Source organism: Falco biarmicus, chromosome 3, assembly GCF_023638135.1.
Source record: "Falco biarmicus isolate bFalBia1 chromosome 3, bFalBia1.pri, whole genome shotgun sequence".
Lineage (NCBI taxonomy): Eukaryota > Metazoa > Chordata > Aves > Falconiformes > Falconidae > Falco > Falco biarmicus.
The window spans coordinates 31,289,474-31,428,790 of NC_079290.1; the positions used below are offsets into that span (position 1 = coordinate 31,289,474).

Sequence of the window (139,317 nt, forward strand, 5' to 3'; positions counted from 1 at the left end):
GGCTTTCGGCCTTCCTCTCCTGCTGGGTGACTCCTCCCACCAGGTGAGAGAACAGGCTTGCAGCAGGTTCACTCTCCGCAGGGCCCCGTGTCCAGATTGTTCGTGTTTAAGCAAACGCAGCCCTAGGTTAGAACTTTTGAACCACCCTCTTGTTTTCCTGTTAGTTACATGTCCATATCCCACATGGGCTTTTGTTGGTGGCTATGAAAAACCTGCATTAGGGGTGGGATCTGTGCGGCTGATGGATGGTGAATTATTTTTTCCCTTGCTGCCGGTTTATTATCCTGCTGCCTGTGCAGGACTGGAGTGTCACACTGTTGTAGGCTAGCGGTTGGCAACTTAGGCTAGCTCTTTGCCTTCAAAGCAGCTGCTCATCCCATTCAGAAACTCCCACCTGTGAGGCAGGAGAAAAATCCTGGCGAAGCAGGGGCAGTCTGACTGACCGCCTGCCGTGTTTATTGCTAGATACTCCCTCCGGCTGCATTTTCAGCCTTGCCTGCTCCAGGGCACCGACCCTATATTGTAGCTGATTCCTGACCTCCCGTGCTGCGCAGCCAGCACACCGCCATTTTCCTGTTTCATCTGATAAAGGCGGCACTCAAACTTCTGGAACAGAAAGTGCGCCACACTGCATTAATCATGGTATAGACCCTTTATTAGTTCAACTTTTATACAAAGTGTTCTTCAAAGTGATACAAATAGTGTTACTGTTTCTTTTACAGACTAGAGATTAAGATCTGTTAAGCTCTGTTTTATCCTTGCGTATATAAAGGTAGAAAATGTAAATAGACTGGCAGTGAACCATAATGCTGGAAGACAGTTCAATGTTTTATTTGTTAATAGAAAGTTGCATAGAATTGTAGGTCTTTATAAAGGCATCTATCTATGTGGTAAAATCTCCCTGACCTACCATACTTCGCCTGACAAGCAGTACGGGAGAAAGGCAAGGCTAGTACTGCTCCCTTTAAATACTATCCAGCACTTCTAAGTAAAATGGCTGTAGAAAAGCACCATGCCAGAAACATCCAAGAGGACACCATGTGGAAAATTTAATTTGCAAGGCTACCCATTTCTATAAATCTTAGGAACTGTTTGCCACCTGGGATCTATTAATGCATTAAACTTCTCAAAAACCACCTAAGAACATCTGAGATAAAACCACTTTTGGGCAGTCAAAATACTTCACTATCTTAGGTGTTTTGCTGGACTGTGTAATTCCATTCCCTTCCGTGCTGACAAGAAACTCTCGTAGATGTGTGCTACTAAATTAACATCTCATATGAGACTGTTAATCTAGTACTGGAACCACACTAATTAAAAACTGCCACTTTAATTAGGAAGTCCAGCAAAATTCCTTCTTGCCACTCTGGCACCTGACTCGGATGCATGGCTCTCACTTCCATGCCTTTTGTGGAAACTCATCTAAATCTACTGGAAGCTCTCCCCAAAAGTTACTGTTCTCACTCCAGATAAAGTAATCCCAGCAGCAACAGTCCGTACTGGCCAAGACCACCAACAGTTTTTTGCTTTGGGAGGAATGCAGGAGAAGAGGGAATGCAGCTTTAATGCTGAAGCAAACAGAAGAAAACAGGATTTTGACTTGAATTTGATCTCTCAAGTGGAGAAGTCAGTTTAAGGGAACATGTATTTGTAACTGGCTTCTTGGGTATTCAGAATAAATACGTAAATGTCGATTTTCTTTCCAGACAAACTTACCGCTTGCTTTAAAATATTATTTTTTAAACACTACCTTGGTGTTATTCTTTTTCACCCAATTTAATGTAGGATAAAGATTTGCTCAACTCCTTGTAATACCTCGTAGCCTCACGCACTGAACAGCTTGCTCCCTCTGAGTTTTACTTGTGAATCTCCCAGGTTGGTACCGTTACATTTCATACCCACTTAATTGTGGATAAAGATTTAATCTCCTTTTAACTCTAATGCTGTGTTAACAGTAATGCCACAAGCCAGCTGGTGGCACGGGCTGGCGCAGCTGCGTTGTTGCTCCTGGGCTGGGGGAAGACAGTCAGCCCGCACTTAGTCTCTCCACTCTCCACAGTCCTTGCTCACCCTCTTCTAGCTCCAAAGCGCCATCAGAAACAACTAAAAATACAACAACCGTTTGCACAGTTACTGGTCCATTTCAGTAACAGTTCCACTTGCTCTCAGCACAGTTAACCTGTCAGGAAATGGAACTGCTTAAAGCATGATTTAGTACGAGAGTACTAATACCAGTAGTTCAGTGCTGGAGCCCTCCCGTAACGCACCTTAAGCAGTGTCTCTCGTATAATCCTAAGATACGATCGTGACTAGGCAAGTAGCATTTCCGACTTCATGTCTTTACTTACACCAAGTCTACTACAATACTCGGACCCTTAGTTTTTATAAAAAGGATTAACAGGCTATTTGAAAGAAAGAAAATTCATTGCCTTGCTTCTGCCAGCTGCTATTAAGAGCCGTGTAATACATGAAACTGGAAAAGCTAAAAGTAGATAAAATATTGAGAGATAATGGGCTATTTCATTTCAGCCTAGTTAATTATAAGACAAGTAAAATGATGGCCATACTTCAGCATATGCCACCCTGTGAGTGGTTCATTGTCAGTGGACAATCTTAAGTGCAGAACAGTTATCAACACAGGGGAACGGGAGATTAAGCTTCAAGTAACTAGAGGGGTCTGATGCTACTAGCTGCTATGGGCCCATTTAAGGTACCTCTGCAAGGGCTCCTCGGCTGCTGAAGGAAAGCCGAGCTGGCAGGTCACCGCAGCAGCACGTGGGCCCAAAGCATTGCCACATTTCAGCACTGGAAGTTCAGGTGCTCCAGAGCTGGCAACTAGAAGCTACATAGATGGCGCAGCTGAAAGTCCTTCCTTACCACCCAGGATGCGTTTGCTCACGGTTTCACGTCTGTCACTTAGGGGACGGACAGTAGACCACATGTAACTATTACATAAACCCTAGTTCTCTATACTAGGAGGAATTTAGTCATAAATATGGGTGAAATTCAACATATGCAGAGATCCCATTATGGAGAAAGTACAGAGCTAGTTAACTTGCTTTTTTTTTCTGCAGTCAGAACAGAAAAGATTGGGTTACTGCCCTCCAACTTGCGAAAGATGATCCAGCTCATCTGAGTTCTATAGGATTTTGAAGTAATTTTCTTCTTTCACATTAAGCAAAGTAGATAAAGTCACATCACAGAACCACAGTTACAGTACACAGAAAAGCACTGGATTCATTCTAATAGCATGAAATCTGGTGTTGCCAAGAAGCTTCAAAATTAGTGTGAACGCTGAAATAGAGTCACACAGACCACAGACACTAACAGCTTGCTTATTTAGAACACAAGATAATAAAAGCATTCTTACCTTCTACCTACAGCTTTAATATGCACACTGATGCAAGTGAATTGACCACTGAATGTTTTGCGTGATTGAAGGTCTTCCCAAATTATAGCTACTATTTTATTGTTTCAGATTGTTAAATACGCCTGCTTAAGAGATGTGCTACGTCATGAGTTGGTGAGACTACTATAGTGACCTAAATGCTTTCAACGATTGTAATTTAATCTAGAATGCAAGGACTGAAACCATGTAAATATGTGGACGTAACTTTCTTTCAGAAAACATGAAAGATAACAAAAAGCTTTTAGAGAGGATTGTTTTTGTTCGGTTTTAAATGCACAAGACCTGAACATGTTCCCATCTGCTTCAGTGGTACTAAAGAAACAGCAAGTTAGAAGGATTTGTTAATGCTTGAAATTAAAACAGCTCTGACTGCAAGTCTTCATAATGTTGTGTATGTGCTGAAGAAAGTTGCTGCCTCTCTCTTTGGTTATGCTGTTAGCCACAAAGCGTTGGTCTGAGCGACAGCAAGGCATGCACAGTGATGTATTTGCTTTCTAAACTATAAAATTAGCTTATTCAGATGTTTGCACCTGCACACGTTCCTGAAAGCTCCAAACTGATTTAACACATTCAGTAAACAGGAGGCCAGGTTCTTCCCTAGTTACTCCACTGAAGAGCTGCAACAGATAGAATATGGCTTTGTTATACCACTGAAAAAAACACGAACAGGCTGTGTGAGAAGTTTACAGAAAAGTCTTTCAACTGTACAGATTTCTCATGCAGTCCCTGCAGATAAATGCCCCCTTGATTCAGTATTTGTGGGTCTGTTAAAAAAATCCTAGCTCTTACAGAACTGCAAACTTGAGTACTAATAGAGACATCTGAAGTCCAAGTGACTGCACAAGCATTCATCTGTTGTGGACTTTAATGTTCAAGTAGCCTAAAGCCTGCCAAAAGGCAATTAAGGATACTCTAGGTATTTCTATATATGCTTTAAAGATACTGAATACTGAATGGCTGGTCTTAAGCTTAAATGACGCTGTAGAAATAGTTGATATTTCCACATATAAAAGCTTCAGAATTTTCAATAAAATGTAGATCCCTCCCACAAATTCCAGGTTACTCACATATCTATTTAAAAGGTTTTAGATAACTATTACCTTGGACTTTGGTATTAGTCTCTTAAGTGTGTATCAACCTGGGAAATTAGAAAAGCTCTAAAGTAAAAGCCAACTTCACCTGAAGCTGTTATGTAACGGTAGAATTACAATTTAAAGTGCTTTCTTTCCACCTTGGAAATAGACCTTCTACAGACTATAAACAAACAAAATCTATTTATTTCTGTTACTGACTTTCCCCCAGATTAAATACATCCCAAATGTCATTATTGATGATGACACTTTCTTTCTGTTTCAAGTATAAGTATAAACTAGACTTAAATGGACCATAACTGACCAGGAAGGAAACAACCTTTAAGTATCTTTGACTTTAAAATGCTCTAGGCTTTCAGGCTTGAAAGACTCCTGTAAAAGATGTACTGAAGAGATATAACAAACCAAGTCTCCTTCCCCTCTTTCATAAAAACATTAGCTAAAAATGTATTTGCCAGTTATTGATTTTAATGCTCAGTGTTCCCTAAGAGAAAATTATCTGTTTGTTTTTATGCCCCAAGAGGAAATCAAGTAGTAATCTAGATTTCAAAAGAAAACAAATCTGAAATGACAAAGTTTACCAATCATTCCTAGAAAGTAGAAAAGTTTGCCAGATGGTCACAGAAAATAGAAGAAAATGCTTTTTGAGCTTACTTCTGTTTAGATAACTGTAACTTCCCTAGGTTTTCGTTTTACACTTTCTAGTCGTGTCAGAGGGCGGAAATTTGTTGACTTCCTGCTTCCTTCTGTAGTAGTTAATCGACAGTCCTTCTGCAGCCCCTTCAGCAGCTCCATTAATTCCCGTTTTTCTAGCTCTGCCTGCTCCAGCTCTTGACGGTGCTGTCTCTCTGCAGCCATCAGAGAGCGTACATCTGACATCATTCGTGACATCTGACTCTGAAATGCAAATACACGTTTACTCCAAGAAACACACTCTTTTCTAATGATGGTTGTATGAACTTGAATTGGCCACGCACGAAGCGTGAAGGATTACAAAGAATAAGCAACACTGAAATAATTTTTTGATAGGCAGAACAAATGTAAACAATTTGAGACACAATCCAGCATTCACCTTCTGAGATGGTCTTGTTTCAAAGATTCCGATACAGTTTTCCTAAATGTGCAAAAAGTTTCTCATAAAGTATAACAAGAAACAGTGGACTTACCTAGTTGCTGCTTAAATTTTCTATCTGAAGACTACAAGCAAAATAAGGCTTTGGTTATATTCAGATACATTCTTCAAGGACTTAATGTCAAATCCAGTAAAAATAAAAATGTAATCTATAAAGAACATCCATTGCTTTGGGCTTTAAAAATCATTATTCTGTGATACAATAAGAACTAGATGAATGAAAGGGTAAGACTGCCTTGCTTGTTACTTGATTAAGTTTGCAGTGCAACTCTCCCAACCCTTTGACCACAGCTGAACCATAATGTAAGTACCACTGCCTGCAGTAGGACTCTGTGTCAGCACTGGATTATGCCACCTTGGACAGCACTAAAAAAGGAGCTGAATATTCAATTACATCCAATTTGCGATGTGTGCCCTATGTTTAGATACTGAAAATGAGTTTCAGATAGATGTGCCAACACGCTACGTATGCACAGAACGATGCAGTCCTTGTACAGGGGTACCCAGGTTAGCCCCAAATGAATTTGAAGTAAATAAACCACAAGAATAAAGCACTCAGCCTGCTTCTCAACCGAGCCGATTACCCTGGCAAAGCATTATGCTAACACCTCTTTTGCTTCCCATACTTAATGTAATTCTTATTTCTATGAGACTCCACTTACAAAGTAAAAGACAACTGCTGGGAAAAGCAAAAAGCTAGACTGTTAGGAGAGGAAAAAAAAGAAAAGAAAATTATCATATTTACCTTCAGTTCTTCAATTTCATTTTGCAGAATACTCTCTTTTTGGACCATGTGCCTTCTCTGGGAATCTAACCTCGACTCCATCTCATGTTTTGCCTCCTCCACTCTGCAGATCATTTCTGACCTAAAAAGTTTATTTCCCCTTGTTAAGCCTTGTAAGCATGGAAAATAATGATTTTCAAATTCCAGAAAGCCTTCTTGCAGCCTAACAGCCCAATCTGATTCCCATCATACTCCGCAGGACACCCCTCTAGAGGCATGATAGTACTGTTTATTAATTTAAATAAAACTAGCATAGGAAAGTGCATTGTGCCCTAGGGGCGCTGAAGTGACCATACACAGCTTATACAGGGGACAACTGTATCATATTCCTGAAGTAACTCTATAAGCTCAAGAACACATATTTATTATTTTAAATGACTTATGACCTTTTACGTATAGTATTTACTTGCTTAGTATTACTAAACACAGTCAAGATAAAAAGTTTGAATACTATAGTATTTCTAAACATGTAATCCTGTCACTTTTATGGTGGATGCTAAATGATGGTATGCAGTAAACTATTATAACCTAATCATTCACACAGCCTTATAGCCAAAACCTAGCTGGTACTACATTAACCTTTTGAGTTCAAAAACCAGGACCAGGTAGCAGAACCCCTTGTGTTTCAATGCATTTGAACCAGATTTGAGCCTGACTTCATAGCAATATTCAAGAGCACAAGACTTGGTGAGCTGAAAGACAGAAATGGGAAGGAGCACTGGGGGGAAAAAAAGAAAAAAAAAAAAAAGTCCAACTGGAATATCATGGGAAGGGAAAGCTACAGGAACATATATGAGGGAAAAGAAGATGCCAGTAAGAAGAGTCATATTCACCGACTGTTAATAATCTGCCAGGATCTTAATAAAAAAGTGGAAATTAGACCCTAAGAGGTTTAATCTATCAGTCTGTACCTGCCAAAATAACTAGAGATTTTAATCTTCTGGATCTGTATAAACTATAAACATATGTGAAATATAAACTAAATATAATTATTAATAATGTGACCTTGGGTCTACAGCAGGCCAATGGAAAAAATGAAATTTCCAACTTCAGTCCAGCTTTCTTAGGTACTTTGTCATTTTAAATAGTCAGCTCACAGTTTTGTTGAGCTACAAGCAATGGTATTTTAGTATTTATAATAACTTGGGGAAAAAACCACAACCAAACCAGCAAAAGAATCAGAAGAGTAAAAATTTAAAGTCTATGCTGACATAATACTCTGACCCATTAGTATCAAGTAATTAATAGGCTATTTAACACATACCAGAATCCAGTACTAGTATTTGAAGTGCTTCATGCACTGTTTTTCAGGCCTAGACTAACACAAACATCAAAGAAACAGAAGATTTGTACCGAAGTAGTTCTAGCTCAGTTCTTAGCTCAGCTACGCAATTATGCTGTGTGTCTTCTGCACTGAGAATGGTGTAACCACAACCATTAGGGCATTCACGGCTCCGATATTCACACACTGCCAGGTGACCATCCAAGTTACGTCGTTCAATCTGAACTGTACAACCTGAACAGGAAACACAGTAAGGTAAGCCAGTTGTTTGCAACTAACAAAAGCATTTTAATTAATTCCAAACAAAAACACTCAAGCAAGCAAGCCGCAATATCCTGAGCTAAGCAACAGCCAATCTGTTAAAGCAATGAAAAAAGTGATTTCTTTAGAACATGAAATATGATAATTATAACACACACAACTAGTAATAAAACACTTTAAAAAAGTCATTATGATATTTATCCATTAACTGAAAATACTGAAAAACTGAAAGTAGGTATTTTATGTGAAGTCTTCTACTGCTGGTCTGGCATTAAAGCAACTTCAGTAATGACAATGCTGATGCCAAGCTAAGACACTAGCAACTTGCCTGTGCTTCCACCATAGATTGCAGTGACTGGAATTGAAGAAGAATGCAAACGTGTGAAAAACAGTAGGTTACCAAATTTAGGAATAAAAGGTCCAAAGACACGTAGTAACAGCAACGGGGGTGATATGGAATATAACCTTATTTTCCTGACAATTTGTTGGTCTTGTGTATAACATACTAGACCACATAAATAAACAAGAAATTTATTTATGAACTTTTAATTACTGATGCAAAAATAGAAACATTTCCACAGAAATTCAAGGACACAAACTTTACAAATCTGCAGTGATTAAAAGTAAAATGTAGAGAACCAAAAATGAACACTATATAAATTATTGCTACATTTAACACTCCAAACTTTAAGTTTGTAGTCTTTAATATTCAATCTTTGAGGTACTGTTTGCTGTAATACAGGCTTGCATTTCATTTGAAGATAAAATTGATGTAAGAAAACTGAAACAATGGTGCAATGAAACTTGCCAACAAACTATACCAGAAAATTACAAAAGACAGCCGCCTCAAGAAGCTTTACTAATATAATGACTTGTAATTGAGGTACTCAAAATACACTCCAATGTATTCTTGAGAGATGTAAGAGCCCTCACACCCTGAATACCAGACATCAGAGATAAGGTGTAGTAACTCTATAAATGCTACTCTTTCTGCAGAAAGTAACAGAGGTGAATTTGAAGCATCTGCAGGAGTCACTTACTGCTAAGAGAAATTATAACTTCCGGTGGAGTGATTTTAGCACCTTAATCGTCTTATAATTAATTACAATGGCAGACTTGACTATGCCCTTAGCACCATTTATTAGAAATTAACTTTGCAGGAACATATGACATATTGAATAAAATCGACCGGTAAATTACATCACTATGTTCCTTTTTAGCAGTATGTTTCTTCCTCAAGAGGTGTAAGTTTGTTTTAAATAAAAACCTTAACATGAACACAATTCTAACCAGAATTTAGCTCAAAGCAATTCTTATTTCCAAAATACATTTTTATTAAAACCATGAGACAGAGTGGGTGGCTGCACATGCACCAGGCAACAAGCTATTTTGTAAATAAATTGCAACCCATAAGCATTCTGTAGGTGCTATTATATTCATACAAAAATCAAAACGAGCAGACAAAACTGAAATCCAAATTCATAACTTGACAGGAAGCAAAACAAACGCACTGCTGTATTTTCATAAATTTGAAGTCCATCATACTCATTTTGGTTAGTTTTTGGATAAGAAACTATTGCTAATGATCATGATTGCCATAAACGGGTAACACATTTTGTTCAAAAACACTGCTGTAAAGAGTAGATCATGCCAAAGCTTTGAATTTCTGTATGGAAATAACAGCCATTATTCCCATTCTATTGACAGAAAGATGACAAACACGTTTTCTGAATATAAAGGATTCAACTTCTCTGAAGGTGACTCACCTGCATTGGAGCAAGGTATCTGACTGTATTCACACTCCCTTTCATGCCTGTCTATAGATTCCAGAGAACAAATCATTTCACAGCCATACTCTCTGTTTTTGCAATGTAGCTGAAGACGGTTTAAATCATTTTTCATGTATCTACATGCAAAAAAAATAATCAATTTCTTCTTAAATCTGGGAACGCAATTGAAAAAAAGGTCTGTATTTTCAACATTTGGGAAAAGAAAGTAAGATTCTAATCTCCATTAGGAAAAACCGTGAATATTCAGCTTATTTGATTTTTTTTTTTTTACAATTCAAGTGATCATATTGGAAAAGAACAGGCTTAAAGGAAACAATGTTAATGGAATATTCAGTCTCCAAAATTAAATGTGCAAATTAAATCTTTATTTTTGAATAAATTTTTAATCATGACCTTTTGCTAGCTCAGGAGATATTACCAATAACAAACACCAAGGCTACTCACTGTCACTGAAGTTTTGTGTTTCTAAATATGCCAAACCAAACTGACTGCAGTGAGTACAGACAACCTACAAATTAAACTCTAGGGTTCTGCCTACACTACACCTCAACTTTCCAAAGAATAAAATCTTATTAGTGACAAAAATACTGAGAGTACTAGTAAGAGTTAATATAACATGTGTGGCTGAAGGTTTTAAACGCAACGTAAGTGTTAATCTGCGCAAGATTAGACAATGCAGGGGTTAAACAGCAAGCAGTAGCTACTGATCAAACTGTGCTGGCAATAGCAGGAATTAATAGAATAGCTCAGTTGGAAAGGACCTACAATGATCAACTAGTCCAACTGCATGACCAATTATGGAAGACACTTGCCAAAACAGCCTGTTTTACAAGAGAAGAGAAATTCTTACAACTAAAGACCTTTTTAAAAAAAGATTTTAAGGCAAGAAGTTTGGTTCATGTCAACAGGAACTATTCATTACAACTCCCCCTACAGTATCTAGGTAAGACTAAAAGGAAAAACAAAAGCTATACAGTGTTTAGTGACTGTTACCAAGAGTTGCTTTGCCTCTTTCTCTAAAAAAGCATGGGAAAGATTTGGTGCTGTAGAAGACATTCAGAAGAATATCCAGACAGACATCTAGAATCAGCATTCAAGATACAAAAACATGGAGAGAACAAATTAAGTGTTCTTTCCATTTTGAAATTTAATACCTTGAAAGTTAGTTAGAATAAATAGAAAATGCTAATGCTTTCATGCAAATGATTGGTTTCTGCCACAGGCATATTGGATAAAGACAATGTGAGAGACAGTAAATGACAAGAGATAAAGCTGTGCAAGCAAATTTGAGAAATCCTAAATTCATGTAATTTCAACATACAGCAAGACTACTGTATACCTGTAGAGAGGTCGTAGCAAAGATACATCAATCATTTGTCTGTCTTCAGGGCAGTTACTGTGATGAACAAGCCATCCATGTATACAAGCAGTACAGAAAGCATGTTCACAAGGAGCCTGTAATGGATCTTCTAACACATCACGGCAGATGGAGCATAATAGCCCTTCATTAACATAGCCAACAAAACGCTCGATATCATAACCCATGCTCTCCACACACTTTCAACCTATTAAAAAAACACACAGAAATAAAGTAGTCTTTGTCCTGAATCCATATGGCTAGATCCACAAAAAGTCCTGGAAGCAATTCTAGAAATATGGAGAACAATGTGAATAAAGAACTTCACATGTGAGAATGCAAACACATACTTTGTGGTGACTAAGATTTAAGTGAGGATTTGAGGACTGTACTGCTGGATGTCAGAATCCCAATTTCATATCAAGATTCTCTGAATTCTGAAAGCAGATTTTAGCAGACGGTTGAGCCGTGCTTCTTCTGAACTCTGTTATGGAACACAGTTCTACCAGCCACTGTGAAACATACAGTTTCTATTTACTTGACTTCTACCTGAGGCAGAAACATCACAGAAGTTCATATGCAAATGTTTGCTTTCCATTTTAATGCCTTTTATATAACGTTTAACATAGTTAACGAAACAGTGTCTTTACAGACAATAGCTGTGGCACTTTCAGCTAGCAATTTTGTATTTATGAACTGCACCATCACTTAACATGTTGTTTTCACGCTGAAAAAAAAAAAAAAAAAGCTAAGATTCTCTACTCATTGTAGACATCCACTCCAGAGGGAAAAGCATGAAATCTCCGCATGCCTAGAGAAATACTTAATATCCAGGAAGAAAAAGAAGCCAAAACTGTCACTAACTGAAATCATGAGGAGCTACTGTCTTCTACATGGTCTATTTTATAAAACCGAGTAGCCTTTAAATGGATTTGAAAGCTTTGTGAAGAAGAACTAACAGGCAATCTGCCTTCATCAAAATCCGATCATGAAAAGCCTACTAGAATTTGGTAAGACTCCACAGAACTTACCTAAAAGAATGTTTTAGGCTTTGCATTCCTCCTTAATATAAAAAATTACTTTTGTAACCCCACTGAGACCCCTGAAAGATGTTTCCATGAGTTTTTCTAAATAAAACAGAAGATAACCTACCTTTTTAGATTTTACTACATATATATATATATGCAGTTTGTCAAAATACTTCAGAAACAGTTTTCTGATTTATAAGATACGTAATGCTTCCCACCTTAAGTTTCTCTTCACTGCTTTATTATGCCTATGAGAAAAATTAGAAAGAGAAAGGATCAGTAGTGTTTCCTCAGTTACGGAGTCCTATGTCTAACCAGCCAGCTGCTGAATAGATGCTGTCCTAACAGCCCATAAACACAAAGCTTTCCAAAGCAAGCCACTGTAAAATCTACAATTCAACACAAGAGATCTGACTAGATTAGGGGCTGGGGCAGGGGAGCGGGAAATCATCAGTGTTTCTTTCAATTATTACTGATGCAGACACTTACCATAAAACTGAACACCCTGCTGCCATTTAATTTTGAAGTCTTATAGTTTTATTTGTAAGACTGAAGACAACAGAATTCAGTATTATTGAAGAGTAGCAGCTGAAATCTGGTAAAATTATATACTTTAAAAAGATGAAAGTCTCTTGTCTAACCTGGTTTTATGGAGGCTTGACATGCAGTTCATTTTTAAAACAAAACTATCACAGTCAGGCTCATTTTATTGACAAATAACATTCACTTGATGTGTAGCTTAACTCAGGATGCTCACTTAAACAAAATTAAAAGAATGTCATCACTTAAATCCCTAAAATTGATATCTAGCAATTGCACTATGACATTCAAACAGAATCGCAATCTGAATTAAAACTGTAATCTTTAAGGACTAATGTCAAATTTTGCTCTAAAGGAAAAAAAAGTTTGCAATTCCTCTTCGTGAATATACTATAAATCTGGTATTTAGAAGATCTTATATAGCTGAGTATCAAAGCATATCTTACTGATTATGAAAGGTTCTTGTGTTAAAAAGGTATTTGCTAAGATTAAAGTTAATAAGAACCTGTAATGAAAACATACATAACGCAAGGAAGAATGCGTATTACCCAAACACAAAACACATCATCTGCTACAGTTTCCATATTGTGTTTTCTTTCTACTGGCATATTTGTTGTACAGCCAAAACCCTGGCTTGCAGATGCTTGAGCTAGTTTTAGATTAGCTGGGACACCTACTAGCTGGGTGACCTAGTGACAGCGCTGCCACAGCAGCAGGGATTGCAATCCATGTAGACACCTGACAAGGTCCCAGGCAGATTTCACAGACCGCATTTAGCTCTGTGCTTCTGTGGCTACACTGTCATCAACAACACATGGCAACTGAATTTACAAGCATCTGGGATATGCTGTTCCTTTGGCCACAGCATGGACATTCTATGTCTTAGAAAAGTCTGCTCAAGAAATACCATACTATGAAGAGGACAAACAATTCTTTTCACACTGTTGTTGCCCTGAATGTTTTTACAGGTCTCCTGTAAAGACAGAAAATTCAGGACTTTGCTAGTTCACTGTGAACAAAATGAGCGTTACTTTTGCAGAAAGCTGTAATTTTAAAGGGCACCAAGGACCACAATGGAAAGTTTAAAGAGAGGAGAACAATGCTAATTATCAGTAGCAGAACGTGAAGTCAAGTACTAGTTCCCAATACTGATAAAAGCATTGAAATATATAGTATGTTGTAGAAGAATGGCTGCAGAAGCTTGGCCTTAGAATCTCTGAAGATCTGCACAATCCAGGCCTGGTATTAGAATAGGCCTGTAATTAGAATTGTGCTGAAGTTAACAAGAAAGGTAGCTTTGAGCTATTCTTGAATCCTGAGACCAAGTAATTATGTTGTGCCAACAGGCCGTGGCTGTAACAAGCTACAGCTGCTGGGAAGGCAGATGCAAGGCCAAGAAAGATAGGGAGCGGTATGGGAATATAGGGAGTAACAAACTACAAGGCTGAAGCACAGCAACACAATTAGCTACATGGATAGAATGCTCATTTTAGTCATGATAATTAGGGGTGTGAGAACTGCGCGTGCTTAGAGACTAATAACCAATTATATTTTTGCTTTACGAATATGCATGTATATTGAGTCTATAGAAGTAGTGTTAGAAATAATAAAGTTGAGCAAGATGCATAACTCATATTGAGCGACTTCTTGACTCCGGCGAACCCTTCTCCCCAACAGTACGTTTATGCTGGAGGACTGTTAAGCAGCATATACACAATCTATAATTTGAATTGTGCACCTAAAATTTTGATTTGACTTGGTGGTTCCCAGAAGATTCAGCTTTTAGAAAACTTTCATAAAGATATAAGATATGACAAAACTGTGAGTATTTTTGCTGTCCCAGGGTTTCTGCTCTACTGGAATTGCAGATGCTGTAAGCTACATTTTGCACACATGTGGCTGATCCCTGAGCACCAAGTCTTCAAGAAACTCTTTGGCATATTTTAACAACTTTGACGTCTATCAGAATGCAGGAAAGGGTATTTTTAGCAAGTGGGAAACAAAAACTTTGTGTTTCACAGCAAACTGAAGTGCAACAAATATTATATATCTATATATGTAAAGCCCTAACTAAACCCAGAGTTCAAATAGAGAGTGGATTGTATATTTTGCCTCAAAGTTCCCATCAAGAGGGGTTCTGATGAGAACTTCAGTCTGTTTTCAAGACTGATGCTGGAGCAGCACCATCCCACATAGTGCCATAAACCTTGTGGCTTTGAGCCTGAGACCTACAGCAACAGCTGCCACTGAAATCCCAGACCTCTTCCAGCAGAAATTCCTGACATTAAGAACCAGAGATGTTTTATCTTCTGCCAGCTTCAAAAGATGCACTTTAGTCAGCAGATAATCAGAGGGAGAGCATCAGATGAATGCCACGCACTCTAGCAGTACAGGCGACTTTAGTCAGTACTTTCTGCCACAAAACAACATCATTTTCAAATTCTGCTCTTCCCCAGAAACGTCTCTCTTTCCACTTGGCCTCAAAACCTTTTGTTCTACTTCCATTACAATTTATTGATTGTCACACTCCTTTTTTGTTTGTACCTAGAAACTACATTATTTATCACTGCCTTCACACACTCCACTAACATTTCCAAACCTTGCCTTGTCTTTGGCTTCTCTGGTCCAGAATTCTGCCCATCACCTGGCCATTACCAGTGACACTTTCCACGAGGATATCTGGAATTTGTGGGTGCCAAATCTGGAGGGTAGAAACCCCACAAACTGTTACATGCTATTTGCTTTCCATGGTTTTACATGTATTTTATTTTCCCCCATAGTTTTTGACAAGCAAAAATCTCCTCCACACTTCACAGATACTAAGAGCCAATTTTTAGTAGCTGTTATCCCATGTTGTTTGCCATGCAGAGGCACACCTAAAACCAGTCCTGAGGTATGTACTGCACTGCCTTCAACCAGAGATTTTGTGTGGATTGTGTGGATGCAGGGAGAATAGACATGGGATGTAGTTCCCAACAACATAATCGCACAGGTTGCTAAACATCTGGCACTAATCAAAGCCATTCCATTCTAACAAAAACAGGACACTGACATCAGATTAGTGACTTGCATTTCCCCATCTACAGTAGTTTCTGATTTTTAAAAACCGGGTTTTTTTTCAGGTGACAAAACAAAGCATAGATGTTTGAAGGGCTGAAGTGAATCATGACAGCGGATTTGCATCACTAATACAGCATTTTCAGAAGTGCTGTGTGACTGGAAGAACAAACCGTCTATGCAGGGCCCAGGGATGAGGTGACATTAAAATATGATATTGCTTCAGCTTCTACTTTCACAAAGATACACTGTGCTTTAAAACTTGCTATATCGAAGCGATATTTTAGGGTGCCTTATACCACTCTGACACAGTCACTGTAAGCCACTTCAAGCCAGCATTAATGTTCAAAGAGGCAGACTCACCCCTTCAACGGTGACAGTACAAGCTGTTTCCATAGCTACTGGATGTATTATTTGGGGTCGGAACTAGATGATCTTTAGGGACCCTTCCAATCCAAACCATTCTATGATTCTATGATTGCACCGGGTAACTGACCTGTTTTAAGACTGAACTGGTGAAAAAAAGGAGTTTTAACCTTGGCAATTGTCCTGCAGTAGCCCAAGTGAATCTATCCACTAATTAACGTCATCCTAGCCTCCCTCTACCTCCTCCCTTGAATCAGTAAATTCATTTAATTTGGCCCTTTCCTGAACTTAGATAACCAACCTTACAGACAACTACTCACTGATTCGCTGGGCTAAGTTCTTTTGTAGATGGCTCAGCAAAGGCTCAAGTGACAACGGAAGTGGGGCAAGACAGGGGATAAGAAACTGCAGCCAGGGCAGAAAGGAAAGACAGACAGCAGCAGTGTCTGATTAAGGCTGCTATAGAGCTACTGTCTCAGCTCAGCTTCCTAGACTGGTACATTGTGGAGTCTCATGAACGTTTGTGTAAGAGAAAGGGAACAGAAGAGGATAAGAATGAATGGATAGCAACACCAGCTTACACTGATGTGAAAAAAATTACTTAACAAAAGCTTCTATAATAACCAGTAAGGGATATACAATTAATTTAAGGCCTGCGCCTCTACCAGGAACTATCAAGGAAACTAGAATTACTTTGACAAAGAACATTTTTATGTAACATTTCCACTTGCTGTCGTGCTGCAAAACCTACTCAAGGTGGGATGATACAAGATACACATCTCACAGGCCACTTTTTAGGCTTTAAAGGGCTGGACCCCGATGCACAGCGGCCAGAGGGCCTCTCCTCAGAGGCTCGGGTGGGAGCGCTGCACAGGCACAGGGAAGGCCTCTGGGCCACGCCTGGGTGGGCTCCTCAGGAACGGCCAACGCTCTTGGTCACAGAGAACAAAACTGTCTGGAAACACCTGGAGCAGCAACGCACCGCCAAGGAGCCGCACCCAAGCGGCCTCACTTGCCATTCTCTCCTCCTCATCTCCTCAGCAGGATGGCACAGCCACCACCAGTCCGGCACAGAGACTAACGGTGCAAGCGCCAGGCCTGCCGCCGGCGAACGACCCCTGACAAACGCTGAGGTCCCCGGCGCAACGCCTCCCGCCCCACGGCCCCGCTCCGCTCAGCCAGCCGCTGCGGTACCGCTGCCCCCCTCGGCACGGCCGCCCACGGCCGCCCGCCGCCGCCCCGCCGCCCGCAGCCACCCACCTACCCACCCGCCCCCCCACTCACCCGCCCACCCCGGCCGCCACCGCCGCCGCCGTGCCCCGCCGCCGCCCGCTGTCGCGAAACGGAGGTTACTTTTGCGGCCGCTCTTGCTTGACGGCCGCGCGGCGCAGGGAGCGCGGCCCCCCCGCCATGCTGTGTGTGGCGCCGGGAGCCGCCCCGCGGGGCCCCGCCACGCGCGCGTACCTCAGCGCTCCCCCGGCGGAAGGGGCCGGGCGCGCGCGGCCGGGGTGACGCCGCGCCCTCCCCGCCCCGGGCGCGCGCGCTGGGCGGGAAGCGCCGCGCGGGGTGGGAGGGGCACGGCGCGGGGCGCATGCGCGGCCAGCGGGCTGACGGGAGCCGGCGGCGGGACAATTGAGCGCTGAGGCGGCGGCGGGTCACCGGGTGGAGGGGCCGTTGGCCTTCCTGTGGGAACGGCGGGCGGAGGAGCCGGCTGGGCGCTCCCGATCCTTGTGTTTGCCCACAGGGAGCCTCCCCTTCTCCCCCCTCATCTTCCCGCTGCCGTTACTGGGAGGCTGAGGCGGGGTGTGCCAGGTAATTTGAACAGCGTTTCGTTTTGGGCCTGCTCTAAATCCGTACAATTATTGCTCGTTTGAGGTGATTTTTCACTAATATTTAAGGCGGTGCAGTCGCTGCCTGCGGTTTAACTTTGAGTAAAAGTTAATCCTGTGGTGGCATCTTTGTAATCGCCTACAAAAAACAATTTTAGCCTTGTCACCTTTGCCGAGAATATCTTTTCAAATGCTCAGGAGAGCTGCCTGTTAAGTTTGTGCCAAGATGAGCAATGTAACTGCCTTTAAACCAGGATTCGGTGTATGCTGTGTTTAATGTGTAAAATTTTGAAATATTCAAAATAGATCTATTAAACATAAATATTTGAAATATATTTGAAATGTAATTTATTTTAATGCAGCTGTTAAGATGCCTTTAAGGAGAAAAATGCTGCTGAATTCAATGCTTGCAAAACCAGATGCATTCATGAGACGTTTTAGGCTGTGGTTGCATGGTATGCTTAATTTGGTCAAGCTAGGTTGCTAATAAAAGGCGGGAGCATTGCTTTTCTCATTATCTCCAGATGTTTCCCAGTAACCATACCTAACAGTACTGCAGGTACTGGGTGAGTCAACATATTGGTGTCTGTCTCGGAGGAAAGGGCATGTTCACTTGTCAATTGATTTAGTTGTAACGTGGAGCTATTCCTTGCCTTTGCTACACCTCCTCTGATCCCATCGAAAAGATCTAGTGTCAGTCATTTGTTGCACATCCATAATGGCCTTTTTTCTGTATAGTACTGTAAAGATACAAAATATAAAACTATTTTTTTGTGGTTTATATTGTTATTATATTTTATAAAAGCTTACATTTTGAAGACAGAGAGGTATTGTTGGAAGCAATATTACATTTTAAGAAACACAAACCCCTAATGGCTTTTGTAGTTGCAAGTAGGTAATACTGGTAATATTATTACATGTTCTTAAATTTGACAGGAGTGAAGTTACTGAGTTATCAAGGGTCATATCTTTAAATTTCTCACTAATTTGCAAATTTCTTATGAGTCTGTTTTAGTGGTTGAAGACAAAATGGCAGTGCAAAGTCCAAACTGATTTGGAAACCAAAACACTTTAATCACAGATACATGCAATTTATGAACTGCACAATTCCCCTGTTCCACAGGATAAGTGACAAGCTGCAGAACTGAGGTGGGCAGGATTAGCGTAGTAGTTCAGCCATGCTATGCACAGTCCTTGTGTGGAGTTGTGGAGTGTCCTGGGTTGTCTTCCCAAGTGTCACCGTGCATTATAGGATTGGGTAGAGAATTTGTTAAAATTCACACGGTGCCTGAAACCGGCTGTGGTCAGTGCTGACACTCACAGTCTGTTCCTCTGGAAGGTTCTTGACACTCTTGCAGCTTTCACAGTAACTATTGGTTGTTTACACTACAGGTACTCCTGTTATAACCAAGCTACTCCCTTATTGCACAGGGTTAACTAAAGTTCATATGCTAACACTGTTGTCAAGTAGGCATAACTTATGTGAACCACCGTTGATGCAGCCAGAGACCTCTCTCCTTGTACTTTTAATAGCAGTCACAATGGAAGTAATAGCAGTTCAGGCCATTTTGTCATTAAGGTTTACATCTAGTAACAGCATTGTATATATGCTAATTTTTCAGACGTGAAGCAGATAGCATACTCGCATTAGTGTGTGCACGTTTGCAAAGTATTTTGACAGTAGTCTGTTACCACTTGCCTGTGTATCTTGGAAAGAAAGGTTGTTGTGCCTTGGTAAGCCACTGGAGTGCAGAGTAGTGTCAAAAAAGTGCAGAAACACATTGGCTGTTGCAGCAGGATACAAACACTCTTTCAAGATGGTAGAGCAGTTTGTGTTTGCAATCCATATTATGGTTTATTTTTACCTAATAGTTGAGGGGGTCAATTAAACTAAACAGTCCATGGTACAAATGGAGAATTAAACCAAAATATGTTCCATAAATTGCTGTACCGTGCTTGTCTTCATCATTCCAGCTGATGGGATGTTCTATTGGAATTTTCTTTTCTTGTTTTGTTTCTACTACTTTGAAGTATTAAGATTACAACTTTTTATTCCAGTGGTTGCAAGTATGCTTTGTCATATTAACATTGGTGTATGTTTGGGTTTGTCCTGTGTTTAGGGGAATAATGGTCTTATATTTTGAAGGAAAACCGATAGTATGTTCCTTCCCATGTTCTAACAGACATAACATTGAGTTACAATATCCACTGTAATTTTGAGATAATTTTCTGCTGAGTTCTAATCTTAGTATAGTGAATCTGACTGACCAATATAATTGACTTATAATGCAGAATACTATTCCCAGATATGAAACGTACCTTCAACATTTGTGATTCATTATGCACTAATAATAGGCTTTTCAAAATTACCTTTTAAGTGTTTAGAACAGTTGTTTCAAATTGTCTTTCTTTTATAAACTAGTTTGTTTGTTAAGCAGCCCCACACTGCACATCTCCAGAGCATTTCTTGCTATTGAGAACTGCATTATTTGCTTTACAAATGAAAAAGTGTTCAACTGCAGAATTTGCTGTAGTCGATCTTAGTACATAAACAATGCATTGCAACGACACTACTTAAATTGTATTATTCTTGTGCATTAAGATGGTTATTTGCAAATCCTTTATGCTATCTTTTATTTTGTTCTAAAATAGTGTTTATGTTGTTATCTATGGATATATTTTTATATTTAAAGCCTATTTTGACTGCAGTGTTCTTTATCTGCTTCCTTCCTTCCTTTTCACCCTCCAGAGCAGTACGACTAAGTATGAGGCGATCGGCAGCTCCAAGTCAAGTGCTAGGAAATGTAGCCAAAAAACCAAGGTTTATACCACCAGGAAAAAGTATAACAGTTCCTCTCAAGAACAAAACTAAGGAGATGGATCAAGAAATGAAATTAAAGGAGGTAAACTGAACAGTGCACTAAAATGTATGCTTGTACAGTATTGTAACTAAAAGATAGCATCTGAGTTCACTGCAAACAATCTCTGCTTAAACGATCGGTCTATTCAGAACAGATTTTTATTATTTTTGCTCTTACTGCACTTGATCTTGCTTCTCAGGTAGGTTTTTCTCAATGTGTGAAGTGGATGCAGAAAAATGTTTTTCAAATAAATAAAAGTAATCAGTATTGAGCCCAAATACAATTCCCAGTGTAGTGGAGGCAGGGATTGCATCTTGGCATGGACATTGTTGGATTCAAATGTTTGAAACGATTTGGCAAAAGCAGTTAAAAACCCAAGATACTTGGTAATGAAATATCAGTACACTGAGTTGCAGTTTTGCTGCAAGGAACTCCCTCTGAAACCTTTAATATCAACCAAAAAAAGCATCACAGTTTTTATTGATTTTATCTACAGAAGACTTCAATTAAATTCAATTAATAAACTACTTGCGTAAGTGGTATTTGGTATTCTGTGCATGTGCTTTTTGATGTGAACACTGGGTTGCATGTATTTGTGTAGGGATGTATATATTTATGTAGACAGTTTGATAATGAACATTAGTATCTATTAAAGATCCTTTCTTGTTGCTCTTTTCTCCATTTCTCTTCAGCTGCATGAAACAAATGCTATTGTGAATTTGTTTCTCTTTTGCAGATCGATGAGAAAGAGAGAAGTGCTTCACTGCTTTCTAAAATATATGGCCAGAATGAAAATGCAAATTTTACACAGTCTGTGGAGTCAACTGGAAAAGTAAAGACCATAAAAGCATGTTTTGGCATTAATAAGTGTAGCAAGATGGAAATGAAAACATTAAATACACCCAAAGCTGGTAAGATATTCTTTCTTATTTACTTCCATGTGTCTTAAGAGAATTTTAAAGTTTATGAATGATATGCTACTTACTAAACTTCTATGAAGTACTAATATAAGGGTCATGCAATAGTGGCATGATTTGGTGTTCTACTGGGTAGAGAGTGAAAGAAACAAATGTTACATGATTTTTTTAAATAGAAAAGGAAGGAAGTTGATGGTTTAGGATCCAGTTGATAGTGCTGCTATCTATGTCTTTCAGAAGAGTACTATAGCCAACTCACTGTAATCCAGAGCAATACTAAGATGAGAGTTGGGATACCCTAAATAGTGGAAGCGTGTTTTAATTGGAAAACTTATGCAGAGCCTCAGGCAGAGAATGCTAATAATTGAGTGGATTCACGTTTTTCAGAATTCATGAGGGTTTCTTTTCTTCAGTGCAAGATCCGAGCTGTTTTCTTCAGTGTCTCCAGTGGGCAGTTGAGGTTCAAGCATGGGCTGCTAACTGTAGAGTAGCACCAGAGCAGAACTGGTTCTGTTCATTCATGTGTGTGCACTTATTTACTTGTGACCTGTAGTAATGACTATTACTTCAAAAAGCTAGGTAGTAAGCAAAGATACTGAAATGTCTTTGATGCATATCTTTGAATGCAGTTTTATGGACCTGAATGACTGTGGGGTTGACTGTCTTCGTTTCCCACCGGTCATGTGCCCTGACCACAGGTACACAGTGCAGGGATGTTCTGCATTGTGTGAATGCAGATGTATGACCTCAGGAGCCCAGTGCATCTTGGAAGTGTTGCACTTGTACTCGGTTAATAACATTGCTGGATGAAAATTATTCCTCTTGGAGCCAGCTCAGGCATTTCAACATCTGTCTTACAGTTAATTCACTGTTGTTTCCTCATAATTAATTACATTGATAATGATCTTTCCCTTTGTTTTAGGGTTCATTTAATTGACAATACTTTGTGTAATGAGTGTAGTTTTAAAAGAGCATTTTATGACCACTTATTACCTTGATTCCTTAATAGTTAGAATTATAATTCAGAAGGCTTTAATAAAGTTATATTTAATTTTGTTTGTGATAAGAGCTGCTAAATCTGGAAGCCCTACAGAAGTAAAGCTGCCATAGCTCTGTGTCCCAGGGTCCAGCCAATATTGATGCAGAGCACGTATTCCTAATAGGCAGGCATACATACAATACTTATATACATATGCATGTGGTTGGTAACAGGCCAACACAGAGAACACAGCACTCGGGCAAACACAAGCAGGCATCAGTGGACACATCGTGTTCCCCTCTCTTGGCTGATCAGGGTGAAAGCCTGTTTGTGGAAAATAAATGAATATACGTATATCTATACACACACAGAGAAAATATAGGTATCTCCATGTGGTAGGCTGACCCTGGCTAGATGCCAGGTGCCCACCAAGCCCACTATCATTCCCCTCCTCAACCAGACAGGGGAGAGAAAATATAATGAAAGGCTTGTGGGTCGAAATAAGGACAGGAAGATCATTCAGCCATTACTGTCATGGGCAAAACAGACTCAACCTGGGGAAAATTAGTTTAATTCATTACCGTTCAAATCAGAAAAAAAACACCTTCTCCCTACCCCTCCTCTCTTCCCAGGCTTAACTTAATTCCAGATTTCTCTGTGTCCTCCCCTCAGGTGGTGCAGGGGAATACGGTTATGGTCAGTTCATCACACATTTCTGCCATGCCTTCCTCCTCAAACTCTTCCTCTGTTCCAGTGTGGGGTCCCCCCCCACGCCAGATAGTTCTCCATGAACTTCTCCAGCATGAGCCCTTCCTATGGGCCACAGTTCTTCAAACACTGCTCCAGTGTGGGTGCCTTCCATGGGATGTGGTCCTTCAGGAATGGACTCCTCCAGCGTGGGTCCCCTGCAGGGTCACAAGACCTGCCAGCACACTTGTTTCAGTGTGGGCTTCCCACAGGGTCACAGCCTCCTTTGGGCACCCATCTGCTCTGGTGTGGAGTCCTCCATGGGCTGTGGAGTGGATATCTGGTCCACCGTTAACCTCAATGGGCTGCAGGGGGACAGTCTGCCTCACCATGGTCTTCATCACAGGCTGCAAGGGAATCTCTGCTCTGGCGCCTGGAGCACCTCCTTCCCCCTCTTTCTTCACTGACCTTTGTGTGTGCAGAGCTGTTTCTCTCACATGGTCTTACTCCTCTCCTGTTGCAATTGTGTTGTGCAGATTTTTTTCCCCCCATCTTAAATATGTTGTCCCATAAGGTGCTGCCACTGTCACTGATGAGTTCAGCCTTAACCAGTGGTGGGTCTGTCTTGGAGCCAGCTGGCATTGGCTCTGTTGGACATGGGGGAAGCTTCTGGCATCTTCTTACAAAAGCCGCCTCTGTAGCCCCCTTGCTACCAAAACCTTGCCACGCAAACCCACTACGCTTCTCTAACTGATCTTATGCGCTCAGTCTATTCAGTAGCTGGCTTTTTGATTTGTTGAATTCCCCTGCTGTGGGCACGTGGGCATATGAACCACTAAGGCCCACAGCTCCCAGTGCAATTGCTGGTACTCAGACCTGTGCTCCCACAGCGAAAAACACACTATAGGTCCTTCCAGTAACTGGCCTCAGACACTTATGTACTTAGTGGTGGGGGTCCTGGATCCACTGGTCTCCCAGTTGTCTTGTGCTCAAGAGATGCACACATACAAACATGCCTCTCTGGTAGCTAGACTTACTGGTAGCCAGCCTGCAGATGTCCTGCTCTCTCCAGTAACTTGCCTGGACTTACTCATCCTTCCAGTAGCTAACTGTCAGGCCCCCTGGTCTCTCTAATATCTGGCCCAGACTTGTGGCTACTCCAATACTTGGGTCCCAAGCCTCTTATCCTACTTGCCAGCTAGTCCCGCTTGGTGTTTGCTAGGGAATCACACAGTGGCACGTGTACCCAGGTGGTATGCATGGGCTCTGGCCTCTCTGCTTGCTGGTGTGTCAGATACCTGGGCCAGGTGACCTTGTGTGAGGCCCAGGTCCAGCTGCTGACATGTACGCTTCCATACACACTTAGGCATTCAGAATAGAGTCCCTTCACCCAGGAAAATATTTAGAAATATAGTTTAATAAGAAGATGGTACAAACTGTGTCAATAGGGTGCAGTGCATTGCTGGACAAGCATACCAGGTGGTGACCTGTTTAAAGTGGCTGCTTTTTTCCTTTTATTTTCTTGTGCTTGTTCCTCCCTGAACCACCTTCATCTGTGCCCCCTTTTGCTTTCCCTTGCTTTTTTTCCTTCAAAAATTCGATTATAAGCCTTGTATAAATCTCCATTTCTAGCATCATATGAGTTCCTGGCCCCTGTAGGCAGCAATCCCCTTCATTCTGTAAGGTGCTCTGGAGAGCCCTTCCTATTGACTCTTATTGTTGGGTTTTACTCCCAGAAAACAGTGGTTGATCAGTCCCCTGTGATAGCCCTGAGAGGATGCTGCCATTATCATGTTATGTGACCCAGAGTATATGCATTCTGGCAGAACTAATGTGGGAAAACTCAGCCTCCTTCTATGTTTGAAGTCCTTCTGGTCTCACGGCTTTTGTGTTTATCTGCTGTGTGCTGTAACTTCCAGTTCTTCTGATGAAGCTCATACTTGCAGAAAATTTTCAGTGTGTATGGGACAAGTTGTTTGAGTGGTCCTGCTTCCCTATAGGTACGTCTGCAAAAATTTATGTTTGTTGGTTCTGTCTAGCAGTGCACTTGAAAGATAGCTAGTGGATTTATTTCCAAAATAATCTGGGAAATCAGCAGGTTTTGTAACAAAAAATGGTGTGAAGTGGAAGAAGATACTAAATATTTTCCAGTATCATGAATTCCAGGTGTAGCTGGTATGGATTCTCTGTGATGACTTTAGCAAAATAGTCAAAAAACTTGCGGAGTGAGACAATGTTTCTGTTGATGCTGTTCTGCTACCTTTCTGAGTGACTGAACAAGCCGTCTTGTGCCAAAGCCCTTCTACGTCTGTAGAATGGGGCTAACCCTACAAGTCTTTGTAAACTTGTGATAAAATATGGTATAAAATAAGGATATCTAGCATTAGTTAGTTATGGTCATCAGGTTCACTGGTGATGTAAGCACTGTACTGTGAAAACAGTCCTGCATTGGCTCTGTTAAGTAATTTCTTAACAACAGATTTTCCAAGACAGCTTCTGCCCTTTACGTCACTTTTGTCTGCTATTCATTTCAGTTAATGTAGCAATTACGTAGATTGTGTAAACCATAACCTCCTGTAGTGTGAAATGAAATTGTTTTGTCAAAGCTGGTTTTGGTATGAGATTCAGAAGTAATGGAAACCAGTTGTGAAAGCCAGAGTCAGTTTGGGTTTTTTTCTTATTAATATTGTAATGGAATTATATCTGACTTCCAGTCTCTGCAGCCAAACAAGACTTCTCTGTTAAAGGGACATTAAAATAATGTAAAAATTGAAAAAGAGTGTGTATGCATTATTTTGGTTTATTGTCTCCATATCATTTAATGCAGATTATAAACTGTTTGTTAGCTTGATATCATGCGCAAAGCTGCTGTGTTTGGGTTTCCAGTGCAGTAGTGGAATGTGTAAATAAATACCCTGGTTTCCATTGAAATTCTTGTGAAACACCTGTGGACCATTGGACAACTGCACTGTTGATAGAGCTAATCTGTCTGAAACCCAGCCCTGAAAATGCTGCACAGTTCTTTCAGAAAAACTTATCTGACACATGATGTCCATTTCCTGGAGTAGACAAGTAAGGATTTGATTAGATAGCATCAATCTAAACATTATACACTATCTGGCTTTTAAAAAATACTTGCTTTTCTAGGCTTCTTTTCAAAATAAACTTTTTCCTAAAATGTCATAAATAAAAATAGTGTAAGGGACTCTGAAATTCTATGAGAGATTTCTAAAGACATTTTAATAAGATTGTAGCAACTATTGTTGAGTGAAACCTATGTGTTGTGATTTTAAGATAGTTTGAACTCTTAAGATGTTGAACGTGCTGTTCAACAGGCAGTTTACTAATTGTGATTGAGTTGTAAATGCTGGAAAATTATGTTTTTGCATAAATAAATATCTTTGTAGGAAAATGATCTTTACTACTGCTCTATGAAACAGTGTCTGCTTGTTTTTAAGCAGCAAAGAGCACGGCAATCTCTTTGGTACCTTTGTTTAGTATTCAGAATATAGTACTTGTTGACACTGACAATGAATGTGTGGAGGGGGGGTGATTTATTTGACATTGTCATTAGTGCTTTTTCTCACAGGCCTCCAGAGAATTCTATCAGATAAGTCTGCATGCTCATTAAAAATGAAAGTTACTTTAACATTACTAAACTATTTAACAGTAATTGAAAACAGAATAGTAAATGTTTTTGGAAGGATATTTTTGCAGCTCTTAAAAATGCTTGGTTTCTACTTGTCCTCATTACATTCTGAGGACCTATAAGCAATAACAACAACAACAAAATTTGAATTTGAATAAACAATGGATAGGTAGGTCTCTGAACTGTACTTAGTGTCTCCTTAGTGTTGCTAGTTAAGTGGGATAGGCCAGAGCTGAGGTTTTTACCTACATTGCCTTCTTCAACTTAATGTTTGTAATAAATATTTTTTATTCATCTAAAGAACATACCTAATGAATTTAATACATGCTTATCATCTCAGTTTACAGCTTGCTTTCTGTTGTTTTTTTTTAATCTAGGAGAATGCTGCTCTGTTTTTTCCTTTGGACTTACTGTATGGTGTGTGGAAATTAATAGCTCTTTCACCTGCATACTTAGACACAACATTCTAGTTGGACTGAGATTTCATTGTTTAAACCTGATGTAGGCAAACAGAAAAGCTAGATACAGAGTTTTATTCTGTTACAACTCACCTCCTGTTTGTTTTTTGATTCAGGAATATTGTGTCTTTCATCCATCGCTAACATCTGTTAATGCATCTTCCAAGAGAAACTGTCAGAAGTCATACTCAAATGCTATCTTTGAGCTAACAATAAACACAGATTGTAACTGTATTTCATCACAGGGTTAATGTGTTCACCCTATGTCTCTTGACAGGTGTTTCTGAATGCTTTTCATGCCTATGATAGTAACTCTATTATTTGCATATAGTTTTGAATCTATTTTATCTTCTCTGGAATGTTAGTATTTACTGAGTACACTATAAGGTTTAGACTCTTTGCTCATTTAAGTCAGTTTTATTTTCGTAATAGGAATGTTTGTTGGCTCCTTCAGCATTCTAGAACATTGTTACAAGTTAGTCTGATACCTCCGGTCACTCGATTTGAATAAAACCCGTCTTAACTGATAAATTTGAATACTGTAAGAGAAAATCCACATTTCATTGTTATGACAGTAGCAATCAATTGCCTATCACTTTTAATCAGAGGATTAAAAAATGTTATTTTTAGGATTTGTCATATTGTCCTATCTCAGTCTAACTGCCTAGTTTCTGTTTCTGGATAACACAACTAAAAATATTCAGGCCTGACATATCATAATGAAGCATATTATTGTTAGAATTACTTGGATATCTGCAAAAGTAGACACTTCTGTTATTGTGTTCATTTCTATCATTGCACTTCACAGATTGAACTGAAAAAGATATTTCAGTATTATTTTTACCATTTGTCTATTTTAGTGGTGGAGCTGCATGTATAGCTGTAGTTCAGTGGGCCTTTGAGATCTTATAAACAGTTGGTAAAGCAGTTAAATCTTTGGGTAAAAGATACTGCATAAATATCTATCACCTAATAATTACCAAGTACACCTTAGTTGTACTGAGTTACCAGTTGTTACTGGATGCCTGAGTGCAAATAATTTATTACTGCATTGTTTGCAAGTTAGATTCTGCAAGTTTGTAAATTTTGTTGTAATTTCTTATTTAGAATAGTATCAAATTACTTTGCTAGCTCTTTGTGATCTAAAATGACCTCCTTCTCCCTGCAATATTACAGACAGAATGGTTTATAATGGTGAATAGACAAATAATAGATAAGCTGTTTCTCAATTCAGGATAGTTTCTTTACTGTTCAGGTGTCATCTGTACCTGTTTGATCAGTTCATCTCAGGAGATGGGCTTGGTTAAGAAAACTAGACTGATGTATTATGTATCAGACAAAAAATTCTCTATACCTCTGATCTGACACTGGTTCCAGAAGTGTTCATTTATACATAAATCATGGTGAATATACACACAGATTGTCACCTATTGGCCTAGTGCCCCACTGCCCAGCAGTCAACGTGTTGCAGGTAGACTTCTCACTGAGACTTCCATGATTATTTAGTCCTAGATGACTTGTCTCTTCTGGTCTGCAGCTTTGGGACTACCTGGCATCTCCGAAGGACACCACCTTTTGCTTGGTGCTCTTCCCTGGGATGTGAGAGGATGTCTTCTACTCTGCTGCTGGCCTAAGACCTTGCCTAGCATTTCCGCATCTGATTATGCATACTCAAGAGTTCCTCTCGGCTGGGGTCATGCATTGTTTACAGTTATGCATGGAGATGGTATGACAGCAAAGCAGGGAACAGCATTTTAGCAAAGTAAGTTTACTACTGTAATTTTAAGGTGTTAAAGCCCTCAGGACTTAAAAAAAAAAAAAAAAGAGAGATTCTTTAGTCTCATATTACTTTTTCTCATGACTCATTAGGGGTTTTTGGGGTTTGGTTTTTTTTTTGCCTTCCTATACATTCATCACCTTCTTTGTCATAGTGACCAGAACTACACACCAAGCAGAATGCTGTCCTCTGTTTCTGTGGTCAGAAGCACCTAATATAGCAGCCATAAATTTCCAAATTCTTTAAAGTCTATCAGTGGAGAAACCATGACCGGATTGTAGCAATAATCAGATAATGTGGAGTCAGTAGCCATAGACTGAAAGCAAGCAAGACAGCATAGTGTACTAGCTTGTTGAAGAAGTTCACATCTCTGACCAATGTTACTCATCTTGAATTTGGGCTGCCCAGCAGCTGAGTGGTAATATACACTGTGGTAGTAGCATTACCAAGGAGGAACACCATTTTCACCACCAATGGCAACATACCGTATAATGTTCGGCAACTGCAAGGCTGCTTTCCTGGACAGGGTAGCCAACTGCAATGCAGTTTAATAGGCTGCTGTAAAGCAAATCCAGTCTTGCTTAATTCTAGAATGATATTTCCACAGTTAGTACAACACAATTTATAATTTGATATGATAATATCTTGCAGTCTTGTTGCCTAAACTCCTGAATTACTGAACTTTGATTTAGTTAAACAAGAATGTGCACAAAATTTAGGTCAAGCTGACCCAGCCCCTCAAGTCGTTAAATACTCAAGTCCCCACCATCTCAAGTTGTCAAAACAGATGAATGAAAGGACTTCCGATCAAGAGAGTCAATCTTGGGAAACAAAGAACAGATAATGATAAGAACACTTATGAAAATTATGCAGAAAGAAAGCTCCAAGTGAAAAAGATCTGGCTGCAAGAAGAGACAAGCTGATAAGGTGTTGCAATCACTAATATGCTCTAGAAGTGAGAAACTGGTAACCAATCTTGGGCGTGAATGAAAATGAATATGTAATGTACTATGAATATGCAAGTACTCTACTGTATATAAAGTGTACCCTCGAGCAGCTTGGTGTACATGTTAGGAGGAAGGATCCCCCATGCACCTAGTGCTGCAATAAACCAATGTTGGCTTTCTAAACTACCATTTGGTTTGGAGCATTTTCCTCATTACAATTTTTGGTAACACTAGGACTTGCATGCAAACACGTGGCATATAGTCTGCAATATATATAAAATAAAATTATCTAATACCATAACTTTAAAGATTATGAAATTAAGAAATACTCTACATAGAGACTATTTTCAGGGATTCCGTTTTAGCAGTAACAGTTCTTTCACTTTCCTTGTTCATTCTGAGGGAAGTTGTACACATCGTTTCTTTTTATTTTCTTGATTATCAAAATTTATTATCAGGCTCTGTGTGGGTAAGGATTGAAGACGGGCAAAAGAGAAATACATAGCTATTTGAAATTTCTTGGATGTTTTCTACTCTCCCACCTGTTGGAAAGGGGTATGGAGGTTAGTTTCTTTTTTTTCCCCTCCCTCAGCTCTCTTGTCTTCAACAGATATGAAGGTGAATTTAAGGGATGATGGAGAGAATGTAGCTAGCAGGTGAAGAGACAAGAAATGCCTTATTGAAGAGAATGGGAAGGTTTTTTGGAGCTATCATAACTATTATTACAGATTTGGCCTGGATTCCCTTCAAAGATAGTCACTAAATCTTTCTGTGGCTATGCTCACTGTTTGGATCCTGTTTGTAACATCCAGTGTAACTAGGGTTCAGTCCCAGCTTTTAGCTTTGGGCCTTAAGTTTTCCCTTGAAACAGAGGCTTTCTCACAATATGACTTCCCTAAAATCAACAAGATAAGATGGTTATCTCACTGTCCTCAAAATACCCGCTGAGCAAAATTAAGAATGGAGAAAGCTGCTCCTATGTCAAATGCAGGGAACAGTGCATGGGGGGAGGTATTTTGAGGTTAGTATTTAAAAGCATAATCTCCAAAGTTTTCATCTCTCTATGAAAAGATGGGAGAATTGCAGAAACTGGGCTTCTCTTACACCATTTCTTTTTCTAGAGGCTATTTTGCTATTGGGGATTTAAGAATTTAAGCAAAATATCCTTGTTGCCTAAACTCCCCAGTTACCAAATTCTGATTTAGTTGGAACAAGAATGTTTACGTCAAGCTGACCCACTCTTTCCAGTTGTTAATGCTTAAGCCCCCGCCATCCATCTCCAGTCTCACAACGGATGACTGAAAGGTCTTCTAATCAAGGGAGTCAATCTTGTGAAACAAAGAACAGATGATGATAAGAGAGGGTCTGCAGCAGAAAACAGGCAGAGCTGGTTCAGGAGTTAGTAAAGGAGTGCTAAGTAAGGGATGTGTGAAATAACTGGTGGAGTCATGGGGCAAACAATGGGATGAAGCCGAGTGAAGAGATGAGGACCATCAGGTCATCCGGATGACCACCTGGAGGCGTAACTGCCTAGGCGTGAAGAGTCATACATATGCAAATAATTCTGAGAAATTTAACGTGTATGTGTAACTGTGTAACATAAAATGGGACTCGCAAAATAGTTTGGCATGCAGGGTAGGTGGAACGATCCTCCATGCATCCGGCGCCGCAATAAATAATGCCCTTCTTAATGTACCATTGGTGTTAAGGAGTTTTACTCCTGGATTTCAGTGACATCCTGAGAAAATCATACTTTTAAATCTTTCTGTATTTCTCATCTGCTTCTGATCAATCAGCAAAAAGCTTGTTGGAAGAGAGGATCAGAGAAGATAGAAGCATGTATTAGGAACTGGATGCACTTTTGAATTTGTAAAGAATGGGTGCTCTTAGTTCTTCCTTTTTTTAAGGATATGACTTATAAAGTGAAGAGCTAATTCATGGTGCTGTATAGTCATGTTATATTATAATTCAGAGTCCTGTAGCTTTAAGCCAAACTTAGTTTGAAGGATCTGAATGTGTGGGCGCTGGAACATCAGACTGAGATGAAGTTAAGTTCTTTAAAATTAGGTATGGGGGGCATTTTATCTGTCTAGTTTGAATATTTCCTATTTCAGTGGGCTAAATGTTGAGAGAATGCCTGACAGCAGAGGGGAGGGAAGTGTGTAGTTGGAATTTTATGGTAAGAGCTCTGGAGTAGGCCTTGTGTAACTCAGACTAGTTTCAAGAGTGCTGTAAAGGTTACAATTACTTTGTTACCGTTACCATCTGCGCTTTCTGTTTGTCATGGACCCTTGTACTTGCAGCAGTTGCAAGAACTAACAGAAGTTAATATGTGCTAGATAGTGATCACAGAAATATATGCAGAAAAAAAAGGTAAAGCTTCCCCTTGTTCTCCCTGCCACCAAAGCAGGACAGAGGTTTAGAAATGCTTAGAAATAATTGTGCAGGAGAAAGGAAAGGAGTGGTCTGAGGGGTTCAGGCACAGCAAAGATAAGAACAAGAAAGTGAAAAATTGATGGTGAAAGTGTTGATGAGGATGAAAAAAAAAGTGAAATGAGAAAGTTATTTTAAGCACAACTGAAATGATCTAAAAATATTTCTAAAATGTCTGGTGAGAATTATTTAAGCACTTTAACTTCCAGGTGAAGTTGTCTTGCAACTTTTGGCTCACAAAACTATCATCCTCAACCCTCTGCTTAATGAATAATTCCTACAGCCTTTAGTTTTCTGGATTACCCATGAAACGGCTGTCCCTATGAGAGATCTTTGGAATTCAAAACTTTCTCATCTACCCCTTGCTGCAGCAGGCTCATAAGACAGGCAGATCGAATGACTTGGCACTGTCTTGCTGTCACGTCAGTAAAGAGGACTATATGATGACCTAATGGAACTTTTGCAGCCTGTACTACCTATAGACACTCTCGAGTCATCTTATGCAGCTGCCAACTTCATTTGCAAGAGTGAGCAACTGCCTTGATACTTGCCAAATGTTTCCGCTGCCAGTATATTCAGCGGTGTGTAACATACCCCATCCTAGCTGCTGAGTTTTCTTACAGTTGCTCATAAGCACAGGGGTATCAGAGTTTCACTTCAGCTTTGAGTCAGATCTTGCAATCATCCTCTTAAGATTTTCAGGCTCCTAGGTGATTGCAATTGCTAAACCCAGGTCTCTTCAGAGGTAGTTTACTTGTACATTATTAAGTAAGAACAGAAGTCCTTCAGACTTATTCTGGGGTTACCACTTTGTGGGCAGAGCACCTTCACAGAGTTTAGTAATTCTTTTATCTGTTGATTTGATATTTTTTGCACTAGGCAGTCCCAGCCTGAATCACTTAAGCTGATGTCATTCCCTTCAACATTCAAGTTTGCTGTCTGATCCAAACTGCATCTTTCAAGATATGTTCTTTCTTAGGGCATCCTTAATTTTCTCAGGTGTTTTTTGTCTTTGAATCATGTACTTAATAGTGATTTTTTAAAATTATTTTTTAAAGTCTGTCATGGGGAGATTCTTTGTCAGTTCTGTGCAGCAAAGGATCCTTCCTCTCCCTCCATCCAAGATGCTCCCATGATTTAAGACATTCCCCTTTGCAGGATGTTCTGTTTCATTATGTGTCTAAATTTACATGGGCCACTTGATGCAGTTTTTTGCCATGATATATATCTGTCACCTGTTAAATTTGGGCCCACTGAGCTTTTTCAGCACTTTATAAGTCATTTGGCTACTTTAATCCCTGACTGTACTATGGCTGTGATTCATTCATCTTGATAGCTCTCCAGGATGCACTATTTGTATCATGATTTTGGCATTAATTCTTGACTTTTCCACAGCAAAAACCTGAATCTACCTGTTACCTGTAGTTTTGAGTCTTATTTCCCAGCTGTTTAAGTTCTGCAACCTTAGCAAGGGGCTGTTTCTTGGCTTTGGAATAATCATACTGTTTTTCCTTTCCTTAGAAAAATACTCCAATCTACTCTCACAGCTCCCATTTTTCATGAACTTCCAAATAGAAAGATTTAATCGACTTGAAAACTGGATTTTTAAATATTAATATTTAAATTGGGAGGCATCTGTTTTGGTGTTTTTTTTAAAGGAAAGAAACAAGCAAATTAAAAAAAAAAAGCCCCGAATCCAATACTTTTTTTTCTTTTCAGAATTCTGAGTAGATTAGTGAATTCTACCTTGAAAATATGAAGGAAAAATGAGCTGTAGCTTGTGCACAAAATTAAAACAGGGCATACAGAAGTCAGTGACTTGATGCGAGGGGTGTGTGTATGGCTGTTTTCTTCAGAATTTCCTCCTTGCTACCTGTGGTTTGCTGTCCCCTCAGTTATGCTAATACAGGTTTTTGTAGGGTGCATTGCAAACTCCTTTTAGGAGTCTGAAGAAGCTTTTTCAGTGTATTTCTTTTGTGTGGGTTATTTGTCCTGTGGCATAGTGGGTGAGGGAACTGCTGGTTGTTAAAACTAAGGCACCTTAGAAAAAAGGATTAATTTGCAGACAAATCAGTTCCCTGGTCTGACTTGCTCGGAAGATTTGTGAGTGCTCATATCAGCACAGTGAAGGTGCGGGAACCTGATACGTTGGGGGGGAGGCAGAAATTCCTGTTATGGCAATGTCCCACATTTATGTTGACTTAAACCAATTATTAAACTCTGCTTTCAAAAAAAATTAGCCTGTAGCTGAATCATCTGCCTGAACTGGCTGTGCATTTTGTTGCCTAAGTGCTGGTGTTGGTGGATGGTGTAGGATGAAGCGTGAACTGTGGCAGCATTTCTTTTTTTGTAGTTTGTCTTGGAGCTACACCTATTGTTTTTGCTCAAAAATGTCTATATGTAACATTAATATCCACACTTCTCACCTTCTGTGATTTCTTATCCAAGTACTGATACGACCTTAGGCTAATGAGCAGAGCTATTTAAAAAAGCTTGGGGGGGTCGGGGAGGAATAGATCTTGGTTGACAGCCAGCTTCATTTTTACAAGGGTTATTTTACACTCCTGCAGAACAATATGTAATTCAGACTGACTCCTTCAGGCACTTGCTCAAAAGAAATCTTTGTAGTGGCATTTTGCTATAATTGCATTAGTGTGGAAACCTGGTCTCTCTAGCAACATTAAGCAGTAAGGTGATAGAGTAATACATGTTTAGGTAGGTCTATATTAGGAGTTGCTGCATCTGGTAGCCCAGAGTAGAGGAGCCTGCTGCAGCTCCTTGTGGCTAGGTCCATGAGGATGTATTTCCAAGAGGCACATGCACATGTGTACACACTGTATCTATATATACATGGCCAGCCACACAAAAAATGTAGCATGTGTGCAACACAAGCAGCATCAATTTCCTTATCCTTTTCCTTTACTGGCTGACTGGGATGAAAGCCTGTCTGTGGAAAACGTATGTATACAATACGGATCCCTCCAGCAAGTAGCCTTTAAGACTCCTACTCTGCACAGTATCTGGTCCCTGGATCCCCTTGTCTCCCAGTTGCCCCACAAACCTGCACTGGGTCTCTCTGGCAGCTGGTCTGGATTTATGACCTTACCAGCAGCCAGTCCCCCAGGTCTCCTGGTCCCTCCAGTAGCCAAATCTCAGACCTTCTGGTCTCTCTAGTATCTGGCCCGGACCCATGCTTACTCCAATTCTTGGCGCCCAGGCCTACCTGCTGGCTAGTCCAGCTTGGTGTTCACCAGAGATCAGACACTGACACAGGTGCCCAGGCCGTATGCACAGGCTCTGGCCTCTGCAAGTGCCCCAAGCACCCAGGCCCCTGTGACCTGTCGTACAACTCCAGTTACCAGGATGTACACTTTTATGCGTGCAGATTAGAGGTTCACTTTACTCAGGAAAACAGTTACAAATGTACTTTAATAAGAAGATAGGACAAACAGCAGTGCTCAGGCACGGGGCATGGCTGGACAACTGTACTGAACAGCCACCTGTTTCTGTATATCTGGCCACTTTTATCCCTTCACCTCAGTATTTTCCTATGCTTGTTCTGTCCCAAACCACTTCAGTCCCTCCCTTTGCTTTCCTTCGGTTCTTCCTCTAATTATCCTGTACTATGCTTTCTGCAATCCCAAAATACTCTTCCTGGCATCTCATAATGAGTCCCATACCCAGTGGGCAGTAACCCCCTCCTTCAGTCTGCGAGGTGAGCTAGAGGGAGCCTCTCCTGTGGACTCGTCCGTCTGGATTTTACCCCAGGCCCACTGGGCTGCTGTGTTTCCGATAGACCTGGGAGCAGCTGGACTGAGGGCTCATTTCCTTTCGTTTGGGTCGTTGAGATTCGTCTGCCTGACACCGTTCATTGTTCATCTGTGCTGTGTCTGTGGGGACACAACCTAACACTGACTTCTTTCCTTTTGGCACTAAAAAGTCAAGAGATTGGGCACTGCACAACTGCATAAGCAGCAGAGGGTAAGCATAGCCTCACCTGTGACTCCTCAATTCTGATACTGCCAGAGCCTAAACTATCTGAGGCAGATTAATTTTTTTCCCCTAGTTACTTAAGAACAACCAAGAGCATAAATTTTAACAACAACAAAAGAATAACCATCAGCTTTCTACTCTTGGTAAAGTGCAGAGTGTGGGGAAATAGGGAAGGATTAGGTGTTTAAAAGTGATGGTTTTAATACGATGCTTCTAACCACATGAGTATTTTGTTTCTCAAATTTTAGTGTAATGGGCTTCAGACTATAAAATGCTTTATTTAATCTTGGCTTGAAAGCAATTCCAGCAAAGTGGACTGGTTGCAATTTTGTTAGGTGATACAGACAAGCCAAGCCTCAGAAATGGTTCCAAACTTGCTTGTTATTCTAAATGCTGATTGATTTTTAGCAGTTAAAAGTCTCCCTTTGTTTAGTTTGAATTTCTTGTTTTGAATATGGCTTGTGTCTGCTTTGGGTTTTTTCCCCTTAGAGCAAACAAGTTTATACCTAGATCTTTATAGCCTTAAGATATTTCCACCTATAATTAGATTTCTCCTTCCTCCCCCCCCCCCTCTCCGGGCTCCCTAGTTTTCAAGGCTGAACATGTTAAGCCTGAGAAGCTGTTACCGCTATCTCAAGTGGTGTTCGTTTCTACCCTCCGGACTCTTTTCAGTTGTGTACGTCATTTTTCAAACTTAGTTTTTGCGTTTATTTGAGGGCACCTTTCCTCACATCTGCAGTTTTTTCCTTTTCCATTTAGCTTAGACCACAGAACCATAAAGCCTCGCATGCATTTTTGCGTGGTACGAAGACTTGGCTTAAGGTGATAGGTTTTTGAGCAAACACCAGACTCAACGTCTTGTTAGGAAAACCCAGATTTTCACCCCGAAAAGACGCGTGGAAGCACTATCACAAAAGCAGGCTGCTTCCTGGTGGGTAGTCCGAACATCCCAGCACCCGCACGCTGTGACGCCCTGGGCAGAGCTGTCAGGACTGACGGCAGCCTTCAGCCGCAGCCCCTGCCCGCCGCCGCTCGCAGCCAGCCGTGTGCCGCCGCCGCTCGCAGCCAGCCGTGTGCTCGCTGCAAGCAAAAGCCGACTCGGTGGCGGCGCGGCGGCGTTGGGCGCTCGCTCGCTGGCGTTTTGTCGCCGTTCCTGCCGGCGGGGGAGGCTCGGCCGCCGAGAGGAGCGGCCTCTTTAAGAAGCCCCCGTGTAAGTAGCTGGAGCAGGCTGCCAAGTGCGGGAGAAGCTCAGCTTTACTGCGAGGCCCGCGCCCGAGTGTAACCTAACCGGCTGGAGGCTCCGCCGCCCCTGATTGACAGCAGGACCAGCATTATGCAAATGGCGCGGGGAGCGCGGCGGCGGCCGGGGGCTCTGTCAGGGAGCTCTCTACACACGCCGCCCGCGCCCTGTAACGTGCCGTGCGGTTCACAAAGCAATTGTTGCTTTTTTGGGGACGACGTTACATGTAAAATCATCTCGAGCGCGGTTTCGGTTCGAGATAACGTGTGAGGCAGCTAGGGAGATGTGTTAGAGCTTGGTACTCGAGCTAAATTAGGTAATTTTTAGCTGGGTAATGTGCTAATCTGTAAACCTCTATGTTTTTAAATCCTGCGTACGCCCGGTCTCTTCATACAAAAGTGTATTTTGCTTGTTTCTTCTCGTCTTCTTCAGTCTGAAGCCTTATGTAGGTCAGGCTTGGCTTAAGCAGATTTCCTGAACCTGCGTCAGCTTAAGCTGAAGGAATTTTAATAAACCCTCCCTTGTAGGCGTGGGCCTAAATGAGACTAGCCTAGTTAAGCCTGATCTTTTTCTGTTTGTGAAAGAGCTGAGCAGAGCTAGGAACTGCATGGTGGCTTCAGAAACGGCTTCCTTAATTCAAAGATAACAATGGTTGGGAAGGCCAGATCTTCTAATTTTACCTTACCTGAAAAGCTCGATTTGCTAAAACTCGTGAAGCCGTATGTTAAAATTCTCGAAGAACATACCAATAAGCATTCTGTAATAGTGGAAAAAAACAAATGCTGGGATATCATAGCTGATAACTACAATGCCATCGGAGTAGATCGCCCTCCTCGTACTGCACAGGGCCTGCGCACGCTGTACAAGAGGCTCAAAGAATATGCCAAACAGGAGCTATTGCAGCAAAAGGAGACTCACTCAGATTGTAAAAGCAGCATTTCCGAGCCAACCAAGAAAGTTGTAGAGATGATTCCACAGATTTCCAGTGTGTGTTTAAGAGACAGGAGCGGTGCTCAAAGGTGAGACGATTCTTTTTATTTTGTTACTGAATGAAAATTATGGCGCCTCCTATCTACTCTGTAACGCTTTGCTTGTGTTCCGGTTCCTAAAGGAAATGTTTATCAGAGAAGATCCCCGAATGGGGAACAATGACAAAATAATACAGCTTTTGTTTTATGGGAAGCTTTATGGTGACTTAGCACTGCATTCATTTTTTCAGCTCTCATTCAAAGCCTGTTTCAGACTCTTTGTCATACTCTGGAAAGTGAGGGTTAAGAGAGAATCAAAGAGAAACGGGAGCTCCAACCTCTACCCCTCCCCTACCTTTTAATAGGCAGATTATTCAAACACTGGCAAAGTGGTGGCTATTCTCCTCCATTTAAGGTAATACTGCAGTCATTTTGCAACATATGGAACTATTACCAGTTTATACAAGATTTTAAATAAAGTTAGTCCGCAAAGCTAAGAAACCTTACTCGTGCACCTTTTTTCTCTCATTTACTCTGATGCTTGCATGTTAAGTTTTAACTGATCCCAGTCCTTAAAAAAAACAACCCACCAAACCAAAACACTGGCTCCCCACACCACAGTGTCTTTGTGAGTGCAAATTTTTTTTTTTTTAAATTATGCTTTTCTTGCATTGATGGTGGTTCTCTGAAACTGGAGCAAAGCTAATTGCAGTCTGAACCCCAAGCTGGTTCTGTACCATGCATTAGGCAGTTAAATACAGAGAGAAACTGAGAGGTACAGCACTAGGAGTTTGGGATTTTTTTTGGTAGGGTTGTGGGGTTTTTTTGTGGTTGTTTTTTTTGGTTTTTTTTTTCTTTTTTTTTTTTTTACTGCTTAGTAAAGTGAGACACACTGTCTAGATTTGAGCGAGACATAATACAGGCAAGCAGCGTGCAGGCTTTCTCCCACAGCTGGCTAATGCCCCTCGTATCTGACTTGCAATACTCTGCTGGTTCTGTATTGGTCCTTCAGAGATCAAAAACTGCCTGGGTCAGGTTTTGGTTCTTCCAGATACAAAAAGTAAGCTAGGGAGAGAGGGGGAAAGAAACATCAAACAACTCCCCAGCAACCTTGAGAAAGCTCTCATTTTTCTTATTTTCCCAATCAGATTAATGGGACGCAAACTTCCCATATTTTATCACATATACTGATAGTCGGTGCAGCAGCGTAACACTCTTAACGAAAAGCTGGCATGCGCACAGACGCTGAATTGGATTCATGGTGCCACTGGTTGAACTGAATGGTAACAATTGTCTAAATCCCAACATGCCAGATGCTCTAAAAATATGCTGTTGTGGGTCCTTTGCGTAAAAAAAGCCTGAAGCAACTGGGCTGTGCTGCTGCTCTTGGTAAATGCCCCTGTAGGAACCGTTCCAAAGAATTCTCTGGAACAAAACAAGGCTTTTAATTGCGCTAATAAAGGTTGCAGTGTCTTGACTACCAACTTTTGTAAGGAGGGGAAAAAAAGTAGTGTGAGAACTTTGGTTTGTAGATCGGCTTATAAAAAGCACTGACGCTTTTCTTGAATGATTAAGAGCTAATGATCTCCATAGTTTGTCTCCTATAATTTAAACATTATTTGCAGTCCCTTATGGGTCTGGGAACATTGACTTGATTACTGCTTACCCAAAATGGTTGTTCCTAGGAACAGCCAATACACTGTGTGCTGAAGGAAAAGAATATCATTAAAAGATTTATTTTTTCCCCTGCTCAAATACATCATTATTTGATAGTTCTAGTTTTAACTCTTGAGTTGCATTAGTTTTCAAAACCCTGTATTGGGTTTTAACTCACCAGGATATGGCTTAGGTTTTGTAGAATGGAAATACAGCTTTCAATGAATCCAAGTTCTTAATCACACCTTTAAGCAATTTCTAGCTGTTGTGATTAAACAAAACCTGGTGAATCATGGGTGCCTGCAGGGTTATAAACACCATCCCCCAGTTGTGGTAACTGTTGTTTGTCTTTCTTTCAGTCAAGTTGTCAGAAGCAACATTAGTAACCACCATACAGGCAGCTCTTTTGTTTTTCAATTCCTTCTTTCTCTCTTTGCTGTCTTAATTGTTTTCCTCTGAAGAGACCGACTCGAAGGGAGAGGGGGCGGGGGGAGAAAGCCTCATCAGAGTTACCTGAAGATTTTGGTAATTTTCTAGTTCTGTGTGGATTACACTTTAAGAGATGGATTTTTCACTGTTTGGAGGCACTAGTGTATGTTAGACTAAATCTTACCTATCTTTCTTCTCTTTAACCTTTCTCACTTTCTCTTTCTGCTCTCTCTGTTTCTTTTTGTCAGAATGACCTGCTTCTCCTGCTGGTTGTTTCCACTTTTCTCAGGCTAGAAGCTGGCCAGGAGCCAGCAAATAAGGAGGAGGGAAGCTGTATTAGAAGCGGCAGTTGTGAAGAGGGGGAAACCCAGAATTACAGTCTGCACTGGGGAAAACAAGTGAAAATTTGTGTGCAGGATAATGCTTCCGATGCTCGATGAGAGGAGTAAAAGGAATGTGAGAAAGAAGTATATGGGAAAAGGTGAAGCTTTGTGGCATGAGGAGGAGGGAGTAAGGTGACATAATTGATGCTTTATAGGCAGCTCAGGTAACAGTCAATATAATTAAGATCCTGGTGTTTTCTTCCGGTCTGAATGAAAGGTCTGTTTTCAATACCTGCTTCAGATGGACTTTTTAAAAAAAATAATCTGTAGTTAAAATAATTTGGGTGGTTGGCAAGATTAATTTTTGGAAAATATATTGCTCTCACCCTATTGAACATTTTTACAATTGAGTATTGAGAAGCTTTCATGGTTTTATTCTAGAAAATGTGCTTTCATGGTAATGGATGGTAGGATGGATCAGGGTCCTTTGGAAATTGCAACTATGACTGCTTATTTCTTTTAAACCAAAAGTGTTGAAGACCATGGGAGATGCAGAAGAAATGATCATGCTATCTTTTGATTAAGGAGTTAGTGCATTTACACAAGAAGAAGGATGTACAAAGTAAATTTCTCCTTTGCTTCTGAGAATTTGAACCCACATCTATTGCTAACCAGGAGAGTGTTTTAATAATCAGATAAGTGTTTCTCAGTTTGTGGATTATAGGGCTCTCAAGGAGTTTGGAAAGTGTAAACAAACACCTCTGACCCCCCAGTTTAATAGACATCCTCCAGGGCTGGGGAGCATCCGTGAATGATCTGCTTGCTGCCTTTAGCTGCTAGCAGCAGCTCAGTTCTTCAAGGGTTGGGGAAATGTTTTATATCTGCAACTGCCAGTTACAGCCTCAGTTTTAGACAGTTATGGTCATGATGATGCACTGTCTTAGGTATCAGTACCAAGTTAATATATTCCTGTGCCCATGTTACACTATACTGCCTTCCCAGTCATGCTGAAAGTATTCTTTGTAGATGTGTACTGTAGAATAGTTCAAGAAGCTGATCTGGCTTAAAAAAGCCTTACCTGAATGAAGGAGTGATGTGCAGAAGTGTAGGGTTTCAAACGCTACTGATGGTAGAGAAGTGGCAGGAACAGCTCGAGCCATTATTACCATCAAAGCCAATGTAATGTCAAATCCTGATTTGAGGTGCTGCTGACTCAGGGGTTTACACAAAGACAGATGAGTCAAGTGGGCGTTGTACTTTCGAAGAGCAATGAACAGAACTATAGGCTGTTCTTGATGGAAACATTTCTGTGTTCTCTTGAAGCTTCAGAAGAATACTGAGATCACAGATTCAAAGAGAAGGAGCAAGGATTAGCTTGATTCCATAATCTACTGGCAGAGTCGTCATTTGGGCTGTTTTCTTTTCCCAAGGCTCTTTGTGTAACTTTATACAGTGATTGTTTTACATAAAAAAACCCACCACAACCAAATGCTTGGGTGCCTGAATCGGAAACAGGGAACACATTAGAACAAGAGGAGATGAGTAAGTTCGGGACATGGAAATGTTTCTGCCACAGTCCACTCAATCTAAATTAATGCCCTTCTAAAATCCCATTATAGGTTATATAAACTCTTTCCTCTGTCACTTGCATGACTTGCTGCTGCTTTGTTTTATTCTATTTTTTTATTTGTTGCTAATAGCCCTTCTTGCTTCTGCAGTGTCAGAAGAAGGGCCTACCAGGACAGTTCCCTGTTGGCTGTACTGCCTTTATAGCAATAGAATCTGGGTAAGACAGGGCTGTGTACGTGTGGTGTAAGGAAGGAGGGATACAGGTGGTGTTCATGTAATGAAGTAGAGTCCCAGGCATAGATAGCAGAGTAGTATTTCAAATGAAACTTTGGTTACTTACAACTACGCCTTTTAAAAATAGTTTTTAATGGATTATTTAAATATGATTTTGTGTGTTCTAGTGCTAGTATCAATAAAGAAACAATTGCTGGTACCAGTTCACCACAGGCAATGTTGGATCACCATCCTGCAACAGTCATGATGGAGTTGCAGTTGGAAGAGGATGTCAAACCTCCTCCTTCTTTGATTATAGACTCACAGCAAAATGAGAGCTTAGAGGAAGAACAACAGCTGGTGCATGTTATGGAAAGGTCTCCTTCAACATCAGTATCTTCAGTTGATATGAGAGTGATGATGCCTCCCTCTCCTGTACCAAGAAGAGAAGAGTTTTTTAGGCTTGAGGTTGGAGAACGCTTTAGACCTATATGTGGTTATGACCCACAGATGTTACAAATGCTGAAAGAAGAGCATCAAATAATAATAGAAAATCAAAGAAAAATTGGTCTTTATGTCCAAGAAAAAAGGGATGGTTTGAAAAGAAAGCAACAACTGGAAGAAGAACTGTTGCGAGCAAAAATCAAAGTAGAGAAGCTGAAGGCGATACGACTACGCCATGATCTGCCAGAATACAGCAACATCTAAATGTTTTATGACTTCCGCCATATTATTTGAAATGATAATAAACGCTCTTGCCCTATCAAAATTGTTCTTTATGTTAATATGGTTGGATCAAAATACGAGCTTGAGAGGTGAAAGCATATTTTCCATGTTGTTCACGTACCCTAGAAAAATACCTCGTATGGATTTGAATGCACCAACTCATCTGGTCTGAAGTATAATCAAGTCCTGTATATTTAAGTGTTTAGGTTGATAAAAATCTGAACTTTTGAAATATTTCCACTTAATCTCTGAGTTGTGATGAGCTAATGGAAATTTAGCTCAGCTCTTGTAAAAAAAATTGATCGTATGCATTATTTTTCCAAATAATCACCTATTCTTTAATATCTTAATGAAGTTGCAGATTAATAAGTTCATGTAAAAAGGAAGAATAAGAGGCTGTTTAAATGTCTTATTCTTTTCAAGTTTGTAAATCTTATGACGGTGAGATTTTGCTGGTATATCAGCTTGGAAAAGAAAATTACCCATTTGTTACATTTTTTTTAATGTTCAGTAGGCAGTTGAATAAATGTACATCTTTATAAAAGTTAATACTTTCTATTGTTTCCAGTGGAGTTTTTCCATAGGATGTTATCAAAATAGAGACAATGAATGCAACGCTTGGTTTTTAAAACTGCATGCATGTGTAATTTGTGTGTATAGTACACAATGATCGTATATTCAGTTATAGTAATTATACTGGTGATCAACCACAAAAATGTCTAATTTCCTCACTTGCATGCATAATTACTACAGTGCATGTGCAACCAAGACAGTTGCAGGTGCCTTTGATCAATATCACTGACTATAAGCTACTGAAATGAAATGGTTTCTGTATGTAAGTAACATGTGACTTGAAATCAACAGAAGATTCTGTGTTATTCTGTGTACCTTTTATAAATGCTGTTGTTCTGGTCTTTCGATTAGTTTCAAATAAAAAGCCCCAAATGAAAAGGAAATTGATTCTTCTCTCTGTCCTAGTAAGCAGCCATTTCCTCTGCAGTTACAATCAACGTTCATAACTGGAAGAAAAATACCTGGAAAGCATAAGTCCCAGATCATTCATTTCTTCACAATTCTTAGTCTCCTGCCTGTTATGAATGGATCCACAACTGCCTTAGACCTCTGGTTCCTTATTCCCTGTAACAATACTTTCTCCTTCCTCTGACCTTTAGCACTAGAAAAGGAAATGAAGCACGGCATCAAGGAAAAAGAACAAAGGACATGTAATTTCTCCTATACTTCCCATCTCAGAGGGTCTCAACAACAGAAAGAACAAAAGCAATAGGAAAGAGAATATTTCTTCCTGCGACTGCTTGTAACTGTTGCTCCTGTTGCTCCTGTTGCCACTGTTTTCCCAAATTTGCTTCTTCCTCCATTCCCACAGAACCTCAGCCTATGAGCATGGGGCACTGGTCTGCATCAGCAGACTCTGAATGAGGTAAGCCTCTCACCTCCTCGTTGGTCTTCTGAATGAGTCAGGTTACCTTTGTAGCCACAGGAATAAATTCTTACTAAAAACTGAAGGTTGGAAGGGTGTAAGCTTAATTGAGTGGCCAGTGGAGCTTAGGGAATTATAGTTAAAATCTTACGGTAGTGTTACGAGAGAAACAGTCGTGACTGTTGCTGCTCAGGATAACTTCAACAGGTTACAGGTGGGAAGAGTAGAGAAAGCAAGTCTTGTTTACAAACTGAGGAAGACTGAGAAAAATCCAGACAGTGAAAACAGAGGTTATCAATATGGAGTTTTCCTCTTCCAGTTGTTTTCTAGAGAAGAGAGCACTATAACAGTTTGTTCTGTTGGGAATTTTTGCATGTGCTGAAAATGATGATGCCTGAATAAGTGGCCTCTGTTTCTGTACAGTCCTTGGCTTTCTGCTGTGTTTTTCAGTTCAAGGACATTGATCTGTTTCTGTATAGCTGGAAACACTTAAATGAGATACTCACTTCCCTGAGTTCACCAGAGTGAAAATACTGGCTTTAATAAATAAATAAGGATTTTATTTGTTCTACTTCTCAGAAATAGGAAACAGCAATAAATTCTCTGCATTTGTCTTATAATTTGGAAGTGTCTGATCTGGTCCTTTCAGTTGAAAATCAGATTTCCGGTTTCAAGTGGTAAGGAATTAATTTCTATTTGTTGATTCTGTCCTTACATATTATGCAAATGAACAAGTTTTTAATAGTTCAGAAAATAATTCCCATATGGCTCATTATATTAACAGTGGGTTTGATTTATAGCCAGTCTTATGTTGGCCACCAAAATGCTCTAGAGACTTGAGAGTATTTTGTGTTGAATTCTCCATTCTCCTTGAGCTAGATGAAGAGGTGACCTCGAGGGTTTCTATTGGCATTGTATTTTTATTTTGAGGACTAGAACCAAAGGAATTTCCAGTCTTTGAAAGCTTGCAGTCCTTTCTGAACTGGCAGGCAAAGCAGATGCAAAAATAGGACTATGGGTAGAGAAAAGTCTGCCTTGTATTCTTAGTATTGGAAAGGGAAGGATGCAAATGATTAGAGAAATAAAATACCACCGGCCTAGTCAGAACTGTCTCCTTATAAGCAGTGTTCTTCCACATTTGGTTGTTCTGGCTTTGTCTTCATTTCTTAGTGGAAGGCCTTTCTTATCTGCAGGCAGCACCTCAAGTTCAGAGATCTCTCATGCTTCTTGTTTGCTTTGTCCTCAGTTGTGTGTTTCTTTTGGTTTTGGGGGAGCTTGGGGTGGGGGGAGACATCTCTTGAGTCCCTGCGGAGCTTGCTTGTTTCTCTACCAGTAACATGATGTTTACTTCCTTTCACTACAGAAATGTTTCCTCCTTCAGTGAAATTATATTGCTCTGTCAGTGCAGTATGGTGCTGCCTGTGCTGGTGGATCTGCGTTTCTTTCTCACTCCACATCTGCTTTACAGGATCAGGTTATCTGTCTGACTCAGACTTCTCACTTCCCAGCGCCTGTTCCTGGGTTTTTTTTTCCATGTATACCTAATGTGGGTACATGCACCACAGCTGTGGCTGGACCTTGAAGTGCTATGAATTTTTACTGTTCCAGCAAATGATATTTCTTTAGCATGTGTGAAGGGGCCGATAGGAAGCCCTTCCCTCCTTCACCCCCATTCTTATCCTCTTACTCCCTTCACTACATCTGGCAGTGCCATTCCCTGTCTGCATGTTTATAATGTACGTAGTACAGGCAGAGTAATTTTAGGCAAGGACAAATTTCTAGCGTATGTTCATGTCCTTCTACTAAGATAACTGAAATAAACAGGCTCCACAACTAATTTTAATTGCTAACACCTAGTGGGCTTATGTTTAGGATTAGTGTAAAAAACTGTAACTATGATAGCTTTGTGGTAATTGTGATAGCGTCTTGTGTACCTTCATCTGAGCAACGTCTAATGACCAGTCTGTAATTTTGTTGGCTGCTCCCTCATTATCCTGCTTTTTTTTGGTCCCTCCCTGCTTCCCCCCATAAGCTTTTGACTCCTGTGGAGTCATCTCCGTTGAAGTGCTTGCCTTAGATCAGAATTCTTATCAAGTAAAAATGGTAGGAGAGAGAAGTACTCCCAAGACTGGAGACATTACTTATAGTTAATTTGCTTGTCATACTCCTGTTTTCAACCATCTTCCACTGTACTAGCTTCAATTCCATTCTTTCATTTATATTTCTAAACATTTTCTGGATTAGGATTTTTTCCCCCCATACAATGAAAATGCATAGACTTGCACTCTTATCTTCTTTGGTCAAACTTTAGTTCCCCTGGATTTCCAATAGGCAAAGTCAGTAATTGCTTATAATTAAGAGCGAGTTGTTTCAAAGTGAGAGGAACAAATGAGGAATTGTGATATCCAGGCTGGCTGGCTGAACTGTCTTTTAAAATTATTTGTATCTTACTTTAAAGTGCTTTAGGATATTTCCGTACAAATTTTAATTTTGGTAAAATCATAAAAAGATCACTCATGAAGATGTTAAAGTGTTTTTTTCCTAGGATGCTGATTACTTTGCTATTTTGCATGTGAAAATAAAGGGAAATGTTTAAAAATAATGCCTTTTAGCATTTTTTGAGGTTTTAAAATATATGAAATACAGCTTCTCAGTGTGTATTCCTAACAAGTTATGTTATTATTCTGCCTTAAATATCTGGGTTTTAAGTCATTTGAGAAATCTCATTGTGTAAGTCTTAGATTGAAAAAAAAAAGTGTGCTATTTACAGTAGTTAGAATAATAGTCTGTTAGGTGTGTGTGTAACATGACTAAATTTAAGTCATTCTGTGACCTATGTTTCTGTGCTTTCTCTCTGCTAAAAATGAAAGCATTCACCTTGATGTTGGCCAGGTTGCCTTTGTAGTGATGGTTGCTCTTAAATGGCATCCAGTTTGTCTGGGTGAAGCTTCCTCCATAATAAAGGTACAATTTCCTGAAGTTTTATTAAATGCTAGCTAACTAGCTAAAATTAGTCTCTCTGAATTTTTCCTTGTAAAACGTACAGTTGTTTAGTGCTAAAGTAGTTGGAAACCTTGCTTGAGATTTGTGTGTAAGGGGAGGTGCATGAGGGTCAGAGAACCCTGGAAGGCTCAGTCCTCTGCAGGCGCTGGATTTCCCCACTACCCCTGCCTTTCTTCTGTGCTATGGGATTTTCACACTCTGTTATCCTAGTGATTACACTAAATGATTTGTTGATGTATCCACACGTCTCTGAGTGAACGTAACACCTTGTTTGACTCTGTATTATTCACACAAGAAGAGTATCATATAATTTTCATTGAATACTTGATCAGCAGTTACTCCACATGATTTATGATTTCTGCAGTTACTCCACATGATTTATATTTACTGTTTAGCAAAACTGAGGACTTGAAAAATCCTACTTAATTTTTCGTATTTTATGTATGCAAATACAATTTTTTAAAAAAGAAGGCAGTTTCCTGGCTGTTTCCTGTTGGCTCTCAATTTTCATCTATACTTAGCACAATCACAATAATTAGCGTAATTTAACATAGATGTCGGCTAAAAATAATTCCGCTGGATTATGGTGCCCCTCCATACTCTGTTGATGTCAGGACCCAGTTTGATTAAGGCTCAGTCACTTTGGTTACAGTATTCTGTGCGTTGCCACTTGCTTACTTTGTGTGTCTTTATGTGATCCCTGTCTGTATTGCTAGTGCTTTCTCAAAATACAGCAGTTTCCAAAGTTAGAACTTTCTGCATTCTTGAAATAAATAAATCAGTTTATAAATTATTGATCTTTTCTCTTCTTTTTTTAGCTTCAATTTAACAGGACAACAGGACAAAATGTTTCTCTAGTTTGGGAATGGGGAGGAGGATTTTTAGACTGCTTGTGGTTAGTTACTACATTTCCTCTATTGTATTAGATAAAACCTGATGCAGTAGTCTTGAGTTGTATCGACTATTAATCACTGAAGATGTCATGTGAGAGAAAGTAATTTATCATAACTCAGAAACAGTTTGCAGGTAAATTTTATTTAGCTCATTTGTTGATACTATCAAGAATACTGTCTTGAGGAGTTGAAGCATTTATGTCTGGCATGTGCCAGAAACATAGAATTAACATAGGGTATGTAGGACTACTGTTACTATTGATATATTCTGTACCATAATATGGCATTCACTTAGAGGTGCATTATAAACCAAAAAAAAAATATTTTCTTTTTCCTTGTAAGCTCTGCAAGTTTCACCCAAGTGATGTTTGCATTATTTTGCATTGTAAGGAAGCTTTGCCAGTAGGTTATACATCATGATGGACTTCCGGGTGACATTACTACATAGCATCAACTATCAGTTTGGCTAAACTACTTTATGCTGGGTTGCCACCTCTCAGGATATAATGTGTGTGTTCTATATATGCATTTGTGTTTATTTATGTCTCAGCTTTTTTATGTGAAACAGATTGTGAGAAGAATACTCTGTTTTGGATATATTGAATTTTGATTGTCTTTCCTTTGTAGTGTTCTAGTTTCCCTGTGCTTCTGAAAAAGTACTTGAAATTTGGCATCAAGTCGGTCTTTCACCATTCCGGTAAAACCTTGCAAAAGTTTGTCTTATTCATAAATCCTTGGCAAACATGGAACTTGGTCATTTTCAGTACAAGTTTTTTCTACTTCAGATGTAGTCCCTAATAACTGAATTCTTAGGAGAGCCAGTTAACCTGGGCACATTGCACTGTTGAGAGCAGAACAGGGATTTCCCAGCTGTGAACACCTTGAAGGAAAGCAAGGAAATGTATCCCTAGTTTTGCCACTAACAGGCCAGGCAGCTTCAGTGAGGAAGCCACTTTGTTTAGATCTGGAGAGGGTGACAGATGACAGTAAGGTTCTCCAGTACAACTGCCCTTCTTTTGGGGTGGTAAGAATTTCAGAACCTTTGGACTGTACAGCTGGATAGGTAATGGCCCAGCTCATCTGCAAAAAGGCCAGCAATAGCCTGGAAACTATGGTTTGTAACTGTGAGGCAGTGCTGCATAGTGTGTGTGCAGAAAAGGACTGAACTAAGCTTGCTTATGGAATTTAGCTATTGTTGTTTGTTATAATTATTTCTGTTAGATAAAATCTGTGACTTTCAGAAGAGTTTTCATTGTATAACTATATGCTAATTTGCTATAGTTGAGTTCTGAAAATACACAATTCCTAAGTGACCTTCCAAGATGGTACCAAAGATGTTTTTCAGCAGTCCAGAAGTTAAGTATATTTGGAGAGTTTCAAATACTTCAGCTCTGCAGATACAGTGGACGTCTGTAAAGATTGTTTTCAGATGAAATATAGTGAGATGAATCTGATCTGTTTTTAAATCTCATCCTTCTCTGATGAGTATGCACATGCATATACATACGTACACGCAGACACATGAGATATACACCCAATGAGATATACATACGGTAAGTTGGTAAGAAGAGCTGCACATGCTGCAGAGGTTTTCAGGCGACATCAAGGGTTGCAGCAGTCCCTTGGGAACAGCAAGTGGACCCAGTCTGCTGATGGAAGGCTGCCACATCTCCGTGTCTTCTAGCGTTTCCTTATATAAGTAGTCTGCTCAGGACCAAAAATAGGCAGGGTTGATACAAAGTACGCTCTTGTTAAAGGCATCCTGAATTTACAGCTCCCTGCATGGAATCATCTTACTGATTTGCATTGGAATTTCTATGCATTTTAGGTTGTATTCGGTTTTGTTAGATCCAGAGCCAGCAAAGGCAGCGTAGTAAGCACTGCTTACCTCCACAAGGGTGAATTTCTTCTCTTCCCTCCTCCCTCATCTTCCCTGTTCCAGTTTTGCTTTCCTAGTAAGAATTACAACTAGAGCTCTAGGTATTCATGCTTGGGCCATAAATATTACTTTTCTGCTTGGACTACTGAATGGATTACATTTATGTAAATCAAAGTTATGTAACTTGATTTGGAAAGATTACTCTTTCCTTCTCCAAATATTTCGTCAGCCACTCTGCAAGTAATCAAGTAATCACTGCATAACACATGAAAATTCTCAAAAATATGACTCATCCTTTGTGTGCCTCTTTTCAGGGTATGTCATAAATTTTCAACAGTCCTGTTTAAATAATTTAGGGTAAAAATATATTGTGTTTTATGCTTGTGACAGTGGGCATAAGTTTTACTGATTATTATTTTATTTTAAGGACTCTTTATTATAATCCAGGGAAATCAAAGATGGCCATTAACAAACACAAACAGTACATTAAAAATGTCTTACCTTCCAATATGTGCTAAACCAGATGTTAATACGAAGGATATGTAATCTTAATAAATCCCTTTCTGCCTGCTTGCTTTTTGTTACAGATCTAAAAGTCTTTGCATTTTAGGAACAGAGATTTTGTACACCACAGAAATAGTTTTATTTTTAATAAAAAACAGTAGAAGTAATAGCAAATGCTTAAGAGAATGCCAAACTATACATTTTCAAAGTACCACATATCGATTTAGCTGTGTACCTTTCATTAACATTTAAACACAAAAAGATGCATACATAGATCTCTGCAAGCTACTTCAAAAATTTACTTATTTTTGAGATGGCTACAGTTAGCCTGTGATTGTGTAATAGTCTAATAATTATTTATTAGTAATTTGGATTTTTTGATAATTAAGTATTTGGAATTTTCCTACTTATATCCCATTAAGACTATCATTTACTGCAATAACATTCAATATTTACAGAACCCAAGTATAAATGTTGCTTTCTGACATCATTTTTGCATTTATTTTTTGAAGTAAAAGGGCTTTTACTTGACAAATTAATCAAAACAACTTTTGGTGTGGATGGCAGCATTAAGAAGTGTAGTAAACAGTCAACTTGGATGGCATTTGAGTGGTTCCAGTGTTTTACCAAGCTGATCTGGCTCACTGCACCGAATGATTCCTGCAGCCTTTCAGAATTCTCAATGATGCTGACTTTTCCTTTGATAATAGGACTTGCACATCTATTTCTGTGGACTTGACAGAAGCTTTCAGCTTACTTCATTAAATTTTTACAGTGTAGCAGGACTCAGTTGGATTTTTAGGCAGTTGGGAGGTTTAGGAAGAATAGTTTCCTACCATGGAGCTATAGTTTTGAGAGTTATGTGCTCTCCATCCTCCCTTCTCTGCAGCTGATACCCTTAAGAGGTAAATGTTTCATTGAATGATGATGAGAGGATTGTTTCTACTTGTAGTGGTTTTGTGTGGCAAGGTTTTGGTAGCAGGGGGGCTGCAGGGGTGGCTTCTGTGAGAAGCTGCCAGAAGCTTCCCCCATGTCCAGTGGAGCCAATGCCAGCTGGGTCGAAGACGAACCTACCACTGGCCAAGGCTGAGCTCATCAACGATGGTGGTAGCACCTCTAGGATAGCGTATTTAGAAAAAAAATAATCTGCGCCAGCAGGGGAGAGGCATGAGACTGTCTGAGAGAAACAGCTCTGCAGACGCCAGGGTCAGTGAAGAAAGAGGGGGAGGAGGTGCTCCAGGTGCCGAAGCAGAGGTTCCCCTGCAGCCTGTGGTGAGGGCCTGTTCCCCTGCAGCCCATGGAGGTTAATGGTGGACCAGATACCCACTCCACAGCCTGTGGAGACCCCATGCCAGAGCAGACGGATACCCAAAGGAGGCTGCGAACCTGTGGGATGCCCACACTGAAGCAAGATTGCTGGCAGGACTTGTGGACCTATGAAGAAAGCCCAGGCAGGAGCAGGTTTGCTGGCAGGTCTTGTGACCCCGCATGGGATCCACGCTGGAGCAGTCCATTTCTGAAGGACCACATCCCATGGAAGGGACCCACGCTGGAGCAGTGTTTGAAGGACTGCAACCTGTGGGAAGAACCCACGTTGGAGAAGTTCATGGAGAACTGTCTGCCGTGGGAGGGACACCACGCTGGAGCAGGGGAAGAGTTTGAGGAGGGAGTGGCAGAAACATGTGATGAACTGACCCCAACCTCCATTCCCTGTTCACCTGCGCTGCTTGGGGGTAGGACACAGAGAAATCTGGAATTAAGTTAAGCTTGGGAACAGGAGAGAGGTGGGGGGAAGGTGTTTTTTTCTGATTTGAATGGTAATAAATTAAACTTATTCTCCCCAAGTCTAGTCCCTTTTGCCCATGACGGTAATTGCTGAGTGGTCTCCTGTCCTTATCTTGACCCATGAGCCTTCCGTTAGATTTTCTCTCCCCTGTCTGGTTGAGGAGGGGAGTGATAAAGGAGCAGTCTTGGTGGGCATCTGGCATTCAGCCAAGGTCAAACCACTACACTACTTATTCAAATTAAGTACATCTACTGTCTGCATTATTGTGTGTAGAAGTTTCCAGTTTGAAAAGACAATCAAGGTTACAAATTTAAGTACCCAGAAGCCTGCAAATACGCACAACCTGCATCCAGCCTTCTGATGCAGTTGGGTATAGTCATTAGTTACATGATTATGGATTATGTTTCTGTAGGCTTCCTTGCCAGTTTCTGTTCACAGAATGGATGAGTCCACTTATTCAGTATTTTTTTTCCACCTCTTTGTTCAGTTATAGACTTGTGCCTTTTTTTCAGCACACTATCTGAACTATTTTGAATTAATTAGCTAGTGGTTTTTTCCTCTGGTGCCCATCATGATAGTATCTGAGTGCTTCACATATGTAATTATATTTCACAACATCCTGGTGAGATAAGAGGTTGGTATAATCTCCACATTCTATGAGATAAAGCGGGAGCTAAGGCACGAAGAGAATAAACCCCAAAACCCCTGTTATTGCTGAACGTGCAGAATGAATCAGTTAGGACTGCATTATCTCAGTGCTTCAGTATACTGTACAGTAAATCTTGCCAAACCACAACTTGCAGTTGCACCTGTGAGCATTCGCTTATTACTACAAATGAGTGAATCACAAGTCAGGTGCTCAGACAGATGTTTACTGCTGAAAGTTGGGGTTAAATGACTTTCCTTATACCACAGAGGAACTCTAGAAGACATGCAAGTAAAATCCAGTTCTCTAAGGCACCATTCAGCTTATCTAACCACAGGAGTGGACTTTCTGTCCTTGATGTCCTTCATCACACACCTTTTGCAGTTTGCAACAAAGCGGCTCAGAGATCGCATAGGCAGCAGCAGACTGTCTTCCTGCTGCTGCCAAGCAGTTCAGTTCTCTGCGCTGAATGAGCAAGAGGTCCCGTGGTGGTGTAGTGCAGCGTGTTTTCTGTAAAGACTTTGTCATTAATGCATACACACAATCGGGCAGGGCAGGTCACTGGAACGTCCTTATTTTTGATATCTCCAAACTTTGCTCAACTTCACAACCCTAAAGCTATTAACTTAATGGAAGCTGGGTTTTGGGGGTGAGGGGGTGATGTAGATTTGTACCACAAGGTTGTAGATGTTAATCTTTTGGCGTTTAGAGCAAATGAACATTTTTTAAATTATTATTCCATAAAATTTGATGTTTTCATCTATGTAAGACAGACAAGGTTGAAACTCTTATCTTTACCCTTTAGGGTAATAAAGTGAATTGCTGCATTAGTAGGTCACTGAATTCAGTGTAGACCATTAATATAGTGGCATGCAGTGTTTTGCCCGGTATTTTCTGGCAGCAAAAAAACTGAAAGACTGAAAATTTTTCAGGTTGAAGAGCAGAATGTGCCAAAGGGACTTCAGGAGAACAATACAGTGACCCAAGCTTTGGCTCCTGCTTTGCCTTTGCTGACTTTTCCACTAGAAATTTTGTCTGATTCTGTCCTCTACCAGTCCTAAACTCAGAATTAATTTGGGTTTGTCTTGCAGTGTCATCAGTCAAACGGATGCAATCCAAAAGCTTAATTGCCTCCATCTCTTATGTTGCATCTAAATCTCCCCTTGCAGCCCTACTCACCTGGAGAACAGCTACTGAATCTGGTCTGTAAATTGATATGGAATAGTGTAACAATTATAGTAGTTTTAAGCTGACTACCTTTAAGACTACCTTGGTGGTCTTCAAAATTGAATTAGTAAAAAAGTTAAACTAGAAGGATGGGGGAAGAGTAGGGGGCTCTGTTGCCCAGGAGGCTGAGTTGCTCTGAGCGCTCTTCATGTCTTTGTGCAGCCAGTGGCCTTCTGGGCTCACATGCTTCCTTTTTTTTTATGTTGCAGTGCCATGTTGTTCTTAGCTGTTGCTTCGATTGTAATTTCTCACTTTATTTTCCCTGTTGCTGTCTAATCAGCTCATTTTCTCATTTATTTTTTCCTTGATTTCCCTTGATGGCTTCCAGCCATATGTTTTTTAGTGAACCTTGAATTTTGAGAGTCAGAGATGAGGGGCAGTAAGTTTTTCTCGTGCCAGCTCCTGCTCAGAAAATCCCAGCTGTTTCTCTGCTCCTTGGCTCTTAAACTGGACCCTAGTCCCCGTCTGCCCCAGTGGTTCTCCCCATCCCTTCTCCCAACATAATCTGTTGTCTTTCTAACTCTTTTTACTCCCTGCCTGGTTTCTAGCTTTTCCTTGTGTGCTTTGATTCCAGCTTAGACTTGCAGTCTTTTACCCAGTTGTCAGTTTTCTGCTGGTTTAACATCACCCTTCCTTTCCAGCAGTAGTCTTTCATTTCAGGCTGCTTCTCGCAAATGCCTTTTTCTTGTAACTGGTCGTTGTCCCCTCTGCCATGTTTCCCTGTTTGGTGTCAGGAGGGGACATGATGTCTCCGAAGGAGAGGGACAAGGAAAAACTCCCTGCTGCCATGCTTGGAAAAGACCCAGCTTTGGTCTGAGCAGTGAGAGCCGTGATTATAGAGAAAGCTATTCCCGGCCTCAGTTAGAACATGTCCAGTGTGTAATCCTCAGGAAATTAAGCTGCAGGGAATGTGCAAACGGCATTTATTTCCAAGAGCTTTTAGCTTTCAGGAATGGAAAAAGTTTTACCCCAGAAAAAAAAAAAAAAAAAAAAAAAGCAAGCAGTGTTGTCTTCTCCGATTTTTAGATTCTTCTCCAGAATATTGAATTATTAGAGCTTCTACAAGGAATAATAATTTATTGTGACTAAAACTGCATTGATCTGTGATCTTTGTTCTCATAAACAGTGATTTTTCTTTCACTAAAAGTTTTTATGGATGTTGTGTGTGTATGTGGATATGTGTGCTTAAACTGAGATAGCTAGCATGGAAGATGACATATAGACTGATGAAGGCTTGCCAAATTTATTAGCTATGTAAAATAAGGTCCACTAATGGGGATCCCAGTAGTAATGCATGATCATCAGAAAGGCTAATTTGATTGGAATTTCAGATGAAAGATATGCATATAAAGTGGCTTTAGCACAGGTGTTTGAAAGTGCTATAAAAATTTGTTCGTTTGCATTTTTGTTTAAAAATAATTTTGAATGTAAAACAATGCTGTGTTTTTCAAAGAAAATATTCTTGCTTGAAATGCCAGTCTTTAGGTGAGTTTTCTAATGATGCTGATATATGTGAGATTAATTACATATACATTTTGTGTTTGAAAGAGTTATATAAAGCAGTGGGTTGTAATTGAGCAACTCTGAGATGTAATCCCAGCTGTCATTGATTCCTATGGTTTTAGGGCAAGTTAGCTTGACTCTTGCTGGTTGCAGTCCTCAAAGAAGTCTCATAGAAGTGCTGTGAGAAGAGTTATCACATTTTTTTCCATCTTTAAGGCACACTAATATACATTTACATGTTAGCTTAGTATAAAGTTTATGGTTAGACTGAAATTGCTTTGCAAATGAAGGATGATGCTGTCTCTGTCTCATATTTCTTCAAATATTCCTGGGATATCTTAGGAGTGTTTAGCATACAGACCTTTCGTATAGAACAAGATATTTAACTACTATGTAAACATCTGTTCTCTAAATGTTAGGAGTTAATTTGATTAAGGAGCTGTTTGATTACTTCCTCTGCTCAGAAGACAGAGGTGACGCTGGCTCTGCGGAGCACATCGACGGCATACGCGCAGAGTGGCAGCAGGAGCTGCAGCAGAGCACTGCCATCAAGTTTCACTGTGATTCGTTCAGAGCCCAAGTCTCCTTTTACCTCGGTCCAGATATTTTGCTCTGCCTCCCTCTCCTGTGTAATTATTCCTGAGCACTATAGAGCACAACTTGAATCAAGGTTGTCTTCTTTAAACTGTAATTTTTGTATTGTGACAATGCTCTTTAATTAGAAGATTCAGCCTGGTTGAGGGAAAACTCACTGTTGTTCCATACACACAACATGGCAGTTCAGGTACAGAGGTGTCGGGTAACTTGTCAGGTCCCATGGTTTCAAAATCACCCCAAACCTAACAGTAGCTGCCACAAAAAAAGGGGCATGCTGCCAGTGTCTTGTTCCAAACTGCACATATCCCTTCCCTGTATTGACTGTAGTTGCCGATGGGTTTCACTGAGCTGGCTTGCCTGCAGCTGGTGGATGAGAAACAGAGGGGGAGAGGGAAGGAAAGGTGAGCTTGTGGGCTTTGGCAGCAGCCTGCAGTTGCATGGAGTTAGGCCTCCATTAAAGCATGCCTCAGGTGGAGGTGGCTGGTGCCCTGCGCCCTGAAGCATGCGCACTCCTTACCTTCTTACAGTAAGGCATGCTTACAGTGGTGCAAGCTACACCGTGTAGTCTACTGAATGTGCTTTTGCATTACCTTTTGTAGTCTTTCATAATGCAGCTGCTTTCTTTGGTGCATTGAGAGTAACCTAACACACTTAATCGATGCATTTTCTCTAAATCCTGCTCATCAGAAACTGGTTAAACTAGTTTGCCATTGGAATGCTCCCCTGTCCTCTCCTGGATCCTGTCCCACCTTCTGTAAATCATCACCTTCCTGAGGCTGCTGAACTTTCCCTCATATCAACTAGGCTATGGTTTCTATCTTGAAACTTAAGTCCTTGCTTTGTCAACCAGAGAGAAAGCTTTTTTATTTATGGAAGCTTTTCAAAGCCTTATTAGCCATGTCTTTTAAAGCTCCCAAGCCCTTCGTTCTGGGAGGAAAGACATGCCACTTGCTAGAGTTTCTTCATGGCTAAGAAAACTGCACTCTCAGGCTGGGCAGTTTTCTGTTTGGGAGAGAAATGAGCAGGCATGATTTCCTGATCTTTCTTGTACTGTGGTATACACAGAGTTCCTGTTACTTATTATTTTCAGTCCAAACTGATTAACAGCAAAGCTCAGAATTTACAATTGCAGTTTCTGCCAGGGTCTCAGCAAACCCATCTCTATTTAAGATACTGTCTACAGTCAGTGAGCAGTAAGGGTTTTACTGTTGAAACTGTTGCTCTCTGTACCCCTGTATCAAACACTGAACTTAGTCCCTGTGCGTAACATACCAGTCTCATTTTAATTCCTGAAAAGTTCCTGATGCTGTATTTATTGAATTTGGATATTCTGCTGTTGCACTTGAATAAATCTTTGAAGTTAAATAGATGTGATGCTGAATACAAACAAAAATGATAAGGTAAAAGGCAGGTTGAATGTAAGTACCTAATCAGCATTGTTAATGAACCGGTTTAGATTTTCTGTTCAAGGAAATTCTATGGAAGATAATTTTGAGAGAATGTTAATTGTTCTTACATAAAAATGTTTAATTAAAAAAACCACACTTATCTGAAACTATACTATAGTTAAAGGTAAAAGGAGAATACTTTTAAGTAACACAGAAACAAATTGTTACTGGATGTTTTTATAAACAGAAATTATGGTAATTCAGAAGGCAAATTATTGAGGGAAGAGATCTGAGCATTGCAGAGGCTGTTATTTTTTGGTTTTCCCATAGGAACATGGTAGTATTGTATGGAATATTGGTGCTTAGTTTGCTTCTCACTGGAGGGAGGTTGCTTTGGAAATCCTTTTTGGCAAAAGTCACTATTACAAAATGCTAGCAGTTTCCAGCTCTGTTTCTAAATTATTGGTTTTCTTATTATTTTAAATGAAGTAGGGATAAGAAGACTTTGAAGAATTGTTATTGACCTGAAAGTTAATCCACTGGTGAGTCAGATAATGCCACACAGGACTCCCTGAGTAAAAGAGCAATGACCATAAAACAGATATCAGGGGTCACCGAACTCATGTGGGAAGTCAGTGAAGGAGACAAGGAGGTGGTCATTTGTTTATGGATGGCCATCCTTCAAGAGAGAAGAGAGTTCTGCAATGAATTCTCCAGGTCTTGTAGTAATGGTTACTATAAATCTTAACCCGAGGAAAGAGGTTGCTGATTAAACTAAGAGAATCAGTTTGAAAAGCAAAGAGAAAACAATCTTGTATTTATCTTGTTGAATCAGTTTACAATTAGAAACTCAATATAGAATCAAATTAGTCTTTTGTCTTTTTAGCGATGTAGGAGTTTTCTCTCTCCCCACCTTCCTCCTTTGCTTCTCTAAATCTTACCACTTGTGATTACTGAAGATCCAATAGAGTCCTTGTACCTTTTTGCAAAACTGCAAGGATTTGTTCTTGCTCCCTGGCTCATTTCCCAGGTTTCACCTACAAAAGATCCCCTGCGTTTCAAGAAGAGCTGCTCTGTTCTGTTTTCTCATCCTTCTACGGTGTTCCATTATTTGTTCAGTAGCTGCTCTGTTATCCCTTGGAGATGGGGGCAGCTGTCATATGAAACGCTACAGGTGTTGTCATCCACTTATGGAAAATCCTATCTAGGTTAGGCACAGTTTTAGCCTAGAGTTCTTTACAGGCTAAAAAGTTTTAGAGAGCTTTGGGAAGAAAATTCTATTCAGTAAATATAGCATTTTTCATTTAGAGAATACCTTTTTTTGTAAATGGTAGTCTGAAAAACTGCATTCGTTTTAGGTATGTAACTTAGGAGTGTTTCACAGTTTTAAGAATATGTAAACTTGATGTAGAAGTGATAAAATTGTCTCTTCACTGGACTGTTATTGTAAGCAAAAGTTTAATATTGCAGCTTATCCTTTAAATACCGGCACACTTGGAAATTTTGGAAAGGTTAGTCTGTGGCATAAGCACTTTTTTGTAACATATTTGTATAATGTTGAATCCCAGATGGAATCAAAGGAGCAAACCGATTTAAGCCTTTAACCAGCATGCAAGGGTATTTTAATGAAAATTAGTCTGATTTTTCCTTTGAAGCTGTGCATGTGCTGAAAAGGAATGCTACAGATATTCCTGTAGGTAATGCTGGGGACTTATCTAACATTACTTATGTTAGATTGCTAACTCTTGAAAGCATGTGTTTAGTCTTAATCGATATGATAATCAACTGCTCTCTGTTCTATTATGATTTCTTAATCTTATTAACCTAAATATTTCCTATTAATATTTACATCTGTGACACTTCCGTTAGGTAACTGCTGACAGATCTAAATCAGTCTAAGCCTAGTAAGAACAGTGGAGTTGCTGCAAACTCAAGAGATGGTCTGTTTCAAGATTTGCACAATTACTTATTTTTAAATGGTATAAGGAAAGGAGTTGAAATAATCTTTTGGATTGTTACAATTATGGTTATTCACCCACTTAGTACTAGTGACTTCAGGTGTGGTTAGTGGCTTCCCTTGCTCCCTTTTCTGAATTCTGTGTTCCTGTCCTTGCTTCCAGAACATTGCCCAGCACCATCTCACCAGAACCCTGTTTTCATTTTCTCCAGTGGTCGTTTCCCTTTTGTTTTTTTCCAGCCTTTCCTTTTACTGTTTCTCCACTCTCATCATCTTGTATGTATGTCAAATCAGGAGCTCACTTACTAATGTACCAAGTAATGTGCTTTTCCTGGAAGTGCACACTTTCTGAAACAATTTAATGGTTCCTCTTTCAGGATGAGTTCCTTACGTGCTGTTCTGTCTGTGTCCAAACTTGGCATAAGCAGCCCAGGACAGGAAATACACCACTGTTTATACAAGATGAAATGCATAAATTGTCTTTGATTTGTTTGAAATGCAAATGGCTGTACGCTTTGTCAAGAGAACCTGAGATGTTCTTTGTTATTTTATTTCCTTTTTAGATGCACTGTATTTGCCAGCATCAGGGACAGCAAAGGAAGAAGCAGCTCAGGGAGAACCTGACTGCCTTGCGAAATATTTCAGTGTTGTTTGGTGTAAGGCATCAAAGAAAAAGCACAAGAAGTGGGAAGGAGATGCTGTTCTTATTACAAAAGGAAAGTCAGTAATATTGAAAGATATGGAAGGCAAAGACATTGGAAGAGGTACTGTAGATTTGCATACTTCTGTAAGTGAACAACTAGCTTAAAATTACTGTGCTGTGAAAAAAGAGACCCAGCTTTTTAGATAATTTCGAGTTCTCCGTACCAATGTCAACCACATGATGAAAGAACAGTAGGGTTTTTTTTTTGGGGGGTGGTGTGGGGAGAGACTGAAAGAAAGCTTTATATTTCTTATGTATAAGGCAGATGCATGGGGGAGGCTGGGGCAGGCTGAATAACATTATTCACAGAAACACCAAATGCTAGTCCAAGGAGAGGATCTGGAAATGAACGGCTGTACTAATTCAACAGAGATGCCAAATGAGGGATGACTAGTTGATTTTGGTTGCTCGCATAGTGCATCAAAGAAGGTCTTAAAATTAGGGGAGAATATACAGGTAAGTTCCTTTTAGATATTCCAGTCAGTAATGGTAATCGGGAATGTCTGAGGTTGGATCTGTACTTTTCAGCCAGCCAAACAACTAAAAATATTATCTTTATCGGAAAGACGAGCAAACAGCAACATTTTCCAGCCCAGCCAAAGTCAACTGTGTAGCAATTTTTAGTCTTGTAGTTTTAGCAGCAGCTGCTGCTCTAAGACACAGTTTGGGTTGATATCAGAGTTAAAAATAAGACTTGCAAACTATAGGCTGCAATCAGCTTGAGGCAGTATTTTTTTACAGAAAGCAAGGCAAGAATTAACTTTGCTAACTGAGCCAAAGATATTTTGTAAAGGAGTAGGATTGGACAATGTTGCTACAAAACATAATTTGATTATTTTTAGGGCTGAGGTGGCTTCTCTGTGCTTTTGTTACAATCATGATATTGTGAGCCTTGTTAGGACGAGGCAGTTTTGATTTGCGAATCAGTCTGTGACTTAGAAGTTAATTTAAATGTATTTATAGCAAAGCAATATATGTACAGGCTTGCTTGTTTTTTAAAAAGGCAGAGAGAAAGAGAGTAATGCCTGGAATGCATCAGCCACCACCCTGTTGTTCTTGTGTTTTTTCAAGTCCTGTCTTCTTGAATTAGCAGAAAACACAACAGAAAAATGAATATTCTGAGTTTTGCTGGTAAAAGTCTTTCTGCTGTGTTTGATGGTGTCAGGGAGCACAGTGATACCAATGTCATTGGTGCTAACTTGCCTATTCAGAGTTGCTTTCAATGCTCATTGATACTAAGGAAAAAATAAATTGACCAATTTAGGTAACCTAAGTTTGAAATTTCTGCAATTATTCTACAAGCCCATTGAGTGAGAAGGAAAGGTCCAGTAGTGGTTACCTCCAAAATTGTACTTAATGATAGGAAGTTTACAGTGAGTGTAGATGAGCATCCAGGATTATTATTTTTAAATGGGAAGAAAAGGGCAAAGGAAGATTATTAATTTTTTTTTCAGGCACACCAGGGCTGGATCTAAGAAGGGGAATGGGAACCTAAAACCAGCACAGCCTGTAGCTTGTTTTGAAGGCAGCGGAACATGTTGCTTGTTTTTCTCCCCTGCAAATGTCCTAATGCCTTAATAATGTATTGCAAAGAATTTGGGAAATGGTCTCTTGTAATTTTCTGTATGTTATAGAAACAGTTGTTTCTGGCAGCTGCATAAACATTTGTGCTTTATAGGTTTGCTTTTTGCCTTTCCTCAGTTCCCATGTACCCTTAAAGCTCATCCTGTCTTAGAATTAAACTCTTCAAACCGGAATCCAGAAGATCCTGCACAGGGTTACGCTTGAATTCAGTACATTCAGCCTGAAGTTATGTAGAGGCATACAGAAAACAAAAATGCAGAGCAATGGAGAGGTCATAAATGCCCTCTCCAGGCATCTCATTTAGGAAGGCACGTGCATTCTCTTGTGTTCAGACATCTTCAGTTCTTTCCTGAAAGCAAGTGTTCTTTCAAGAACCAAACAAGATTTGCTGTGCACTTTTTTAGTACATTTAGAGGAGGGGGAAAAAACCGCCCCCCTTTCCCTTTTGGCCAGACTGTTTTTCAGCACTTGCTTAGGCTGTGAAACACCTCAGTAATTTTTTTCTGTAATTCAAATCCAGATCTTCACCTTCCAGCCTCCCACATTCCCATTAGTGGGAGACCTGAGCTTTGCAAACAGCTCCCAGCAGTCTTTATATGTAGTGTTTGTTGGATAAAATATGTGTAAAACCTTGGGAGGTGTTGCCTCTTTCACAGGTGAGTGTTTTAACTGCTGGTCTACACAGTCACGCTTTTTATTTTTTTGGCCCAACTGAGGACCCAAGCCTATTTATCCAAAGTGGCACAAATTCAAGTTGGAATAAAGAACATGATTTGAATTTTGAGGTAGAGATGTGGCTTTGACCTCCCTGAGTTAAGAAAATAAATTAGGTATGTCTCCTTTTTCTTATGTGAGAGCTTCAACCACTAGAATGCTATTTAAAATGAAGAACCACCACTCTCCTACATCTTTATCTTAAAAGAGAGTGGCGGCTGTAGCTGTATTTTGTAATGAGACTAATAATGTGTGTTAGCTGCTCTGAGAATGCCCACCTGATAGAGTCCTTAAGGGGACATGGAAGAATGCATCACCTCCCCGGTGGGTTTTTGAATGAACGAACTCTATTGAGCTGATTGATAAATCCTGGCAATTATCAGAGCATGTATGTTTCAGAGCATGTGTAGAAGTAAAGATTTCAGATGCATATGAATCCTTAATGGTAAAAAGCTAATTTAGAATTATTTTAAAAGTAGAATATTCTGTTTAGATCAACAGCAAGAGGGGCTAGTGGTGCTCTTGTTGGGGCATGAAAGGAAGGAAGAAGGACCTGGAATGGTTATTAGTTTTAAGCAAGTTTAAAACTAAGGCAAGCTGCTAGATTTTATGATACGGGGCTGCTTTTTATAAATTCTCTTAAATGGATATTTGACATTCAGTAGAATTGATTGTGGATGAGGATGATTGAATATTTGCTCACATATTCCACTAATTCTGATTGTTAACACTCAAACGTCAAACTCTGTTAAGGAGGAAAAGGCTGTGAGTTCATGTGTGTAACAAATTGAATGCTTAAGAATCTGATACCTGTTCACAGTTTTGTTTTTCCTTCCTGCAGATGAGTACTGGTGTTAAGGAAGTAGTATTTGCTGTGTTCTCCTAATTGATACATTTTTGTATTCTTTTAGGTACTGGATATAAATCTAAAGAGCTAGACAGTCTTGATGAAGGTCAAACACTGGTGGTTGGAGGAAAAGAAATTGAAGTGATGGGTGTAATTTCGGCAGATGACTTCAGCAGTGGCAGGTGTTTTCAGGCAGGAATAGGAGCTCATGACACAATCCCAACTGCTTTATCTCAAACTAATACGAAACCATTCTGTAAACCATTCAAAAGTGTCTGTCAACCCAATACTAAAGAGGGTATGCTCAAAGATTCTCAAAGCTACAAACCTCGCCATGATCCAAATGCTTCAAGTAAGATTCAGATTTTTAAGTTTCTTTAACCATCCTCTGAGTCTCAAAATAACATTGAATGTGTAACCAAAATTTTCATGTTCTCCAATGTATTAGTGAAGTATTTCTGACATACAGTACTAGTGTTTCTGTCAATACCATGTTAGGATTTTATCATGTGTGTTTCTAACAAGTACTGTGCGCCACGTAGTTTCTCATAGTTGTTACAGATGGCTGTAGAAACAAGTTAGAGTGGCTTCTGAGAGTTTTGCCCAGAAAAATTAGTTTCTTCATCAGACAAACACTCTGACATGCTACAACTTCTAGATGAGTTCCAGCTTCCCCCTAGGGTCAGTGAAGCACTGACATAATATGGCAGCACGGTAATTACAGTGGATGTTCAGTAACAAAGAAGTTAAGCCAGATTCAAAGAATCGCTTCTGATGGTGCCTGATTCTTCACAGCCAATGAGTGTAACTATACTGCCCAAACTCAGCCAAATACATTTTAGAATAAAAGTTTTGTTTTATAATGCTAGAAGTACCGTGTGCTGAAGAGCCATGAAAGTTCACAAATTGCGTAGTTAATACAGTTGTTGTGATAGGGATCCTGTAAACATTTGATAGCTGCGGGAAGTGGTGTTGCTTATCTAAATGAGAAGTACTCTCTCGTCTTGTCAGTAACAAACCATTTAGGAGCTATATTCTGCTGATGGCATTATCTTTCGGATGGAGGATAAAAATGAGATTAAAGAAATGTTACTAAAGCAGAGCCATGCCTATAAAAAAAAAAGAAAGAAGTTTGTTCTACATTCTCGCTATAGTTATACCTCCATCCTACCTCTTACCTCATATCCTGATACTATGGGACTTTTCAGAACTAGTGTTTGGCTGCTATGTTTAATAAACAATGAAATCTTAATCAAATGCTAGTTAATGATATCACTGGCCCTTTTGTAGAGCAGCCTTATTACTACCAGCTTCTGGTTTGAATTCCACTTGAGTATGTTGTCTCTGAGAGTGTTCCTTCCTGTATTTGCAAGATGATACTTCATTAGCTTTCTAACGTAAAATCTGGCAAAGAATTGATATATCCAGCACTCAAATTAACTTCTTTGCTGTTTCTGCACTAGTCTGTTAAAAAGCTTCATTTTTGTTCTAGTTGTCTCCTGTGACTTCTCTTCTGGTGAATTTGCGTACCTCCTATGAGATTTGGAGAGCCCTCAACACATCAATAGGTTGGACTCTCAGTCGTTAGAGTTGCTTACACAGGAGAATCACATAGTTTATTTAACGCCTTGTTGCATAACCTCTTTCAGAAGGAATGGAGATACTTTACTAGACCAGGACCTTGGTATTGGAACAGTTAGAGGTTTTCCTGTTGAGGTCTGTGCTAATAGTTGATTAAAATGCTCCTTCTTCAAAATGGAAAGCCATTTATCCCTGTGCTCAGTAGAACAGAGCGCAGTGACAAGGATGTAAAGCCACATGTTCCACAGATGATTTCTAAGCTTTTAGACTATTGCTCATCTAAGCCTTGTTTCTTCCCCATCTCTGAGGCTGCAAAATTTTGTCAGAAAAGTTATCTTTTTGTCACCGCTGGCTCTTGTACATATACACATGCAATTTGATGTAATCCATCAGAACTCAGCCCTTTGTCAGTAGGAAACAAAATCTTCTTGAATGATACAAGCCTTCAACCAACCTATTCCTATGGATAAATTATCAATATAGGTTGAGTGACATAAAATACAAGCAGCTATAAATTGCTTTCTCATTCTGTCCTCTGACAATACAACTTTTCATTGAAGATGTGTAGCAGCAATATAAGCAACCTAGTATGGACATTGTCTAGCAAAATTAGGACGTTAGAGTTTGTAAACAAATTATGGTAAGCAAAACTGTTACTCAGATGTAGCCCAATACTTCATGTTCTCTTTGCCTCTGTATGTCTTCAAACCTGTCAACTTCTTTTATTCATGCACTGTGGCAGCCTTTGTCAGCTCACTCTGTCCTTACCTATTTTTTTTAAATAAATTGTTGTCTTTTTATCTCTGTTTCTCAGGCAGAGTAATCTTTCTGTGCAGCTACAAGAATATCCCCTTGAAATGTAGTGTCTAGACCTTATGTAGGTCATTGTATATGTTCTTTTTCTTGAACTTTCCATTCAGAAGCCTTTTAGTACTTCTGATTTAACTCTACACATTCAAAGCATCATACAACATTTATTAGCAAGGTGGTTTCCCCTCATCATAAAAATAATACTCAGATTTCTCAGTTTGTCACCTTTATCTTTGAGAGAAGTGCAAACTATTTGGAAAACCTCTGTAAAAGGATTTTTTATTTGGAAGGCTATCTAGATGCTCTGTTGGTAAATTCATTTTCTGTCTGAGAATGGTCAATATATTAAACGGTATTTTTAACAGTCATTAGATCATAGACTTTATTCTGTAGCTGTTAGAGAAATAATACCCTTTGCTAACAAACTAAAAATAATGTTTTTGTGCAATACTTGCATGTGTTTTGAACTTCAAGATTCTCTAGTCATGCCAAGACCAAATGCAAGTCATCAGTGGATGTTCAATAAGGCTGGTCTACCTATGGTGGATGTAGTTGTGGATCCTTACATTGCAAATAATCTCCGACCACATCAGAAAGAAGGAATTATATTTCTATATGAATGTGTAATGGGAATGAGGTAAGACAATAATTATCCTTTTGGCTTTCAATACCTGTAATATTTTCATGTCGATGTTTGAAATGAGACAATTTGAACAGGAAGATTTGAGCAATTGTTCAATTAAGTAATATTAGTAGTTTTCCCCCAGTAAAGGTTGCACAAGTTTTTTCTGACCTGTGTAATAGCATCATGCTTGCTATGACTTTGCCAGATGTGTTGGGAAGCCAGTGCCTCAAAAGGCCTGTGAGTTCTACTGCAAATACAAAGTCCTGTAAACACGGATACAATTAATTTATGCTAAAGAACACTGCTTTCTGGGATTTATAATTCATAGTTATTCATATAATTTATAATTCAGGCATTTAGAATAAAGAAGCTGTTATATCAACCTGCTGAAAAAGACACAGTACTATTCTCAAAAGTGTTTTCTCAAGTTATAGATTCCTTAAGGTATATACAAGTGTTAAAAATATTAGAATATTAATTCTAAAAGCAGATTGAAAATACTTGGTTTTGGAAGACTAAAGCATTAATCTACAAAACGAGGAATTTCACTCTAAGGTCTTCTGGTATAACTGAATGAAAACCTACAGTAGAGCATCATAAATATAAATAGGTTCTTTATACTTCAGAAAACAAGTACAAGAAGCAATTCCCTAAACCAGCTGTAAATAATTATAGCTATGTCTTTTAAAATGTTACCACCAGCTACTTATATCTTACAGAGTTAGTGGCAGATTTGGAGCTATTCTTGCTGATGAGATGGGCTTAGGAAAAACATTGCAATGCATTGCACTTGTCTGGACTCTTCTGCGTCAGGGGGTCTATGGATGCAAACCTGTACTAAGGCGAGCGCTAATTGTCACCCCTGGGAGTCTGGTAAAAAACTGGAAAAAAGAATTTCAGAAATGGTTGGGAAGTGAAAGGATCAAAGTCTTTACAGTTGATCAGGTAAGATTTATTTCCAAAAGGGGATTAGCTCATATTTGGCTCTGAATATAGGACTTGTGCTCCAACACCCCCCTTTTTTTTTTCCAACCAGAGACCAAAACTAGTAATTCTCTATTAATATTTATTTGTAATACTTTATTTTACCTTCAAGTAATTGTTTACATGGGCATTTAGCTGTCAGTAACCAGATCATAGCTCAAGCTCACCTGCCTGTGTAGCTTATGTCTATCTTATCTTTCCTCAAGCTTTTATCTTTGAAGATGTAAAAGGTGACACACTCCTCCTTGTGCCTCTTCGGTTTAAGGAGCTTTCTGTTGTCTATCAAAGTACACACCTTCCCTGCTTTATATACCAGAGCACCTACCTCGACTGACTTGTACTCCATTTCTGTGGTAGTCGCTTTTGTTCTGTACTGCAAACTTTTCTGCCTTTGTTTCAGCTGTCTGTTTCAGGTTACTTCAGAAGGTTATTCCTTTTATTGTCACTGCCAAGAATCAGGTTTCTGTAGGGGTGATTTAAAGTCTCATGAGTTACCAGGCCTACAGTCTCAGTGTTAGATAACGTGAATATCTCCCATCTCTAGAAGAATGCAGACAAATACAGATCTTAATAAAGGAGCAGGATGATGCTGATCCTTGTCCCCTTTTACAGTGGAGCTCTTCCTGCTGGTAAAGACACTCCCATGTTCCTGTAGTGCCTGGATAAATCCTATAGGCTGACAAAGTACTTCACCTTTTAATCTCCTTGGTATACCTTTAGAGTCCTGCCTTTGTTTCTGAAACACAGAACCCTCTCCATCCTTTACTGCAAATTCTAGCATAGACTCTGTGCTTCAGCAGCCTTTATTGACTGCATCAGACAGGAAAGCACCTGGCCAAGTAAAAGACAAAGGAGTTTGAGTGAGGCTGTGACATTACTGATTGAGGGCTTTCTCTGGGAGAGAGACACATCTTGCTCTGGTTGTCCAGTAAGGCTTTCTTGCCATGGAAATTTTCCAGTTAAGCATGGTTCAATATCTCAGTCACAGGGCTGGGTCCTCTCAGCACCAGCATTCATGAAGCTGTGAACAGGAGACTTGCTTATGCCTTCATTAATGCCTCTGAAACTTTCAGATTCAAGTTCTGTTTTTTATAATTTACCCTCTGGTATTTCTTTTCCTGAGACTTCTAGTCCCCATGTCCATATGGAGTGAGCATTCATAGCAGAAAGGAAAGAGAAGGTGTTTGGCAAACTGTGGTTTCTATATGTACATTCAGCAGTCTGCTGTACCCCTACTTTTTCCTTGCTCCTATGTATTTGGATTGTGCCAGTGGAAGGAAGTGGAGAATTTATAGTATCTGCATTGCTGCTTGCAACAAAGATAAAGATATTTATTTTCCAAAATTGTTTTTCAATCTAATAGTTCCATAAAAGTAGATTGAAGAAAAAAATTCTAAAGATTACCAGATTTCTTACACCAACCAGATTTGCTCTTAGTTTCTTTCATTATCCTTATTGCTTGTATGGAAGAGTGACTATTTCAGATTAAATGAAAGTTTTCAAACTGTTTTTAAACTCTTTTGTGGGGTGTACAAAACTTTGTAACAATAATAATTTCTTTGAATTCCGCTCATTATTGTCAAACCCTTGAAATTACTTAACCTACTCATCTTCCCCTGAGGACAGTCCACTAACAGGTGCTCTTTGCGTCATTTGCTTTCCTTAGTAACTTGCTTCAGGATGTGGAAATGAAGCAAACTGACATGTTAGTAACTGTAACATAATATAGGTTAGGGTGAGAAACAAGATGTTTCTAAAAGAAGTGGTTACAAAGCAAAATATAATATGGCAACATTTTAACCTGAAAAGGTACTTAGAAATAATTGAACGTTTTCTTGCAGTTTTTATGAATAATGTTGGGAGGAGAAAACCTGAATTTGCTGACAGTTACTGTGACCCAATATGACAGTAACTTCCATTTTCTTTTCATTTGAATAACTTTAATATTCTTACTCATCTCATTGGAGCCATTTGGATTGATGACACTCAGCAGCTTTTAAGATTGTGTTCCCAAATAGCAAGGAATACATTGTCATGCCAAAGGAAGTCACAATATGACTTCCCTGGGGTATAATGAGGTATTTCAAAATAATTTACTGTCTATCTTCTCTGGAAAACCAGCAATTACCATACTGTTATTTCTCTAGGATAACTTAAAAGGAAGAGCTTGTCTCAAAGATTTTTTCTATTCTTGCCTATGAGGAACACATTCAAAGAACTGGCAGACTTTTTAAAATGTGTTAGGCATGTTTTCCTCACTTTCATGCTGAAACACCATGAACTGATCCTAACCATTCAGTAACAGACTTCAGAAAAACAGGACATTATGCACTTTTAAAATGTGATTACAGTTTACTTCTGTTACAATGCAAATGTCATGTAGAGGACACTGCTTTTAAAATGCCCACAAAGGTTGCATTTAGGTCTTGTTAATCCATGTTCTCAGCATTTGAGATGTGTTTGAGAGCATAACTCCTTTATCTGTTTGCAGAGTTTCACCTCTGCTGGGGTTGTTTTTAAAACTGGGGGTTTTAATTCAAAGTATCTGGAGAATTAATTAAAGATTTACATTGCTTCATGATTCAGCGTTTTTTGATTTAGACTTCACTGGTTACCTTGGATTTGGACTAATGCAAAGAAAGGTCTGTTCAGAGAGTAAGTCTGGGACATGGAGCTCTAATACTGATTGACAGATGCTCCATATGTGGCCCTGGGCAACTCACTTAAACCTGTCAAGTCACTTTGGGTAATTGTGAAAATGGACGCTATAACACACGCATGTCTTGCAGCCAGTTAAGAGGATGAATTAATTACTTGAAATTAACTTTTAAATTTACTTTAATTTTTAGTCCATCATCCACTGCTGCTGTTGTACACAGCAGGGAATATATTATAGTTGGCTGCAGGGGGCTTATAATACGCCAAGACTCTCCTGCTTTTTTTAAGGGATTCAAACAGTCCAGAGCAGTTGATGATTTACTAGCAGAAGGATGTTGGAGGCAGCTCCCCAGTGCTTCAGCACTTTCCCTGTAGTCTCAGCTTACAGCCCGAAAGTGCAGGAAAACAAAATGCTTTCTGAACCCTGAGCACCTTCTGATGCTTGACCATCCCAAGAGAAGGTCAGAGAGGCATTGTCCCTGTCTTCAAGGCTGTAATGTGGAGCCTGAATACTATGGAGGGACAACTTTGGGTGTTGCCTACAGGGCTCCTCTGTCCCTGTGTTCCTGTGTTGGGAATTTTTCTGCTCCTATTTTGAAAATGGAAGTAAAAACATAGCCAGAAAACAGGACAGGGACACTTAGGTCCAGCCCAAACACCTGGGGAAATCAGTGAATGCCCTTGTTACCTGCTCCTTACTATTCCCTCTTTCCTTCTGAACGTGTGCTGGGTCTCTTCACGACCAGCATGTGAGGACTGATCTACCTCAAGGTACTTGGTGAGATTAATGTGCCAGATTCAGCCCATAGATTCATCTGCATCAACAGCTAGGAGGCTCTAAAGGTGATAATTAAGTGGTGCTGCTTTTACAGTGTATTACACCATCTGGCTCCAGACTTAGTTGTCTGTGTTTGGTAACTGATCTTGTTTGGAAATAAAAATACCTTCTGAGGGTCTAGCTTGATTTGCTTTCACGATTAAAGAGGTCCTGCAGCTTGTCAGCTGCACCCATAGCCTGCTTAGTTAGTGAACAGTGTTAGGAATTAGAAGGAGCATGGAGGGAATTAGCGTCTAGAGCCAAGTGGAAAGGTGAGAGATGTGCCCACAGTAGATTTTTCCACTTTTACATGTAATTGCAAGACAGTTAAGCAATCCCAATATGTTCACAACTCTGCACAGAAATGTAACTATTACCAGGATTTTTTTCTGGGAAAAGCTCCCTGTTTTAAATAGACTTTTAAATAGAAAGTCATTACAGTGACTTTCTATTTAGTGTGTCTGTTTCCTTCAACAGACATCAAAAGTCTAGATGTCTATTGAAGGGAAAGGGTTTGAAGGGTATATAAGAGTAGAGGGGCTCACAGACATCTTCTGACCAGTAATACAGGGTTTAGAAATTAATTGCATTTATTTACCAGTAGATGGGCATGTTTTCTGTGGCTGGTAATGGACTCTATTTTCCAAGTCTCAGGCTGCCCTTACCTGTTGGCCAACCCATCAGTCTTAAGGGCTTTTAACAAAGTTAGTCATAGAATCATCATAGAATACCAGGCTGAAAGGTACCTCAAGGATCATCTCTTCCAACCTTTCCTGGCAAAAGCACGGTCTACACAAGATGGCCCAGCACCCTGCCCAGCTGAATGTGAAAAGTGTCCGATGTTGGGGAACCCACCACTGCCCCGGGGAGATTATTCCAATGGCTGATTGTTCTCATGGTGAAAAATGGTCCTCTTGTATCTAATTAGAATCTCGCCAGGAGTAACTTTGACCCATTACCCCTTGTCTTTTCCATGTGAGCTTTGTAAAAACGGGGTCTCCATCTTCTTTGTAGCCACCCTTTGAATACTGGAACACGGCGATAAGGTCTCCCCTAAGCTTTCCTTCCTCAAGGCTGAGCAAACCCAGTTCTCTCAGCCTTTCCTCACATGGCAGGCTTCCCAGTCCTGTGGTCATCTTCACGGCCCTTCTCTGGACCCTCTCCAGCCCGTCCATGTCTTTTTAGCACAGCGGGGACCAAAAGTGAGCACAGTATTCCCGGTGTGACCTGACAAGTGCTGGGTAGGGTGGTAAAATGGCTTCTCTCTGTGTGCTGGTGATGCCCTTGTTGATGCAACGCAGCACCCCGCTGCTTGCTCTGCCGCAGCAGCACACTGCTCATCACGCTGAGCTCTTGTCCACCAGGGCCCGGGTCCCTGCCCACAGAGCTGCTCCCCAGCCGGGTAGATGCCAGCTGTGCTGCGCTCCTGGATTGTGTCTTCCCCGGTGCAAGACTTACGTTTGTCTTTGCTGAACTTCTTAAGGCTCTTGTTAGCCCACTCTCCCAGCCTATCCAGTTGTTCCTGCAGGGTGGCTCTCCCTTCCAAAGTGGCCACCTCCCCACTCAGTTTGGAATCACCAGCAAACTCCACCAGGGTACGCCTGACCTCATCATCTGGATCACTTACAAAGATATCAAACAGCGTTGGGCCCAGTATCGACCCGGGGGGACCCCACTCGTGACAGGTTGCCAGTGTGAAGAGGAGCCATTGACCACCAGCCTCTGGGCGCGGGCAGCCAGTTCCCCACCCACCGCTGGGCCACTTCTCCCGGCCGCAGCATCAGCTTCTCCTGGGGGAAGGCTGTGGGGAACTCGAAAGCCTTGGAGAAATCCAGGTAGACAGTGCCCACCACTCACCCCACATCAGCCAAGCGGGCTGCGTTGTAGTGGAAGGCGATCTGGTCTCTCAAGCACGATTTGCCCCTGGTGAATCCGCGCTGGCTTTTCCCAGCCACGTGCTTCACTTGCCTTGCGGTAGCTCCTGGGGGATCGTTCCACAACTTTCCCAGGGACCGACGTAAGGCTGATGGGCCTGGAACTTCCTGGATCCTCCTTTAAGACCTTCTTGAGGATGGGGGTGACGGGAGGTTCTTCCAGTCTTCTGGCCTCACGACACCAGCCAGCTCTCAGCACCCTTGGGTGGATTTGCAGGACCAAGCTCCTGTAACCGTGCACACACCGGCTCTTCCTTCGCTGACCCTGGTCCGTGGTTGCACCAACTTGGGCTCCTGTTCCCAGGGCTGGGGCCCAGCAGTGCTGGCAAAGACAGGGGTGAGGAACGCGCTGGGAACCTCTGCCTTTGCAGCGCTGCTGGTGACTAACGCACCGCCACGCTGAGCCGCGGGCCAGCGTTTCCCTTCTGTTTCTGCTTGTTGTTTATGTGCCTGAAGAACCCTTCCTTGTAGTCTTTGACATGTCTGACCAATTTCCATTTGAGCTGAGCTTTTGCTTTTCTAGCTGCATCTCTGCACACCCTGGCAATGCCCTTGTGGCTCTCAATGGGTATTTGTCTGCCTTTCCATCTCTGGTATGTGTCTCTTTTGTTTTTGTGCAGGCTCAGAAACTCATAGTTAAGCCAAGGGGATCTCTTGCTCCACCTACTTCCCTTACTTTTAAAGAGAATGAACTGTTGTCCTGGTTTTGTCTGGGATACAGTGAATTTTCTTCTTAGTAGCTGTGTTTTGGATTTTGTATGAGAATAACGTTGATAACACACTGATGTTTTAGTTGTTGCTAAGTAGTGCTTACTCTCAATCAAGCACTTTTCAAGTTTCCCGTGCTTTGCCGGTGGGGAGGTGCATGAGAAGCTGGGAGGGAGCAGAGCCAGGGCAGCTGACCCGAACTAGCCGCAGGGATATTCCATACCACAGATCATCAAGCTCAGTATATAAACTGGGGGGAGTTGGCTGGGAGGGACTGATCGCTGCCTGGGGACTGGCTGGGCATCGGTCAGTGGGTGGTGAGCAATTGTATTGTGCATAGCTTGGGTTTTTTCACTTCGACTTTCGTTCCTGTCTCTCCCTGTCCATTGCAATTATGGTTGTTACTGTTGTTGTTATTATTATTATTACTTTATTTCAATTATTAAACTATTCTTATCTCAACCCACAGATTTTACCTTTTTCTGAGTCTCTTTCCCATCCTACCGGGGGGATTGAGTGAGCAAATGTCTGTGTGGTACTTAGTTGCTGGTTGGGGTTAAACCATGACAACTATTTTTGTGCTTCCAGGAAAGCATTCTTGAAAAACTCCCAGTACTCTTTATCTCCTTTATTCTCCATGGAAGCTTCCCACAGAATCCCTCCCAATGGAGCTCTGAGCGAGCTGAAGCTTACTATTCTAAAATCTAAAACCTAAAACCTATTCAGTAGGTTCCACAATATTCGTATAATATTGTATTCAAATCAAAACAAGAGGAATTTTGGTAGAATGTGGTAACTTCCTACTGGACCACATTACTGCCCCTTGCAGCTTGAGATCCCAAAATGAATATAAGAGCAGCTGCTTATGTCTCTTCATTATCTTGGCTTTTATTATTCATTTGAAGCTTGCCTGAATTCCAGGACTCGGAAGCTGTTACAGGGAACCTGTGCTTTTCCACCTTCACAGTAATGTGTCTCAGAGGATTTGAAGGGCTGAAAGAATAATACATTTTCTTTTAATGAGGTGGTAAAACTCTGAATTGCTATATCAGATCCCATATTTTCTTTGCAAATTAGGAAAAATTGATAATCCAAACTCATGAAGGAGATAATAAATGTCTTGTGTCATGCTAGAAAAAATTTCTATAGACACTGGATGTTTAAGGAATGTCATGAGTGATCTCCAAAGAAATAATTGTAATACATATTTTCCTTTATGCCTGCAGGACCACAAAGTAGAAGAATTCATCAGTTCTCCACTTTATTCAGTTATGATAATCAGTTATGAGATGCTACTGCGATCTTTGGATCAAATTCAGGCTATAGAATTTAACCTCCTAATCTGTGATGAAGGACATCGTCTGAAAAATAGCTCTATTAAGACAACTGCAGCCCTCACTAGTTTGTCTTGTGAGAGGAGAATTATCCTCACTGGTTAGTATCTGTAGTTAGTTTTAATATTTTGCTATGTTAATAGTGCTAGGTTGGGGTAAAGGAAAAAGATATTCTAAGTATGGCAGGAGCACAGAATACATTTTGGCAATGAGTATTAAATGCGTTGATGAAATATTAGATCTTGGGTCTTGTAAAAACAAGATTATTTCCAAATCTTTTAGATAAATTCAAGATTTGTCTATCTTCAGGGACAGGCAAAGAGCCTGGCAACTTCTGTAAGGGAATCAGGACTCTACCCAAACTCATTGTTTACCTTTGCAGTTATGTAATAAAATCCATTTAGAACAATGGCTTTTTAAATTCCCTTGTCAAAACAATTAGATATGCAATCTGTTTAATTAGGAGGACAGTAGTATCATGATAAAGTTTTAGATTAATTCAGAACTCTGAGTAATTCTCATTGAACAAAACGTCTGTTTTCAAGATGCAGTCTCAACATTAAACCCTGCATTCAACAATTGTTCTTCTATCAGTTTCAAGAAAAAGTTACCAAATGCAATTTTTCTTTTTTTTTCTTTCTAGGTACTCCAATCCAAAATGACTTGCAAGAATTTTTTGCATTAATAGAGTTTGTGAATCCAGGAATACTTGGTTCTTTATCCACATATAGAAAGATATATGAGGAACCGATTGTCAGATCTAGAGAACCTTCAGCAACAAAGGTGTATTATTAAATAAATTGCAGTTACAGAAGAAAATTCATAGACAGTGAAATTTGCTTTCTATGGAATAAAATGAAGCTCAGGATTACTAATAGTAGCAAAAGCTTTTCATCTTCCTATTTGAAATAAATTCACTTGTTCTCCAAAGGGAGCAGGAGGAATACATACCTGTTGACATCGTGTCATTTTAGCTGCTTATTAATCAGCAGGCAGAAATTGTTCTTCCAACACCTTGCATTCCCAAAAGTCCCATGTGCATTACCGTGTGACTATACTTTATTCATTCTTAGTTTCTCCACAGTACTACAAAATCTGTATGATTTTATTGTATCTCAGGAAATTCTAGAATATAATTGAATCCTTGCGTGTCTTCTGGGACATGACTTTCCTTTGTTTAAGACTTTAGAAACCAGACCTAGAGCTAAGCTAATGCAGTATTAGTAACTGGAGAAGAATTGATCGTTACAGTCCCATGTCAGAAAGTGGTATCATACTTTCAAAACATTATTAAAATATCTGATTAAAATCATACAGAAAATTATTGTGATGAAATGCAAGATTTTCAATGATTTTGTGTTTTTTTTCTTTTAGGAGGAAAAGGATTTAGGAGAAAAAAGAGCAGCAGAACTCACACGCCTCACTGGACTTTTTATTCTAAGAAGAACACAGGAGGTTATAAACAAATTTCTGCCCCCCAAAAAGGAGAGCATAATCTTCTGCCGACCAACAGAACTGCAACTTGAATTGTATCGAAAACTGCTTAGTTCTCAAGTTATTAGGTCCTGTCTACAAGGCAGTCTAGAAAGCAGTCCTCACCTAATATGTATAGGAGCTTTGAAAAAACTTTGCAATCATCCATGTCTTCTCTTTAAAGCTATAAAGGTATCTGTTTGTGTGGGGCTGGGTGCCTGCAATTAGTTATTTCAAGCAGGCAAAGGTTACTAGAGCTGTTATAGTCAATGTGCGTGTTACTTAAGGTCACTTCCATACTCTTTTCTAACATACAACTTGCTTTAGGAGATCTGCTTTCAAAAACAAATGTTAGGAAATCTGGATATATTCAGGGAAGGTATCTCACCAGTTTCCTATTGCCTTATGGTGTTTTCTTGTTCTTCATGTGTTTTTCCTGTTAATCTTTTTTCTGAATATTGTAAAAATACATATAAATGTGAATTTTACAAAGAACACTGTTAGCTAGAGATTACTGTGTGTGCTCTGTCTGCTGGTTCCTCTGAAATCTCCCTGTCCCCATGATGATTTCACTCTCTCAAGCTCAGTGACACTGGGAGCTGCAGGCTCAGAGTGTCAGTGGTACTAGATGTCTGCACTTCCACTTCTCCTGGGATCCTGTCACACTGTACATCTCATTCCTATAGGTAAATAAGATGATAGTTAGAACTTGGTAATACTAACTTCTATGGCCACTAGTCAAAGTCCAAGTAAGGTGGGTGGAAATGTAAAACTTTTTTAGAAGTCTTACTGCGTGACTTTGTAGTAGTGTCCACAGCACAGACCTCTGTGTAACTTTCAACACTGCCAAGTAAAGTTCATTGCCTTTACTTCATAGTATAAGCATTAGAAATTTGTCATATGTGACATCCCATAGGGATGGCAAAGACTGTATGTGCAAGTCATTTACTGCCACTGTGGTTTTGGCTTTTGAGTATTTTGGCTTTTTCTTCTCTGTGAAACATTTATTTTCAAATTACAGCAAAACATTAGCTGTATTTCTTCTATTTTGTTGTTTTTACTTGCTAGCTTTTCTTCATTTCTGGTTGCATAACTGAATCTTTTAGCATCTTGCTAAAAAGAGTCAGTGACTGTGAAGGTCCGTAATCAGGTATTATGGGATTTAGAAAGAATAAACAGAATATCGAATTCCGTCCCCTGTCCCAAGTTTTAGATAAGGCTTTGCTGTGGGTGTACATCTGTGTGGTTGTTTAAGTAGATAAGTAGAATGTATTTTTCCATTTTAAGTATTTCAGCTTTCTACTGAGCTGCAAACAACATCATAGATTGAGGGTATAAAACAAAATAAACACTATCAGTATTTTAAAACTGTGTTTTCAGTCCAGTATTGGGACGTTGTCATGCTCACATGATACACTACTTTGTGGCAGCTTTTGATACCTCCTTTTGTCTTTGTAATAAAAGTATAGCAAAGTTTAAAAGAACCCAAAACATGTTAGAGGGTTTAGGGAACTTAATTTTTTTTATTTTCAATAGGAAAAAAGCTCTGATCCTTTGTCTGATGAACATGATGAGTCCAGCCTCTACGAAGGTCTAATAGATGCTTTTCCACAAAATTATACTTTGGACACTTTCTCAGAAACTGACTCAGGAAAATTGCAGGTGCTGGTGAAGTTGTTAGCAGCAATACATGAGCTCAGCTCTTCTGAAAGGCAAGTGTGAAAGAAAGGTAAAAGGGTGATAATGGGAGTGACCTTCTGGATATTATTTTGCTTTTCAAATGCATGGGGATGTAATATTCAAAATAAAGGCATTGCAACTTTTTGCAGAGGTGCAAAGCATATTTATGCATTGTACTCCTGGCTCCTCCTTTTTAATTACTAAACTAGCATTTACAGGTGACATCATTTTCAAAGATGCTCTTCATATTTTTTCCAGATAAAGATACTTACATTTTTCATACCAAGTTCCAGGAAGTAAGATAGTTTGCTACAGCCCCTGTACTATGACATATTATCTTTACTTGCAGAGGCTTTCCAATGCTTTATATCTCCTTGAGGAGATGTATTAATGTATTAAATATTTTAAATTGCACTAAAATATTTTTAATTACTAGATTATAAATTATTTCCTCTTTAATCACGTTTAACTGCTCAGTCCTTGCTGCATTTTCTGTTCAGGGTATGCAATCTCAACAGACAAACTTGCACAGCAGCTGTTGATTTCCCTGTGGTAAATGCCACTGACATGTAGGAAAACCTCTGTTTATCATGGGGTAATAGGATGCACATGGTTAGTTACTGTTCAAATGCTGATTCATGGAAATCGCACATGACCTTTTGTCCCATGATAACATTTTTATGGGCTCATGCCTTAAAGCCCAGCTATTCCAAAACTATTTAGCTTTTAACTTCTATTTAAAAAAATTGATGCTTAAATAGGACATGCTGTAATTCAGTAGCGGGAAGTAACATCAGATCTCTTGACACTGATGTTAAAGGAATTTGAAGATGTTCTCTTTTTACAAATCAGAAAGTTGAGCCTATTGGTGGAGTTTGTATGCTTAACATCCGTTGAAACCAATGACAGCTAAATATCAAAATGTACCGACCTTATTTCCTGTAGATCAAAAGAAACAGGACTATCAGGAAAAAACCACCTCTCCCTGTATCAGTGCTATAGGAGCTGCTGAGTTACAGCTGGTGTCGGGGCATTATTTTACACTTTTCAAAGTTTGGTTGCTTTAATTCAGTGCTGTTTATGTTTCTTTTTCTTTTGTTTCTCTGCTGTCATTAGTACTAAACAGTTTTTGCAATACACAGACTCAAATCCAGTCCTCTTCTGAAGTTCATATTCTGTTTTTCAGTGAAAATGAAGGTGTGAATTTGGTGTTGATTGACCAAAAAATATCACCAAGTCTTGGATGCAGTTCAGTTGTGAAGTGCAACAATAAAAATACTTTAAAACATTTTAAAATACTGATTTATCAGATTTTCCCTGGAATTATTTGTCTAGTTCTTCTGTATTTGTTTTTAATCAAAATTATTTTTGAAAATGGATCACCTGTGATGAAATTGGTTACATCTAGTTTAGATTATAAAAGACCTCCAAATAAGATCTGTCAGAAAATGCTAAATTGCTCTTATAATTTTATTTATGGCTTAATTAAAATGATCTTTCTTTGTCCACTCAGTAGAATCCTCCTCAATATCTGGGAGGACAGAAATTCTAGATTTGCAGATCTCTAAACTGATTTAGTCAAAATTTCAGAGAAAAAACAGCAAGTATTGGTCATTAGTGTAAGGGATCAGACTGATTTTGCTTTAAAAACAAAACCAAACCAAACCAAAAATCCAGACTATATTGTTTGTGATATCTTTCACTATCATTCATCACAGTTCTTTTCAGTCATGAAAAGCAGGAAAGAGTCACTGTTTTCATGATCTTGTTTATTAGAATTTTCTGAGATTGTATACAGAAGTTCACAATAGCTTTTTCAGTAAGTAGTCATATATAATTTATTAGCACTACCCTCTGCAAATGCTGTCTTAACAACAGCCATTTTGTATAAACAGTTTTTTTTTTTAAAAAAATCTGTCTTTGTGGATGGTTCTGGATCTCTGCAACCTGTGCATTAAGCCAAATTCTGTTGCAAAGGAAAATATTCATTATTTACCATTTGAATGCTTGACAGTAGGTGTAATGTATCCAGATCTCGTATGTGCTTCAAATAATAGAAGATGTTTTATTTCTTAGGAAGTATGAGTAACCTCAGGTTCATGTGTAATTTTTGCTTGACTTGTAATTTTACCTTCTTAGATGTCTTCAGTAATTTGTTATTTATGACTTTAACTTTACCAGGGTCTAAGATGATAAGATAACTTTGTTTTACCATTTGACAGAGTCGTACTTGTATCCAATTACACTCAGACATTAAACGTATTGCAAGAGATGTGCAAACGTTATGGATACTCTTATACCAGGCTTGATGGACATACTCCTGTCTCCCAGAGACAACAGATTGTTGATACCTTTAATAGTAAATTCAGTCCAGCTTTTGTCTTTTTGCTGAGTTCAAAGGCTGGTGGAGTAGGACTGAATCTGGTTGGAGCATCTCACTTGATCCTGTATGATATCGACTGGAATCCAGCTACAGATATTCAGGTCTGATAACAACTCTGTACATGTGGGTTGGGATGGGCATAATGATTTCTTGGCTGGTTTTGAAATACCTGGCTTTAAGTTGAATCATAGAATCATTTAGGTTGAAAAAGACCTTTAAGATCATCAAGTCCAACTGTGAACCTGGGACTGCCAAGTCCACCACTAAACCTTGTCCCTAAGCACCGCATCTACACATCTTTTAAACACTTCCAGGGGTGGTGATTCCATGACATCCCTGGGCAGCCTGTTCCAGTGTTTGACCACCCTTCCAGTGAAGAAATTTTTCCTAATATCCGATCTGAACCTCCCCTGGTGTAACTTGAGGGCATTTCCTCTTGTCCTGTTGCTTGTTATCTGGGAGAAGAGACCGACCGCCCCCTGCCTACAGCCTCCTCTCAGGCAGCTGTAGAGAGCAACAAGGTCCCCCCGAGCCTCCTTTTCTCCAGAATAAACAACCCCAGCTCCCTCAGCCGCTCTTCACAAGACCTGTGCTCCAGACCCTTCACCAGCTCCGTTGCCCTTCTCTGGACACGCTCCAGCACCTCAATGTCCCTCTTGCAGCGAGGGGCCCAAACCTGAACCCAGGATTCGAGGGGGGGCCTCACCAGTGCCGAGTGCAGGGGGACGATCACCGCCCTGGTCCTGCTGGCCACACAGTTTCTGATACAGGCCAGGATGCTGTGGGCCCCCTTGCCCCCCCGGGCACACTGCTGGCTGATGCCCAGCCGGCCGTCAGCCAGCTCCCCCAGGCCCTTTTCCCCCAGGCAGCTTCCCAGCCGCTCTGCCCCAGCCTGCAGCGCTGCCTGGGGCTGCTGTGACCCAAGGGCAGGGCCCGGCACTGAGCCTGGTTGAACCTCCTACAACTGGGCTCGGCCCATCGGTCCAGCCTGCCCAGATCCCTCTGCAGAGCCTCCTGCCCAACAGCAGAGCAACACTCCCTCTAAGCTTGGTGTCACCTGCCAGCTCACTGAGGGTGCCCTCGATCCCCTCGTCCAGATTGTCAGTAAAGATATTAAACAGGACTGCACCCAGTACTGAGCCTTGGGGGACCGCACTTGTGACCAGCCACCGACTGGATGTAACTCCATTCACCAGCACTCTTTGGGCTCATCTTGTTGCTACCCAGTTATCACATTGCATCTGGACAAGTACAATACTGAAGGAAAAGTCTTTTTGAGAAGAAAAGAAGAAATATTTCTCTCTCATACTATATATTGGGATCATTAGAAGCCCTCTTGCAGTAAAGAATGAAAAGATTAAATTTTGATTTCTTTGGAGGAGTGAGTCATCTGTCCCCTTTGTCTCCTGACCTCTTTTTAACTGGAAATTGCTGTGTGTCTAAAAGGAGAAGAAAAACATGATTAAACTTCATAGCAAATGTTGCTGTCAATTTGCAATACCTGAGAAAAAGGGAGAGGTTCTGATGAGAATTAAGAGAATGAGCAAATCACATGGCAGTGATGCCAAAAGAAAGAAAACAAAGCCAGTGCTGTGCTATTCTTGTAATGGCACTGTTGGACTCAAGGGATTATTTAGCTGGCATAAGAATGCTCAGTTAAAATTGTCCTTAATAATAACAATTAAAAGAATCTTTTTATAAATGCAGTAAAAAACTTTTTATGGTAGAGTAATGCTGTGTGCTTAATACCTGAAATAAGTTCTGATACTTGGCCCTGCTCCTCTTCCAAGTGTGAATTAGTACCTCATGTATCACTTGTCTTGTTACTGGAAACACAGTCTGCTAAATCAGTCAGAATTGCTACAGGTTGCCAAAGACCGCAAACCATGTTGTGGGTACTTGTACCCAGTATGTAGGTGTAACCCTTATGTGTTTGAAAAAAAAATCATGTAACAGTACTCGGTTGCATTTTGTTTAAGAATTAAAGGGGGTGTAAACACTAATTTTACAATTTTAAAAGAGATGGAGAAGTCATTTTTAAGATGTATTGTGGCAAAAAAAATTTTGGAGCTGAGTGAGAATGATGAGTATTTCTGAAATATTAAACAGTTGCTATGCTTGGGAAACATATGAAGAGAGGATTTCTGGCAGGAAAGAGCTGAAACCCCTGCTTTCCTACTATAGTACACAGAAAGAAAGGGTAGTGTAAATGGCAGAAAGTAAATTATATTTTCAAAATTATTTACAGCTAATACCAGAAGATTTCTGTAAAAATAAAGACAGTTATTGAGGAATGCTTTGAGTAACATCTTTTTGAATGAGCTAGCAGAACTGGCAGTTAGTGGAGGCTAAAAGCTGTAGTTGAAATACCATTGTATGGCAGGCTGTTAATACTCTTCATCTTTTTGCTTTCTTCAGGCAATGGCTAGAGTGTGGAGAGATGGTCAGAAACATGCTGTCTATATCTACAGACTGCTAACCACAGGTCAGAGATGGTGCTCAAACATACCCTATAGTAAGACAGCTATTGAAATGTTGTCCATAAAAGAGAGGGAGGGAGTGTTTGTGGAAATAATTAATTCTTTAAAAATATATATAATTTGTTCTGAATTCAGTCAAAATAATAACATCACAATGATTCATTTGCCTTTGCTTTACTTTTACTTGCATAACTGAAAATAGTGTTTATATATAGCTTTAGCATTTCCTATGAATACTGTTATCAGGAAAAGGATTTGACTTCTTGACAATTACTGGTCAAAAAGTATCCCAGTATATCTTTTTTCTTTTTTTTTCTTCCAATACAGGCTCAATAGAAGAAAAGATTTATCAAAGACAGATCAGCAAACAAGACCTTTCTGGGGCAGTTGTAGACCTTTCCAAGACATCTGAAAACATCCGGTTTTCCACTGAGGAGCTTAAAAATCTCTTTACTCTTCATGAAGATTCCAGCTGTGTTACCCATGACTTGCTTGAGTGCGACTGTATGGGAAAGAAAGACCATCAAAGTGAGTTTCATTATCTCTGGCCATTGCTGAGGAAGTACATCCATTCTGAATACATAGTCTGTCACTGGAGAAAACTCTGATGCTCAGTAAAATAGGATTGAAGTAATGATGTTCATTATGGGATCTTGCAGATATTGGCTGATTTTTCTAATCCATAGGAGCCCTTCACAAGATGAGGAGGAGAAAAGATTCATTCTTTGCAAAAACAATAAATCTGTGTATCATGCGTCTTAATTCCTTGAATTAGCTATGGCCAGCTCAACTAGTGATGTGTTACAACCAAATGACACTATATGGTATTTTGTTTCTAAATTTTCAAGCACAGTAATGAGTAGCTGGCAAGGGCTAGTTCAAAAGCTGTTTCTCTAAGGACAGCTATACCAGATGAAGATCTATGCCAGATCTTTGAATATAAGCCTTCATTTCACAGTTATTAACTAAAGCTGATGCAGGATGATTAAAATAGTTATTTGAGAAATGCTGAAAGATCCCCTAGCAGCTGTGATGCCAAGTTGCAAATATTCACATCAATCCTTTCTGTAGGGACCTGTCTCTTGTTCTTTTGGCATATCAAAATTAATTTAATACCTTGCTGCATACAGGTATATAGGTTTGAGTTAGGAGCAGGATTAAAAAAACAATATTATCATAGGTTATGTCTACATCTTATCCATGCTAATTTTTTTAGCTCATCTAGTTTCTTAAAGGAAAGAGTGTCTATTGCCCTGGTATGTTTCTTTCCTTCAGGCATGAAATATGGATGTACACTATTTACAGCTGTAATAGTGAGGTACCAATAGTGATACCTTCTAGATGCACACAGATACCACAATAAAAAGAACCAAACAAATGGGTACAAGAGTGTGTATTCTTAACAGACATGGGCAAGAAATTAAGTAATACAGATTCAATGAGGCTGTTTTGCTTGATGGTTTGCGTGTCTCCAGGTAATAGGCTAGAGTTGTGTTCCTTTCTTATCTCATTCTACCCAAAATAGGGAGAACTTGGCTAGTGAAAGCACCGTGCTTCTGTAGCCGTAAGAATTTTACTTTTTTCCTTTATTCTTGCTCCACATACTGATTTCATTGTCTTTGTATCTTTCTTTAATGATTGAAAAATTAGACCTTCTGTTTTTGCATGAGTAAGTGATGTTCTAAAATATATTACCAGACTCTACCTAGGTGCTATTACAGGATCTGTGTGGAAAAGGCATGTTTAGTGTTAAATGTTAACCAGATTTTCTCACTGATGTGCAGCAAAGCAGTTAGAGCTCCTCGACTGCAGAAATGCAGAGAAATTTTGTTCCTGTGAAGAACACTGGTGGATATAATTTTACTTAGCATTTTGCAGTTGTCTTAACACTCTTAACTGCTTATCTTATGCTTTGAATACATATTGGTTCCATCAATTTGACTACAGCATTGGTCTCTTGGATCCTGTAACCAGGACTTCCTCAAGGGTAATTATATCCCGGTCCCAGTGAACAACCTTTTGCTGTAAATCAAGGAAAAATCTGAAGGTCATTCTTAGACTTGAGTGGTGGAAAAGGCAGAGTGAGGGGAAGGTTTGATTTCCTAAAGAGGAGAAGGCAAACTGGCTCATCTGTTCCCTAGTCATATTGTTGTGAGTCATGGTCTTCAGTCTGATCACCCCAGAATGCAGCTACCACTAGTTGGTCTCTTTGCCTTTCCTAAGAACAGAAAGCTGTCAAATTACTTCATCAAGGAAGCAGATTCCAGGTTACTGGGGATAGATACTGGAGCACAGAAAAAGCCAAGAACTTTCACTGATTTGTCTCCTCCATTTCTAGAAAGTAGGATTCAAAAGATAAACCAAAGAGGAACCAAAGAATATAATACAGACTTCACAATATAAGAACTTTTCACGATGATCTCTATTAGACATACCAATGAGACTGGATATTCTTGACCAAGCTCCTGTTGTCCATTCACACTAGGACCATCTTTAGGAAACCACAGGAGTCTTGAAGAAATTAGCTGTGCATGGGTCATGCAGATGGGTTTCTTGTTATTCTGCTGGCTTTCAGATCAGCTACAAACCTGTAAGCCTATTGTTTTACCTGATTGTGGTTTAATTTATGGAGTTAGGAATGCAGAATCTGTAAGGACTTGATAAGAGTATCTATTCTAAATTTTCTTCTGGCCAGTAAAAGAATATGTTTCAAGTCTAGTGCAAATGTGCATCATATGTCAGTCAAAAGGAAGGAAACTCTTGCATATGTGAGTCTTTATGGGCTCTCCAAAACTTTAAAAAACTCAAGCATGCTCTGAGTCATCATGTTGCTCATATCACTGGTCTTTCATAAGGAGCACATAACACTGTTATGGAAATATTTGACAGCAGCTTTTAAACCAGTAACAGCAGTGATGCATTTTTTTAAATATCCAAAATTTCTTCATTTATCACATGCATCAGATGAGTCATGAATTCAGCAATATGTCACATACCCTGCAATGACATGGTACTGTACTGGGGTTTAGGATCCTTTGTTGAATGAATTCCTGTCTTTGTGCTTCACAGCAATAGTATTTTCCTTACTGTGATATACAGTATACAATATTTTGTATATTGAACAACTTGGCATAATCTGGACGCACGGAGTGCACAGCTCTAGTGTGCTGAGTCAATGAAATAGCTATTCAAACTACTCTTAGCTGGTTGGAATGACTTCTCTGGGAGGAAACAGAAGCTAGCGTGAATCTTGCTGCAATGTACTTCTAAATTCAGATTTACTTAAAGAATGGGAGCAGCCCAAATGTCACAGAATTAGGAAGACCAAAGAAAGGGAATTACCAGATAAAAAATTTCCTTTACCATCCATGTGTAAAAGGATTTGTCTTTATGCTAGCATATGGTGATTTTGATAAACTCAGTCAATGAGCAAGAAACAACATTTCCCCTCTTACTATGGATACATATGTTTGGGTTTCATTGATGTAGAAGGATTGTACATGCTGTTTTATTTTTCTCTCATTTGTTATCACCAACTGGCTTATTGATTCAGACTGGAATTTTCTGCATTAGTTTTCTCTGATTAGTCTACTTCATCATGTTTTTTTAGATCCTTCCTCAGAAAAGTTTTCTGTATCTAGAAGTTGCCAGCTTGGACAAAACCATGAGAAGTCTAATTCAAAGAAACTGCTCTCCATGTCACAGCTGATGCAATGGAAACATTTCTCTGGGCAACATCAGACTCTGGCTGATCCTTTCCTTGAAAGGATAAAAGAGAATGTTTCTTTCATTTTCCAGAATGTAACCAATCCAACTTCCCCCACCTAATAAAACTTGTCTTTCCCTACCACTTGCATCCTCCTCCTCACAGGTACAATAAACAACTGATGTGCAGTTACCTTTTGTTCTTTTTGTCAAGTCCAGTTTTATGTATTTCTGATGAGGTTTCTGGGTAAATGCGATTCCTGGTGTTTATATAAAGTTACAATTATTACTAAGTTAATCATACTTACTATAATTATAATACAGATTTTTAAAACTAACTTTGCTTTCCGATCTTCTGTTCCTTTGATATCATAATTAGTAAGATTGGTTTTATGCTCATTCCAGTGTATGTCTACTTTGTTTTGTAGTTTTCATGTGATCATAATGATTTATTGCATGTAAAGCTGGCAGCTCTTCAGCCAGATTTTATAATATTAGGCAATGTTATATACAAGTATACGGCGTTAACAAGACTATGGCTGGATTTTTGTTTTGACAATGAAAAGTTACATATCTGTATAACTGTGGCTTTGTAACAAGGTAGGTGTTCTCTTGAACTTACAGTTTAATGAAACTTTGAGCAATAGCCACTAAGGTCCAAAAACTGAAGACCACAGCTTGACACTGTGTCAAAACAGTCTGAAATTCTCCTATCCTGTTGCTTTTATTTGGGAAAATAAACAAACTTCATTTCTCAGGTGTACAGAGTACAGGCTTATCTACGTTTAGCTAACTCCTTCAAAGGACACTTCTCCAAAACAGTGGAGTACTGAGAATGTTTTCATGGTGTATATTTTATGACTATATTTTGTTTCTTCTTTGAAGGTGCTAAAGTTTGAAATCAGTTTACAGCTTTCAAGTGAAGTACTTTGAAAGGCCCAGAAGAACAGAAGGTTGGATAATTTTCAGAAATACTGCAAAATTACAGAATTTGAAAGACCAAGAGGGAAGCAAGAACAGGGCTCCACTGTGGTAATCCTGCATTGTGCCGCATGATGTACAACCTTTTGATATTTGGTGCATGTGATAGCAATGGCTAAAAGCCCAACCAGCTTTCAGAAAACAGTTAAAATTAGTTTGTTCTCTGTAACAGTTAGTGCTCTCTTTCCCTAGACTGTCACTGGGTTCACAGCCCATCCTAACCCATCATCAAACATCTTCCTTGCATTTTGATGCAGTTTGGGAACTGAAAGCCACGTGCACTGACATCTCTTTCCCATCCACATTTATTTCAAAGGGTTTTTGAGTTTGATTTGACCCTAAATGCTGAATGCCATCAGGAAATAATGAAGATCAAAGTGAGAGAATGATTGAGAAAGTCATTTTACGAACATCTTTTTGGCATGCAAATTATGTTCTTGGTAACAATTAGAGTTATGCTGATAGGCAGACTTTAATCCTTAACATTTGAGGCTGGCTGTTAAAGAGCCTCTTCTTCACCTCGTATATGGTGGAGTGTGATGGTCACACTTAGCCAGGTGCTGTGCTGCTGTGGTGCCTGTTCACTGTTAGACAATGGCTGTCTGATATCTTGCAGTTCCCACAGCTTATTTTCATTAGCAATGGCAAGGTTTGCCTGCAGCTTTGTAACTCAAGAGAGAGATTTAAGTCAATCTGTATAATAACGATTATCGTAATTAATTATTATCTGAGACTGATCATACTTGGATCTGTGCTGCCCGTAAGATTCTGTAAGTTGTGAACCTGCCCCTGTCTGTAGGAGGCATGCAGGCATTCTCTGCCTTCTACCGATGCTCATCTCATATGTGGTTTCTCACATCTGCAAGTAGATGCCAGTTTGGTCCCATCGCTGATTTTTTGGTGGGACCTGGTCATCGCCACCAAACACACATGAGCCCACTCTGGTTTGGAGCAAACCAGCTGGCAGTGCCATTGAGGAAGCCTGGGCATATAAGAGAAGGAATTTTGCTCCAGGATCCACACCATGCCATGTCTCATCCTCTCTGCCTAAGGCAGGAGATACCTGCAGGGGTATTTCAGCAGACCTTCTCACCTCACCTGTTGAGTCCTGCTCTCAGGCAATCCTACTTGCTGTCATGTCATGTGTTGCCTCACACAATACAGCTATAGCTGCATGCTGGCAGAACACAGGTCTGGCAGAGAAGCCCTTTTATCGTTTGGCCTCCAGAGTAGTTTTATTTTGGCAGTTTTTAAATAAGTGAAAAAAAAAGCTGGTGCTGGACCACCATAGAGTTCTCGGGAGGCCAGAGAAGATGAGCCTCTAGGCACATACTGCTGCACGTGTGAAGGTGATCCAGGCTCAGATCATTGTTCTGGGAGGGATTTCTGGCAGATAGGCTATCACACCAAGTGATGTTGCTTCAAGGTTAAGAAGCCCAAAGCAACCTATATAAACACGCACAATGCCAGTTACAGCTTCTGTGTGATTCCCTGTCTGTGTCCTGCTATGCCAAGCTGCCCCAGATCTCTGGCAGTGGCAGCTGCGTGGTGATGCTTCGTGGAAGGCTTTTCCAGTATCCATCCGGCCAGCCAGCCAGATGTACACCTCTCAATAATCCTTCATGATGTCTGGGTATGATGGAAGTATGCATGTGCTTCTTGGTTGTACCCATGATGCAGACTGAAAATCTGATTCTGCAGTTTGATGTATCCTGGAAAATTATGTCTCTCACTGGTAGAATAGGTTGTAGAAAATACAGGAAGCATGAATACTGGCTCTAATTTATTATGCCATCTGTGATTCTCCTACAGTAGTCTACAGCAGCCTGCAAAATGAGACTAGTCAATCCTGCTCACATAGTCAGAGTATAATAATCAGTGTTTTCATACAGAGTGTGGCATGTGGATATGTGAATGTCTTCACCCATAGGTGAGAAATGTCTACTAGGAAAAGTTCCTATGGTGAATTTACCCTAATCTGACTGTTGAGTGCTAATGTATATTGAGGATTTCACGTCTCTACAAGGTTACGTTGCCTCTTTTCTTAATTGTGGAACTGTAGAGGATGGGGAAGGTGGCTGGTGCTGAAAGGCACATGTCAGGTCCTAGCACCTGGTCTCAGATGTGGCTTCTGGATTCACTGACAGTGATGCCAGCTGTAAACCACTATGTAGTTTATGTTGCACAGTCCCACCAATCACTCCTAGTATCCTAGATCCAAGACTTTACTGTGCAGAAAGGGGCAGGCAAAGGCTGTTTAAGCCATGGCTGTGTTCTAGTGCAGTGCTTGAAATACAAGGTGCTGATCAGTGTACCTGGTTGCCTTTTCCTGTTTTTGAAGGATGCAAGCATTCATCTACCAAGTGGTAGTTGTTATGGACCCATGCCAAGGAATAAGGCAAGTCTGCCTAACAACAGGTCTCAAATGGTGGCTTCTTCAGTGCAGCATGAAAAGCAGCAGAACCTACAGGTGTAAGCACAATGGCAAGCGATGTATTCTTTTAATGAATGCTAAGCAAATGTTGCCAGTATTTGACATTTATTAGTGCTACAGAATCAGCATAAAGGTATGCCTCAGGCAGCAAGCAGCAAGTGCAGTACCAACTAAACATCCCAGTGCCTTTATAGGTGTGAGATGTTGAAGGTTATCAAGTCAGGGTGTGCTCCATCTGAGCTGAGACATGTTGTAGGCCCCCCCCTTGAATGACACTGATTTGAGCTGGTTTGCGCTAGCAAGCTTGGAGAGGAGGGCTCACCCTGTCAGAAAAAGAGCTCAAAATCTTAAGGAATGGTCTGCTGATCTTACTTAGAATGGCTACTGCAGGTCGCTGAATCACACTGGGAAGGGAGGGTTGTCCTCCACCCTCAGATTCAGCAATCAATATTGTATTCCTTGCCAGCTCTTAGCTAGGAGGAGGGGATTTTGGAGAAATTTGTTACTTCTGGTATAGGGCATACTGCCAGAGAGACAAGTGTACTGCATGTTCTCAACTGAGACCAGCCCTGACTTTAAAAAGCAGAAGGGGGGGTGGTGTTTTATTTATTTCTGTATACTGCAGCAAGGGTTTTTTTAAACTGGTTTCATATGACTGTTTTTGTTGATTCAGCTTTTTAACAATCTTGGCTCAGGTTTTTTTGTGATTGAGATGGTGACCCTGTATCATCATTCACTTGCAGAATATCAATCTGAATTATAACTCTATCCACTTATTGTTAGACAGGGAACCATATAACAAGCTTTGGGTGTCACACAATTTTGTATGGCAACTGCAGTAGATACATTTTGCATTCTGACAAAAGATTGACATCAAATTCGGTTAAGGGTCTGCCTTCCTCAGAGATCATGGAATACTTTGACTTGTCATCTGGTACAAAAAAGGTGCCAAATGGTGACTGAATGATTCTGTAATGGATTAAACCCATGGGAATTTCTTAAAATGCCAAATATGGAACAAGCTTTGACAACTGCTTGGGGTTGCCACCAGGAATTTGCAAAGAGAGACTCCAGCCCTTGCAGGCAAGTAACACACAGAAGGAAAGTAGATCTTTCATGTGCTTTCCATTGAATGAAAAGTTGATGTAAGGCATGGTTGTTTATGTGTGGCTTAAATAAATGATGTGTTTGTGGCTAGAAGATCTGGGAAGGCTATAAAGAACAATGAGGAAAACCACTTCTGGCTTTATGGAGTAACTGAAGAATAGGCTGAACTGAAATCTGGTTTTAACAATGCCTTGTGTGCTATTACTTAGTACAAAAGCAAGACTCCTTTTGTAGACATAGGTACTTACAGGAGCTGTAACGTATGACGCAGCCTTCCACTCTTGAGGGGCAGTATCTGCACGAGCACCGCACGTCAGGACCCAGGTAAGTAATACTGAACACTGCAGCCAGCTTGCGGGTGTTCCGCTAGAAACTTCCCTGGTTAGGTACATTGGTCGCTGCTACCTTTCACCTGGCTTTTCATCAGCGTGGAAAACTAAGCTGATCTGAAGGAAATATATCTGTCTAAAGGAATCTGTGGCTTTCTCTGCTTCCAGCCTCTTCTCTCTTAGCCTTGACATCAGCCCGTGTTCTCCCTGTGTTCCTTTGTTTGCTTAGTTTGATTTATACCCACTTGACAACATATGCTCTTCATTCTCCTCTTAAAAATTTCTTTCCAAACAGGCAAAATATCAGTTACTGTGACAAAAGCCTGTGCCCCTGCAAGCTAGCATTTTGGGTGTTTTATGTCAATTAGCCAAAGGTCTTTTCCCTCTCTTCATTATGAGTGCCTTGGCCCAGGCTTTAGTTTTCTAGAGTGTGAGTTATGTCACATAATGGTGAGTTCCCTCATGCCCCTTGACTTTTCAAGGTCCCTTCTGAGGGATGGAGTCTGCTCAACAATAGAAGTGCAGCCTGAACTTTTCTCCCTCCAGCTGGAAAGTGTTGCCTTTCATGGGGTTTTTGTCCTGTCCCAGAGCTGGTTTGGACACAGGAGCCTCGGCACTCTCATTGTGTAAACACTGAGTTCTGTGCAGGAGTCAAGGCTTACCCAAAACCTTGCAGACCTGGGATCTCGGTTAGATGCCCAAATCATTGAGGTAAGTAGATGAACCTTTGCAGGTTGCTTAGGCTGATGTTGTATTTGATATGTGTACTACAAATACAGAAGGGGTTAGCAGTACTCCCTAACACTAAAGCTGGCCAGGACTTCCCACTATACAGCACTTTTCTCCTTCATTTGTTACTTTTTCTGTTCGGACTAAATTTTCCCTGCATCAGTTTCCTGCTTGCCAGCTGATCTATGTTTGTGTTGGGTCAAAAGCTTCAGCAAAAACCGCTAATCAGTCACCATGCTTGGAGGTATTTAAAAGACGTGATAGATGTGGCACTTGGGGACATGGTTTAGCGGTGGACCTGGCAATGCTGGACTAACAGTTCGACTTGATGATCTCAAAGGTCTTCTCCAATCTAAATAATTCTACGATTCTCAGACTGTGGGTAGGAGAAAGCAGTGGAGAAAACAGTTTGTTTTGTCCTTATTTCAGAACTGGAAACCCTTCTGCTGAAATGCCTACTTGTCTTTGTATTTTGGATTAGAACTTAAAATAGAGGTGGGAAGAGATGGGGGGAAAAGGCAGGACTCCTGTATTAGCACATTTTTCACTGTTCCCTTAGAATCTGCACCAGTTTTTTAATATTTGCAAGAAAAAGGCAGTAGGAATATGTGTGGTAAAGACTTCTTTCTTTTGAGCAGCTAAAATGTCTCCTGCTTTCTTCCGCACAAGGCTCGTATGAGACTCAGAACTACTAAGTTTTACCAGCTTGAGCAAGCTGCGTTCCCTCAGAGCGTTTACTTGTGATCAGGCCCTGAATACACCACCGTCCCACAGGGTGACTAAATGCAATCTGACTCAAGCTGTTTCAAGGGATTCTTCCTGTAATTCCTGCTTCCAGTTGCTTTCTGCTGGGCAGGGCACAAATGCAGCAAGGAACTGCCTCATCTGTGTGCTAAATCAGCCTACCAACATCCCACCCACCTCAAGGAGGAAAAATAACCAGGTCAGAGCAGTAAAACTAGACCCAAGGTGGTCTGGGATAAGGAAACCGGTGAGATCAGGACCCTTGGAGAGAGAGAAAAGGAAGTGGAGGGGGCCTAGGGGGACAAGGAGATGGAAAAGCAGGAGGGAGTGTGTGACTGGGCAGACAGAGGCTAAGATGGGGTCCTGCTGAGTGAGCAGGATGGGTGGGGATGAGGTGGTGAAGAAATCAAGGTTGGAACCAGATACCAGTACTAAAAAGAAGCATCAAACTTGGTGAAAGGAAGGAGAATGATTTCCTCCAGATCCTGTAATGAGCCCCATGGTTCTCAAGTCTCACCATTCTGCTGCTCTTTGGCAAATACCCATTGTGGTTGGTTGACCCTGGCTGGATGCCAGGTGCCCACCAAAGCTGCTCTGGGACTCCCCCTCCTCGCCTGGACAGGGGAGGGAAAATATAATTAAAGGCTCATGGGTCGCGATAAGGACAGGGAGATCATTCAGCAATCATCATCATGGGCAAACAGACTTGACTTGTGGAAATTAATGTATTGCCAATCAAAATCAGAGTAGGATAATAAGAAATAAGAACAAATCTAAAACCACCTTGCCCCCACCCCTCCCTTCTTCTCAGGCTCCATTCACTCCTGATTCCTCTACCTCCTACCTCCGAGCAGCTCAAGGGGATGGGGAATGGGGGCCGTGGTCAGTTCACGCATTGTCTCTAACGCTCCTTGCTCTCTTCCCCTGCTCCAGCATGGGGTGCCTCCCATGGGCTGCAGTTCTTCATGAACTTCTCCCGTGTCCATGCTTCCCACGGGCTGCAGTCCAGGCACAGGCTGCTCCAGCGTGGGTCCCCCATGGGGTCACAAGTCCTGCCAGTAAACCTGCTCCTGCCTGGCTCTCCGTAGGGCCACAGCTTCCTTCAGGGCACATCTACATGCTCTGGTGTGGGGTTCTCCATGGGCTGCAGGTGGATATCTGCTCCACTGTGGACCTCTGTGGGCTACAGGGGAACCTCAGCTCCAGCGCCTGGAGCAACTCCTCCCCCTTCTTCTGCACTGACCTGGGTGTCTGCAGGGTTGTTCCTTTCATAGTCTCACTCCTCTCTGGCTGCAGTTCCCACCTGCCCCATTAAACATTATCTCGGAGGTGCTACCACCATTGCTGAGTAGCTCAGCCTTGGCCAGTAGCGGGTCCGTCCTGGAGCCAACTGGCATTGGGTCTGTTGGACACAGTGGAAGCTTCTGGCAGCTTCTCACAGAAGCCACCCCTGTAGACCCGGGTGTCTATATCACCCCCCCTACCAAAATCTTGCCATGCAAACCCAATACACCCATGAAGGTACTGATAAAGCTAACGTTTCCTCCTAATTAATCTGTAGGCTTTTAGAGTCACTGAATTCTCTTTTCTATTGATTTATGAATCACTGAAAATTTAAAAGTATGATCCAGATGAGGAGGTTTGCAACCTTCCTGGCAGCATGACCCCTTAAAGGATACAGATAATATTTTGCAAGCTGTAGGTGTTCAGCATTAATGTTGCCTTGTGGATATTTAACAGCCTTGTACATATGCATCACAGTGAAGTCTTGCGTGAGCACATATTCTCTTTCCTTGCTTCCCCCAGCTAAGATGATGGACAGCGATCTGGAAAGAAGTTGAGCCGCAGCTGATGTGGGCAGAATTCGTCCTTTCTACACACCTGAAAATCTGGTACTCTTTATCTTAATGATGCATTCCAAATTAGTGAATGTCTTTGACTTTTAGTTTCTTTGACATTTAGTTGCTGTCTTTAGTATCTATGATCCACCTCATAAGTGTGGTTAATAACTCTTAATCTGATAGCAGTGGCAGTGGTGCGAAGATAAATTAGTCAAATTGTGCGTAACACTTGGCTGTAGAAGGGGGAGGTCAGAAATCTGACCTGGGGCTTAGAGAGGAGATGGATCTGAACTCTTATCAGAAGCGCACAACAAAAGGGTAAGAGGTGACAGTTATGAACTGCAGAAGGAAAAATTCCAATTGGATATTAAAAAAAAAAGGAAAAAATCACAGCAAAAGATATTAACACTGAAAGAGACCTCCCAGAAGGCTGTGGAAACTCCATCCTTAGGGGTTTTCAAAACTGAACTGAACAAAATCCTGAGTAACCAGTTCTAAAGTTGAAATTGGCCCTGCTCTGAGTAGATGGTTGGACTAGATGACCTCCCAGAGGCTCCTTCCAGTGTAAGTGATGTCCTGGGCTGTGTTAGGAGTATGGAGAAAGTGAGTATCTGTGAGGTCTGTGACTGACTAGCAGTCACTGACTATCTTCAAAAGCTTCTTGGGATCTAAAATCTGTGATGGACATAGAACAACAGAATCTGCTCAGGAACAATGAGATTTTTAAATCCGATATGATGAAAGAATTTAGGAATGCTTTGTGGAGGGAAACTTAGAACCACCAGTATGAAATCAGCAGCTTGGAAAGGGTTATGAGGACTTCTATTGACTATTGATGGCAGCTCCGAGGAGGCATCATTACCCAAGGAACCTGTGGCATGCAGATGAACAGCGGAAGGTTGCCTAAACCTGGGAGCCACTTCAAACTGTAGCACCAGCTTTCCTCAAGCTGCTATTAGCAATGACTCTACTCTTTGTCTAGTCCTTGAGTCCCCATGTGTGTTGTTTTGCACAGCTGTACAATAAAGAAAAACATAACTCAAAAGCAATAGTAATCTGTTATCTCCCCTCCCACAGACGTTGCAAGCTTTAATGGCCTGAAAAGCTCTTTAAGAAACTGCTAAAGTGTGGCAAGTCCTGAGATCTCAACTTTGGTTTGAAAGCTAAACGCAGCCCAGAAATGACCATGCTAGAGCGTTTCTTCCCTGGTAGCTAGGATGGTCTCAGAATCCAACAGACAAAATATTAGGAGGGAAGAACGTGCTGGCGATGGAAATATTGCTGACCCTGACACTCTTAGGAGCAAAACCTGTTTGGAAAGCAATTTCTGCTTGCTCCCTTCTTCAGCACGCAAACAACCTCCAAAAAGAAGCTTCCAAGAAAAATCCATATCACCAGCAGTAGCCTTAAGCATACATTGTCAAGAGGACCTAAAATTTCCCCCACGACATGGCTTATTTAGTTCTGCACTTATATGTGCTAATAAAAGTGGTCCCCTGGCAACTGAGTTATTTTTCTCTCCCTAAGAGAATTACAGAAGTATCACAGAGGTGAAAAGATCACAGGTATGGCAGGAGAGCAATAAGAACAAAATTTTTGCCCACCTTCAAACTGTTTTTTCTTTAACTGCCTAGGCAGTAAAACACAACCCCCTGGCTACAAAGGACTGGCAGAAGCAAAGTTTGCTCTGCTGAGCTGATTCTTCCTCCAGCAGTGCAGCAGCCCCGCAGCACCTCAGAGCAGCACCCTGCCTCACAGCACAGGCAGTTTTTCCCGCTCGTTGCTCTCTCAGCTCAGCCGTGTCAAGACCTATGCACCCCAGCTGGTACAAGTTGATGGAGGTGGTGCATGGTGGCATAAAGCACTCGTTAATAAGCAATGAGGATAGCCTGATGCAGCACTGCAGCACGCTTTTCCAGCCTGGGCCACAGCTGTGTGTCCAACTGCAAATGCGCTGTTACTGCTGGGAAAGAGGAGTGTAAGGGGGCGAGTGTCGGAATCCAGCCGGGGATTTACCTGGGGGTTTGGAGGTGGGGAATTAGGGTGCCTGCAGGCCAGCTCCTTCTTCAGCTCTGGTTTTCAGTTTCCCTCTTACAGCTGCAGTCCTGCAGGTAACGCATTCCCGGGGCAGGCACAGTTTGTGCTGAGCTTTGTGTTCCTGCGGCCGATGCAGCTGCCCGGCCGGTGCCCAGCTGTGCCAGGCTCCCAGCATTTTGGGCAGCAGAGAGCAGAGGCATCCCCCAGCGGAGAGGGACCGTGTGCGGCTCCCTGCCTGAAGGTCTGCGCTGCAGCCTCATTCCTGGACCTGAAACTCAGCGGTGTGATGGGACCACGGCCCTGGGTGTCCTCCTGCATCTGTGCCGCTCGTGTCAGAGCTGCCTCTGCTCTTACACGGAGCGTTTTAGATTAAGAACCTTCAGTCATCCACGGCGAGCGGTGCTCGCATGCCAACAAGGTGCAAGAACCCTATCACGCGGCTGCTTTGCTGCGTTTGCTTTTCATCATTCGGTTCATTCGGCGTTCCGCCGAGGCAGCAAGAGCGGTTTTCTGCGGGGGTGACCTGCGGGTGGCAGCAGCGGCTCGCAGGACGGCGGGGCCGGGCGGTGCGGCGCGGCCCGGGGGTGCCGGCTGCGAGGGGGCTGCCGAGCCCGCCCCGGGGAGCGGCCAGGGACGGGCTGGGGCCGCGGGGACCCCTCGGCGTGAGGGTAGCGTGGCATCACCGCCGTCCGCCGGGAGCGCCTGCGGCTTCGCCACAGCGGAGCCCTGATGCGAGCCTGACGGTCGCTCGCAGGCAGGGGTAAGGCACGTCGCTAGTTCCGTGCGGAAATCAGCGAGGTGCGCCTCGGCCTGGGGACCGGCTGTGCCGTGAGGTTGCGGTGGGATTATACCTTCCAGCAAAGAAAGGGCGAGCCGTGTCGGCCTGCGACTGACGTAAAAGACCACAGTTTGTAGATCAAAGCTGCGGCGGGCACCGGGCAGCCCGAGGAACCCAGTGCGGGTTAGGGGCAGCGCAGGGCTCTGGGTACCTACGTGCTGCCCAGGGCTGCTATAGGCACCCCCGAACCCGGGGTACTGAAACCACCCTGCAGCTGCAGCCTGAGCTGTGAAGCATCCAAACGCCTGCCCGAACCAGTAAACTCCCCAAGCGCCTTCTCAGGTCGGTGTCTTGTTGCCAAAGACTTCACACCGCGATCAAGAGGCTGAGAATGCCCCTGTGCCGTTCTCCTGATGCTGTAGGTATCTGCAGACCCCAGCTGAGGTATGGAGCGCTCCCCAGGTGTTGCAGAATGGGCCCGTGCACCTAACTCAGGGCTATGGTTTCTGAACACGGGGGGAGGCACCAAAAGGCTTGGTGCCATAATGCTGAGTTCCAGGGCACCTGTGTCTCTGCAAATCTGGCTTGTGCTGGCACGCTTCTCCAGGGCTCGCTTATAAGCCTAGAGGGAAAAACAGAAATGGCTGCGTAGAACTCTCTATTCTTTTCATTTCCACGGCCAGCAGAAGACAGTAGGATCTTGTAAGTAACTTAAGGCAGCCCGAGCATTTCTCTAAATTCCAATGTCTGGTATTAGTTTAAAGAGGTTGCTCCATCACAACCCATTGTAAACTTCAGACCTGCCCTCACTGGTGGTTAAGACCATGGAAGGTGCCAACTCTATCCAATACCAAATTCAGCCACTTTGCATCATTCTCTTAGGATCCAGGATCTTGGCGTTTTGTTTGGGAGGGTCAGAGCCCCATAGGACAAAATTAGTTCTTACTGCATTACAATTAGGCAATAAAATCTTGAGACCACACACAAAATTTCTTTCAGGCTACACTTCTCCTGAAATCTTTGGGTAAGAACTGAGTAGGAGAAGAACAATGCTTCAAGTTTGGCCCTGTGGTTTTTTTGTGAATCATGAATATGCTCAAAGCCAGTTCAAGCAAGCCTGGTATTCTCTAGCTGCTTTTCCCTGATGCCTGTGAGCCATTGTACCTTAGGAGTGCTCAGCTGCAGGCAGAGCAGAATTTAACATACAGAAGACTGACCTGCTAAGGAAGGTATCTGAAACTGCTGTGTCTCGCTCATTTTGTCTTTCAGGTGAGCTTCTGCTTCACCTCGAGGGGTTCACCATGTGAATAGTATACATTCCACTAAGACATATTGTTACAGCATCCAAGCCAAGCCTGGCTGGGTTGATTCCAGTGTGGTGACATGTGAAGTGCGCTTCTGAGAACCAGGGAAGTACCATCTGAGAAAGGCCATGGGGAAAAGTCTGGCGAAATGTGGGGAAATGCTGGCATTACTGATAATTGTCTATCAAAGTGGGTGTCGATTCCCTTTCATTCTGCAGTATGCCAGGCAGATAACTTCTGGTGACCAGAAGTCCCCTGCAGAGGTTGTTCATTATTAGCCAAAGCTACTTGCGGCTCTGCTTTGCCCAGACCCAGGAGAACTTACTGAGCTTCCTGAAGATGGGACTGATGAGAGCTTATGTTTGAATGAATACAGCTTTTAAACAGTCTTTTACAATGGGACTGATGAACAAACAGTTCTAATGACAAGTTAAAATTAATTACCAAATGTCCAGCCCCTGACTGTTACCAGATGTTGTCAGCAGCAGGTCCTGTTTTGGGGTGGCTGAGGGTGGTGACATTGAGGTGCTGGAGTGTGTCCAGAGAAGGGCAACGGAGCTGGTGAAGGGTCTGGAGCACAGGTCTTGTGAGGAGCAGCTGAGGGAGCTGGGGTTGCTTAGCCTGGAGAGGAGGAGGCTCAGGGGGGACCTTATGTCTCTCTACAGCTGCCTGAGAGGAGGCTGTAGGCAGGTGGGGGTCGGTGTCTTCTCCCAGATAACAAGTGACAGGACAAGAGGAAATGGCCTCAAGTTGCACCAGGAGAAGTTTAGATTGGATATCAAGAAAAATTTCTTCACTGGAAGGGTGGTCAAACACTGGAACAGGCTGCCCAGGGATGTCATGGAATCACCACCCCCGGAAGTGTTTAAAAGATGTGTAGATGCGGTGCTTAGGGATGAGGTTTAGTGGTGGACTTGGAAGTGCTGGGTTAATGGTTGGACTTGATGTTTTCGGAGGTCTTTTCCAGCCTAAATGATTCTATGATTCTGAACCTGAGGTCTGAAGCTGTCCTGGAGACTACCTGCAAGCAGTCTGCAGGTGGGACCCAATTGGTCCCTGGGTGGCCGCTCAGCAGATTTTCTCCCGTGGGAGATGTGAGGGCTAAGGGCTGAATCATGAGAGGGGATGCTCCAACCCACAGTGCAGTCATTTGCTGAGACCTGCTGCCCTGTGAACACCCCAGCTGGTGGCTCGGCTGCAGGCACACCCTGGTTTCATCACTTCTCATCCCAGCAAAAGGTGGTGGCTGCTGGACTACAGTCCCTGCTGCATTTTGAACTCATTGGGAGGTTTGGCCCCTCAGATTAACAATCTGGCTGGAATGCCCTGCAGAGGTAGCTCCTGCCTTTCCTGGGCATGAGGTGCTGCCATACTCTGTACCAGGGCATGCCGTCTCCACCTGAAATGCCTGCCATGTCCTGGCAGAAGCTGTGGCTGGAGCCACTATGGGCTTCTGCTGAGCCCTGCAGGACATCTGCAATGGGAACTTTTTCTCTCCAAATGGTGATCTGCACCTCTTAGAAGAAGGTGCACTTTGGTCACAGGGTACATACAAGGAAATAGGTCAGGAAGCAAAAAAAACCCAGGAACTGGGAAGGAGGATTTGATGTTACAGTGAACAGGTGTTCCTCTTAGACTGGAAGCGAGTTGCTGGGAAAAATGAACGCTCAGTGCTGAGCTCCTTGACACTCGCCTGGCTGTGGGAGCACCTTTCCTGCTTATGGTCATGGCCAGCAAGAGGCTGCAGCTGGGTCAGGGTCAGGGCATGAGGACTCCAGCCAGCCCAGGGCACGACAGAGGGGAGGGGTAATGTCTTGCTTTCAACCAGACAATATTCAGTCACTTCTCCTCCCCGCCTCCAGCTCCCCACATGATCTGCAAAGCCAGGAAACATATGGCCCTTTGTTCTTACAGTGTCTGATGTAAAGAGTTTGGTACGTGGTCTGCAACAAACAACAGTTGTGCCGGTGAGTTGTGCTGATAAGAAGCTCTGATCTTTGCACTGCCTTGGAGAGAAGGCAGCCGCCTCCTGTGCCCAGCCCAGCTCCCGAGGGCTGTCCCAGCACACCATGGCTGTGGCTGCAGACCGGGAGGTTGCCTGGGGATGCTGCCAGCAAGACCCTGGTCCAAGTGCGGTGGCTTATTTGCTGCTGCTTTCTGACACCCCACCCTGTCCCCACAAGAACCTGCCACAGCATCTTCCCACTGCCACCACTGCTGTGAGCGGTCGAGCTTGAGGAAGAACAACTTCCATCAATTGTTTGGTAGGCCACCATCACTAAAGGGTTTCTCCGCCCTCTTTAGGAAAGGAGGCACACATTTGCCATGTGTGTGAGAGAAGGCCTGCAGAGAAGATGGCGTTGTGGTCTCTGACATGACATGCTGCTCAGAGGAAGGTCTGAGGAGAAACCATCCCCAGAATCCTAGGTGGGTAATGCAGTGCTACCTGGAGGGAGGAGCACCAGCAGTTCCCAGATCACTTTGACATCCCTCTCAATACCAGAGAAGAGTGCAGTGACAATAAAGTGCATTTTATTATGTTAAAATGCAGAACTCTACCCCCAAATTCCTAGAATTTAAAAATTATTTGCAAGTGTTATAACAGAAATGTACATTTATAATCACTGGTAATGTTGGCACAGACTCCTGAGACATCCCTGTGTGCACTCTGGGCTGATAGAATTAATTTGCGGTGGTGAAGTTTGTCCCAGTCCATCGAGTGCACCTTCATACTCCAGTATATGACGCCAGGCAGGGGCTTTAATGGTGAATGGTCTCTCTTAGTGTATGTCCTTGTTTCCTGGAGACCCACTGGTTATAAACACTCCTCAGGCTTCCTGGTAATGTAGTGCATTGAAAATTAATTAATTATGATATAAATTTCTGCTCCTCATGTTAATTACTTTCAGCAAGGAGGGTGTATGCTGACCTCCCATAGCTGGTAAAGCACGTCGGGTGGACACGCATTTCAATGTAAAGCAGTTAACTGGAGGTAAATCAACTTTATTGATTGCAGAGTCTCCTGGTTTGTCTCAAGTGTAAACACTGGAGCCAGCTACTTTTCTCCTCATGCTTCAGCATGGCTGAGACGACTCTCTGCTAGCTTTGCTTAGCTACGATTTTCTAGTAAAAGACACATCTTAAAAACACAGCGTTACAGACATACAGAAGTAACACCTTAAAAAACTGTTAATGCCAAGTCAGGTAGAGGGATTAAATTGCTGAAAATGGTTTTAAGGGTGGAATGCCACATTGCACTTGCAAGTAGATGTGGGAAGCTTCAGTACTGGAGGTCCCAGTGCTGCTGTAATGTGGGGTCTGGAGGTTGCTCTCACACAGATAGTATGTGCCAGAATGTCAAAAACTCATGAAAGTTGTGAATTTTGCTGCATCCCAGATGGGCATGTCTTGGGTTGTTTATCAGCACTTGAAGCTGTACAAACTCAGTGACACAAGCTGAGTGTTTTCAGTGCCTTCCAGAATGGCATCAATTTTGTGCTCTGAAACCCTTTGTAATTTGCTGTAGCTGACACATTTGGAGCCATGGTCTGACTGGGGCTTCATTAGCCTTTGGGAAAAATGCAAGGGTGCCTAATTGTAACTGTATATTTTGTCATCGGACCTTCTCTCCCGGCCTGCTGTGACTAGCCTGCCTGTTGGTCATGCTGCCCATCCAGCCACTGAGGGCATCTCGGAAAGTAATGAGGTAAGTAATGTTTCCTTTAAAGACTTTTGAGCTCACGAGAATGAGATAGTGCATTCCCATGTGGTTAAGTTATACTCTCACAAGTCCCATCTAGAAGTGTTAGCAAAATAACCTTTGGTTGCTAGGAGGTGCTGTATGGGGATTAATTAATCAGGATGGCTGTGCCTTCTGTTTGCTATCATTGCTGATATAAAAGAGGTTTCCGAAGCTGAAAGTTGTGATGGAGTCTTGCTGGGCTGAGAGCTTTACGTATAGAAACACACGCTAAGACAGTTGTGGCAAATGTTAGTCATTACAAAATACTGCACAGGAAAAAAAATAATCTAAACCGTGAGGCCCATAAGAGGCTCTATCTGCTCTAAGCTATTCCTCCATCTGCATTGTTATGGGCAGCAGTGACGCAGAAACAGCCAAGACTCTGCTACTACAAAATATTTTGCTCTTCCACTAAATGAGGAAAAGAGGCTGATATTTAGCTCAAAGATGATTGGTTTGGTTTTGAAGCAACGTGTTAAACTTTCTTAATGCGCAAGAGATTTGGCTTGCCCTTTGCAATAGCAGAGGGTGCTACCACAGGTTGCAGCTCCTTTACTGTAGCCAGTTGAGCTGCCCATATGATCCCTTCCTGGTGTATTTCCATCAGTACGGCTTAAGTTAATAGATGGGGAAGCAGATGGGATAACAGGAAGTCAGCAGGCAAACCAGAAAAGCCGTGAAATGGTAAAACCTAATGGAGCTTGGAGCAGTCTCTTCAACTAGACGATGATGTATGCCCAAAGCCCCAAACTGTAACAGAAACAAGGCAGTCTTGACTACCTGTGCACACAAGGAGGATTGAATCCACACAGCTTTTAAATGCTTTTAGACATTGAACTTGTTGGGCAAGCAAGCTTGTTGCTAGTTGGCTCCAAGCATCCGTTCTCTGAGAGGTACTATCTGAACAAAAATATTTAGTTTCCCCTCAGCTGAAGTTGGGTGTTTCCTCAGCTTTTTGAGAAGAGTGCAGGCGGAGGGCAGGCATGGCATTCCAATTCTCAAAAGCCTTTAGCTGGAGACACTGCACAACGAACTTCAAGACAACTGGCCCCAGGGGTCACACAGTCAATACACCCTGAACCAGGCATGGGTGCCCTAACCCTGCATCCCGTGGGGCTAATGCTCCTTGGGATTGATCCATGTTAAGTGCTGTGTGAGGCTGGTATTCAGAAACCGCCCCCAGTGTCGTCTGGTGCCTCAGCAGTTCAGTGGGTGCAATCTGCAGTGGATTGACCCTGGCTGGATGCCATGTGCCCATAAAAGCCGCTCCATCACTCCCCTCCTCAGCTGGGCAGGGGAGAGAAAATACAACAAAAACTTTGGATCGAGATAAGGACAGGGAGATCACTCAGCAGCGACCATCACGAGCAAAACTGACTTGACTTGGGGAAATGAGTTTAATCTATTACCAACCGAATCAGTGTAGGGTAATGAGAAATAAACCCCTAAATCTTAAAACACCTTTCCCCCCCTCACCATTCCCTTCTTCCTGGGATCAACTTCACTCCCTATTTCTCTCCCTCCTCCCTCCAGCAGCGCAGGGCACAGGGAATGGGGCTGGGGTCAGTCCCTCACACGCTGTCCCTGCCGCTCCTGCCCCCTCAGGGGGAGGCTCCTCACACTGCCCTGCTCCAGCCTGGGGTCCCTCCTGCTGGGTGCTGTCCTTCAGGCACAGCCGGCTCCAGCGTGGGTCCCCCACGGGGTCACAGCCCGGCCAGCAGCCCTGCCCCAGCCTGGGCTCCTCTACCCATGGCGTCACAGGCCCTGCCAGGAGCTGCTCCAGCGTGGGCTGCCCAGGGGGCCACAGCCTCCTTTGGGCATCCCTCTGCTCTGGTGTGGGTCCTCCACAGATATCTGCTCCACTGTAGACCTCCATGGGTTGCAGGGCACAGCCTGTCTCACTGTGGGCTTCACCATGGGCTGCAGGGGAACCTCTGCTCCAGCACCTGGAGGACCTCCTGCTCCTCCTGCACTGACCTGGGTGTCTGCAGGGCTGTTGCTCTCACGTATTCTCACTCCTCTCTTCTGGCTGCTGCTGGTCTTGTGCAGTTTCCCCCCCTTCTTCTTAAATACATTATCCCAGAGATGCTACCAGCATCACTGATGGGCTCAGCCTTGGCCAGTGGCAGGTCCGTCTTGGAGCTGGCTGGCATGGGCTTTGTCGGACATAGGGGAAGCTTCTGGCAGTTCCTCACAGAAGCCACCCCAGTAGCCCCTCACTACCAAAACGTTGCCATGCAAACCTAATAGAAATCACAGCAGCGTGTCCAGCATTCATGCGGGTCATCACGAAGGGAGAAGGCTGGATCCAAGAATGAGCACATGGCCTTTTCTGGCACAGTATAGGGAGAGCATGGGGGACTAACCTTACCAAACGAGCTGCAAAATCACACCTATCCCCTGTGTGCACCCAAGAGATATCTCTGTTATCTCTGTCTCTCTTTCAGCCTTGAAAAGAGGGGTCTGCACAGAAGGAAAGGTAACTTTTTGCATAATAGTCAGATCCTTACACTGTTCATCCATAGGGGAGCTCCTTATTCTGAAGGATATCTGCAGCTTCCTCTTCTCAGGAGCAACCTGAACCCTTGGTTTATAGAAGAATTGCAGGTGACAGGGAGCAACTTCTTGCAGAGACTGACACACCAGGCTGATAATATTAATGGAAATGGTCTAATGTATAAAAGCAGGATTGTAGTCTAGTGGTTAAAAGATTCAGTTTGGAGGGGCACACTTGAGCTGCATCCCTGGGCTCTACATTGGTTCCTTGGGGACACGTTGCAGCAGCCGTCCAGGAACCGTGTGGCTCAGAGACTCTTCCAGGGGAAGAAAAGAGTAAATGAGTGCTCTATCCACAAGGATGCTATAAAATCTTGTTGGAACTCATCCTCTAGCTATTTTGGGATGGAAATGACTACTGTTGTTGTTTGTTTGTTTGTTTGTTTTTTAATGTCTTTGCTAAATGGATATTTCTGAATACTTTAGATATGGGCTGGGAACCCCTAAGGGACCAAGCTGGCATGACAGTGAGTGGTTTGTGAATCTCAGCAGAAGAGTTATGATAATCTTGGCCACAGCAGTGGCACCTGAGGACATGGCCAGTGCAGAATTTTAAGCACCTGAGAACATTGTTTGGCAAAATCCTATATGCCTGTATCCTCTCAGGTGTACTGTTAGGCTAGGTGGGGGTTGGCAGCTTGTTTTGCTAGGGCTAGTCACCCAAATTCCACCTTGCATTGCACTTCAAGAACTCATGCACACATTTTTGCTCTCTTGTGTCCCTTGCACCAGTGCTAGACATGAGAACTGATATAGTCATTGCCTTTTCTATACTTACAGTAACGTATAGGTTTTAAGTGCTGGATGTGATTAGTCACTTCCCTCTCCTATATGCTGCACGCTTCCTTGTGAGCCTCAGTAGAAAAGCCCCTGCCCAAAGCTGAGAGGGGGGAAGGCTGAGAAGTTTTGTCTCCTCTGGGTGACAGGATGTTTCCTCCAGGAGGTCTGAGCCCAGGCACTGCAGCATCGTTGTCCCATCTGCTGCCTGCACTGCTCTGCAGCACTGGAGTACCAAAGCGCTGCTTGTGTTGTAAGCTGTTTTGCAGCCTGCAGCGACCGCTCTCTGCTATTTATGAACAGGATTACTGAAATGTTGTGAGATAGCAGCCAGTGGACTTGACATGCAGGCAGCGGAGCTACGGTAAATCAGGCTGTGGAGTTACCCATGCACTTCCAGAAAAGGAAGGTTACACTGCTGTGGGAATAACACATCACACCGCTGGTGTTGGCACCTCTCTTTGGGCAATGTAAGCTTCTAGCAAAAGGGTTGCATGAAAGAGTTGTTACCATGCAAGCCTATATTTCATACCCGGGGTTAGCTACCTCTACTGGGCTTATTGTCTCATGCCCACCCCTGTTAACAGGTAAAGCGACAATGAACTGGCACGCGACATCCGTGGCGCAGCACTGGGGCTTGCAGAACCCATACTGCTGCTGATTTCTATTAGTAACTCTTAACAGTGGCTTTTAATGCAGCCAGGTACAAACTGGTTTTTACTTTATACCTCTTGGGTGAGTGATCATGGCCCTGATTTTGCAAGTTGTTTAGGTTCCTGCTACTGAAATCAGTGGGGACAAGATGTCTAAATATTTTTCAGAATGTGGGACCTGTGGGACTCTTTTGCTTGCTGCAGTTCAAATGCATGGAAGGATCCCTATAAATATTTCATGGCCTCAGGGACAAACTATGATGTGGCTGCAAAATCAGGCACACATATGTCTCCAGAAGACATGGCAGCAGCAATGGAGAAAACCTGCTCCTAACCTGTCTGTACTTATAGCTGACAGATGCAGAAAGATATAGTTAACGTTTTACAAATAGGCTTTGCACCAATATAGGTTTTCAGTTTTCAGTATGTCTTTTAAATTAAGCAGAAATTACATGCCTATCTGCCCTCAGATTTTCCTCATTAGCATTAATCAAGGACACTTGACTCGCTTACAGATGAATTTGATTAGGCTCATGTATACTCTTAGGAACCAAAAATAATGAAACATGACTTGAGTGTACGTGCTCTCGCAGCCAACATTGTTGCTTGGTATCTGCTGCAGCACTGAACTAACAGAAAACTCCTAGAACTGGAATCCAAACCATTGGCAACAGGAGATGGTAAATGGCACACATGAAATAAAGAAAGCCAGACCACACAAAATGGAAAAGCTATAAAGTGCACAGTTGTTTAAATGACTATATAATTGGTTGAAATTCTTTATTTTCTGACATAGAAAGAGCTATAATGGAAAACTTAGCTCTGCCCACATGCATACACAAATATTTTTGCATACATTCCAGCCTGTGGCCCACAATGTGTAGCTGTTAGATCTGTGAGCTCACTTACACTTCTCATTTTATAATACCAAGAGATTCTTCCGTTCATCATCTTTTAGCATTGAAGAAAAAAAGATGTCTTAAAAAAAAAAAAAAGTATTTGAGCTGTATTTCCTTCTGCATGTACAGTCATGTAGCTCTGTGTGCAAATCATGTTTTATCCACTCACTGCTCCACGTGTAAAGTCGTGCAAAGCCCATGTGCACCAGCACCAGCTGGGAAGCTGGCAGGGGATGCAGCACTGCACTGCCTGTAAAATTGTTGATAAAAAGAAAAATGCAGGAAAGTGGTTCTGTTTTGACAGTTTATTGATATCCCACATAAATTCTTCTGACCTTCTGTTACTCTTCTTGGTTTTTTTGGTGGGTTATTTTTTGTTAATTTCATTGTGTGGTAATTCTTATTCACACTCATCTCACCTGTGAGGTCTGTGACAATAAAAGGTTGCAAGACTCTATGTATTATCTGCTGTCCCTGTTATAACGATAACTGCCTGGGCCTTTGACAGTTATGAAATCTACTGAATCATTTACCTAAGTGCCAGAAAATGCCTTTAAGAGAAGAAGTAGGTACATGAAAAGGGAATAATACATAAATAAACATCGACATTGAGATCATTTGTCATTTTTGGAAAGGTCTTGGGGAACAATGCATACATTTGGTATAGAGTCATGCTTATGACACTATGGGTCTTTTATTTTACTGGCAGGCCTTATCTGGCATGTATAGAGCTTTTAGCATGTTTGTAAGGTCCCTGTTTTGTGCACTGGCTGCAGGATTCTCGCTGCCCCTGCCCCAAACTTACATTAGGTTGGAAGGCACTGCTCTCCCCGTTACGCGATGCTTAGGTTGGAGCAGGTGCCTTTTTCATCAGCGGTTTGCTTTTTTTCTACTGCCATCTCCCCTGATTGCCAAGAGCGCCCCTGGGGTTCCCTGTGCCGTCGCTGCTTTCCAGTCTCTGACACTGTTGCTGCAGACCTGGCTGAGGGGTGACTTTGCCCTGAGTCCCCCATCACAAGGACATCCTGTGCTTTCAGATCCTCCAAAACATGTTTTAAGAGCCACCTTTTCAGGAACAAAACCTGCCTAGTGCAATATATGCAATGACCAGAGAAGGTAACTATGCTGCTAAGAAGCAGAGGATGCCCTGGCAGTGAGCATCAGTAAAAGATTTCCACGTTAATTGGGATCCCTGCCAGGGAGTTGCAGTCACCTTGAATTTCCTCCCACTGTTGTGATAACAGCACCAGATAAATGTTCATGGCGTTGCACAACTTCTCGCAAGATGAAGTGTATGGCCAGGGAGTCACCTTGGAAGGGAACTGGTGAGACAGCATCTTAACTGGCCATGGGTGTGGGCTGATGTTGCAACTCCCACGCTAACACTGCTTGTGGTTTATGAAACACCAGAACTGCCTCGGGGGTAGGTTGCTGGCAAATGTTGAGCTATTAGGAGAATACACAAAGAAAGGAAAGTTTGAAAAGCAGAAACGTATTTCATACAAGGTTTTTATGGACTTTTTCAAGTGCAGATGTGCCAAAATGTTTCCACTGGAAACTTTATATAAAATGATTAATGTAAAGGGTTTCTGCAATCCTGGCATCTCTCTCCTCTCCTGAGAGCCGTTGCAGCTCGTGACAGCTCTGTTCTGCGTACTGGGAGCATCAGCAGCTGGAAATTATTATTTGCTAGTCTTAGTCTTCTGTAGCTCATTTCAGAGACTTCACTGGTAATGAGGGCTCTTGTCCTGTTACCTTCAGGGTGCCTTGGAATTCCTCTTTTAGGGCCAGAAATCACTCAAGCTTCAGATCTGTAACAGGCATTAAAAATAAGCATTTAGTACAGTATTCAGACCTGTTCTGGGCATTCCTCAAATTCCTTCAAAGGACAGTCAGAGGGACACACCTGTCATTGCAGCTCTGGGCTCTTTCACCACTGCTCCGCTATTGTGTGATGCTCTTCTTTAAACATCTCCCTTGCTCTTCCACTCTTCCTTGCCTTTCTGAAGATTTTACACAAGAGTTTTCAGATGCCTCTTGGATTTACGGTTACTTTTGAACTTCAGGGCTCTTTAATGAAATTCTGTCCCGTTCTTGCAGGGCTGGGCTGCTGCGTGCAGGTCTGGCCATCCCTGGCTGCCCGCTGCAGTTCCCGAGCTGTGGTCTCCTGTTTCGGTGGCCACGAGGTGCAAGGCAGCTTTCTCCAAAGAGGGCGAGGTTGGGGATCTGCGACTTTGGGGAACACAGCATCTCCCAGGGCTTCTCACAAGGTGGACATTTGTTTTGATTACATCTTTACTATAATGTCAAGCTGTACAGGACAGAGGGTGTTCCTGGTGGTTATTTGCCTTCTCAGGAGGGTGAGAGGACTAGATTTTCTCTTCTTCCCTGGCTCACATGAACTATTTCCATGAAAAGGCTGAGATAAATTGAATCCATACATAGTAACCAGAGAAACCGCAGTGATGGTGTCAGTCCTACTCAGCCAGCATTCTCTGTATGTCAGAGGAGTTCTTGGAATAAACAGGATGAAATAGAAAAAAGCTGTCAGCTACAGCTAGTGGACAGCCAACAAGGTGGCCTTTCCTTCCCTGCATTCCTCGGAGCGTTGTGTTTGCTCCCCCTCCCATGGGCCGTGTCTGTACTCTCGAGCGTCTTGAGGTCCTAGTCTCCCAGGTGTTTAGACCCAGAACCCATCATGACTCGTGTGTGTCTGTGTATGCACGCTCATGACTTGTCCTCAGGACGCAGCCAGCTTGCCCACCCTGCCTGATGGACAGCAGCAAGGTGACACTGTCAGCAGGAACCCCACCGCCACTGGGAGCCCCCCCTGGCCGAGCAGTTCTTACTCAGCCCTTTTTCCTACTGATGCCAAGGGTGCCTGTGTAAGGAGCAAATGAATCTACCAGAGGAATCTCCTGTGCTGGGATTACATGTGCTATTAATAAAAATTGCCTTCAGTTTCTAAATCGAGGCGCTTAAAACCCGCAATGAATGCATTCTGCATTAATGAGAAAACCCACCATCTTTTTTGTTGAAATTTAAATAGACCCATGAACTTTTGTGTCATGCATGCTATTTTAAAACTGTAAATCTATTCCACTTTTTCCATTGTGGTTGTTTTCATATTTCATTATGTTCTTACATAGGCAAGTCTTTAGTCTTTTAATATAAAGGATTTTATGTTTCCAGGCACAGGTTTTCATGCCCAGCTCAATAGGTTTGGTAGGAACCTTGTTTTCAGACATGTTTTTTTCTGTGGTATGAGATTAAAAAAGGGAATTGAAGAAAGTATTAAGGCATCAAAGCATCAAGAAATTATTGCTAACTTCTGGAAATTTAAAATAAGGTGTTCTAAACATTTTTTTAAATGAAAAAAATGAGAAAACATAAATATGGGCAAATTAAATATTTTCTGTGATTTCTGTTTTTGAGAAACCAAGTGGGACTCAGACTAACAGACTGTTGTGTTACATCACAGATGACGAACATTGCCTGAAACTGGATGACAAATTCTATGGGCCATGTAAAGGCACGCTAAAAGCCCCAAAGCTATTTGGGATTCTGTGAGGAAATGTACTGAGCTGTGCTCCAAAGAAAATCTCTTTTCCATAGCAATGAAAGAGAATTTATCTACAGTTCCCACACTTCCATACCTTTTCCTGTGCTGTTCCTCGTGCCTAGAAGATCCCTGTAGACCACAAAGCTATTTAATTCTCCATTAAAGTCTACATAAAAGTCTTCTATGATTATTCTGCAAATATTTGATGTCTGTTGTGATGATGATTTACTCTGGCCATTGCCTTTCCTGTTGACCAGTGCTCTGTCTTTATTTCCTTCTGTTTTCCATGCTTCTCATTTAATAATGAGGCTGACAGCTGTCTGGGACAAGGGCTGTATTTTTGATGTATGTTTGTATGGTGCTTGGCACAAAGGAGCTTGGTCTCTGACTGTGTATGTTAAATAATAATGATGTTGTTTCCAATTCTTTCAATCTCAGCTTTGTAACTGTTTCAGAAGTTCTCTTTTAAATAGTTAGAAGCAAATTATTATTTTAGCAATATTTTCCATACCAGCTATGATTTCTTTTAATAATCTAAGTGATTTTTCCAATATTCCTCACAAGCACTGTATTATGCCTGTATTGTTTTACTGATTTAAAACCCAAGACCTAACGATATAGAGATCTGCTCCAGATGTCTGAATAAAACTGCACAGTACAACCCCTGAAACCCAAGGGCTGCTGCTCTGGAGGGATGCCTTACTAACAAGAGGCAGGACGAGGAGTACAACACACGCCTTTTAATACCTGGCATATGCCCTCAGTGTCAGTGATAACTTAGTCTTTAGCGTTCTTCCCTTGGAGTATTTACCTATCTCATAATACTTAAGGGATGCCCTTGTCTTAGCATAGGAAGTGACATAAGCATCGGAAGTGTCAGGTCACGGTCATCAGTAAACATCCCTAATTAAAGAAACTCACTATTTGCTGGTTCGTCATTGTGTTTGGGCTCTATTGTACAGTCAAGATAATCTCTTTCTATTTCCTAAGTGGAAATCAGGATCTGCTTCTGTATTAAACCAGTCTCTAATCCTTGTACCCAGCTAAACATAACCACAATCTATTTATGTATTGGGCTATCCCCAATTAAACTGAAAAAGACTATAACCTAGTTCAGCCGTTGGGTAACACTGAGTATTAACGGTGGCTATTTTTAACATTAAGATGTTTCAGTCTTGCTGTGTTAAATAAAAGCTTGAACTAAGCTTTTTAATGCTTGCTGTCACTTATGGCCACATGGGCTTGAATATGTAACAAGGTGATGATGACCCCCAACTTTTCTGGGCTGGGCTGGCTTGGCTGTGATCTCCTCCTGATGGAGGAGTTCCCCAGATGTCCCCTGCCTGTTCCCCAGATGGGGTGGCAACTGAAGTCCCTGGCTTGCCCAAGCCCTACAGGAGGCAGCCTCTATGGCAGTCCTGAGCGTTTTGATGTGGGTTTGAACTTGGCAGCTCCTTCACTCCGCTGCAGCTGGCGCGGTGACAGCAAGCAGAAGGGTCTGTTAAGCCTGCTTGGGAATTTCTCCATGTATGTTGGTGTTTAATAAATCACTTTCCCCCCAAATGCAATGCACACAATTTGTGCATTTAAACAGGTTGGTTTGGGGAACTTGCTGCTCTGTTGTCAGGGAAGCAAACACTCCACAAGTGCATCATGGAAAGACAATAACTAAAGTAGTGACGCAGACTTTAAATGAACAAAAAGGTTACTACCAAGTGATTTGTGTAGCTCTAATGAAGTTAGTAATTAATATCACAGACAGTGCATTTGACTCTGCAGGACACTATACCTTACTTTTTCAAATCTGAACTTGGGGTTATTCTGTCTTTTGCTTTGCCATAGGATGCAGAGAGCTGGTGTGGCTGCCAGTCTTCAGTGCTGGCTATGGTTATCCCTGTCACCGCGTTTTGTTTTCTTCAAAAAGGATAAATACATATGATTGCTACTTTCATTGCTTCCAGACCAAGCCAGGGCCAGGCAGCCGAGGTTCTGCTAGTGTTGGATGCTAATCTGGTGAAGCAGCATCTTCAGCAGAGGCTATGCTATGCGCAGCTGCCACTGAGAAACCACTGGCATGGTCTGGAGGTGAAATCAGAGTTGTGAGGCCAGCAGCAGAGTGTTGCCAAGTACACTTAACAAGTTAATGAGTTATATGCAACATAAGGACAATAATAATCATGTGATTAATCAGAAAATAAACCAAAGGTGCCGTTGAAGACCTGCAAGGTGAGGGCAGTCAGCAGGGAGAATCCAGGGTAATGAAGGCAGTAGATATATCTGTCCTTTGTGTGAAGTGTGAGAAGCATCCAGGTATGTGTGTTGCACAGGTTTTGCTGAACCAGAAATGTGCAGGTATATGGGGCATGAGGTGTTCATCCCCATATGGATGTGGATCCCCTATCATATGGAACATGTGGACTTTCACTGCTGTTTTCCCTTTATGCAATTTGGACAGATTTTAAAATCTCAATTATGCTTGATTTTGACTTATTTTAAGGGTGACTTGTGATAGACACCAGTGTGAGAGGAGAGGGAGGCATCTCATAAGAGCAGATATTTGAAGATCAGGTAAGCTGTCAGAGTTTTTCCATGTGATCCTTTAATGAAAGAACATCTTGTCCCCTAAGGGTGCTGCTCATTTTAGCTTCACCTTTTCCTTAAGTTGTGAGCGAGGGAGAGGACAGGAGACAATTCAGCACCGAAGCCTACCTTAGCTGCTCTGCTGCCCCTTCTGAAGGGGTCCATTTCCCTCCACTGACTCACTGAGCCCAAGCTGCCCTTGAGAATACCCTGCTGATGGGGCGGAAATTCTGCAGGCAGCATTATACTGCCCAGCAGTGGTGGTGTAATTGCCAGCAGCATAGTCTTGGGGTCAGAAGTCAAACATATTTTCTCTGCCTTTTGCAATAGGATGTGTCTGGACTGTTCCCCCTCACGTCCCTCTTCATTAACTACGATATGTGTAATCATCTCAGTTCATGTTTGTGGTACGTTGAGTCTTACTTTACGATGCCACAGAACTGTTTAAAATCCGTCAGACCACGGCTGCAGAGAGCATGCAACGATGGCAGGGAGAGCGTGGCTGGGGAGCCGGCTCGCTCACTCTGCTGTCAGCCAGTTGTGAGCTACGTAGAACGGAGATTTGTAGAGCATCAACAATCAGATCTAGTTTATGAGTCATCCTAGAATTACGTTCCTTGGGCTTGTGAACTTTGAATTAGCTATTTTTCTTTTAGCTTCTACATCTGCCAGCCTGACCATTGATTAAACTTCCACCAGCACAGAGGATTTGTGAAACCCAGGGCTGTAGCTACTTCCACAGGCTTAAGAAATCAAAGCTTTTCCCTACCAGTATCCCTACCAGTATTTTTGGTTCACTGGAACCATGCATGTCAGGTGTGCAGCTTTGGAGCAGCTCACCTGAGAAATGGGCTTGAGCAACTGATGGACATTCCCTTTTCTAGCCACCTGTATCTTTGAATCGGTAGCACGCTCAGTGTCCTTAGTTTCATGAGAACAAGTCCTCCCCTATTAATGTGAAACTCTAGTAGCTTTCAGCATAAAAAATGCTCAGAAAGCATTGAATAATGTGTTAATTACCATGAAGAAGGAAAAATGTGTGTGACAGAGAACTTGCAGTCCGCTGCTTCTGAAAAGGACAGTGTTGTCCCACACATCACAGAGATGTACATTTTGCAGATGCATGATTGGCACTGGAGCACAATGAAGTGAAAGTTTTAAAGGTTCTGCCACCCATCAAAATTATTGATTTCAGTTAGTAGTGATGGCTTTTTTTGTTATGCCCAGCTCCTGTGTTTACTGCCTGCTTTCAAAATGAATACATTTTATTAAAACCATAGAGAGAAAGCAAGAGACAAAAAATTGGTGGTCGTAGAAGGTCACCCAGCAGCTTGAGCACAGACATACATGTGTGCATGTGCGTGTTCCAGCTAGAAAGCTTGAGAGGATCCTGCTGTAGCTGTGCCAGCCCTTTCTGGCTCCTGCAGGAACACAAGAGCTTTCAGTGCCAAGGAGCTGGCTTTGCAAAGCAAGACTGAAGCTGGCAGCATTGTAACTGCTGGCATTTTTTTGAGTATGCTTCCTGAAAAACATGCTGGCTGTGATCTTCCTTTCTCAGGAGGCTGGATGGATGGAACAGGATGTGTCCGTGGTGATGCATAGTGATAATACAAGTTGGCTTGCAGAAGCAGAGCAGAAAACTCCACAAGCCGTGCTCCCTTATGTATTAGTGACACTCGGTCAGTGTGGATGGCAACAGAAGTAATTCCTTCCCAGAAGTGTCCCAGCAGCTACTGGGAAAAGACCCCTGTTGCCATCCACACTGAACATGGCACATGTACTTGTTTCTCCAGGTTTGTGGCCAAGTTTCTTGTGCATTTATGCACCTCCTGTACTACAGCAGGATAGTTTTATTGAGTGTTGCATATGTCATGATTACATCTTAAACCTTGTCTTACTTATTGCCTGTCAAAAAAAGCACTGGTAAATATTTGCCTTCAGGCTGTTGTGGATTTCTTCATTTCATTTGACTGCCAATCTAGCTTTCAGGCAGCGCAGTTTCAGGCTAGCGTTAATGCAGAGAGACTCGTCTCCTTCTCTGTCTGGAGAGAGACATCTCTGTGATTCACACAACCTGTGTTAGATGAATCACCCTGGAGCTGCCTGGTTAACCCTGTCTGCTTCCCTCTGGGAATCAAGGCAAGTAGTCTAAATGAGGTGAAGTGAATCCTGCCTGCAGCACTCAGCGCTAGTTGTCCTGTTGTGAACACAGTACAACAGAGGTGAAGAACTGGATCTTCAAAAAGAAAATAATCAGCATATTCTCACTTACATGTTCATTTTCACATCTTACATTTTGGAAAACTGGAAAGTACGTGCTGAAAGACATGGGAGTAAAGCCCTGTAAATAAAAAGAGATGCCGTTGTTCAATTAAATAGACATTAATTATGCCTGACTGTGTAGAGCATCTCACTCAAAGGCATTTCGTATGGCTCCAATCAGCTTACAGTCTGATGCTGGAGAAAGCGTGTGTTTTGCTGATAAACATGAGCCCAGGAGCCAGAAAATCCAAACAAGACGGTGAATCACCAAGTAATCGCATGAAGCATCACTTTACTAGGTGCTGGTGTGGTGAGTGGGCAGCCAAACGCTGAACCAGGGGGACCGGATGGATGATACTGTAAACGGGGAAAGACAAGAGCCACCGGCTCCCTCCAAGCAGACCATATTTAGCTGTGGTTTTGTTACTTCCAGTTGTCTGTGCAGTAAAGAGAGCTGTGGGGTGGGGGGGGTGGGGGGTGGGGGGCCGGGGGGGATACAATGCCCCGACGCCATACTCCAGCTGTGGCCTGGGCTTTTGGAAGAAGAGCGTAGCTGCTTTACCCACCGGCATGTGTTGTGCATTTTTACACGCCACCTTTCTCCTGGTTCAGGTGTGAATAACAGCCTTGGCATGACCTCAGCTGAAACCGGTCTGGCCGAACTCAGCTCTGCCTTGGCCAAACCTCAACGATATGCCACCACCTTTCCTCAATGAGTGTGCCAAGTGGGTGTTGGGGCCCTGAGGGCACCCACAGCCCTGCCCAGCTTCCCAGGGCTCCCCCACCCTGTCCAGGACCTCATGTCAGCTCCTGCCCCAGTGGTGGGATTCCTCCACCCAGACAATAAGCCCAAAACACCTTTTAATGATGTCAAACCAGGAGCAGTTTTGCAAGCCAAGGTGGGTCAGAGAGCTCAGCGGTGCTCCGTTTCCATCCCAGGCAGGCTTGCTGTGTAGATAAACGTAATCAGGACCTCAAAGTCAGGCTCTGGCCACCACATACAATATTTTTAAAGTAAATTTGCTTTTATTGGCAGGCTTTTGAGGGCTTCCTTTGTATTTTTGTGTGAGTATGCCTGACTGTTGGTAGCTACTGTTGGTTGCACTTGCACCACAATGAAGAAGAAACTGCATTTGGAGAAAAAGACCTTTTTCTGGATCTCCCTTCAACATTTCTGAAGATCAGAGGCCCAGATTATTCTGCTGAGATTTCTAACCTACATTTTGCTAACGGAGAAGTTGCCTATCATTAAATTACCACCATGACTTAGTGCTATAAAATCAAGTTACTGAGATCTGTGAGGGCTGCAGCTGCAAAGGAGACCGTGGCTGCCAAATCTGATTGCACCGAGGACTGCAACATACCACAAAGATCCCAACTGCAAAAAATGGTCTGTGCTGGTGCCATTTGTCTGAAAGTTTTTTTAGCTCAGTATTCGAAGAACATTTATGGCTAGCTCACATCTTACTATTATTAGTATATTATGATTTTTTAATTTGCGTTGATTTCATTTGAAAAGCACATTTATTAATGTCATATATGACTTAATCCTGTTTCCTGGACAATTGTCGGCAGAATTCATTGATGTTATTCAGTGCAAGGGTGGCAAAGAGACAGTCTTTTTTCTAAGTAACTCCTACTGAAATAATTTGGTTTTGCCATTTGCTCTTTATCATTGTTCTTTTTTTCCCACAGCTGACGGTTTTTTAAATTGTTTTGCCTTTTCAGTTAACTAGACTAAAAAGTAACTTGTATTTTATTATGAACTGAACTGCATCCCTTCCTCTGGCTGCTCATTTCTCACCCTTTGCTGAGTATTAGACTGTGCTGGCTTAGTGCATTAATGCGGAAAATACACATTAGAGTCACCAAGGCTCTACAGCGCATGCATATGGAGCGCGCCCTCCTTTTGATACATCAGAATCCAGATTATCTACAAGTAATAGACTAATGAGGGGTTCTCTAATGAGGTAGCTGATTAAAGGCAATCCTATTCCCCAAGAGCTCTAATGCTGGCTTTCCCTGCTGTCTTGTGCACAAGGAGTACAGGTCAGTGCTTCTTCCCTATCCTTGTGCTCCATCACCAAAGGATCACGTTCTGCTTTTAGTGCCTAGTTAAAGAATTGTAAAAATGCTGCTGTGGTATGGGGGAAAAAAAGGTGGTGGAACAAATTCAATACCCCGTGCAAACAATTGCTGGGAACAGAGTCTACCAAATCTATTCCTCTGAAGGTAGCAGTGGCTTATTTTTAAGGGTGGGTTGGGGTGGGTGGGAAGGGCCGGCACTTTAAGGTGCTCTTGATTCTGTTTCCCTAAAAATAAATCCAAGTTTTATTATTCCTTAATTTCTGAGTGTCTTTCTCTGTCCCTTCCCCCACTTAAGACCCTCAGTAGTTCTCCTCAGGCACATAATCCTTCATTTCCCTACATCATACCTCTCAGTTTCAGACTATTTTATCCCTGGTACCTTTCTCACTCAGCATGAAACTTCCTACCTGGTCATTGGATGTGAAGCAGGAAAGGCAAAGACAAATCCATGGGCATGAGCTGACGTAAATAATTGCTACGGACCTAATGCAGCTTCATCGCACATGTATTTTTGCTTTTTTTTCTATACTCGCTCACGGAGCTGCAGGAACAGATGGTGACTGGAGCAGCTCCCCCGGGGCACACAGTAAACGGCTGGTATTCCCAGTGTGTCTGTACCATCCAGCCCAGCACTGTGCCTAGACCCGAACCCATTTCTGTCCCTAGCTGGTGTTACTGGTGGGGCTGAGAACTGCCAAGGGGCAGCCAGCACTGACAGATGTGAGAAACAAAATGTGAAATGCTGCAAATGTGAAATGAAGGTGTGCTCTCCTGCTAAATGCATGGGGAGAAAGTGCACTTTCAGACACTGTGCATTCCATTTCTAGTAAAATAAATCTGAAATTTGTTTTTCCTGCTTTGTTGAGTTTTTTTCCCCCTTGCATTTCCCTCCCCCTCCAAGTTGATTCAGATTCTCTCTATACACAACCCTTATGCCAGAAGGTGATTTGAGGAACTACTTTTGCCTTCATAGACATAAATACAAAATGGCTAATTAAGTGTCACTAAAAAATGCTGATGTTTTATATCCAATGGAAAATTTCTGTCTAATTGCTCTGGGCATCACCCGGTCTAATTGTAACTGTCTGGAGAAGGAATGCAGGGCTGTTACTCTGCGATGTTTACTTCATCCTGCTGCAGGGGGCATTCCTTTTAGACATGACTATTGAAGCAGAGAATGGATAAGATGGGTGAGAAGCAATCACTCTGAGTTTTAATATCGCACCAGGCAGTAACATCCAAGCGCTCATATGCTTTATGATGGCACGTGGCCTTGTGGTTTGTGTCTCCTTGTGCCTGTGCCTCAGGCAGGCTGGGTTGCAGAGGTGTGGACTAGCAGAGAGTGCAAGAGGGCTGAGGAGACCAGGGCTGCATCAGCCTCCATCAGTCTACGAGGTGGCATTTGGAAATCCAAGCCTACAGTCAGGCCTGTTGAGAAAGGCTCAGTTCACCTATTTCATCAATCAACCCGCTGTTATCCCTTGCAAGGAGGCTGGAAACACTGTACCTCTCCCCAGATTTGAAAGAAAGTAAGGAAAAGTTTTCCCCACAGATATATAGTGATTGAAATTCATGAATGCTGATAGCGTTCCCTGAGGAACAAGAGCTCTTCGTCATGTGGAGGCAGGCAGTAGTACAGAATGGGACCTGAAGAGTTAATTGTGCAGTTGGAAAACAAGAATAGGCTTGGAAGAGGCAGAACAAAGGAAAACACACGTGCAAGTTTCTCAAGTGCAAGTGCTTCATGCCATGGTCGGGACAACCCTTATGGATGGCTTTATAGAAGAGATATATTGTGCGGTTGCTGGAGAGCTGCGTTTTCTTTGTCTGCCTTGAATTTTATGAAGAGCATATGGAAGATGATGTCTAGCCATTCCTAATCTAACACTAACTGTAACTAAACACAAAGGCTTTTCTGACTTTGGTTTATTTCTGCTGTCTGCGCTTTCTGCTATGATATGTAATAAACAGTCAGATGAGTTGTCAGAGCCTACAGTTCTGCTGAGATCAATCTGGCCGTAATTCTCTCCAGTCCTGCTGTGGGCAGGTTTGTCTCTTTTATCCGTGGTGACAAATTCTGGACAACTTGAAGAGACCTAAGTGAACCTGAGGTGCAGAGCACAGCACTCCAACAACTCGCTCACCTTCATGATTTCCAGCATGTTTCAAAAAACAGGAACAACTTCAGCTGAGTATGCTGACATCTTTTTGCAAACCGCTGGCCATGCCATAAATCTTCCCTGACAGAGATATTGTTGCGTTTTGTGCAGTAAGTATTAAAAGCCATTCTGCACATCCTATGCAGAGGGACATGGCACTTGGTGCTCCTTGGGATTATCACTCAGCAGCAGAGTCTCGGTGCCTGATGTGTGAGAGACAGGTGAGGTGGAGATGCAGGATGAGGGCCAGTTCAGCTGCTGCCAAGCACTGAAACACAGGTGAAGGAGAATCAGGACATATTTTCGCTCAGTTCTCCCCTTGGTAGTTCTGAATAATTTCTATGTACATTGATGAGTGCCTATTACTTTTGGAAAAGCTCCTGGCTCTTCAAACTTAAGAATGGGCTCAGGAGGTCCCTGAAAATCCCCGTGAAAGATATAGGAATGCAATAAAGCCGAAGGGGAAACCAAGCAGATTTCAGTTGAAGAATTTTGCAAAGGTCTGCTTTTTCAGGGGAAACCCAATTATTTTTACAGTGGAGGAACGTGAAATAAGTGCTAGGCTGCAATCATAGCAAGAGGTGTTCTTTTCTGCATATCATTGCTCCCTTTAATAAAGGTACATTGTCAGTTAAAGATTTGCTTGCCTGTAGCAAAAAGGGTGAGAAGAATGGGCTCATGAAAATTTTTTTTTCCCTGCTCAGAAACAAAGTTGTTCAGACTTCCTACAGGCTGAATAAGAATTAGTCACCTATTAGATTTAGGGGCTGATAGAGTAACTAGGAGATTGTAAATATAAAGGAAAGGGCTTGGTTCTGAGCTCTTCATAGTTAATCCAGAGTCTGGATAATTGAAAGCTAACTATAGAGTTTCTATATACTTTTATATAAGTTGTGGTACCCCTACTGAGTAGTTCTGTATAAGTTTATTACTCTTCATTTGTTAATCAAGAAGTATTTTGCATATGTTGTTAGAAGTGTCACCTAGTGGCACACATTACAGTTTTTAATATATTTTTCCTTCTGGCAAAATTTCTTTTCTCAATGAGCTATGAAACTATACAAATTTAAGGAGCAGACTTTGGGTTTGTGGCAGGTACACTATGTATCTGATCCTGTGGACAGTATCAGCTCTGTGCTACTCTGACTTTATGCAGACTTGGTGTGTTCTGACGCATCTTTGCCACCATCCAGCTGCAGTAGCACTGAATTTGTAGCTGGATGTTTTTTCAAGCCCTTGCTAGTAAAGGGTTGCAGCAGAAGTGAGAGCTCATTATGCAGTTCAGGAAACTGGGTCACTTTGGAGTCACTTGGAGGCTGACAGAGAAAAATAGGATTGTAAATATTAGAGCTTTTTTCTAAAAAAAAAACCAAAACAAAACAGAATAATATTCCTACTTTTAAGATAATTCCAAAATAATATTCAGATATTTTATTCCGGACAAACGCTTTGCCCAGCAGGAGGTTAAGTGTATTTTGCAGACAGAGAACGTAATAAATTTACAGCAATTTATGCATTAATGAAACATTTCATTTTTTAATCAGCATTAGTTTTGATAACATTTGAATGAAAAACAGAGTGGGGTGAAATGGCATCTATTATTCTGGGTTTTTTTCGCTTTCCTGTTTTCATCATGCAACAACCAAACGTGTTTATTTTACTGGCAATATTAAGACAATCATATGATTTTGAGTAAGTCTTTTGAGATTGTTTGCAACTTTTTGCTCTTCTGCATGTCTGCTTCCTCCCAGCTGGGGGCTGGCTGTTGTATGGAAAGGCCAACCACGTCACGGAAAAGCCCTGTCTCTGATCAGATGGGCTTAATATAAACCAGGTTTGCCGAGAAAGAATTAAAGAGGCAGCCCCAAAGCAGGAGAGGATTTACTTCGGCAGAGCAGCTGAGTGTGCTGCAGCCCGCTGAGGGAGAAGGGTCGTGCCAGCGAGGGACCCTGCTGCTCGGAGGAGCCTGGCAGAAGTAAGGCAGCGCTGGTTCGGACACAGGCTGTTACTGTTGGTGCTAGAGACTCAGGCGGCTAAATGCAACCCAGGGAATCAAAACTAGTTTGAACTCGGAATGTAGTGTGTGACAGGGACTCGTCTGGCTTTGTTTAATGAAGGATGAAAACGTGTTAGGGGTGAATTTGTAACATGTTCATGTTTCTGACGGTTTAGTGAGTGACTGTTAGTTGCAGGTTGTGAGTTAGGCGCTGTTGTTTGAACCGGAGCTGTTTTTTCTCATCTGGTCTTTTCAGTGGGGTAACTGCAAGGAAAAAAATCCACCGCAGTAAATATTTCATTTTGTTTTTGAAGCCGCCTTTGCTTGGTTTGCAATTTCTAATTTAGATATATTTCTTACTGACAACGTTACTGTGACTAGGAACATGCAAAGGATCTTGTTTTGCCCCTAAGTGCTGCACATCGCAGAGAAAACGTTGCGTATGTGGAAGTAAGTTCAGACAGGGTGTGCTTTTTCTGTGTATTCGTCCCATGTCCTGCTGTGCATTTATTCACAGAAGTTTTCCGTTTTGTGTGAAGAGGAATAATAATTTGTGTTGTTTTCGTGCTTTGCTGTACTCTTTTTCATTCACCACCTATTATTCAGGTTTCAAAGAGGTCAGGTGCATGTTACGGACAATTATCCTATTTACTAATAAGGAGAAGAGAGCCGAGAAACATCAGATAGAAGGCGAAAAGCAAAATGTCTAAATAACTGTCACTTTGGGAAGTGGAATGCATCAAAGTAACTTTCCTAAAAATGGTAGCTGTTGGCTCGTGAGAATGACATCACTGTCCTCTGCCTCCAAGCAAGGCAAAATAGAGTTTGCTGAGTGAAAGGTAGTTAAGAGCCATGTTTAGATAAGAAGAGTGAACCTATCTAGCTGATTGTGCAGTAAATGAAGTTAATGATTTAATACCTGTGAATTTATGAGCTTTTTCTCCCATTGCTGCCTCCTAAAGCAGCTAGAACCTGCACAATGTGAAAGATGCTGTACGTCCAGCTGCATTGGGAGTCCGAGGCAACTCGGACCAGTGCCTCTGTTTGCCCCCCGTTATGCACAAAGGATGAGGAGCCGTATCTGTAGGTGCTGCCTGTACTGTAGGGTGCCCTTCAGCAGGGGTCTAGCTCTTGTGTAGGACAGCTCTGGTGAATGCTGCCCCTTCCTTCTCCTCCTGGGACACAGAACACAGCAATGCCTCGCCCTTTCCAGGGCTGAGCTACACCTAGCACAGCCATGAGCTTGTAAAGGCTAAACAATGATAGAACTTAGCACATGAGGGTGGTATGATCCTGAGGAAACAGCCTCTGACTCACTATGTCGTGTACCAGCAACTACAAAAGTGCAGAAAGTCTAATTTTTCTTTTGTTGTATACTAGATCCCTATAGAAAAGCAGGATGTGCTGCCTTGAAGTTAATAAAAGAGCGTTAATGCATTTCTAAATGTTTTATGGGTAACACTTATGATTTCCCTGTTTCTCACTAGGGGTAAAAAATGACCCTTAACAACGTTACCATGCGTCGCACCCACAACAGCAGCCTGCAGCAGCAGCAGCAGCGATGGAGCATCCCTGCTGATGGGAAGAATCTGCTGGTCCAGAAAGACTCCAATGAGTACAACCCGCAGAAGCGATACACCATCAATCCCGATGAATATTACAGAAGGAGCTGGTCCTCAGAGTCATCTGACTCTGTCATCTCCTCTGAGTCTGGCAGCAATTGCTACCGGGTGGTGCTGATCGGGGAGCACGGTGTAGGCAAGTCCTCGCTAGCCAACATCTTTGCAGGGGTGCATGACAGTATTGACAGCGACTGTGAGGTGCTGGGAGGTAGGTCGTTATGTCCCAGAGTGTTTGTGTGTGTTTGCAATCAGCTCTGCCAGTAGTAATTGGCACAGAAAAACAGAAAGACCATTTAGTCAGAAACTGAGCTAACAAACATTTGGATCTGATCATCAAAACTGATTCAACTCATGCATCTCTCTAAAGAAAACAAAAAAGCAAAATGAGTAAGCTACTCACCACAATGACTGAAAGCTTCTGAGAGAGAACAATTCAGATTCCCATGCTATTTCATTCCAAAATACCTGTTGGAAGCTGCCTCATTCCTGCCTGTGATAATGCTACACAAGCGGCTGGTTCAGCTTTCATGCTGGTCCAACATTTGTGTCACTGCTGGCTCCATGCTGCTGACTCCAGCTTTCTATGGGGGAGAGAAAACAACTAAAGGTCCTCATGGTCTACAAGAATAAAAGGCTTAGAAACAGTATATAAAGAAAAATAGAAAAGCCACTGCCGAGTCCTTCAGTCACCTCCAAAGTATTTAACATTAGAAGGCATCTCAGCTTTTCTGTATAAACACATTGCCTCAGCGTAGGCTGTGTGGAGTTTAAGTAAAATATATTTCCTCCTCATTTCATGTTACTTGCACAGCATGGGTTCCCCCAGGGGAAAACCAGATAAAGGTCCTTCAGCAGTATAGGAAAATTTCTATTGCCCAAACAGGGGGAAAAGGCACAAGCTGTAGGGTTTTCTTTGATGCTTCCCCCTTGCTATCTTCCTCTACTTTGTCTGGAATTGCAAAGCATCCTTTAATCCCAAAGATCAGATCATGCAGAAGGTGAAGCTGTGGCACCAAGCGCTGAGCTATACTGTGTGCAAGATGTTGATGTGGAAGGGTGGTGCTGCAACAGAAAGCTGCTGTGGTCCTAAGGAGGCAGACACTGTCCCTGTCGGAGGACAAGCAGTTTACAAGCTGGTTTTGCTCGTCACTGTGCAGGACTGTCCTCATCTCTCCCGTATCTCTCCCCTCTCCTGCCTGCTCTCCCTTGGTGCGATGGGGCCAGCGCTAGCACAGAGAGTTTCTGGGCTTCTGTTCCAACCCTCAGTAGAACACAGGCAGGACAACCTTTTGTGTCTTTAACTCTCCAGTTAGGAGACATTTTGACCAGGATTTAATACAGCCAGCATCAGGAAGGTTGGACCCATATTTTCCTTGCTTGCTGTCAGACTCGGGGCGGAGATCTTTGTGCCTTTGGGGAATCTGAAGTTCCCCATGGTGCAGTCACTCTGAATCAGTTATCCAGGTGTGCTTTGTCTTCGGCTTCTACCACTAGCTCTTCCCATAATACTACCAGCTCCTTGGCCTGGACTATCTCTGATAAAAGTTTTACTAGTGCTACACAAGCTAACTAGAGTAGGACCCTTGAGCAAACAGTCAAAAGTGCAGCTGATTTGCTTTGCGCGTCCGTCAGACAGTTTTCTTTTCCATGCGCAGCTGTATGGGTTCCTCTTTCCTTTGCACTTCCAGAAATATTGCCCAGAGTGTAGGAGGGACAGATTTTCAAGACCAGCTCTGCTGAGGTATTGGAAAACTTGCTATTGTTGTATATCTCCTTTTTTAGTCCCAGTTTTGAAATAAGCATGAAATGAACTAATTTCTCACTTTCAGTGTGTTTTATAGTCTATGGAGGTTCCTTAGGATTGACTAAGGTGCAAATCAGTGCTGAATATGACCATTTGGACATAATATTTTTAAGGAGAGTGATTTGTAGCCTCTCCATGCGTAACAGAGTGGAGGAGTCCTCTGGATGTTGTCCTCTGGTCTGTGTGGAGCTTGTTCTCATGCAGATGCTTGATCAGTTGAAGAAACTAGTCTCCAAACTCCAACTTGCAAACTGGAAACTTTATTACAAGAGAGGACGGTTTCATGGTGGCCAAATCACAGAGGGAGGGCAGCTGCTTTTACAGACAGGCTTTGCTATTGACTGTAAGATTAAGCTAACTCATGGACACAAATGTCATGCTATTGGGCCTGCAAGGGAAACTGCTCCTATTGATTAGCTCTGGCTTTTTAATCTTCCCACTTTAAGCTGCATCAAGCCTGGGCTTGTTTTGATTTTATTTTAAATGTGCAATGTTTTTGGCTCATAATCATAGTTTGGCTCAATATCTTTTGCATGGGTGTAGCATGATTCCTGGCTTCGAGGAAAGGGTCTGGTTATAACTCAGGGGAAAGTTCACCCCATTAATGCCCAGCAGAAGTTTTATGAGGCAAGGGTTGAGACACGGTCCTGTCTACAAACGTGGTTGGGACAGACCCCTTAAACACTGCAGTGAGAGGGGTGGTACGCTCAGAAGCCCTCAGCCTGGCATTTTTCGCTGACCAGCAATGCAAGACTAGAGATGGGTCCAAACCCCTTACCGCTCACCCAAATGTCCCCAGGTTTGGGGAAAAGAAGGAAGATTAGTATCTGAAGCAGAAGCCAGAGCGAGATATCAGAGCAAGAGTTGATTGAAACTGTGAGTGGGAACAGCCCCCCTGATCCAAGCAGAATTTTGTCACATGGCATTTATAACCTAGGTATGCATTTTTGTGGCCTTGGTCCAAAATAACTGAACTTCTGTGGTGTGTTGATTCTTTTGTTTTTTGACATCAAAGGTAATGTGGAAAACTGTGAAATGGGAGAGAACTAGGACACAGCAGAAGTCTCTCTCTCTGAAACTCAACAGCTTTTGTCTCACAACCCCCTGTCATCATTGCTGGGTAGGCTGTTAGCTGTATTGCTCTCAGCAGCAGTGACTGTTCACCCGTAAACTGTCCCTGCTAAAGTGAAAGCAAATATTTTCCATTACTCAGCCTCGCTGGACTCTGCTGCTCCCATGGGGCAAATGTTCAGCCTTTGGTTATTTCTTCCACTGGTTCTATTTTCTCTCTCCCACATCAGATGAAGAGAATATCAGCCAAAGTAATGAACATTTCGTTTCCTGATCTTTCAGCCTCCTTCATCTATCATGGAAAGTAAGACAACCAGTAATGAACAGAGGGCAGGTCCAGTGCTGATGGAAATGAGGAAAGAACTGAATGTGAGCCAGCATAAAATCTGGCTCAATAACTTTAACTGTGAACAAATTATACATATTCAACTGCTGGTTTTTTTGTAACGTACATGACGCCACAAGTTCATATACTACCAACCTTATCTACCTTTCTGCTTTTCTTTCCAGAAGACACATATGAAAGAACCCTGATGGTGGATGGCGAAAGTGCAACCATTATACTGCTGGACATGTGGGATAATAAGGTACTTTAATTTGTTCTAGTCAAATGCCAAAAGAAAAGTGCTTATGAATGACTGCTAATATCAAAAGTAGGTATCTTTGGGGAAAGAAAGTAGGTGTTTTCCTTATTTCAACATCAGGGAAAAAACAGGATTAACCCCAGCCCCGCACCAAGCCAAACATGCCTAAGGGCTGTCTCTGCAGTGTAAGCCTGAGCAGCGCAAGCCTTCTTTATTTTTTTAATGATAAAACAAGACATTCAAGCCGTTTTCCAGACGATGTTCCATTCCAGTTTAAAGCCAGCACAATTAATTATTTGGGGTGAGTTTTGCCCTCCTTTGTGGTGAAGTATTCATACCATCACCACATTGGAATTGCTTTTAGTATAACTGTGATTCAAACCATACCCGTTACAGTTACAGCAGGAATGTATTTGGATTGAATGTATTGGACATGAGCACAATCTGCTCTGGGCATAACGATGTCTGACCATATCATCTGAACAGCGTGAAGGAGAATGGATTCGAGACCACTGCATGCAAGTGGGAGACGCATATTTGATTGTCTACTCCATCACAGACCGAGCAAGCTTTGAGAAGGCCTCCGAACTCAGAATACAGCTCCGCAGGGCACGCCAGAAAGAAGATATCCCCATTATTTTGGTTGGCAACAAAAGCGACCTTGTCAGGTGCCGTGAAGTTTCAGTGGCAGGTAAGGAAAATGATAAGCACAAACCCAACATAAACGTCGAGTCATCTAGTAGCTTTGGAACAAACTGCAGAGCTCTGGCTGAGGGAGTACGCTGTGATCAGGACTGGGCAATAAAAGAGCAATAAAACAACAGAGGACTGGAACAGAGGGCAGAGGACTGGGAGGGGTCTGCCAGGTCCTTAAGCCTCCCTTGGCAATGCTGTTACGTGTCAGATAATCTCTTTCCTAAATTTATTAAGTACTGCCATAAAAGCAGCTTAAATTTCTTCCCTTCCAGCTCTTAGTGTAAGACACTGCAGTATGTGATTTCTCTGGTAACTGAAAACTCTTTGGATTTCCAATATATGTTTATGCATAACAAGTTCAACCTCCTTTATTCTGCTGCCAAAGATTATGCCTTTTTTATAACCAGTTCTCTGTCCTCCCTGAGAAATTAAAATTCCCTCTCATCCTTTGCTCTGCTAGTCTGGGCAGGGACTGTGCAGCCTTTCAGGAAAGGTCTCCTTGCTGCCTTGGTTTGGGATGCTAAACCGGCCCTCCTTCTGCTGCACGCGAATGAATAACCGCTGAGCCCGTGCACAGGAATGGGGAGACTGCCGGGCAAGCTGCTGCTGGCTCTCAGTGTCTGCAGTCAGTAATATCTCTTCTTGGAGAGTCTTCCCTGAGGCTTAGGTGACACAACATAATACACAGTGATACATTAGATGATCTCATCTTGGTCCATCAGAAATATGGGTTCCTCTGCTCGGTGTTTTCTTCTCTCTCTGTTCTACTCCTTTATTTTCCAGCTGAGCTAGACACCTTTTTTTCACTGGAGGTGTGCACAGTTCCTCTGGCTCCTGGTACAGTTGTCCCAAGTGAAGAGTTTGAACTGGTGAGCTCATCAGGAGCCCAGGGACGCCTATTTGCCTTCTCATTCCTCTCCGCCCCACCTGAAAAATTGTTTTGAAAGACGGCAGGCGCATTCATGTCACTTTAGTCATCCTGGAAATGACTTCACAGCAAGTCAGAAGATAGAATAAATTGCCTTGTGTGTGAAAGACAGCTGTCAGGTTTAGTCTAGGCTCACGTAATTAAGCACCAGAACTATGATTTCAGATGTACCTCTAAAGCTACAGACAAAGTTCTGCCTTTATTTAAGAGTTTTGTACATGTGTCTGTTCACACCAAAGCTGCTACTGCCCCAAGACCCTGGTTTACACCCATGACCTCCCGTGGGGGAGGACCAGGCGCTGTCTCCTGTGCTGTGCTGTGAGCCTGGAGGGTGCTGTCACCACCCTTTAATGCAACTTGAGGGAGTCTGCCCATGAGATGACGAGGTGTTTTTGAGTCACCACTGAATTGTCAGCCTTCAGTGTCTTGGCTCAAGTTGGTCAGCCCCAGCTCCCTTCACAGCCGACAGCGAGGGCTGGGCTTTTCCAGGAGGGGATTGACCCCCCCCTCGCTGGGAAGGCAGTGTGACACAGAGCAGATGAATCACGGGTTAGTGGGCAGCATCAAGTGATTAAAGACTTATCTGTGCCTATATTAGGCTGGAGGAATTCCCCCGGTGACGCTGGCTCCCCGCACACGGCAGCCGGCGGCCTCTTTGCCTCCCCCTGGCTTGTGATGCCTCGTGACATATCCACCTTGCAATTTTGCAGAGGGACGAGCCTGCGCTGTCGTGTTTGACTGCAAGTTCATCGAGACCTCGGCAGCTGTGCAGCACAATGTGAAAGAGCTGTTTGAAGGCATCGTGCGGCAAGTCCGACTCCGGAGGGACAGCAAGGAAAAGAACGAGAAGCGGCTGGCGTACCAGAAACGGAGAGAGAGCATCCCCAAGAAAGCCAGGCGGTTTTGGGGCAAAATAGTTGCCAAGAACAACAAGAACATGGCCTTCAAACTCAAATCCAAGTCTTGCCATGACCTATCGGTACTTTAAGAACGCTGGACTCTGCCAAAGCTTGTGGCATTTTGTGGACATGATCTAACTATGTCGTGGGACAATCAATCAATCTATATTAGATTGGGCTATCAAAGTGACTTAGGTTCACAGTCGTGATTGTGGTGATACGTGCTGGCATAAGAACAGCACAGTGCATGGAAATATCTCTCTTCCTTTTTTTTTCTTTTTTTTTTTTTTTTGTCAGTAGTTTTAAAAGAAAAGTATAGACCAGAACGACCCAAAGTTATGCTGGGAAGCGTTCTGGAATATACCTGTTCTTTACCCTCTCACCTTTGGGTAATAATGTAAGAATCTTGAACTGTCATGACTTGGGAAGTGAATACTACACTCTTTACTCTTTCTCCTTTATATTATTATTTCTTTTTTAAAACTGTGTAAAGAATTGAGGAACTGACTGGGGATCGGTCCTTTGCCAGTTGGCTGGTCACGCTTGAGCACTCACAGCTGAAAAACCTGCATTTTGGTAGAATAGCCACCAAGACACTTGGTTGTTTTTCTTGTTTTGTTTTTGATGGTGGTTTTTTTATTTTATTTTATTTCAAGGATTGGTTTCAATGAGTTTACACATCTCTTACTTTAAAAATATTTAAGGAAAATTCTTATAATCAAATAATTTTTCCTCTCATATTTTCTTATTATGCGACTTCAAAAATCATAGTAAAATTAAAATTAAAGTGCAAGTTGTATCAAAGTGCATCAAGTGCAGGATGCTAAACCTTTATAAATCACCTGAGCTTTTTTAAGAAACCACATGGACTTCTCGTATCCAGCCTTGGCCTTTCTCTACGCCAGAGCTATGCAGTATTTATTGTTGCGCAAAATAACAAGCATTTTAATGTTGAGGGGAAATGTATTTATTACCAAGTTTCTTAAAAGAATAATGTTAATTTTATTACTGTTTTCTATCTAATATCTTTTTTCAGATATGCAAGTTTTTACTTACATGCCTTGTAATAAAATAAATAAAATATATGACTGCCTTTGAGCCTCAGTGGGAAATCCCTAAGAATTTTTCAAGTTGAGAAAATCTTTTGGGTGCTGGGCAAGATTGCTACATGAAAAGTACAGTGAGGATTCCTTACATCTCTGAACACAGGCTACTTAGCAACCTAGGTTTATAAACCAAGAATCACCCAGAGCCCCAAAGCTATGAGTGCACAGTATCCCTCATGAGCAAATGGGGTTGTGGTAGCAGAGAAAAAAATGAATCACTCCTAAAAACAGTATTTGGCCTTCAGCCTGAAAACACTTTAGAGATTTAGATAAGTACTGTCACCCCGATTTTGGAGACTAAAAGAAGTCAAATGCTACATTCAGGGACAGAAAGCCGGTAGCTGGCCTGGTGTGTCCTAATCCTCAGCTACTGTTGGACATATCTCTGTTATTTTCCTCCTGACCATGCTGGTTTCTGTGGGTGCAGAGTTCAAGGCAGAGGAACAGTCATTGCATTTTGCCCACAGATGGCTCAGAAAAGCCGAATCTCCCACCTGGCAGGTCCTCTTCCTTGGTGATGAGGGCAACAAAACGGGACACCAATAAAATGAGAATTGGGCTTTCTGTCTTGGGCTGTGCAGCTTTCACGCACCAAAGGCTTTGAGAAGGGGTGAGCTCGCTGAGTGTTTGTCCAAAATACTGCAGTATTCAGATCTCCCTGGATGAGGATTCCTGATGTAGAATAAACTGTTGGCAAGAACAGAAAACAATGTTTTGAATAGAGCACAGACAAGATCCCTGTGGCTGGATTTTGAATGAATGTTTTTCAAGTTGTTGGCATGCAACTTAAGGTTGGCTCAGAGCAGTCTAGAGAACGATACCCACTCCAATACCAGTCTTCAGAACTTTTAAACTCAGAACCTTTTCCTCATTCAAGAATGGAAACAAAGTTGCACAAACCAAACACATTTTTAAGATTATTTTTAAGAACTGAATGTATAGCCAAACACAGCCAGCACATTTCCTTAGTCTGTTCTTTATTCAGCCAAGCTATGGACCCAGCAAATCTAAGCTAAGCAAGTTTCGAAGAATTTGTTGATCATACAGCCTTTAGGGGTAAAAGTCATACATGTTCACTGGGTGCATCAAATTTGGAGTTACCTAGTAAGTTTCTGTGCCCTCACTTATCTCCTTCCATTTCTTCCCAGGATAACAAAATTTCTTTCTAGAACACATGATTTTTTAAAGAAAAAGCCCATTCCCCAGAGCTGTCAGAAGCTGCCACAGAGAGCTGTGTGGTAGTTTTGCACAGCATGCTGTGTCACCACATCTTTCCCGTAGCCATGGGGAGCAAACGTCACAGCAAGTCTGTCCTCTGGAGCTGCTGCTGGACCAGGGCTGGTCCCTCTGAATAGCACAGCACTGCCTTTGGACCAAAGCAATTTAAAGAGCTGTTTCCACCTTGCATGTCCCAGTCAACCTCCTGCTGACCCTCTTGGCCCTCCCTGCAGGCTCCTGGCTTGCCCTGAGTTGCCAGAGAGAGCAAGGAGGAAGCTGTGGGGTGAAGAATCACCACCAGCAGCATGCCCTCAAAGGAGCTGTTGCTTCAGTTTGCTCAGACACCATCAGGGCATGTTACTGTCTGACCTCTGGATGTGGAGTGAAAGAGTTGGTGTTGAGCATCCACACTCTGCATGTCTCAGGGCTTTTCTTGCTTTGGACCTGGTCTAGCCTGGTCTTATGGACTGAATGTCCACCTGGGACTGCAATGCCTGAGTTGCACTCCTGAAAGGTACCGTGCATGGCTCCAGTGAGCTGGGCACAGAGGAAGGACCGGAGCTTTCTTCTGCAGCTTATGAGATGAATCTGAGTCATAGCTTTAGCTGATCATGACCAGATTATCAGATACAGGAATACTTACTATTTATAACAGCTAGTGCACCTGGAATGACTAATTAATACTAATTTAATCTGGAATGCTGACATTCAAACCCTTAATATCCACAATCCCTCTGTTCATCTCTGATGTGAGCGTCCAAAACTGTGGAATGGATCAATCAGTGATTCTAATCATTGCTCTGGCTATTTATTAAATCAGGCTACAATGACAGATCCTAATGCGATAATTACAGTGCCGGTCCCAGAGATCTGGCAGGAGCTGTGGAATACGTGAGTCACAGCAGTGAGCGCACCAAGGCCAAAATGGCCAAACTCATGGAGTCCAAATAAAATAAAATAAATATAGTGGAAAAAAAAGTCTAAGAACACACAAAATACCAGTTATGGTGTAATAGCTGTTATAAAAAGCTCTTTTTAAGAAGATAGATCAGATCAGCAAGAGGAATTAGGGGGCTTTTCCAGCTGTAATTAATTTAATCATGACAGATTAACTGCAAGAAGAAAGGTTTACTTATGCTTTGGGGCAAAATTACACTAAGGAATTCTTCATTATGATGGCACTATCTAGGTTTGCAAGGTGCTACATGCTTTTAGATTTGAGAAAAGTATTGATAAAATTTAGTGAAGCAGAAGAAAGACATCTTCAATAAAATCGATGGACGCACTGTGGATTTTACCCTCACCTATACAAGCCTTTCAACATCAGCCCCTTGGAAGGCTTTGAAGACCATGGACCAGAGTTATATCTCTCGGGCTGTTTGCAGTTCGGATATAAATGGGAGGAAAGACTCCTGACAGCAGCAGTCCTGGTGATGGTAATGTGATCTACAGAGGGCTGCAGCCGAGGAAGGAAGCAGTTGATTTCTGTGTAGTATTGCCTCTATGATTGGCTACGACTCTTCTTTTCTTCCTGGAAAGGCTTTTAAGAGAACCTATGGCACCCAGGGAAGTGAGGGGGTGATAAGGAGTACTAATGGTGTTTTACCAGAGAGATCCCTGGATGAATAAATTCTTGAATCTCCAAAACTGAACCCTGCAACTTATTCCTTGCAACACCTCTGAAGAATGTAGAGCTAAATATATTGCATAAAACATTCCTGTGTGGGACCCACAAGCGTGGGAGATGAAAGCCAGGAGGGCTGTGGGGCTGGTCCTCCGCTGACTCTCTTCTCTCGACTAGTGAATCTGAGGGTCTCAGAAAGGGTCTCTGAAAAAAGTGTCTCTTTTCTGAGACAGTTGCCCAGTTAGGAGGGCCGTGGTGGTGTTCAGCACACTGCTGGTGTTTAACTGCTGCGGCTTCCAGATGCACAAAATAGTATTTAATAAGAACTGTCTACCTTGTCTGCAATCCTTGTCAGTTCTGGTTCAGTGGGGTAGCACAGGACTGACAGGGCAGGATAAAACATGGTTTCTTTGGTGCTTGTCCACCTGTAGGACCCCTGTAACACTAAATGTGCTGTAGCACCCTAGGCACATGTGGCCTCTTGTGTTGAAATTATGCTAAATGTCACATTGCTGGGTATACTCCACTAGCACTTTTAAATGTGGCGGGCTCTGTGGGAGATTTATATGCAGTGACCTCTAGGTCTGTAAATGTAGCCTCCTCAGTTAAAAAAGGGAACACCATCTTAAGCTCTTCACTATGCTCCAGAAAGGCTGTGGAGAAGCCTTGCTCCTGCCATTGCTTCCAGAAAGGACCGTGGGCAAGTGACCTGCAGGTGTAGGGACCCAACTCTGGATAGCAGCAGCTGCAGGAAGGGCGAATCCCAGCATCTGCCCTGACCGGGGAGTGTATGATGTTAGTGTGAAGCCTGAAAACCCCCCCACTCACCCCCTCCTTGAGGTGCTCTTACCCCAGAAATGTCCTACAGACATCCCAGGAAGCCAGACCTCCCTTCTCAGTGACCACCTCACACAGGGGCCCGCAATATTTCTGTATTTATCCTCTGTGATAACACAGATAAGGTCATCAAAGTAGCAGCTTTTTGCCTAGAAGCACTGAATTTTAGTGTACTAATTACTTGTGATTTTAGCAAATTTTGTCTCAACAGGTTCCCTGCTGCCAGAGAGTGAGGACAGCACACCCATGTGAGAGCACACTAGTCCTGTATGGTTGCTTTACAGTGCCAGCACTGTCTCATCGCCTGGTTAATAATTTGCTAAGAAAATGACTAGTGTAACACAATTCCCCCAAGTTTTGACATTTATGCCTGAGTAATTTTAAATCCTTATGCCTGAGAATTTTAAATCCAAAAAATTTTCTAAGTGGCAGTCATTTCTAAGCAGATGCTCTGTGTGTGTGTACTCAAAAGCCTCCAGTTAGACATGGGTTGCGCAGAGCCAAACTCTGACTGCTCTTTGGGCCAACAGGAGGAAGGCAGGTGGGAATTTTCAATTAGAAAATTCAGGCTGTCACAAGGATACACTGAACGATGTCTGACTTCAACTGCTGCATCTGTACATACTAAATACAAGGATTAGCATTTCTTCCCTGCTCACAGTGCTCTCTTGGTGAGTATGGTGAATCCCAGGATCCCACAGCCCCCACTGGACTGAGGTAAGGTGGGCAGCGGGGGAGCCGGGGGGAGCACTGGGCAGACGCTGGGCAGGCACTGGGCAGGTACTGGGCAGGCGCTGAGCATGTACTGGGCAGGCAGCACTCCTGTGCAGAGGCGAGGGGGAGCACAGAGACAGCCCCTCTGGAGGAGGGACCTCCAGCTCTGCTGAGTTTTGCACCCATTCTCCTCTGACTCTGCATGGGTTTCACTGAACTGCTTAACAGTTTAACTTCCACTGAACTCAGAACAGACCTCAATAATTTTTACATGGCCAGGATGCTATTTCTGTGCCTACCTGTGGCTTTCATGAGTGTGTGTCTTTCTCCAGTTCACATATTTGCTCTGAAGCTGCTCAGGATGTACTTCCTCTGTAACTACTGTTGAATCACTGACTGATGCCTAGTAGGCTGTTCTCAAGCTTTGCCACCATAATATCATTTTAATCGTTTTTTAGCGATATTTTCAATCTTCTGTGCTTTAAGATTTTTCCTCCTCCCCTTGAGGCCATCTTGTGGGATGAATGACTGCATTTGCTCCTCCTTGACTTGCTCCATTCAGAAGTAAGCCACTGGGGCTGGGATGCTCCCTTAGCACCCATGGCATGGTATTTGCCAGCAGTTGTACTTGGAAGCCACCCAGCCCCATCAGGATACGTGTAAAATCCTTTGGCATGTGGGCTGCCACTGGAGAAGCTCCCCTGTCATCTGTGCTGTGGATGGGGTGTTGTGCCCATCTGGTGAAGCCCTGGGAACGGAGCTGCCCAGTGCAGCTGGATTGATACAATCCATCAATAAATGCAAAAGCACCTTGGCAGGAGCATGGTGGGCTCCTGTCTGTGTCCCAGGTACCCCTTAGGCCAGGGGTTCTCAAACTACGGCCCGCGGGCCGCATACGGCCCCCCAGGGTCCTCAATCTGGCCCCTGGTATTTACAGATGCCCGCTGCCCACCCCCCCCCCGCAGGGGGTTGGGGGGGGAAACCAAGCAGCCGCAGATGACTGCCTGCCACTGCATCCGCGCGCCGGCCCCCTGGTTAAAAAGTTTGAGGGCCCTTGCCTTAGGCTGTTGAAATTGTGGAAAGAGCTTGCAGTAAATAAGCCTGTAGGTTAGAGAGGTGATGGAATAAACATGCTCCACACATCCCAGGTAAGTGCTTTACCTATACAGAAATCTACCCTCTGGTATTTTTGGCAAAGCAAATTGATATTCCTTGGTTGATGGACTTCAGACTGCCCCTGGAGAATTATCAAAAAGGAACCTAAGGACCCAGTGAGAAGAAATGCCCTACTGCTTTGGACCGGTGCTTCTTCCAGCTCTGCACTGTCCCTTCAGAGAGGAGGCAAAGTGGCAATAGGAGAGGCTTTTTAGGGATATCACCTATGGGACCTTAAGAACAGCAGTTTTTCACTCACTTTCTCCACTAGCTTTGTGAAACTGAAACTGTCATTTCCCACTCAGCCTTCTCCTTTCCACACTGAAAAGTCCCAAACCTTTTAGTGTTTCCTCTAAGTCAGCTGCTCTGTGTTTGTTGCCCTTTTCTGTTCCGTCAGTAATGCTCTCTTACCTGAGAGGCAGAGGCTGAAGAACATACTACTTGAGATGCTGGGTTTTAGAGAGTGATAAAACATCCTTTTATTTCTTGCTTTCAGTACCCTCCTTGATTATGTCCCACATTTGCTGGTGTATCTTTCATGCATTATTTTGAAAACATTCAATTTGTAATGCACAGCTCTTGTCCTGATTAGGTATTTAAATACATATGTTTAGCTGCAGGATACAACTCATATATTTTGAGTGCAACAAAGCCTGTCTTCATAAGGATTATCAGATCAAGACCTTCCTGCAGATAAAAACCTTATATAGAAAACTGAAAAGAGTGACAAGTTGGCAAAGGGCAGCTCTGTCAGCCCTGCCAGCGCCTGGGATTGCATCAAACAATGAGCAGGAAGAGGGATGCCTGCAGTTTATCCTTGCAGATGTTTGTTCAAGCAAGTAGTCCAGCTGATGTTACTCACACTAGTGGTGTTTTGAGGATTAGACAGCATCTGTTTTATTGAATCAAGAAAGCACTAAGTGCCCGAAAAGGATCCGTTTTGTTTGTGAGTAAGAAGTTATGTCATTCTCCCACATGAAAAAGAAATACATCATGGTTTCATCTGGTACCATCTGATACTTTCTTTAAGGTATGCCCTTATCTCTGATGGGTGAGGCGTGGAAGTGTTCTGCAGTTCAGCACACACCTAAACAAGATCTTGTCTTGACACTAAGCACAGACTTTTCTCTAAACTGCTCAGAGCTGGAGGCATGTTGGATGGAGAAAAATAAAATTTCTGTGCAAGTATAATTTTCCATTTAGGTTGTACAGGCAACCTCGTCCATAACTTCCACTCCAGATTACCAAAAGCCGTTAAAAATGGCTACAATCCATGCAACAGCATGTAGTTCCACTAGCTGACTCACATTTGCTCTGAAAAAGTAATTTTATGCATAGAATTTGGTTGGAAAGAGGCCTCCCTCAGCTTATAGCAACCTCAGGGTTAAGGATGACATCTTCCTTTTATTCCTGATCCCTTCCTTGACCTCAGATCCCATTGTAGCCAGGCTACTTAACAAACACCTCTCTCGGTTTGCTCCCTGCATGCCGAGAGCAGTACTGCCTCCTTTTCTACCACAGGTGGTTGAGAGTTGCCATTTTGCATGCCTGTGCAGGACTCGGTGCTGCCTGCTGCCTTTAGGGAGGTAATTCCTCCTTGGGAAGCAGCAGGGACCTTCAGCCCTGCCAGCTCCCTTGCGCAGCACAGTTCATCTGCTCCCCAGGGGACAGAGGATGATAAGAAACATGGGCTCTTCCATGAGGAAGCTGAGGACTTATAGGCCTGCCAGCTGGGAAAAGTCCAGGAAAACCTTGCCCATGGTCCAGCCCCACATTTGAAGGCCACTACTTTAACAGTTCCTACCTGCAGTATTTTGTCAGCATGGTGATTGAGTGCTTTTATTTAAATAGAAGAGAGAAATGTCCAGAGTGCTTTAGAGCTACCAAAGGTTTTAAATACTTGGCTCTG

At 42.0% G+C, this 139,317-nt stretch overlaps 4 protein-coding genes across 9 annotated transcripts; 3 read left to right on the plus strand and 1 right to left on the minus strand.

The window, feature by feature from the left end:
• Window positions 1-637: 637 nt before the first annotated feature.
• LOC130147052 (RING finger protein 151-like) lies at window positions 638-17,218 on the minus strand. Of its 5 annotated transcripts, none has more exons than XM_056333820.1 (7): window positions 16,095-17,218; window positions 12,259-12,382; window positions 11,089-11,314; window positions 9,726-9,865; window positions 7,770-7,932; window positions 6,378-6,498; window positions 638-5,397 (listed from the first exon to the last, which is right to left on the minus strand). In XM_056333820.1, the coding sequence occupies exons 3-7, from the start codon at window positions 11,292-11,294 to the stop codon at window positions 5,161-5,163; spliced, it is 867 nt and encodes a 288-aa protein (XP_056189795.1). In that variant the 5' UTR covers window positions 11,295-11,314; window positions 12,259-12,382; window positions 16,095-17,218; the 3' UTR covers window positions 638-5,160. The 5 variants fall into 5 exon arrangements, with proteins under 5 accessions (XP_056189795.1, XP_056189796.1, XP_056189797.1 ...); XM_056333821.1 differs by lacking the exon at window positions 16,095-17,218 and having other exon boundaries at window positions 638-4,026; window positions 5,155-5,397; window positions 12,259-14,759; XM_056333822.1 differs by lacking the exon at window positions 16,095-17,218 and having other exon boundaries at window positions 12,353-14,760.
• A 370-nt stretch (window positions 17,219-17,588) lies between these two features.
• RAD54B (RAD54 homolog B) lies at window positions 17,589-87,785 on the plus strand. The gene is made up of 15 exons (XM_056333825.1): window positions 17,589-17,909; window positions 20,676-20,829; window positions 21,524-21,698; window positions 61,136-61,336; window positions 64,485-64,772; window positions 67,286-67,448; window positions 68,156-68,381; window positions 75,764-75,971; window positions 76,515-76,654; window positions 77,246-77,536; window positions 78,881-79,056; window positions 81,247-81,508; window positions 83,826-83,892; window positions 84,215-84,415; window positions 87,498-87,785. Exons 2-15 carry the CDS (start codon window positions 20,692-20,694, stop codon window positions 87,713-87,715), a joined length of 2,754 nt encoding a protein of 917 aa, XP_056189800.1. The 5' UTR covers window positions 17,589-17,909; window positions 20,676-20,691; the 3' UTR covers window positions 87,716-87,785.
• Window positions 37,293-47,791, plus strand: FSBP (fibrinogen silencer binding protein). The gene is made up of 2 exons (XM_056333818.1): window positions 37,293-38,886; window positions 43,214-47,791. Exons 1-2 carry the CDS (start codon window positions 38,516-38,518, stop codon window positions 43,731-43,733), a joined length of 891 nt encoding a protein of 296 aa, XP_056189793.1. The 5' UTR covers window positions 37,293-38,515; the 3' UTR covers window positions 43,734-47,791.
• Window positions 87,786-98,861: 11,076 nt separating the features above from the next.
• On the plus strand, window positions 98,862-131,839 carry GEM (GTP binding protein overexpressed in skeletal muscle). 2 transcript variants are annotated; one of them, XM_056333015.1, is made up of 8 exons: window positions 98,862-98,990; window positions 99,842-101,843; window positions 102,181-102,303; window positions 103,525-103,582; window positions 124,638-124,980; window positions 128,158-128,234; window positions 128,718-128,922; window positions 130,566-131,839. In XM_056333015.1, exons 5-8 carry the CDS (start codon window positions 124,647-124,649, stop codon window positions 130,841-130,843), a joined length of 894 nt encoding a protein of 297 aa, XP_056188990.1. In that variant the 5' UTR covers window positions 98,862-98,990; window positions 99,842-101,843; window positions 102,181-102,303; window positions 103,525-103,582; window positions 124,638-124,646; the 3' UTR covers window positions 130,844-131,839. The 2 variants fall into 2 exon arrangements, with proteins under 2 accessions (XP_056188990.1, XP_056188989.1); XM_056333014.1 differs by lacking the exons at window positions 98,862-98,990; window positions 99,842-101,843; window positions 102,181-102,303; window positions 103,525-103,582 and adding an exon at window positions 122,954-123,129.
• The last annotated feature ends 7,478 nt before the right edge of the window (window positions 131,840-139,317 follow it).

Excerpts from the sequence above, each read along its gene's own strand:
- LOC130147052 (XM_056333820.1), bottom strand. The coding sequence starts at position 11,294 with ATGGGTTATGATATCGAGCGTTTTGTTGGCTATGTTAATGAAGGGCTA. Across the intron at positions 9,866-11,088 it reads TTGCTACGACCTCTCTACAG|ATACATGAAAAATGATTTAA; the intron begins GTATACAGTAGT and ends TTTTGCATGTAG. Across the intron at positions 6,499-7,769 it reads ACTGAGCTAGAACTACTTCG|GTCAGAAATGATCTGCAGAG; the intron begins GTACAAATCTTC and ends TAAACTTTTTAG.
- GEM (XM_056333015.1), top strand. The coding sequence starts at position 124,647 with ATGACCCTTAACAACGTTACCATGCGTCGCACCCACAACAGCAGCCTG. Across the intron at positions 124,981-128,157 it reads CGACTGTGAGGTGCTGGGAG|AAGACACATATGAAAGAACC; the intron begins GTAGGTCGTTAT and ends TTTTCTTTCCAG. Across the intron at positions 128,923-130,565 it reads CCGTGAAGTTTCAGTGGCAG|AGGGACGAGCCTGCGCTGTC; the intron begins GTAAGGAAAATG and ends GCAATTTTGCAG.
- FSBP (XM_056333818.1), top strand. The coding sequence starts at position 38,516 with ATGGTTGGGAAGGCCAGATCTTCTAATTTTACCTTACCTGAAAAGCTC. Across the intron at positions 38,887-43,213 it reads GACAGGAGCGGTGCTCAAAG|TGCTAGTATCAATAAAGAAA; the intron begins GTGAGACGATTC and ends TGTGTGTTCTAG.
- RAD54B (XM_056333825.1), top strand. The coding sequence starts at position 20,692 with ATGAGGCGATCGGCAGCTCCAAGTCAAGTGCTAGGAAATGTAGCCAAA. Across the intron at positions 79,057-81,246 it reads GAGCTCAGCTCTTCTGAAAG|AGTCGTACTTGTATCCAATT; the intron begins GCAAGTGTGAAA and ends ACCATTTGACAG. Across the intron at positions 84,416-87,497 it reads GGGAAAGAAAGACCATCAAA|ATCCTTCCTCAGAAAAGTTT; the intron begins GTGAGTTTCATT and ends ATGTTTTTTTAG.